The sequence below is a fragment of the Triplophysa dalaica genome, chromosome 12 (genome assembly GCF_015846415.1).
Source record: "Triplophysa dalaica isolate WHDGS20190420 chromosome 12, ASM1584641v1, whole genome shotgun sequence".
Classification (NCBI taxonomy): domain Eukaryota; kingdom Metazoa; phylum Chordata; class Actinopteri; order Cypriniformes; family Nemacheilidae; genus Triplophysa; species Triplophysa dalaica.
In genome coordinates this window covers 246,543-390,721 of record NC_079553.1, presented here as the reverse complement: position 1 = coordinate 390,721, position 144,179 = coordinate 246,543, and the positions used below count along the sequence as shown (strand labels likewise).

Below are 144,179 nucleotides of genomic sequence, written 5' to 3'. Positions count from 1 at the left end.
CTGGATACTGAACTGGTCACTGGACTGGGCAACGGCTGCACCGGACTGGAGACCAACGGACTCCGAACCGACCTGCGTTGCCTCTTCTTCTTCAGCCGAGCCACCCGCCTGGTGGTCGGCTGAAGGGATGAAGAAGACGAGACGGCTGGCTCCGGATTGGAGGCCTCGGACAAGGACCCCCAGGATTCCCGTCTCCCCCGCTTGCCAGTGAGGCTGGTGGACGATGGAGAGGGTGTGGGGGGTGAGGAGAGGCCCACGACCCCGATTTGAAGTGTATGGCCCTCGGGGATGGCGGCCAGCGGAGAGGGAGAATAGGATTGAACTGAGACCCTGGGCTCCGGCCGGTTCATGGCGTACCTGATCAGGTCCGTGAAGCCCAGCGGTCTCAGCATCTGCATCTCCCGCCCCTTTAAAGGTTGATTGAGGCCGCCATTGAACAGGACCATCTGTTCCTGTTCATCGTGGACCATCTCCCCTGCAACCTCGAAGAATCGGTCCGCGAACTCCAACACATCAGAGTGTCCCTGGCGCAAGTTAAGTAGGCGGTGGGCCTGGCTCGATCGCCTTGCATCCATTTCGCCTGCTGGGTTCGGTTATGGCTGGTTCGTTCTGTTATGATATGGACAGGGGAAAACCCAATTGCAGGCAGAAATGGAGACGGTAGGTAGGGGTGACAGGAATTTATTGACCATAAACACTAACAAAAAGGCAAAACAAAACCCACAAGGGGGAAAACAGGACAGGGTAATATATATATAAGTAAAGACAAAGACACTGACTAATACTAAACTAAGAAAACAAAACACTTGAAACCAACACTAAACTACACTTACTTGACACGAGGGAACAGGAACAAGGTAACAGGTATATATGAACAGCTAAGAGCACCAGCACGAGTAGAAGCGCGAGTAGAAGCACAAGTACATACACGAGACTCACGGGAGTACATGCAACGAACCAGCACAAGACAATGAAACATGAGAGGTATTTCAAGGGGAACAAACATAGGATAATTAGTAAGGGACAGGTGTGGGTAATGAAACACTAATGGGAAGGTAATCAATACAAACTAGGAAACAGGAGGGTAGGGAAAATGCAGACAAGACATGAGAAGGCGCATGTCAGCCAATATGTAAGCAAAGACATGTCCTTCTCACACAAAACCCAAGGACCTATGCCATGACTCCACTGCAAGACAAGAATAACCATGACATGATAGTGGAATCATGACAAGAACAACAATACAAAAAAAACATAGGGCCCTTTAACACTGACTCTAATGATAAACTTCAATAGTTGTACCAGGTATAACCTGCATCTATGGCACCACCAAGTTCACAAATACAAACATTCAGATTCAGAACAGCATAATTCTGCGGTTCTGGTGAGATGAAGCAAAATGTTTTACACACCTCATGAAGAAACCATAATTTGGAACAATTTGCTTGTTATTATTTACCATGAGTACACCGTTACTAATAATACAAATACTAAAGTAATACATGACGACAAAATCTGAGTATATTGAGGTCTAGCCTATTTGACAACACAAGGAAAATTGCTTAAAGACATCTAGACATGTTATGTTAAGTAAGGGATAATGTATAGCGAGGCGGTTGTTATAGCGAATACAACACCGACAGGCTGTTTAGGAGCCCGGCGTGAAGCGGAGGGATCTTAAATCAGCCTGAAGGGGTTGTTTTCGCTATAACAACCGCCTCGCTATACATTATCCCGCTTATTACATGGCTACCTACCAAATAAATAAATAATTTGACACAACATATTGATTTAAAAGGGAGTTTATTGATTTAAAAACTATTTATATTGCTTCCGCTAAAGAAAATAGTCTGTTCGGTCTCTACGGTTAGAATCCTACGTCCATGGCAACGCTCTGTTTTTCATGACAACGGTCTGTTATACTAAGATTAGTGCTGCATTACACGTGCCAATATGAATAAGCCTACCTAATGTCTGTGATTGTTGCTGAACATTTGCTAACGACATGTTTTAAGCATATTCACGCAGGCGTGACAGTATTAGTCAGTCAGTTTCACGACTAGTAATGCTCATGAAGTATTAATGCTAAGCACTAAAGTGCAACGTCTCCCTTACTTCCCGTAACACTACTTCGTTTAATTTAATACCAATAAAAGCCGTACATACCAGCAAAATGCTCTTCCTCGATCCCGTGTGCTGTCGGCGTTGTTTTGGAGCCATTTGGAGCACGTCACGAAGGTGCTGCGTGTCAGCTTAACCAATGAAAAGTGTAGCAGCAACAGCTGCGGCTGCACGCTTGTGCGTGCTGCGTAAGGATGCATTCACGTCCGCTGGGAGATTTGGGAAATTTTCGTAAAAATCTAACAGTGTAATGTTTTCAGCGGGGTGGCAACAGGGCTGGCAAGGACTTCGTCTGGGGTGGCAATTGCCACCCCAACTAGCCCTCTGGCTCCGCCACTGGAAAGACCTACTTGCGGCGCGAATCGCGCCAATGAAGCCCTGGTCATGAGATGATGAGTCGGCGCGAATCACGCGAGTTGAAAAATCTCGTTCTCGCCCGGTACAGTGCAATTCAGCTAGAGACTCAAGCAGTCGAGAGGCTAAATCTTGACTGGCCACAGCAGCAAGAAGTCCCCAAGGGCTCAAGACTAGATGACAGATTTCGGTCAGGTGGCCAGGGGGAGGGGCATCAGTGACACCCTCTCCCCTTTTTTGGTGACCTCCATGACGAGTTAACTCTTATTAACCTTATTCATCCCATGTCTTTTTGCGTTCATCGATTTATTCGACTACCATTGACTCAAAGAAGCAGCTAATCTACATCGTGCATCCGGTGGTTCTTGAGGCCTTCTGCCGTTCATGACATCAGAGCAGGAGAGACTTTACTTACTGTGTCCAGTACGTGCTCTTCAGAACTATGTGCACCGCACCAGCCAGTGATGAAGTCGGAGCAGCTTTTCACATGCTATGCGGGCAGCCACCACTAGACAAACTGTCACATTGGGTGCCTTGGCTTACGAGGCGCGTGGTCAAGCTTTGCCTCTAGGAGTTAGTGCTCATTCAACCAGGGGGGTTGCAAGAGGTGCCCCCTTACAGCTAGTGAGTGACGCGGCGGGCTGGTCCTCTCTGCACACATTTGTAAAAATTCTATAGCCTGGACATCCACGCCACTATGGGCTCAAGTGTCCTTGAGTCGACATCCCAGAGTCAGGTCTGAGGCCTCTTCAATGTCTGTGCTCACACACTACACAACCCTGGGGGGGGGTCAAGACACTTCCAGAAATGACAAAGACTGGATCCCCTCATACTGTCCTTGACCATACATCTAAATAAAAGACATTAAAATAATATGAAGGCTCTTCAAATAAATTCGCTCCAAAATTCAGCAGCTACAGTGCTTTTCAGGAACCAGGATGACACATCAGCCCAGTGTCATCACCTTTAAGATTACAGTGTCATTTTAAATGTATCAGAGGCTAGAGTAAAGTCTATTCTCATGAATCCCCTTCAGCTGCTTCTAACGAAAGTAAGGCGCCCATGCCAAGTGCCAGGTAGAAGCAATGAACTCTTTTTCCCCTTTGCAGAGGTTTTATAATGCTATTATTTAGTCTTCTAGCCCATTCTGTAAGCATTTACGGTCAGGTAATGAGTGTAAGAGTATTTCTAAAGCCCAGTTCTATGGTTATCTGTAATTAAATATGTTGCTCTTAACTATCACATAATGAATTGTGGTAGATCGATTTTTCTTTATCTCAGATAATTGAAATGCCAAAGTGAATGAGCTGACATGCAGACTGACCGATTGACTATCTGACCGAATAGGTAACTGCTGAATATCTGTCTGTGGTCACTCCAGACGAAGTATTACAAGTGATATAGATAACGTCATACAGTAGTTTAACCAATCTACAGAATTCAGTATAAAGTTATATTTATCTACAGATTCTTTGTATATTACTGTATTGTGTTGTTGTCATTGTATTATCGTAACTTTCCACTTTTCCAAAGGGAAAAAGAGAAGAACTATAATAAATATATAATGAGCCATCCATTATGAAGGTGTCTTTGCCAGCAGTGTTAAAAAACACCCTTCATAGACAGCCATTATGTAAATATGAAAGACAAACAATAAAAAAAGTGGTCACAATTTCAAAATGTAGGTTTAAGTCTACCGCATTTTGCTGTGGACTCGTCCCTTCTTATCTATCCCATCTAAAGGTTTCTGAGACAGACTGGAGTTGATAAGAGGTGACGCAGTCTAACCCTGGATAATGACCAGACATGTGTGCACTGGACTGGGTGAGACATGTAAGAAAAGACAGACAGGCAGAGACACTCAGGACAGAGTGTGTCAGATGAAACTTGTTTTTCATCATCCGTCGCTGTCAGAAGCCCGGGACCGCTGCAGATAGACTCTCTCATTTACCTTTTCCGTGTATATGTGTGTGTATGTAATACTGCATGTGTGCGTGCGCGTGTGGAGCAGTAGATTTGCTGGCACTCAGACCTTGGACAGAGGAGTAATTGATTTAGAGAATCTTAAAATCAATTGGCAGACAGCTGGGGTCTGGGAGATTAGAAGTGAAGTATAGGTGGAGTGGAGAGCAGGAGACGGCCCCAGAGCAAACAGTAATCTTGCCATTATAGACCAGGGGAGATGTACCTGTTTTCTCTCATTTCGCTCTCTCTTTCTTCTGTCGGGGACAGCCCATAGTCTCGTATCAGCTTTAGTTCAGTCTCATCACATCTCAGCAGCTCTGCACCTCAGAGGGAGATTCCAAAATAACATTTGTTAGGAGTGTGAAAGGCCGATGGAGCACCTCTGTAATTTAAGACGACCTTTGACATTTCTTTTCTAAAATATATCATCTGCAAGGTCTACCATCTAGATTGGATTTAGATGTCCAGTTCAATATGAACAGTTGTGTTTATATATGGAAAAAATCCTACATATTTCCAGACTTTTTTGTGAAAGCATATTGTAACAAATGCATGTGAATCTTAAAGAGAAACATCTTAACAACTTAAAGACTGGAGATATCCAGCACTAATATCACAGACAGATCTCTCACTTTCAGCGAACACATGATTGCTTCCATCATTATTTTGTCTAAAACAAATAAAACATCTTTAAAAAATGTACTGAAGAAAAATAATAGGAAAGTAAGATGTTAGTCGAGTTGGTAAATAGTTTTTCTTTTCGAGGATTAAGTGGTGGGGAGTATTTACTGATTAAGAAAATGATTTTTTTAAGATATAGCCCACTTAATTTAATGAAAGAAAAGCTGTGTTCAAAGGTTATTTGTTTAATTGTTTTCTAGCCTAATAGAACAACTTGAAGATATGCAAACCTTTGTCCCCCTTCTGGAATATATCAAGTGTGCTGTCCAATAGATTGAATTAAAACAGCAGAGTAAATCTGTCAGTGTAATGGTGGAGAAACGGCTTTGGAAGAGACTGAAGATATATAGCAGGAGCGAGGAGAATAAAGAGAAACATTAAACTCAACAGTACAGGGTTGAGTGATCTCCCTCAAACCGCCGTGAGTCCTTTCACTGCCAGGGTCATGTGCTTTATATTCCTCCCTATAAATGACCCATAAAAACCCCTCATCATACACAACACACTTTAGATGAGCGTGGAAACAAATAAATACCCCCATTAGGTTTGCCATTCAGCAAATCCCTTTTCATTCTCAATTCTCATTCATCATACGGTGACATGTGGCCAGTTTCACTTCAGCTCATTAGGACACATTCATAAACCAGTTTTGCGAATCTGCACCAGTTGAGACGCTCATTGAACAATCAAAAATGAACGTAGACTAATTGGGACAAGTCACAGCACTTACACATTATTGCTGTTTCTTGTTCATGGCTTCTATTGCTCTCCTCAAGACACTTCTAATCATCTCAGCATCTGTTAAGTAATTAAAAGTAAATGTAAAGTATCATTTCAGTTTTGGTTTAGTGAATGTTTGTTCTAACTGTGTAGTTTGCATTTACAGTTTTCTCCTGCTCACACAAACCCTTTCATCCACCTTTCCATCTTTTAGTTATCAGTTTCTGTTAACTGTTTCAAGCTTTGTAACCACATGTGTTTTCTCAACGGAACCATAAGCATGTACAAAGAGTACTGATCTAAAACATTATGTAAGAAAATGCTTATAATACAACGCCCATAATTCAGTATACTGCAGTATTTACTTTAGGTCAACTGTAGTAAAATAGACAGGTTTTGTGGCACATTCGTCTTTAAACACACTTCTGAATGCTCTACTGTAGGCTGTCATACATAGAAATCAAATAAAGAGTTTTACATTTTAAACAGTGTGGAAAGGGTCATACATTTCTTAATTTTGTGTTTTTTTTAAATAATAATATTGTAAACAAACCTCAGGGGTAATACTTTTTCTCATGTAATATGAAAATTCTATTCTTTCTGATGCCATCTTCCACTTACAGCCAATACATGTAAGTGAGTGTACAAGTAGACTAAAGGTAGACACCAGACTTAATGTCTTTGACACCAGCTAGAGTGATGAAGTCAACGATCAGATGCCATTGTAATACAGCTAAACTGAACTTCTTGTTCCATTTTCGTCATTATCATCCACTGAAATCAGTCAAACTTGTCTTTTGAACTTTCATCACAACTGGTCCATTTGACCCGAAACATCTGTTCAGAGGGGACGATGCTGTCAGGATGTCATGCAGCGTGCTATAGATTAATGCTGCTTCTCTTGGGGATGTGAGAATGAATCACAGCCCCGTACGCTTCTGAAGATTTGACCTTGCACATCTGAACCCATGAAGCACCTCGCGATCTGTTAGCGTCAAAGGGAATTTCTGAACCCTAATCTTTTCAGCTGTTTTCCATCTTTTATTGTGAGAAACGTGACCCTCCGTTATGTGGACAACACAACATCAGCATGTGCTTTCAAAGGGTCACGCTGGTGGATTTCTGTTGTCTCATGGGAATCATGGCTTCACAGCCAGCATTTGGAGTGATCAGAGGTTCAGTGTCTGCGAAGATATGTTGGATGTGTGTCAAATATGCACCTATATCTAGCAAACACAAAGTGATTTTAACTTAATGCAAGGCATGTAAGCATTGTGTAACATCATGCAAATGTGTCTGAGTGAGCGTGGTAATATGGCTGTGTGCATAAAGCCTCCAGATTTGTAAGGATTGTGGTTTTCCTCAGCGGGGGGCCGGGAGCACACATGCATGCGTTCCCCTGCAGTCAGGGCCAGTGAAGAGACGTTTGGGTGGAACACGGGGCTGTGTGTGTGCACTGATCCAGAAGATGTCCAGATCACATCACGCGGGGATCCCAGTTACCCAGCTCTGCATATAGCATCCAACCGCAAGCTAAACGTTTGGCTGATCCACGCTCTTTATGTTTGTCAGATTGTGTCCCACGTGCACAGATATGTAAATCAGACTGACAAATAACCCCAGCCCTGCTACGAGAGGAGAGTCGAGGCTAATGTAGAGAATGAGGTGGAGAATTATTCAAGTGAAACAAGGCATTGCTGCTCGACAGGATGTGCCAAAACCATTCCTCTGTTTGTCTCTGTTTGGAACTGCTGTGCCATAGGGTACTTTTGACTTGAAGAAAATGTTCATACTGCACACAAATCCAACTGCATAAAGCAGCATGCTAACAAAGAAATATGCTACAATTGTAAAAAAGTAAATTTCCTAAACCTCTTCACACAATGTATATGTGTGTGTTTTATTAACTAAATAAAACTCCTAAATATATTGTGTAGTATAGAACATGTTAGTACTGTATATAGGGCCCATTTGGTGCTGTGGTATTTTACAACGTTTTGACATCACTGCCCCTTAAATCAACACCAAACATATATCCAGGCTTTACATGTTCTCCGTATATGAAATGCATGTGATTCACACTTACAGTTGAGCACAAGACAACAAGCATTTTTTTACTCATGCGCACTCATAATCTTTAATCAAAAACATGAACCCCCCCTCAAAACGACTTCACTTCCTGTCATGAGAAATGACTGTCTGACTGCAAACTGCTATTCAAATCTGCCTCCATTTTGTTAGCAGCGACCAGTTTAACAATCCAGTCAGTCCTCGATGGACTGAATCAATTCATGCTTGAAACTTTTAGTATCTGCTTCACTCAGATATATTTCACATTATGGAAAAGACGACAATCACTAATTCCATTTCATGCTGACATGAAAACCCCTTTTTCACACATTTGTCCACTAACAACATTAAACAGTCAATATACTCTTCATGAGATCATGTTATCATGAAATGATGTTTGACTGTTGAAATAATCGTCAATCTCGTTGATCAAGCTTATTGCAGACATGCATAGATCTAAAATAGATGTTATGTTTAAAAAAATGTGCATAAACAGGCAGACATTTATGAAAATTAATTCACAATTTAAAAGTGTTTTGGCTGTAGAAGTCTTCATAATCTCTATGTACGTCTCACTGTTTGATTGGTGTCCATTATTCTTCTAAAAATTCAGAATGATCACAAAATGAAGTTAAAAAAAGGATGACCGTGTCAAAATCGCAGAACAAATGGGAATTCCTGCAGTACAGTTTGCTGCATATTAGCACATTTATCAAAGTCACGATCCAAACAAAAACTCAAGGCATTTCTGGCAAGCAATTGAGCAAAATAAAACAAGTAAACAGACCACTAAATCTGCTGACATAAATGAATAAATAACCTGAGGGTTTGGCAACAACAACATCATCTTCACACAACAAAATGGCCATTGACTCACAATAAACAACATGGCCCCTGATGTCCTCAGCGCTTGCCAGAAATTGTCAGAAGGAACTGAAGAGCTGAAGATGAACTGAAGATCAATGAAGTCTGTAGAGCTGCAGTCACACCGCTCGGCCAAGGATGTGTTCGCTACTTCGAGGGGCCTATTTGACTACAGGTTGGACAACTCCACGTTCAAGACATCTACCTGCTTGTTCTGGCGGAATCCACCGCAGATATAGTACAGAGAGCGCCCTCGACCCAGTTCTCTCCTGAAGTACAGGGAAGTCTTGAAGTGGTCTGGAAACTGTTTCCCTCTGTGTTTCATAAACATTCCATAATCCATCCAGTCCAGCCCTACAATACATGTCCAGTCCACCTCCTTTGAAAGTCCTCCAGAAAACTCTGCTTGGACATCCCAGAAGAATATGCCCCCTTCAGAGACGTCTTCTTCCCCCAGAGAGCAGCAAAACATAAACCTCACCGACCGTGGGACTGTGCCATTGACCTCATTCCTGATGAACCAAGTCAAGTCAAATGATTCCTTTCATCTATTGGTCATCCAAACCCTCTCACTGCTTGAAGAACGCTTCTTGTGACCGGAAATGGCGGAAGATATCAGCAGGTAAGTGAGAGATTACACCTGCATCTTCGTCGCCACAGACCGGTTCTCCTAAGCCGCCTGGTGCTGTTAAATGGTCCACCCACCGTAATGGAAACCGCTGAGGTACTGTTCAATCATGTCTTTTGAAATTTTGTCATTCCTAAAGATATATTTTCCGACAGAGGACCTAAATTCATAGAGAGCCTTCTTTCATATGGGTGTGACCATCAGCCTATCTTCTGGATACCTTTCACAGAGCAATGGCCAAACTGACAGGAATATCCAGCAGATAGGCCGCTATTTCTGTTCCTTCTGCCGTAACCACCTGAACTCGTTGAACCATTTTCTTGCGTGGGCTGAGTCAGCATGGAAGTCCCTCCAGCAGCTAGCCAGCAACCTCAAACCATTCCATTGTGTCCTTGGCTACCAGCCTTCAGAAGTCCCTATAGATACTCTCCTGCTGTTGTTTGATTACACTTCTGTCAATAAATACCTGTCTGGCTCTTAACCCTGTTGTCCTGAGTTCTGCATACCGTTACAATATAATTTTATTTTATTATTACAGCTTTATTTATGGTGTCTATTGTTAGTGAATGTTGACAAATGTCTCCACTGGAATTTTAATAAACATTTGAGACAAAGTTTTTACCTAAATTAAACCCAATTATGAAATCCATGAGACCTTTGATAAACTTTGAGAAATAACTTTTAATTTTAATTGAGTCTTGGGAAAACTCATCAGGGGCTTTCCACAAGTAATAACTTTAAATATCATTTCAGATCATATTACGATGATGTGCACTCTGAAGTCTCACAAAATGTCAGCTGCAATTGGAACTGGGTTAAAAGCAATTTTATTGGTGTTTCGCTGGCAGATACGACACTGGTGTTGGGTTTAATACTATTATGTGTAAGGATTGAATCTAGAAAGGCAGAAAATGATTAAGGACATGTTAATGGTAACAGCAAAACTTTCTTTTTTATTGCCTACCAATGGCCAAAATAAACTTGCTTACATAGAGCTGACTCTATTGTTTTACAGGTTAGGTTAGGTTTGGATTTGAAACATCAAATCAACACTACTGTGCAGATTCTACCGAAAGGATTCACTAATAGAACAAACGTAGGATTACAACTGAGATGGTTACAATACATGAGCACATACACACATACAGTATGGGTATAAAATAATACACAATAATCACTAGACTTACATCCTGACGCACGGTTAGAAATATGCTAAGCACTGTTAGAGCAAAGGTGTGGATCCTTAAATGGTCCATCCAGCTATGTCTATTGTAACGTTTGAAAAGAGTTACTCCTTAAATCCCATCCATAAGCTTTATTTCAACGTGTTATTCTAGGTTAGTAAATTTGCTCCGTGCCAATTGCATGTTTCTTTTCCAACTGTACAGAATGATGCCCTACACAATTTGTGTGCAATGACGCAACACTGTGTTGTCACTGTGTTGGGTAGTCAGTTGTAGACTGACTAACCAATGTAGTGACTGTATAAACTAGATCAATGTTTTAAATGCAGTTGTACAAGAAAAGGTATAAAATAGAAGATTTCTGTCCTAGAAGTCCATTCTTTCGAAATGCCCTCATCTGTCAGTAAGCATCAGTATTTTCTGTTGTGGGATTTCATTGTGTGCTTGTCTGCCAGGGGCCAGGTCGTCTCTGATGATAATAACAATGCTCAGGGGGGCTGGCAGGCCTTGTATAGCACACGTTATCTGCAGGCTAGCATGCACCAGCGTTTTCATGCCCCTCGTGAGGCACGTTATGCTAATGGAAACACGCAACAATTTCGAGCTGTGCACATTTAGGGGCCGACGTATTGTGTGACACATTAACAAAATGATTGTGCCATTGCACAGGTTACCCATAATCCACTGCAGGAGCGTGACCAAGCTTTGGAGCAGAACCCTGGACAGCTCAGTGGAGGGCAGCGGCCAGTGGACGTGCTCACAGGGAATCAGAAGGATTTAGTTGGCAAAGAGAAAGGTGGGCGAGCTTCAGAAGCATCAGGTAAAACCTTCTCCCCCTCAGAGATGGGACTGAAGGTGCTATGGGTCATAAGCGTCTTACCTCAATCCTCCAGCACATGGCTGTGCAGTGTTTGGCATCTTTCAGTGGCACGTTTACTTGACTTTCTGAGCATGCACTGCATCCAGACTCTCCGACGGTTCACATTAAAGTTTAACAAGGGAGGACACAGAGGCGAAACTTCATACAGTTCCTCAAGTGTCACTCCACAGGAGGTCTGATCAATAATAAATGCTCTTTTCGTGGCAGTGAGGGAGAGAGGGATTGAAGGGTGGGCGTGTTGCCACTGTGTCTCTTACACACCACAAGCCTTTTGTCTCATTCACACTGCATGAAATGGTCATGCTCGGTGTGGTACATTTGGACAAGACAATAAAATACAATATCAATGAATGAATAGCATGTCAATCATTTAGTTTTCATTCTGAATGTAAAAATCCAGCAGTCAGTGCTCAGATGGAGCGAAACTAAGATGTTTGCTGAGTAAGCTTATTTCAGCACGCTAATTGTCTTTTTTTGTTTAGTTAGCAACATTTAAAGAAAGCTTTCTATGCATTTTTAGGATATGTCACACACCTCATTTCCTACAGTAACTTCTCTAGTAGGTCGACTCTGTAGCAGTGCTGCTGGAGCAAAAAATGATGCAGTGACGTTGACATGCTTAATGCTGATCTTTGCATGCAAAGCCATTTTGTTTATCACACAATACACTTTTACATCATATTGACACAAAATTGTGTGTGAAAAATAAAATGAATCCTCTCTACCTATAACATTTACTCTCCAAACATCTTAGTGAATATAAGAATATGTGTTGAGAGTTTATAGCTGTAGAGCAGACACAGTTGGAGAAAACGTGCTTCATTTAGCAGACACACAAACAGAGCACTGGCACTATACACTCTTGAATACTGCTTTAACTGTGCATAAACATATTCCAGCTTTTACACGCGCCATAAGATGCAAGTGTGATTCAGGAAAAACTATTTTAAGAGCATTACAGTACACTGTGTTCCTGAATTCATTTCAACAAGCTGCTGTGAAAACAAAACATGACCCTTCCTACTTTTTAAGTTTTTTCATTTTGATCGTTCATCACAAATGTTATTTCAAAGAGAAGCAATAATCATCATTTTAATAAACTCCTTGTTCCCTCTCAGTGGCATCATTTGCAGAATCGTATTTTTGTCTGAGCTTGCAGTTTCACTTTGGCTTGGCAATATACAGTACAGGTTATTTCAATATTCCTTTCTTTGTTTTTATTGATTGATAAACAGCTTTAGAACACATGCTAAGTACTGTCACAAACAAGTTAATTCCATTCCTTTACCTTAACAATAGATTAATTATTCAGAAAACAAAAACAAGGCCTTTGTTTTTACATACCTTGTGGTATTCATTCATGTTTAATTATTGTTATAAACACTAGTAACAAAGAAAATGAGATGTCTGTGTGTGCGCACTGTCATGGCTGTGTGAAAACACAAACTCCAGATCAGGAATGAGCAAAAATAACCGCTCATTACCTACTCTACTCAACTTTTCTTTACATTTTTCAATGTTACAAAGCAGCTGTACATGAAAACATGTTAACTATAAGCAATACAATAAATTACATACACGCATTGCACACACACACAGAGAAAGACAGATAGAGACATAAGATAAAGGAAGAGAAACACAGGTAATCTATTAAACAGACTATCAATTCCTATATGGGGTTGAAATAGCATTAACAAGTATGATGTCAGAAGAAAAATGAGTGCAGCCAGTGTGCAAACAGTGGCGAGGGAGCCAAAAAACCTCAGGAGAACCCAGACCCAGCCGGAGGAACCAGTTCTCCTCTGACACCAGTGCTGCAACTCTATAAGCTCCACAGTGCTTGCACAACTAGGCTAAATAAACAAACAAAAAAATGTGGAACTACACGCTCATAAGGCGGAGTCTGTGAGCAGTCATGGGCGGATGTAAACAATGTGACATCACATTGATAGGGGATCGCCAACAACCTGTTTTGTTTCACTGTTGTGGTTTAAAGAAGAATAGATGGATTTACAGGGTGTTGCTGAACACATGCTGGAGACTTAATTTCTTGTAGATAAAAGTTTAAAAGTGTCTTATCTGGGATTGCGGCCCTTTAACTATAACACAGATGTCAATCAAATTCCTCAAGCACCATCAAAAACCATCAATGACAACAAAGTCCATTTAGGGAAGTAATGTCACTCGGCTCCCTTCTTTGCAAAGGACCTCCAGGCATTTATTAGGAATTCCTTAAATATCTACAATTGCAGGCTTAAATGCCAATTAAATAACATATTTAAAAATGACAGAAACCTTGTCATAATGTTTGTTTTCTATGATCAAAATGCACATTCCATTCCATTCCATTTTCTACCGCTTATCCGAACTACCTCGGGTCACGGGGAGCCTGTGCCTATCTCAGGAGTCATCGGGCATCAAGGCAGGATACACCCTGGATGGAGTGCCAACCCATCGCAGGGCACACACACTCACGCACTCACACCCTACGGACAATTTTTCCAGAGATACCAATCAACCTACCATGCATGTCTTTGGACCAGGGGAGGAAACCGGAGTACCCGGAGGAAACCCCCGAGGCACGGGGAGAACATGCAAACTCCACACACACAAGTCGTAAGCGGGAATCGAACCCCCAACCCTGGAAGTGTGAGGCGAACGTGCTAATCACTAAGCCACCATGCCCCCCTCAAAATGCACATAAAATACATTATTTTCATGTTGCTTTAGATATTATGCATTCACAAAGCTTCACTAAGACGGCCATATTGAGTGTTGGACGGCCTCATTCATTTCAATATTAATATCTTTGTTGACCATCAATTCACCAAAAAGCATCTGGGGTCATTTTCATAAGGGTGACCAACTTTCTAGAAACGCATCATATATGTACCTTAATGCTAAAATGATTTCCTTTGAAACTGAAAAGTAGTTGTTTGCCATCACTCTGGTCTAGTGTGGAACAAAATGAATACTGAGTGATTTTGTGAATCGAGGGAGGGCTCCAAACATCTGCATAGGTCTTTGAAACGGGAGGCTCGTGAGTCCAGGTTGAAACAGGGGGATCCAAATGCCACGTCGAGCCACATGCTAATTAGTGCCGGAGAGAGTTACAGAGATTTCCTAATGACACTCGCCCGGGGAATTCAACCACCAAACTGGTGAAGTTTCACAGTGCGCTTCTGTCGCCGCTGACAGCGAGAGCAATGGGAACAGCCTTTACTGAGGGAAACAAAGACTTTACTGAGCTCTTGAGGGAAGCTTCATTTGAATTCTCTGTTTCTCGCACTAGCTGTAGCGTCAGTTCCATCTAAGTAGTTACAAGAAACAGCTGCATAATTGTGCCCCCAGCTTCAGTGTGCTCACACAGACAAGAATGGAAAGTTTTCACTTGATTTGTGCAAGGGAGAAAACTTAAGAAGTGTACTTAATGGATAGGCAGCATCAGAAGTCTATCTTGACTGAAAGCAGTACTATTTGTCTTTTGCTGTGTTTGAAATTAGTATTTTGCTGCATTTTCTGTTGACATGGTAAGAGCCTCTTCTCTCATCGGTGGATCTCACTTTGATATTGATGATAGTTCTTCATTTGAATAAGGAACTTAAACTTAGACAACATTGCACAAACATGAGAAATATTACAAGTTTCATTTTACAAACGCAATGTTCTAATAAATTCTTCCCATTATAACAATCCTTATTATAATATAAACCCTTATTATTCTCTCAATAGCCGAGAGACTCATCCATATCCGAAAAAAAATACACTTTAACACTCTAATAAACAATCAATATAATAATGGCATCAACCACTTTTACATGCATTCTAAATAGTTTAGGTAACATATTCATGAATTTTTTAAAATACATATTTTAATATGTCACATATAGACAGCACTGACATCTGCAGACTCCTAAACATCAAATAACTGCAACACATGTTATATTAACAAGTAATTGGAAGAAATGCCTAAAAAGGGGGAGAAGGTTGAGCCGAGTCGCACTAAACAATCTTTCTACATTGAAAACTTTGTGAGGAGAAGCACAGAGAAAAAAACTGTTCAACAAGACAAAACTAATTAATCGCACAGCTTACTGAAGCGAATACATCCAGCACAGACAGAACAGACGCACACAAACAGCACAGACAGTGTTTTCTAAATTTCATTCTTACATGTATGCCCTTATGCCCTAATCCTTCTGAAGGCTTTACTCTCTTAAGTGAGAGCTTTGAAGGAAAAAAGTATCCAAGGGACCAAAAACTTTCCCTTGGAACTGTTATTTGGCTGATCCAATTAAGCAGGCATCATTGGTACATTTGGAATGTACCTTTAATGTGGCAGAAATGATTGTTCTCACTCCAAAGTGCCCTTCAGAGGTGGATTTATCTCGATTGGAATACAGACTATAACTGCTGACACACACAGATGTCCTCTATCTATCTCTGTCTCTCTCTCTCTCTCCCCCTCTCTCTCTCATTGGCTGCACTTCAGTCGGGTCAGCTGTGACTCAAGTGTTTGTACCTGACATACAACAGGCTGTATGTTAATCAATGGCTTTCTGTAGCATTGGCTCGCGTGCAGTCATCTGAACAATCCTCATGTACTTTTCACTTCTGAGTTTTCTACACTTTATTGTTGTTAGAGATTACATGACATGATGGTTTCCAGCCCGAAACCTGTCCAAAACCTGCTGAGATGCACAAAAATGCCAAAAAATGTTTAATCAATAACCAGATCTTATTCTGTGCACCCCCACACACTGTCCTTATACAATGTAGATTTCAATTGTGAGACAATACTTCATTTGTAAATTGAGGGTTGACTGAACATTTGAGCACCTTTGGACCAACTCTGAGCATCTAATTATTAAATTACATTACAAACGAACCAAAAACAGAATAAACAATGAAACCAACAAAGCATTGACGCAGGAAATTAAAATACATGCGAGAAAGAGTAAAACATCTGCTATACAATAATAGAACAATACTGGTAATTTTTTGTAATATGGACATTTAAAAAAAACATTTAAACATGACTGCATTATAAATGTGTACTTTATGGTTTGTATTCATATGTACATGAATATTATATTACTCAATTTAATTTACATATTTAATAATTATTATATACATTTAAAGGTTAACTCTATTAGAACCGCTTGAGTAATATAAGAATTGTCTTATTATTTAATGCATATTTAATATAGTGCACACAAACAGAAAATTATATAAGTTATTATGTCATGATCGTCCTTTGTGCTGTCGTGTCTTGATCCCGCCCCCTCGTCTAGCTTCCTGCCTGTAACTATCCCTTCCACCTGCCTAGTGTAATTATTCCTTGTTAGCTCCTCTATTTAATGCCCTTGTGTCTGCTGTCCCTTGCTGTTTTGTTTTGCTATGTTGATATACTTACCTTGTGTCCCGGTTCCTGCATTCCTTGTCCAGTCAAACTCCTGTGAAGTTTAAGTTTAGTTATTCCTGGTCTCTATTGTTTTACCCCTCGTGGAAAGTCTTTGTTTTGCATTTGTTAGTGTCCTGTGATCCTTTTTCCCCATCGTGGGTCTTTATTTTGTGATTTAAGCTTGAGTGTTTTTTTCCTGCTGCCTGCCCCTGGGTTCTCCTTCTTGGCTTCCTTCCTGACATATTATCCGTCGCACAAAATTGTAACAAATAACTATCTCCTATGAACCCATCTAAGCCATTGACAGTGGTAAACTTGCAAGATCATTATTAGGCTTAAACATATGTAGATTACAGGTCAGCATGACGATCTTTTAGTAGCGCATGAGATGTTACACTGGAACCAAACTTGAAAGTGCCGGATCTGAAAGATCTTAAAGGGGTGGTTCAACCATGTTTCATGCATTCTGACATCTTTACACTGTTAAACGTGCTGGCATCTCTTGCTTAACATGGTCAACTAGTCAAAAAACAAGTTGGAGATGTGATATAGTATATCTGTGCCTGATACACTCCCCCAGCGTTCGTATAGGATTCTAAAAGTTTTTTTGAACATTCACTTACGAACATTCACCTTTTCTTACTCTCTTATTGGACAATTCTCCTTGAAAAGCACGCCCACAAGTCAACCCGCAAGAGAGAAAGCACTCTTTTCACGAAGTTCTGTGTTTGTTTGTTCACTTTATTTCCGTGATGAAAGTTATATAAATGGTGGATATAACGCTGGATTTGGAGATGGTTTGAGACCGATAGATGCAGCGGTTCATGTGCTGAAAGATGCTGGACATGAACCGCACGCAGGAAGTGAAACTAGAGTCAAATGTCTATGTTTTGTTGGCGCTGTTTACGTGCATTATGTAAACAACACAAACTTATATTGAATCAACAGTTATGCAGGGATTATGCAATGATGAATTGTGTGCTCGTGATTTAAAATAAGATAAGAATAATAATGAGTGAATATCTCTAATTCTTCCTGAATTCTACTTTAAAGGGGTGATATGACACAGCTAAAAGGAATATTCTGGTTTGTTTTAGATGCATTGTAATGTGTAAACTGGATTTGAGGTTCAGAACTGTATTGCCACATACTGTGCATGTTTGTATCTCCTCTTTGCTCCGCCTCTCTGTAACGGACAGATTTTTTTCAAAGCTCATGACTCTATAAAGTGAGGTGTGCTCTGATTGGTCAGTTCACCAGTGTGTAGTGATTGGTGGAATACTGCAAGCATGTGAGGGAAATGTAACGCGTCTGACCATATTTGGAACATCAGGTTCCTCTTCAATTGTTCTGAGAGGTACACCACCTTACTTGAGTTTACATTTGGGCGGTCTTAGTCAAATCAGACCATCAACTGATGTAGATTTGAGGAGGTGTGGTTACACGAGGCTTTTTAGGCATTTTTGCTTTTACATAGAATGCATCTTTTGTTCCCACCTATTAATTTTGAGCAATTTCACGTGTCTAATACATGCATGAACAACTTATAACACACCAAAGACACAGAACAACACGAATTCATGACATATGATCCTTTAACCAAAAGCGGGTTGTTGTAACCCTAACCCTGAAGCTGTTCATGTGGTGGGAATGTATTTAAAGACCTAAATCCAATACAAAATTTGGCAGGGATCAGTCAATATTTCCACCTGTTTTTAAAAGTTGCCAGTATTCTTCCCCCACTCAAAGGCAAAAGTTTGTAGAAGGGGCTTAAATCCTCCGCATTAATCCACATTTCCTTTAAAGTCTGTCTGGTTTGTGTCTATTCAGGAACCTTGCCTTTCATTGAAAACAGATCATTGTTGTTTTATTTAATCATTGTAGTTGCTTTAAACACAAGTCTTTCCACCTTCTTTACAACATTACAACAGCTTTGTTTCGTCACCAATACACAAAATATCAGATAAAGTTCACTGCCATTAAACAACCAAACACTAGCCAAAGATTAGTGAAGTGAGGTTGCTCTAAGGTAATATTTTTGTATGATATGTTTAAGAACTAAGAACTTAAGAACTTTCTCTGTGCTACAAATGTCTCAGTGTTACGCTTTACAACAGCCTAAACCACACTCATAGGTGGAAACCGGATGTCCCACTCATCCACACAGTCTCATCAGCTTTACTCAGAAATATCTAATCTCTCAACGGCAATCTTTCTGATTGAAGCCCAAATGTTGCTTCTCCACCTCACCACTCCCCGAGTACCAGTACTGTCAGCCTGTGCATCTTCTCCCTGTCCAGACTCACCAGCAGCATCTGAAATTCAATTGAAACCCTTAATAAACATCTCTTGAGTAATTGACTGCAGTCATCCTGCTACAGTACTCCTGCTCTGTCCACATTCACACATCTCACAGAAACACTTTTTGAAGTATTCTCATGGTGACTTACCTCAGAGTGAAAATAATAGACGCCTAATGTATGTTGGTATTTTTTACTTCCTTGCCCTCACCACACACCTAATCCAAACATTTCTGATTTTCATTTATTTCAAATACGCGTTATTTAATTGATTTAATAAACAGTTTTCATGACAGACTTTAGACAGACAAACAGGAAGAGCAAGAGTAAAAAACGGCATAGACATTTAAATTTATGCATTTTTGCATTATTGCGTTATCCTACACATTTATACTTAGGTATTTGGAATCCCCTGGGATCGAACCCACAAATAGAGTGGGGCATCACACTGGTCAAGAAACTCAAATGTGTTGGATCAATACAACAATTCGTAACTATTTAACCCTGTGGCCAATATGGTTATATTTGGTCAATACTGTTTGTATGTGTATGTTTTAGTAATGGCTATATTTAGAGTTGTTTATGTATTTATTAGCTAATCACTTGCTTGATTTAATTACTAAAACCTCAAAACATATTCGTCTGCTTCCTAACACACTACAGGCTTAGAACAACTGATATTGCAACTAATCCACATCAACAGTCTGTCAGCTTGGATATAAATGTTTTATGCTCTTGTATCAGTAATGATTTGCCTGGCCTGACAAATATTCAGGTATAAATCAAAGCAGAAAGATCACATCCTAGTCCATTTAAGGGCTGTTCTGATATGGATGTTGTATAATGAATTTGTCTTGTTTGTATTGGGTAGAGTCATTGGGGTTAATTGAGTCTTACTTCACTACACTGGTAGGGAGCCATGATTTACGTCTTTACAGTATATCGTCTTTAATTCATATTAGAACAGACAGCAGCAGGTCATCGAAGCCAGCGACAGACAAACAGAGTACAAATGAAAACAAAGTAAATCTTACTGAACCTCCTGATATTAAAGCAGTGCAGTTGATCAGGTACCTTTTGCTGCTATGTGATGCATTAGTGTTTTTCTCTTTAAGGAAAGCCACTCATATGTAAAAAAAGTAACAAACATGCTATTTAGTTTCAACATTTTGAAATGAAATATATATGCAATTAATCAGGCATATTTGTAATATTTAATATTAAACTTCCCCAGTCAAGATGACTCGCAGCACCCAGGTCACCATTTGTTCTTTGTTTTAAATGATTGTTGGTGTGAAATAACAGACCTTGGAATGGAATTCACCATATTAAACTGTCCATGAAATATTATGTGTGACATGCACCTTATTCACAATTATTCACAATATTTTTTTTTCACCAATGTCTCTCATTTACTCTAATTTCATGTGTTATGGCCACTCCCTTATGAAAATGAACCATGCTTTAAAATGGGCCTCACCATTGCAGCGCTTCATGGGAGGAGCAATGAGCTTCAGTTTCCCATCAGCAGCCTGGAGGATAGTTCAGGGTCTCTCCATAAGAGAGGCACTGGTTTACCGAGGCTCCAGAGACTCTAGTGTGGCATCAGCGGGTATTGACGTGAAGGAAGTGGAGAGTGCAAAAGGGGCTGGAAAGGATGGAGTGCAGGCTGAGACACATAGTGCTTGTGGACACGTTGGCAGGGGGCGAGCAGGGATGGGAGTCATACCGCAGCCTCGGTATGCCGAGGCCTGTGGCAAGGCCAGATGCCATCTGGTCCTGGAGGAAGTCCGTTCAGGCTTAGAAGAGGTGAGGATCAGTAGCATGGTAAGCCTGCGCCAGCAGAGTCACAATGTGTTAAGTTCATGATCCAGCCTGTCTATGATGTGCTCTCCAGCCCAGCAAACCTGCATGCCTGGGGCAAGAGTGACATTCCAACTTGTCCACGCTGCCCCTTAAGAGGGACTCTGGACCACATTATGAGCATCTGCCTGTCAGCCCTTGGAGAGGTCTGCTGTCACTGACGACATGACCAGGTCCTGAAGTCTATGACAGAGGCCATTTCCACCGCAGTGGCCAAGAATAAACATGTCCGCAGCAAGAGAAGAATTGCGTTTGTAAAGGCCGGAGAGCAGTTACGATAGCAGCCAAAACCAACAGCCAGCTTACCCTCATCAGCACTAGACTGGAAGCTGCGGATTGACTAGTGTAGGCAGCTCAATTTCCTAGATTTTGTAACACCAACCTCTTTAAGACCAGATGTGGTGCTGATGTCAGCATTATCTAAGAAGATCTTCTTACTGGAACTAAAAGTTCCTTGGGAGGACCGCATGGAAGAGGCGCAAGCGGCTTAAGTACTTCTCATAGAGGATTGGGGAGGAGGGGCTGGAGGGGCTGGAGGGCTTGCTATGAACTCATTGAGGTGGGGTGCAGTGGCTTCAACCGCTCTTTCTCTGTGTAAGTGCTTCACACTGCTCGGCATCACAGGATCTGGAAAGAGGAGAGCCTTCAAGTTCACCACAGAAGCTGCACAAAGAGCCTTGAGGTGGATTTAGATTGAAAGGTTGAGAAGTAGGCTAGTGCTGCTGGGACGCAGAGTGCTGAGTTTGGGTGAGTGGAACTGATCAATTCCAGCTGGGTCGCATAAGGAAGGGTGTCTGATGTTGAAAGACCTGAAACACCCAATGATCTCAAGAAACATCACTAATGATTGTGTCCCAGCACATCCACGGATGTATCTATGCACAAGATGCGATTGAAATGCAGTCAATATACATTTTAAATAGCAGGAGACCACCAGGATGAAGTTCTCCCCAATCTTCCTGTAGGAACTGCTCATGACCGGACACACAATCTCCAGGAGTAGGATGAAGGGTGCACTGTAGTCTTAAACTTAAACTGAGGCAAGTTCACAGTCGCTGACCAGTAACATGGTTTTAATCCAACCTAATAGACAATAACAATCATCTTAATCAATACAGTTTGCATTCTCACAAAATCAGCATGTTAAATGAGGCAAGAGAAGCTGTGTCCAAATGTGGAGCCAATCATCAAAACAGAAATAACGCAACAAGACTCACCACAAAACAAAGGAAAAGTAGGGCAACAGTATCTACACCAGAGCCATTCAGAGAGAGAGTTCTGCCAATGGAAGACCAAAACGCTGGAGCGTCAAGTGATTCATGGAGCCTTCAGATAGCTCCCGGAAGTTGTTTTCTCTTTAAATGCTTTCATTTTTTTATTCTTTTCATGGCTTTCATCTTTAAATGGGTTAGAAGTTTACCTCAGTTGCTCTGTTTAGTCGCAGCTCCATGTGTTACAAGTAACTTCCGGGAAGTATTAAGAACCTCAATGAACAGCCATTGCTATGAAAAACACTGTTCCATTGGAGTCAACGGAGTTTATGCGACTCTCTCTCTCAATGGCTCTGGTCTACAACAAGTGATAAGAAGACACAGGTGGAGACAATCAGGATGGGCCACAGACAACACCGCAACAGGAAGTCATGTACAAAGATAGAAAATAATGGTTTAACTAACAACCACATGACACTGACGAATATTTGTAAGCATTCAGTAGCTCATCATAACCAGTGTGGATTTAGATGACCTCCATGATGGGCAGCATTTTCATTTTGATAGCAGTCAAGCTCATTTTTATTACTATGGAAAGAGTTTTCTTTCTTTTCATAGACTGTTTTATTTTTTTGGGATGTCCATATATATTATGTTTTACTTGTAGATTTGGTAGGCTTTGTGGACTGCACTTATTGCTAGTTCAATGACATCATGTTAAATGCTCTCTCATTTGCAAGTCCCTGTGGATAAAGCGTCTACTTCTTCTAAATGAATAAATGAGATGTAAATGATTGATTGATTATTGCGACTAAATATATTCAGTACAATAGAAATGCATATTGTCTGGAAGTTCAGCTAAATGAAGAATCTCTCTTACATCATTCCTGACGTGTGTTTTCTAAACGGTCCTTTTCATTTCTGCTCTGTGAGCTGCTGCTCTTGCAGTTCTGCTCTCAATACTGTTGGGTTTCAAAGTCTTTCACTGATGGGAAAACGTTTGCTGAGAGTGCACTGCAATGTATCACACGCTAAAGCTGGAATGGTGCTGTTCTGGTGTGATATGATTTAATGCCATTGGCTTGCTATTGATTTAATCTCAAGTACAGCCTCACCTGTTCAAAGAATAACATTTTAACATTTTGAACCCTGGGACACAGTAAGGTGTGTCCAAAATAGCTCCCTATACCCTATTATCGTGTACTATTTGAGGTGACATCCTATTTTGGTGATGTCCGAATTCATAGTGGACATTATTGAGTGCACTCATTCAATTCCATGATGCAGCATAAAAACCAGTGTACAAATGATGTACACTCAGGGCTAGCTGCTAGCCATCGTCTTGTATTGATCTAGCAACACGTGTTTCATGAAGACACAAAATATGAACAGTAAATGCTACAAAGTCCATGTGCCCAAACATTATTATATGTTTTTATTTAGTTGTGGTTCCATTAAATTAATTACAATTTTCTATTTTTACTATTACGTTTGTTTTGTATTTGTTGTTCAGTTTTTTTCTTTTATTGTCCTTCAGTAGTTGAAGATTGTTCACATGCTTTGCACAGATTTTAAATGCAAGTATTTCTATGTATTTTAAATAATCCTTAAAAAGACACAAATTTGAATTACCATGGAGACGTTCTTCTATTTGGCCGGGTTATGTTTCTCCAGGTGGTAAACTCCAGGGAAAAGGCTGAGTTTATATCTGTGTGATATTCAGTGACAATTGTTTTAATCTTACACACTTTTGCACAATGGAACTGGCAGCATGCAAATTTTTCATGTCACATGTGAACCCTGTCAGAACATGTTTTTTGTGTGTTATTTTTAGGTTAGATTGATAAATGAGGCCCAGTTTATCAGGACACCACAAGCGTAAATCGCGTCGCTTATCGGCCGAGGCTAGAATGCGTTTGAAATCTCCTGAAGTGCTTACTGAGGCTAATACAATGATCAATGTGAGAATTAGAAGCGTTCTTCATGCGCCGGCCTGCAGACATCAGTTTGCTTTGAGTGGTGAGGTACGAGGCCACGGCTCACGTCTAATCTGTCAGCATTGGCGACATTGCTCTAGTAAAGCACAGGTGAGTAAATAGACACTTCATCATGATGTCTGTCTGCTTACACTGCAAGGACAATAAAGCAACAGGACACAAGTGCCACATTGAGACAAAACGCCTGTGTCTAATGCCCTAAAATACACCGTCAACTATGACAGAGACATTTGGACATTGATAAAAAAATACAGTACATCATCTGAAGACTTTATAAGTAAGTCTCACTGCTTTGATTGGATAACAGTTTGTATAGTTGGAGTCTTCTGTGAATTTGGTTAGGAATGTAACGTTAGGTTACACATTAGCACCATTCACAGTGTAGTGGAGTAGGCGGGGCGAGACTGTGGTTTGAGGTATCACGTAGGAGATCGGGAGCATAAGAGAACGAGCGACCGGACCGTCGATGAGAGAAGACCGGCCCGAACATGTTTTATGGTTGTATGTATGTTTTACTTCTGTGTTTTGATTTGTTTTGTTCGCCGTTGGTCGGCCGTGAGGGGCCGCCAGCTGTTATTATTTATATTAAAACTTTGTTTAAATGTCTTCCGGTTCCCGTCTCCTTCCTTCCCTACTTTGAATCTTTCTACACACAGTTTACACACGGCATCAGTATTATCTGGAGACCTCCTGTGATTTCTAAATGTCCTCCTCACATTAGTATTTCATGTGAGGCAATCGCAAGATTTACTCACATTTACTGCCTTATTTCCTGGATGTGATGGCAAGGCTTTGCGTTTAGTTTGTATAGCCTATAGTTGGAATGTGTTTAATGATATATGACCGGGGCTGTCTGCATTTGAGACCAGTGATCCCGAACCAGACAAAAGATCACTGCGATCACGGGTCTCAGATGTTTACATGATAAATAAACAAACAGGAGACTCCCGGTAATTTATGGATATCACCCAGCACCCCAGATTATACCACAACGCAACAGCCTCCATTATTCACAAACGGTGGATAAAACCTTGAAAAATGATATATAATCCGACCTAATCACAGAGATGGCAATTCACACAGGATTAAGATAACAGACAACATCTGCAATTAATAAAAATGTTAATTAAAAAAATAATTAAAAATGTAATTAAAATGTAATTAAAATTAATTTAAAAATTCTGAGAAATGAAACGAACAAACGCTCCATGTTTTTCCCACATGGGCTGGAACGTCTTTAAAAATAAACTTTTACCACATTGTACTAATATCGAAATCTTAAAGAATGTTATGCTGCGACTTTATTCTTTCACAACCAGGGATGTCACAATATTTAGCTATCTTTAACAGCATGTTTGTTTATTGCTTGGTCGCTCTATCTGGTTCTGCGCCACTTGTGTTTCTTCAGTTCTGTCATGTGTGAACCAGTGGGCGGGGCTAGAGAAGTAGTGGTTGATATTTTTCTGTGGAGGCGGTGTTCAATTTATCAATGATAGCTGCATTCCAGAACCAGGCGTTCGCTAGCAGTTGAGCTTGGTATCACAGTCAAACATTGGAGAGACAAGTTTAGCCAAGTGACCCTTGTTCTCGGTTTCTTTTGCTTGTTATCAGAAATAATCTACAGAATGTAGATATTGTAGTATCAGAATGTATCAGAATGTAGTATCGGAAATGAAGGGCAGTAGACGAATGCAACATTTATTTCTCTCTCTCTCTCTCCCCCTCCCCTCTCTCTCTTTCTCTCTCTCTCCTCTCTCTTTTTCTATCTCTTCCCCTCCCTCCCTCCCTCTCTATCTATCTATCTATCTATCTATCTATCTATCTATCTATCTCTCTCTTTCTCACTCTCTCACTCTCTCTCGCTCAGCCATCTCACTCACCAGAATACTAACCATCACACCTGACAGTCATCAGTCACTCAGTCAAGACCACCTTAAAGAAGAGTCACTGTCTTATCTTGTCTGATGTACAGACGGCTCACCTGTTCTCCAGCGGCAGTCACTGCGTCCAGTTATCCAAGTTACTGTTACTGTTTCAACTAACTTTTATGACACTGAAGTGTACAGTAAATTGTCCCACAAATCTGGAAACATGGGTCGTGTAGAACTCCAAGGTTTAAATGATTTTCAACCCGTAGCCCTCAACACTCTAGTGATGTTATCATTTGTGAAAATTGTGAGAGTGAAAATATCAAAACATGTAAAGAATAGGTTTGTGTAAGAACAGTTTGTGTTAGAGCAGGGAGGGATGTGACTACTCTTATAAAACTGCGCTAAACATTTGGAGCACAGCTGGCTTTTGTTGATTTTCCATCTGCATTTAATACAATTAGGCCAGATGTGTTAGCCAAAAAGCATTTCAAACTGTTTAACCTGGATATTATTATTATGGTGAAATGGATCATAGTTAATTTTTTATTTAACAGGACTTGTTGTCTAATGACTAATTATTGTTGGAGTACATCTGAAAATAGGAATACTGTATACTGTCTGTTTGCACATGATTCTGTTATTTTGAGCTGTAAGAGGTCCATGAGCAAACTGTAGTCTTAACTTAAACATTGACATGAATATAGACAAGTCTCCCATCTTTATCTCTACTACTGTCATCCATGAGAGGAAAGCTGAGCTTGTGGATGAATATAGATCTGTTATAAACATGGTTAATATGGTGACATTTCAAGTAATGGTTATTGGAACCTCCGTCCTCCCATATTTTCAAAATTGTATTTTTTATTTGTTTTAAAGGGGTCATATGGCGTGAACACATGTTCCCTTTCTCTCTGTCTCTCGACGTTGTGTCGAGAACGACAGATGTGGTTCGCCCTTGAGAACCAATCAACTCTGACTACTATAGAAAAGGCCAATGAAATTTGGCGAGTGAAATTTGCATGCAACATTCATTTACCTTTTGTTCTTCAGAGCCATCGACTACGAACAGAACGAATTCAATGAATTCTTCTTCTACATTGCCGGATCTACGACATAGAGCAGCGGATCGTCCCTACCTGCAGCGACCTTCCCCGAGGCGATTCCGGAGGTGTTAGAGATTTTTTCTAAAAAGGTCCTTTTTAGGACTGAGCAATCTCCTGCACGGCATGTCCCTCTGTTCTCGTGGGTGCGGCACCCTCATCGAGGAGGGGGATGGACACGATCGCTGCGTTAGGTGTCTGGGCTTCCAGCATGCTGAAGCAGCGTTTGTTGAAACATCTTGCCCGCACTGCGGGCAGATTGTCATTCAGAAGTTGCGGTCGCGGGTGGCTGTCTTTCTACGGGAACCAGCCACCATTTCGTCTGTTACCCGGGCTGTGACATCGGTGGCTACGGCCCCGAAGTCCGCCTGTTTTAGCAGCGTTAGTGATGTGGAGACCTCTGCAAACGTTAACCCGCCAGCCCCGTGCTCACGGGCCAATCGCACCCCGATTCGCTCTTTTGTACGTCCCCCAACCGGCGGTGGCATACCGTCCGGATCCTCAGGCACGCACTCGGAAACGATGCGTGACTTAGATGAGATGTTGCTCGCAGCATCGGGCGGAGACTGGCATTCCCAGGGGGGTCGAGCTCAGGAGGAAGCAGAAGTGATGTCAACCATGCTAACCCGGGGAGACGTGGTTCCTGAGGTCGGAGCGAGGTGAAAACCGCGCCCACCCCGGGTGCCATGTTTTTTCCCATAGGTGCATGAGGAGCTGTGTTAAACTTGGAGCGCTCCACTCACGGCCCGCTCCAGTCAAACCAGCTCCGGCTCCCTCACTTCCCTCGATGGTGGGGCAGCCAAAGGCTACGTCGAGATCCCCCAGGTGGAACGTGCGGCTGCAGTTTATCTGTGCCGCAGACGGCTGCCACCTGGGGGCAATCGGCCATGCCTACCGTCCAAGGCGTGTAGGACTTCGGCATCACTGGTGCCGAAGCCTTGCGCTGCCGCGGGCCAGGCTGCCTCCTCTCGGCCTTACCCTCGTGGAGCTCTCTCAACGTCTTGGCCCGGCAGGCCTGCAGGATGACAATGGCGTTGAGAGAGCTCCACAAGGGTAAGGCCGACCTGGGTATAATGCAGGATCTCCGTGCTACCACTGAAGGCGCTCTACGGGCGACCAAGGTCGCACTAACCCCCGACTGAACCTTGACTGTGAAGAAACAGACAGTGGTGATTAGCCACATTTTACCGCCCTGCGACTCGGCCGCCCAGAGGCCTCGGAGATGTCGCGTGATGTCTGCTTCCCTGCAGCCCAGGACCCCTTCGACATCGGCCCCGGTTCCTGTGCCCCCACAGGCGGCACCGAGAAGCGGAGGTTGAGGGGGAAACCTCCACCCCGTCAGCAACCTTCTCGAGAGAAGTGACACTGACGGGAAGACCCCAGGGAGAACAACATCGGGCCTGACCTTCACAGCTACGTCTCTGATCGGTCGGTACGGGACATCCTGCCTCTTTTCAGGGCCTTGCGCCCACTTACTCACAAAGAGTTTTTCTGTTCCCCCTGGGTGTTCCTTCTAGCCGATCGCACACTCCACTGGACTGTGCCCGGCAAACCCGACCTCATGCCCTGGCGAGGCGTAGGGTCGTACACACACGACAGCTGCTACCACTCTCAAACCGACAGTGCGTGCAGCTGTCCCGCCAGGCAGGTAAGTAAGCAGAACCAACCTTCCCTCCGGGACCCCTCCAGGGTTCCCCCCGCGACATGGTAGGCTCTGCCAGCCATCGAACCAACCTCTGTGGGAATGGTGAAGCAGACCGTCCCCTTTGGCCCCCACGTCACAGTCCCTGGGAGCTCGAGAGCTGCCCACACTGTCTTGGTGGCTAATGAGGACGGTCCGTCTTGTTTACTCGATCCAGTTCGACAGAGACTCTCCCAAGTTTCGGGGCATCATCTCTCCCTCTGTCAGAGGCAGGGACGCCTACACCTACCACCCTTCTGGCAAAATAGGCATTGAGTTCGTCCCTCAAAACCAAGATGTTCAGTGGGTTACAACCAGCACTTCATCGTTCCCAAGATGGTGGGTTGCGCCATAGGTCTGCGTACCTTGAACAAAGCACCTTCACAAGCTGCCGTTCAAGATGCTCACGCAGAGGCGCGTCCTGACATCCATCAGGTGTCAGGATTGGTTCATGGCAATCGACCTGAAGGATCCTCCCTTTCGGTCAGTCCCTGTCTCCACGGGTCTTCACGAAGATCTTGGAAGCCGCCCTTTCTCCCTGAGGGGTGGAAGGTGTGAGGGTACTAAACTATCTCAACGACTGGCCTATCTTGGCACACTCCCAAGATCAGTTATGTACACAAAGGGACCTGGTGCTCCGCCACCTAGACTGATTGGGACTCCAGGTCAACCGAGAGAAGGGCAAGCTCTCCCCAGTGCAGAGCATCCTCTTTCTCGGTATGGAACTCAACTCTGTCACCATGTCGTCGCAACTGTCCGCAGTACGCGCCCTGCCGGTGTTGAACAGAGCTCCGTCAAACTTTTTCTAAATATATCGTTTATTCCTGTTATTTCTTAATATTTATGTTCTAAATTGATAACTCACAGAGGGTTAAACCTATCCTTAAGTGTATGCCATACCAAATATCGTCATATAACGCACAGATAAATTTGTTTTGTACGACCATTCGCTATTAGCACTCAGGCTGTTAGCATTCCCAGCCTTTAGTTTCTGAATATTGCTTTTACTGCTTAACCCACTGTTCTCATTAGGACACCACTAATGGCTAATGATTCAGATATGTGTTTAACGTTACCTTTGAGTGCAGATGATGAATCTTTCTTCGCACTTCAGTCAGAACTGGAAGTATTGGAGAAGCAGATCCACGATCTACTCGAGAGGCAAACATGTCTGCGAGAACGTAAAATGGCGCTGGAAACATCCTGGGCTGACGCTCGCAAAGCTGCGGGAAGTGTTCGACGTGATTGTAATACTCCTATCACTTCTACTCCGTGTGTTTCTATGCACAGATCCCAGGCTTCAAGATCACGACGAGCCGAAATTAATTTCACTCCTGCACCTGCACACGCACGGTGAGAGGCGAAATCCAGGACCGGAGCGATGAACTCCCCCCCACCGCCGCCACCGGTCTTCGAGATTTCTACGAGAAATCGCTATGCTGCCCTCTGCGAGACGAAATCCAACGCTGTGGTTATCGGAGACTCAATCGTCCGGAACGTACGTGCTTCCTTCAATGAAGGTAAGGTGCGCACTCACTGTTTTCCGGTTGGTCGAGGTGGTGGTGTCGCAACAATCTTTAGAGACTTTCTTACCGTTACTCGGAGAACAATGCATACATTTAAAACATTTGAAGTGCTTGCGTTGAACATAACCGTTCCAAACAAAAGTAAAAAATCATTGGTCTCTCTTACATTGGTTACTGTGTATAGACCCCCTGGGCCTTACACTAATTTTCTTATAGAATTCGCAGACTTCTTATCGGATCTATTGGTTAACGTCGATAAAGTACTGATTGTTGGAGATTTTAATATCTACGTAGATATTGCTAACGATCCATTAGCTGTGGCGTTTAAAGAACTACTAGACTCTTGTGGTGTAACACAATACATCAATAGACCTACTCATCGCCTTAATCATACCCTAGACTTGATTATATCTCACAGAGCCGATCTAACCAATATCGATATTATAGCTCAAAGCGACAATGTTTCCAATCACCATCTTATAACATGTACACTGCGCACTGCGCACTGCAGAAATCAGTTGTATATCTGGTTATAGACAGGGTAGAACAATCACCTCAACTACTAAAGATAGTTTCGTAAAGAACTTGCCAGATCTGACTCCTCTAATAACCTTTCCAACTAATATAGAATCGCTCAAAGACATGACCAGCAACATGGGCAACATTTTCTCTAATGGATTAGAAGCGGTCGCACCTATGAAGTCAAAAAGGATTAATGGAAAGATCATAGCACCATGGTATAATAACACCACTCGCGCCCTAAAAAGAGAAACGCGTAAACTGGAGCGAAAATGTAAACAAACACAATTTTAAATTTTTCAAAGTCTTTAAAATTGCATGGAAAGAGAGTCTGTTACAAGCTGTTACAAAAAGGCACTAAAAGCAGCAAAAGCCGAGCACTTCCGTAACCTCATAGAAAATAACAAAAACAATCCAAGGTTTTTATTTAGTACAATTGCTAAATTAACAAACAGACAGACTCCACCTGACCTGGGTATTCCGCCGCACCTTGGTAGCAATGAATTCATGAAGTTTTTAACTGAGAAAATCGAAATAATAAGAGTAAACATAGCTTAAACAAAACCTCCAAGTGTGTCGGAAGAATTAGTTTCAACCGTCACCCAAAAAGAAAAGCTAGAGTGTTTTTCTCCTATAAATCAGGAAGATTTAATTAAAATTATTGCAACATCCAAACCGACGACATGCTTATTAGACCCCATTCCGACTACTTTATTAAAAGAGTTACTACCTGCTGTAATTGAGCCCATTTGTAACATAATCAACTCGTCAATTAATCTAGGACATGTCCCAGGACCCTTTAAGCTGGCTGTAATTAAGCCTCTTATCAAAAAACAAACTTAGACCCCAATGAACTTGGAAGCTATAGACCGATTTCAAATCTCCCGTACTTGTCTAAAATACTAGAAAAAGTAGTGTCATCTCAACTGTGTACCTTCCTACAAAATAATGACATGAACGAAAAGTTTCAGTCTGGCTTTAGACCGCATCACAGCACTGAAACTGCGCTCGTTAGAATTACAAATGACCTCCTTATTACATCAGATAAAGGTAACGTCTCCCTCTTAGTCCTGCTTGACCTTAGTGCTGCTTTCGATACTGTAGACCATAAAATACTATTAGATCATTTACACCATTATATCGGTAGTCAGGGACAGGCACTGCAATGGTTCAGATCTTACTTAACAGACAGATATCAATACGTCCATTTAAATGGGAAATCGTCAAATCTTACGCAAGTAAATTATGGATTACCTCATTGATCGGTTTTAGGACCCTTGCTTTTCTCCATATACATGCTGCCCCTTGGCAACATTATTAGAAAACATGGAATTAGCTTCCACTGTTATGCAGATGATACTCAGCTATATATCTCATTAAGACAGGATGATTCCTTTAAGCTATCCAAACTGGCAGAGTGCATCGAGGACATAAAACATTGGATGACTAGTAATTTCCTCCTTTTAAACTCTAGCAAAACAGAAATATTACTTATAGCACCAAAATCAAGTAAACAGAATATCTCCGACTACAGCCTGCAAATTGAAAGCTGCACTGTTTCTCCAACAAATACAGTTAAAGATCTAGGCGTTATATAAGACGGAAACCTGTCATTTAAAAATCACATCTCAAATATCACAAAAACAGCCTTCTTCCACCATAGAAATGTTGCCAAATCACGAAATATTTTATGTGTTGCTGACGCAGAAAAGCTTATTCATGCATTTGTGACCTCACGGCTTGACTATTGTAATGCTCTACTTAGTGGTTGTCCTGTATCATCGATAAACAAACTACAGTTAGTTCAGAATGCAGCTGCCAGAGTTCTTACTAGGTCAAGAAAATACGATCACATAACCCCATTTTTATCATCGCTTCACAGGCTACCCATTAAGTATCGTATTGATTTTAAAATTCTTTTAATTACTTACAAAGCCCTGAACGGTTTAGCACCTACTTACTTAACCAAGCTTTTATCACGTTACAACACATCACGCTCTCTAAGATCTCAAAACTTAGGACTTTTGACAACACCTAGAATAACAAAATCCACCAAAGGGGGACGAGCTTTCTCATACGTAGCACCTAAACTCTGGAATTGCCTTCCTGATACTATTCGAGGGTCAGACACACTCTCCCAATTTAAATCTAGATTAAAGACACATCTTTTCAGCCAAGCTTTCACTTAATGCATAGTTAATGAACAGCAGCTACGCTAATTATTCTCTTTCCGACTCTGCCTCGGATGCCAATCCCGAGGTAGGAAGAAGTTCCACCATGTCCAGACGACCGACAGATGCCCATCCCCAATTTGAGATTACGCCAGCTACAGCTGCAGACTGACTGACATTCCCAGCTCTATCTAAGGCAATTCCACCAGCTGCCAAGAGAAATATGACCATCGGACCATCCCAGCTCAGACCACTACATCCCCAACCAAGAGCAAAGACGGACTATTTGTCTTATTAATGCTGAAGATACAATATTTGGTATTAAATGCTAAACTTAAATCACATGTCACCAGTTTGAGTGCAGCTATGACACGTCAGGGGGTATCTGGCCCCCCCGGTTGAGCCTGGTTTATCCCAAGGTTTTTTTCTCCATTAATCAATCATTGGAGTTTGGGTTCCTCGCCACAGCAGGGCAGTGTTGGCCTGCTCACCGGGAGACTGCATTCATCCATTTATTTATTTAATTAGAAATTAGATATTATTTATTAGAATGATCTTACTCGTTGTATAAATACCATGCACTGTACTGTGTTTTAACTTTTCTGTTTTTCCTGTTTGCCCCTGTAAAGCTGCTTTGAAATAATACACATTGTGAAAAGCGCTATATAAATAAACTTGAATTGAACTGCCTGGAACATTTCAGGCAGACAGTGGTCCCCCTGAAACAATTCAGAGGCTCCTCGGCACATGGCGTCCTCACCGGGTAATACCCCTCGGGTTGATGCACATGAGACAGTTCCGAATAGAGCGTGGCACACCGGCAGCAGGCGCATGGTGATGACGCCCTGCTTCCGACGCACCATAACCCCTGGTCTTCCATGACTTTTCGACGGACTAAGGTCCCTCTGGGCAGGTTATGAGGCAAATCGTGCTGACGACAGACGCCTCCCTGCAGGGGTGCGGTGCATTGTGTAACGGGCACGCAGGTGGGGCGTTGGACGAACCCCCCCTGTGCTGGCATATCAATTGCCAAGAGTTGTGGGCTGTGCTACTTGCACTGAGCAGGCTGCGGCCTCTCGTGCGGGACAAGCACGTGCTGGTCCGAGGACAGCACTATAGCTGTAACGTACATCAGATCGTCAGGTTGGCGTTCGCTCACAGCAGCTAACACAACTTGCTTGACGCCTCCTCTGGTGTAGTCAACAGGGGACTCGTTCCCTACGGGCCACACACCCCGGGCAAACTGAACTGGACAGCCGACGCGCTCTCTCGTCAGTTTACACCTCGAGGAGATGCTGTTCGGGTGGGCCCAGGTAAACCTGTTCGCCTCCCGCAACACCACCATTTGCCCGGGCAGAGCCCTCAGCACGGATATCCTTGCACACAGCTGACCACGGGACGGGCGGAAGCACACCTCCCCCCCCAAGAGCCTCCATGCACAGGCACTGTGTGAGGTCAGGGAAGAGGAGCACCAAGTGTTATGGGTTACACCGCACTTGGCTTCAGAGTTGATGCTCTGGACAGCGACTCCTCCTGCACCATTCCCCTGAGAGAGGACCTACTCTCTCAGGGGAAGGACACGTTCTGGCATCCCAGATCAGACCTCTGGAACACCCATGTCTGGTCTCTAGACGAGAAGATCCTGAGTTGGCTACTCCCCCTGTATGGTGGAGAACATCACCCAGGCTAAGGCCCCATTTACTAGGCGGTTACACGCCTCTAGACGGCGCCTTTTCTCGTCCTGGTGTCTCTCTCAACGAGAAAGACCCAATGAGGTGCTCGATCAGGATTGTGTTGTCCTTCTTACGAGACTGGAGACTAACATCTCCCCTCCACACTAAATGTGTATGTAGTCGCTATCGCCACTCATCATGACTCAGTTGATGGAAAGTTTCTAGGATGAAACGACCTGGTCACCAGGTTCCTAAGGGGCGTGAGAGGGCGGAATCCGCCTCATCTCCGCTCCATGCCCTCTTGGGACCCTATAGTGGTCCTGGGGGGCCTCTGGGTCCCCCAACAGCCCCTCGGATGTTCCGATCTTCCTCACCCGTGTAAGACGGCCATCCTGATGGCGCTCACTTCCTTCAAGAGGGTAGGGGACCTCCGAGCATCCTCCGTGTCCCCGGATTGTCTTGAATTCAGCCCTGGAAACTCTCACGTTATCTTGAGACCCAGGCCCGGATGTGTGCCAAAAAAGTTCCCACTACTCCCTTCCGGGGCAAAGTGATTAACTGGCAGGCACTCCTCATCGGGGAGGAAGACCCAACCCGATTCGTGTTGTGTCCAGCACATGCCTTGCGCCTCTACCCGGACTGCACGCAGAGCTCAGAAGCTCTGACCAGCTCCGTGTCTGTATTGGAGGACAGCAAAAGGGGAAGGCTGTCTCCAAGCAGAGGCTGGCGCACTGGGTCGTGGATGCCGTTACGACGGCATTCCGATCTAGGAATCTCCCATGCCCATTGGCAGGGGCTCACTCCGCATGGGATATAGCCACCTCCTGGGCACTGGCCAGAAGCGCCTCCCTAGCAGACATCTGTGATCTGCGGGTTGGGCTACTTGAGTTACTGGTCAGGGCGGTACCCATCGTTCTCCAAGAAAGCTCTGGGACCCCCCAATCACCACACTAGAAGGTTACAGTTTCGCGAAAGCATCGAGCTGACACGCCCAGGCCTGTTACCGTTGCTTCGCTAGAGATTGTGACGCGATACAGCGTTGTGGTGTTTTCCATAGGCAACCCCATCTGTCGTTCTCGACACAACGTCGAGAGACCGACAGAAAGGTAATGTCTTGGTTACATGTGTACCCTCAGTTCCCTGATGGAGGGAATGAGACGTTGTGTCCCTTATGCCACAAACACGTATCGTATTCTGCTGCAGTCGTGAGAGGCTCTGAGGCTCTTCAGAATAAGAGGTAAATAAATGCTGCACGCCGGCTTCCTTTTATACCGGACATCCGGGAGCGGAGACCGGCATGCAAATTTCATTCGCCAAATTTCATTGGCCTTTTCTATAGTAGTCAGAGTTGATTGGTTCTCAAGGGCGAACCCCATCTGTCGTTCTCGACACAACATCTCGTTCCCTCCATCAGGGAACTGAGGTTACATACGTAACAAAGACGTTTTACTGTGTCTTTGGTGTGTTATAAGTTGCTCATGCATGTATAACACACGTAAACTGCCCAAAATGAAAGTGTGGGAAGAAAAGATGCATTCTATGTAAAAGTGGACGCTCCCCCAACCTGCCTGAAACAGCTCATGTAACCACACTCCAACAAATCTACATCAGTTGGTGATCTGATTTGACTAAGCCCACATGTATACGCAAGTAAGGTGGAGTACCTGTCAGTACAAATGAAGAGGAACCTGATGTAGGGCTGCTTGATTAATCTTGATTTGATAAAATCGTGATCACTTAGCGTTTGATTCGCTTAAAACATGTTCTGTATTTTAACACCTGTCAAACATCATCTTTACAAATAGACTTTATTATCATGAAAATACCCGCGGTGGCTTGAAAAACATTGATAGAAAGATGCCAGATGCAGACAGGAAGACGGCATTTCCTGGTTATACGCGTGGTACTTCTTCTATGGAGCATTTGAGTTTCTGTGCAAGAAAACTCTTATTACTCTTTACATGTTGAATCTCTGAATGTCTGGGGTCGTAATATTGTCCCTCTGGTTTTCGAGTGCAGGTGCAATTAACAGTATTTCACTAACAAACTGCACATAAACATTGCAGCCAACCGCCAAATCATGTGCGGTTTCTTTTTGATATATCGAGCAGCCCTAACCTGATGTTTCAAATGTGGCAGTGCGGTATGATGGAACGTTTTTAAGACAAAATTGTAACAGACAACGGCACAAGTGGATTGGATGCCAGTCTTATTAATATAGAAATCAGTATTCATGAGATGCTTCGCATCTACTATTTCCAGTAGTAGTGTTAACCACTATGCAAACCATGCAAATGCATGGTCACGATTTTTTATAAGAATGTGAGTTCACCATAGTCTAGAAAGCAAGCACTAAAATCTTGAGGGTTCTTTAAGAAAATGAATTGCTATAGGACTTGGTTTGTGTTTGTGTATTTAGTTTAAATAATTATTGGTAACAAATCATGTTTCATTTTAAAACTATAAAAAATGGCCCCACATTTTTTGGGATAGCGGTGGCGCCCCTGACACAGATACACAGTCGTGAACAGTCAGAAGTTAGACTTGACAGTCACAAAAGCATCCTAAAAACTTTTCTGTGCTCTATAGTTTGTTTGTGAGGTATTATTTCAAGTAAACTTCTATTAGAGTTGACTAAAAGTGCAGCATGTTTTCAGAAAGGGTGGAAATCACATAACCAAAATTGCAGTACAATACAAGCAATTACTCCTTTCAGAAGCAGGCTGGCAAATGGCGCCCCTATTCACAATCACGTGAAAATAAGAGAGCGCTTCATTGTCGTCCGTTCTTGTAGCGAGGTATTTTATTCCAACATTATCTTCAATTGGGTGGAGAAGTCTTTTATATTTTTGTAAAGGAGCAAATGAAAATCAATGGTGAAAATGTTTCGCTGGACTCTTTGTGTGTTCCATCTGCAAACAATTACCAAGAAGCTCAACTTTGGAGTCATATCTCCCGCTAGCCCATTATACTCCAGTCGGGTTCATGCACAAACTTCAGGACAGCCATCATGAATTGATCGTTTCTCTCTGCTGGAGAAGAAATGAAGAGTGCTGATCAATAAAGTCAAGTCAGTGCAAGCCGCCAGTGTTTCAGCCTTTACAAAGAGAGCCGTGAGGTTAGCAGTTATTCAGATGGACATCATCTAACACACCAGTTATCATTACAGACGACTCAAACGGCTTCAGTCACCTGCTCCGATGAGTTGATGATGGTTTGGAGATGATGATTACATTGTAATTTCACTGGATAAAAGGAACGATTGTTAATCTACATGTAATGACTTGAGAGTGTGTGATGTTCTCTGTAAACACACTGTACGTTCCACCTTATTTTCTGGAATGGAGGGACCGGTTTGTTTTCTGATATTTCTGCAATTTTTTCAACCAAAGAAGGTTTGGATCAATACAAAAGTTGAATTGAATCGTTTATGGTGGTCGGACATTTAGTTGAGAGATTTTAGTGCAAATATCTGTGGGGTGACATTCGGTTAAAGCAAAACAAGTCATTTTAATATTGAGTTAAATCTGCATGTGTTTTTGGTCTTGATACTAAATGTTCTCTGTCTCTCTGGCAATAATGATTTGTCAGCTGTTATTAAAGGGACACTCCACCCAAAAATGAAAATTCTGTCATCATTTCCTCACCTTCCAGTAGTTACAGATCTGCATAAATGTCTTTGTTCTGATGAAAACAGAAACAGATATTTGTAAAAATGCTTCTAGCCCAGACAGTTTTTGCCCCCCATTGACTCCCATGAATGATCCATGTCTCTACACAAGAGTTTGGCTGTTAACACGTTCACGGAGGAAAGAAATGAAGTCTTAGAGCAGGTTTAAATGATGATAATGACATATTTCTCCTTGCGTCCCTCCCCTGAACATCAGCGTGCCAAAGTCACTGATCAGATTCATTGATCACATGCATTCATCTCTCAGACCCAGCTCTTCCGCACAGGGTTTTGTTTGCCAAAGCAATGTACATTCTGTATTTCTGAAAGTGGCAGTCAATGAATCTTGATAATGTGCGAGCTTTGGGCACATAACTCACATTGATAGCCCTTATATTGTGCCAGGCCGTTATAAATCTACTCTGGAGACATGAATATGCATTGACAGTGATACAGTCTGAGATTCAAGCAGACAAGAATAACATTACACACATACATCTGTCATACGATAGAGGAGATCTGTAATATTAAACATTTCTGTAAGCATTCAAATGATGGCTTAATATTCCTATATAACCTGTAAAAGTTAACAGACAGAAGTGAATAGAAACAAGTACAAGCATGATGTCGCTGTTATCTGAGCTGTTTCTCCTAGACCTCCAATAAAAAAGAAATCAGACATTTCTACCTCAGCAACATTCTCAAGGAACCATTGTTACACATCCTATGACCAAATGAAAAAAACATAGTTGAAATTGTGTTTTTATTAAGCGCTTAGTGAACATATGACATCACATTTGGTCGCTTTTCTCATTTAACACATCACTAGACAACATTAAAAATAGTAAGTTAAGATTGAACTTTATTAAATCTAAAAAAAGAAACACAGTTGCACTGTGTACATCAGTGGCTGTGCAGGTCAAATAGTATTAAAGGTATTTTCTGGATCTACTTACAACAGTTGAAACAGGTCCATTCAAGCATGTGTCAAGTCAACTCAAAAATACATGTAGGTTCTAAATGAATCATATCCAATCAACTAAAATAATGTATTTGAGTAAGGACAACTAAATGATTTGTGTTGAGGAACATTGCAGAGGATTTCCTGTTCCTAGAATGCTTTGTAAGAAAGTGCACAATGATAACACATGTCAGAATCATGTTTTCTTCTTTTGTTATTTGTGTTATAATATTTTTTTATTAGTTTAGATGGTTAAAACAAATGCTAGTTTTGTTGTCCTCCTTCCTGAAGCATCGTTTTGTACCATCGTCTCTGAGTCTTGTAAATACTTAAATATATTTTTGCTTCATATTATTAATAATATTACCATTTTCACAATATTACTTTTTCCCATCCCTGTTTTTCTTCTTTTGTGGATGATAAATACATTTCCAAAGCTTGTAGTCCCCTACTGTTGTGTCTTTACATCCATCAATCCATCAACACACACACACACACACACACAGGGATTATTACTCTTTACATGCTGAATCTCTGACCACGGAGAGTGCCTGGGGTCGTAATATTGAGAAAAATGGTGTAAACATCTAGACCCTTGAGATACATTAAAAACGTCAAACATAAGCACTCTATTGGATCTAGTGGAAAGTATTCGTTTTTTGTAATAATAGTATTAGGCATTTTTGTGTCAATGGACTATAAAAGGTGAATGATATTGTGAAAGAGTATTAAAGAGGTGGATCACGTCATTAATGTCACGGGTGAGATTAAACACACATGTGTGGTGTTTCTTCATGATTCACCTTCAGCACGCGACTGACGGCAGCACATAAAACATGAGGGATGGAGAGACAGATAAGCACAATGAGCAGTTATGTGGGCCTAATGTACTCACTGACACAGATCAAGTGGCACAAATAAAGACACTAAGTGCTGTTCTCTGACAACAGCTTCTTTCCGTGTAGCCATGTATCCTTCTCCATCATTTTAATGGTTTGCAGTATTTCTTCATTCCACGAGGCAGTCAGCTGGAATTAATCTTTGTCTCTGAGAAAGGCTGATTGGTTTTCAGCTGGGTGTTAAGGACGCTGTTGCCCGTCCGATGCCTTGTTATCGACATTCATAGCACAAAGACAAACAAGGGCTTTCTCCTGACCAGAACAATGGCTTGTGCATCCCACGCCTTTTATTTCTAAACCACCCAAATGAAAATATTCTGCCCTTCACTGCAAGTAAATCAACCTCATTTTATGACTTGAAAATAAAGTGGATTTCAAGAAAAGAAACCTTTGTTAATGGTTAAATAAATGATTTTTGCTCCAGCTTGTGTGTTTAACTGTGAATTTGTATAAAACTAATGTGATGTTTGCAGATGTGCCCTTGACCTTTAACCGGTTTCTGTTTATCATTATTAGTTATTTATCAACAGAGCCACTTTGCTCATTTGATTCATTTTCCTTTATTTTTTATTTTAGTCCGATTCATTTGTCACCCTAATGGTGTTTTATGTTTATAGGCTTTAATCGTGCTCTGTTATAATTGCATTTTTTGTTCATTAGGCAATTCAAATGACATTTAGATAGACTGGGTGAAGTCAGGCCAAATACTACGTCTCAATTTTAGTTAGGATGGTAATAGATATTGAATAGGTAATCTTCCAGACGGATCATTTGTGTGATAATTCACGAGCCTCAGGTGCACAGGCAGGATGATATCACTCCTGAACGCTTCATGCGGGTTGGAACACCAGAGGCCATGATGAACGCTGCCATTTAATCCAGGCTTTAGAAAACTCCATCAAATGAAGTTCAAGAGGTATTTCTCAAACAGCCGCCTTTTTATCACAACCCTGTAGCTGCGAATATTCGTTTAACATGCCATACAGATCTTTAGACTCTTGTCAAAGGTGCAGAGTAAATTCATGTTATGTGACGTGGTCTTCATGCTGTAATTACAGAGTAATTATGTAAACAACTACTCTGTATTACATATGAAGAACATACTTAGCTTTTCATTCATTTGATGCAGTTCACCCTTTTAGTGAAACCAACTGCTTTATGCCACAGAATTCATCAGATACACTGTCCAACAACCAAAAGCATGTTTTGTTCGAATTTTTGTTTAATCATGTGGTGTTAAAGGACAAACCAGCCAATACTATTTCCATGTTTGAAAACATGTGCAAGAATTAATTAATTGTATAGAAAGAATATATGTGTACCTATAAATGTATTTTAAAATAACAGAGAAAATGCTTTTGTTTTCATTCTGTGTAAATGATTAGAATTCTACATTCCAGTAAAAGGTTGAGCTGGGAGATGTACTGCAGAATATGTGTTAGTATGTGGCACTGTTATAGAAATAACATCAACACTTGAGAAGGTATAACTCATGTCATCGTCTGAGAACACAGCACACCGCATCTTGTGTGCTTAGAGGGAACTCGGACCGTTTGCGCGAAGCAGTTTACATGTCCGACGTGACAAATGTGTTTAACTTTGACCTGGAATGTGCAGGATCGTAATGTATCCTCAAACTCACAAAACCGTCCGTTTATGTACGCTCTGGTTCGAAATAAAGCACGGATCCCAGATTGTTTTAATGTGGTATCACACATTTAATAGCCGTTAGGGACGCGCAGATGAAGCGAACGATGTGGTGTGCGTTCGGTGCGCATGTGATGGACGCGTGAAGTGTCGGTGACGCGGGGCTCCCGGCCGGTCGTTGCGGCATCAGCATCAGCTGCGGTAGGAGGAGATAGAGAGGAGGTACGGGGGGATACGGGGACTCCTGCAGGTTGATTTCAGCAGCTCCGCACTCGCAGGTGGAGACGCGCACCGATCCGGAGCTTCATCTGACCCGAGCGCGCGCGCACACGCGCACTCACTCCCCGAAACGAATAAATGAAATAATGAATACAGGAGCGCGTGTTGAAAGCAACTACACTGAGAGCAAATGTGTCGCAGTCAGTCCAGTCCTCATATGACTCCCAGCCCGTTAAGATTTGATGAGCAGTTTTTGGAGAGCTCTCTGGATTGATCCCCGTGCGTTTCAGTCATGAAGAACAGGAGGGAATATGTGGAATACTGGAGCGCGATCTTAGTGTCTCTCTTCTGGATTCACAGCTCTGTCGGGATGCCTCATGTCATACGGATAGGTAAGAGAGTCGTGAACACTGAGAAATGGACCCTGAGTTTCACTGCTTTTATGACTCGTTAAGATTTCCTTTATCTGCGCCGAAATGCCGAAAGGGATGCCCAAATGTTTCTCTGCGCGTTGTTTGAGTTGCGCGTCCGTCAGCGTGTCGTGCGTCTTAGGGACACATTTTCCCACCCGTTTATAAACTCGTGTTTTCGTCCGGTCGCACGCAGTAAAATGCTGAGTCTATCAGAGCAGTGGTAGAGTGCGTGTTTAGAGTAAAAGTTCGCAGTTTGAACAGGTGATCTAGTGAACATCGTGCCGAAGCTCGCCTGGAAACATCAGCTTTACGCACAGTTAAGTCAGCTTGCGTGGCAATACAGTACAAACATGTGCTCGAGGAGAGATTTGTCTCTGTCTTAAGAGGATAAAACGTGTGGTGCTGCTTGGAGACAGGAGCCCAATAAAGATCAATAGAGTTTTGTGTGAACGCAGATGACTTTTAACAAGTGGTTCGATGCCATGTGGAAAAAATGACCTTTTAAGACATTAACATGTCCAAGCACAGCCTCCCACTTTCCCACCCAAAAAAGTGTCGTTTTACTAACACAAGTTTAACTTCATATATGCCTGTGACTGTTTGTGCTTTTCTTTATTATAGAATTCACCCTGCACGGACACACATGCTTATATTATATTTGTCACAATGTTACAACATGTTATAAGGCTTCAGTTCATTCCATATGTTCTGCTACTCCTCCCTGAGCGGCTGTGATTGATGGCTGTGGCTTTGACTTCAATGACATTGTGCTGAAGATTTGAGATTTTTGACAGCCCAGATCTACGCTTTTGTTGGGGCAGTGCAAACGGCAATGTTTTCTTAACAGTTGCTTTAATATTTCCGCGGCACGTTTGAACCAAACAGAATGTGACAGGTCTTGTTTTTGAATTGACACAACTGAGCCAAATCGGCTTTCAGAGGTATTCTTGCTGTATTATCTCTCTCTCTCTCTCTCTCTCTCTCTCTCTCTCAAACAGACATGCATACACATTTTTCACGTAAAAAAACATATATTGTGTCTTTTAGACCAGTGCGTTCTTAATGCTTTTGTGGTACCGCGTAGATGTGAAATGTGCAATATGTGTGGTGTCTATAGGAATCACTCGCTTGTTTTTACCTTGTTTTCATTCAGTGTAAAATTTATGCAACAAAATAAACAAAAGACAGCATGTACGTTGTGTGTGGAAAGGCATCGGAGTCCACCGTGTGCCCACCAGAGGGCGTACGGTCTTGTTAGCGATCTGTTCCCCACATCGTAAGCGCCATAGCAATGAAATTCATGATAGAGGCTTGTGTCCAAAATCTGAGAGAGGGGATGCTCGGGACGAGACCGAGAATGAGGTGCTGCTATCTGTGTCCGTTCGCTTAAGTGTTACACCATCGACATGCTTTGTGTAATGGTGGGCATCCACTGTAGACATGATGCCATCGATTTCACTGCTTATACAACGCACTTCTCGGAGGCCAGATGGTCGATCAAACTCACTCCGCAAGACTGAAAAAATGCGCAGGGAGAGAGAGCGTCTCTGCCGCCTTGCCTGTGTGTTATTAGCTGTTTCGCCCTCCTGCTATGAAACCAGAATGGGAACGGCTTTCAAAAGCACATTGCGGTGGCTCATTACAGGATTTGGTTCTATGTTTGTGGTGGAGTTTTAGTCAAACTGTGTTGCTCGGTACTGATTAGTGAATGGTTTGACCTCCTCCTGTTGTGGTAGGCTGAGAAGGCTGCATGTCTTACAGGCAACATATAACACCGGTCAATGAGAAGAATTACAAATAGCTCATTTTTAATGTTTGGACTCAGGTTCAAAAACGCCCTTTGAGGTCAAACACGGTGGGTTTTTAATCGCTTTCGGCGTGTGGATGCTGTCATTTAAATATTTCAGTATTGTCATTCAGACGTCACCGCACAATAGCGTGTATGTGTTGAGAAATCATAATATCAGACAAGAATATTTTTGTAATCCTGACATTTGCGTACGCTTTGACCTTCAGAGCGAATCATTTGAATAAGATGCCATGGTCATAGTACCTTTTTTTACCCCGTCTGACCCACACAAATGCCTTTGACTGTAGTTAGGTTGATTACAAAATGATCATTTTTACTTAAATTGTTTGTTGGCATTAAATGTGAAGTAGACCGGCACACATAAATTCAGTGATTTTTTAGATAAACAGTGCATTTAGGTACGTCTTCTCTTTAAGTATACAATGAATTAAATACATTGAAGGCCTTTAAATGAGAGAATCAGCGCCAGAGAAAGATTTATTGAAAAATCAATCGCTTTATCTACCTAAGAGTTACAAGCGCTTCATTACAGCCAGTTGATCCATCTCAGGCATGATTTTATGGCACATGGATCTTTCATCAAAATCTCATATTCATGAATGCATATAATGTGATCGATATGAGCTTTTTTTACATCATTTCTGTTCAATTGATATGCTGATGATGTCCCCACAAAAAATCTGAGGAATCAGACATCCATTTCTAAAGGAGCTGACAACAACCACAACAACAAATGGTGTCCCTTCTGCGTTAAGATGGGCTTCAGTTGCTGAGTGAAAATGAATTTTTTATTTGCTGCCTGTTTAATCTATGAGCTGAGGTGGGCGAGCTTGAACCGGATTCATCAGACTCAAATACTCGTCAGAACGGGACGGGTCACCGAAGGGTTCTGACCCAGCAAACACACACGCACACACACACATAGGAAAGGACTTGTGTATCCCGTGCAGTTGGTACACACGCAGCTGTGTGATTTCACTGAAGCTGTTGTACACGCTCTTTCATTTCCCGAGTCAGCACGCTTACGGCCTGCCGATTAGCTTCAGTGGCGTTAATGAGAGCGAGCAGATGTCGGTTTTGTTGAAATCAAATGCTCTGCAATCTCTTTTCTCAAATCACTGTCACTCTGTTATTCTGGAGCTACTTAAAGAAGCTTTGCGCATTAACTCAATATGTACACAAAAGATCGTAATGAAAAGGATGTAAATGGCGCACAGTGGTAACATGTTAATGCCGCAGAAAAAGACCCCAAAGCTTCAACTGAAAATCTCTACATGGAGTTAAATTTGTGGGTTTGACATTGTGAGGTGTGAGCAGCTTGCACTGATTTCTCACAGCTCGCAACTAAAAAATCAGCTGAAAACACACACACGGCGAATATTTACACTGATTTCAACATTACTTCACTTTACTTTCTAATGGCACTCAGTTGGTTTTGTTGGACACTGTTGTCATGTAGGCTTTAATTATTTTACGGTTCATCTCATCGACTGCAAAAAATGACACGGATATATACTTAAAAAATGATGGTAACAATATTACACAAAATATTTTTAGGCTTTATTCATTTTGATGCAATATTATGAATAAAGTAAAATGATCTAAATTATTTAAGCACATGTCACATGATAAAAGGACATTTTAAATACATTTATGATTATTGTTTTCAACATATATGATGTATAAGTAAGCTGAGAGTACTGACATTAGCAGCATTACTGTCACTGAGTGAAACACACACACATCATGAGCTCTCTCCCTTAACTTGAGCACAAGCAATGCTCTTCTGAAACATGATAACACAAAAATACAAACAGAATCTCTTCTAAATCTCGAAAACAACGGAAAAATAAACACTATCAAGTCTTTCATTTGATCGTAAGCACATAAAATGGTACTTTTTCACAAAAATGACTCTCCTAATGCTGTCGAACTTGTGAAAATGCTGTCGAACTAGTGAAATTAACTAAAATAATTCATTTGTCCCACCACAATATAATGAAGTAAAGATCCTTTATACAAGTTTAAGTGGGTTCAACGTGATACAAATTTGTTGAATTTACTCAATAATTTGTGCATTTAGAATTCCGAGATTTCAAAAACTTAAATTTTGTTTAAAAAAACAAGAACACAATTGTATAAAGTAAAATGTACTCAATTAATTTCATGAGATATACTACGACACAATCATTTTTTACAGTGATATAATGTGTTTAGAATGCATTTGTAGGCTTGCGTTGTGATCAATGGATTATAAAATGTGGTGATTTACTAACATCCATTTTCCCCACAGCTACAGTCAACCCACAGATCACTTATTTGTTTCCGTAGAGGCTGAGAATTATAATTTTATGTGTTATGATTTTTCCATCTTTTCATTATATACATTATTCTTTGAAAATAACCAAAATCTTAAGGGGAAAGTTAGAGAACCTCAGTAGTCAATTCCATTTAATTCCTGAAGTCTTCAGTGAAGCGTCCTGGATTAATTTAACATGTCACATGTGGACTTGAAGCTGCACTTTTGAGTAAACGCACACATACTGTATGCAGTGAATAGATGCAAAGAAAGATGTGGTGAAAGAGATTTAATTCACTGACTCGCAGGGTCTTCCCTTTCACTGCAAGACCTCTACTGTTCTCAGAGCAGATGGTGTTTTCATACCACACTATAACGTGTGTGCTCCACAGTGTCAGGTCTTACGGGAACATATGTTCTTTATAATAAATAATGAAATGACTAATTTAACACCGATGTAAACATATAACTCTCCTCGGAGAATAAACAGTAGGCTAGAATCAAATAATGCTTCTGTACTCTAGCTGCCCCTCCACAGAACCGGTGTGCCGGTGTCCCTGGATGTGTGACCTTCCAGATATGACAGCTCGTAGAAAAATACATCGCTTGTCACTGCGGCAGTTTGCTGTGCGTGTCTCATCTTGCTTTCTGTTATTCAGTTGTTGTGTCGGGAGGTGCCACACCAGCAGGCAGAATCAAATTTCATGTTCCCCCATTTGTCTTTATTATGAGGCCCTGTCTCAGGCATCCGATTCCCACTTGCTCCCGTCAACCGGCCTGTGCTGGGAAAGTCAAATAGAATTAAAGCGTCCAATCGGGAAAACTCTTCCGTCACATGGACATTCGGACGTACGGTGACTAGGACAATAGTAGAAAATGTTTCTCAGTCTCGTGTCCTGCTCGCACAGCGAGTGAATATCTGCTGCATGTCAGCGTTTGAGAAGCAGTGAAAAGAGAAAGCTGGAGCATGAGAGACTCTTATTTAGTTTGTTAATTAGCTCAAACCTTTTGATCCCAATTTAAAACCTGCCACGTTGCTGCTCTCGCCTCTTTTGTTCATTGCCCCAAGCAAAATAACGGAGCCTATTATTCCCCTTGCTTTTCAAATAGTGCCCTGTGTTTGACGAGAGCTATTTATCCATCAGCAGACATGACCAGAGCCTGTAGAAAACATGTCAGGTTAACAATCACCTATTTTAGTATTACTACTTTGGCAGTCCAGCTCTGTTGGCATCATGACATGAAGGTATAAACAGGGAAAAAGGCCAGACATAAGGTCAGGATATGAAATTCTTGAATATTTCAATATGAACAAAAGTATATTTTCTATTTCTTGCGCCTCACTCCATGTTAGAAATGCTTTCAAAATGACTCCAAAGGATGTTAAAAGAAACTCCTGAGATGAAGCCAATATTTAAGCACATACGTTTCTTGAGCCATAAAAGCAGCTTTGAGACACAAAGTCAATTCCTCTGGGATGTGCTGTAACCTTCACGGTCTTTAGATGGCTGTGTGTGCAGTCCCACAAAGGATTGCACTCTGTTGAAAAATAGCCAGCCAGCAGCTCGGGGAAATTGGCCACTCACAAGCTTCACGGGAGGAATGCTAACAGATACCTGGTGGTCAGGCTAAAGGACCTGGAACTTATCTGGCGGTGTGCGTTGGTGTAATTGGCTTGTGTAGCAGCAGCGAGCTTGTGACGTGAGTTATTGTGATCGTCAGTTCATTGGCACTTGAAGAGGTCTGCGGAGGTCAGCCACAACTTATCTGAACGAGAGCCGCCTTTGAAATGGCCTGCAGTAACAGCTCTTTTCTCCAGCATCTCCTTTGTCCCTTTGAGATTTCACAAGTGCTGTGGAAAATTTCTGGTTGTTGAGGCCTCCACTCAGCCAAGAATGTAACTATTCAACTTCAACTTGCCGCCGGATTTTGCACCAAACCTGTTCCTTTTATCATAAAGTGTCCTTTTGAAGGGCAAAAAGAGGATCATATACTAGACATGCTTTTTGAACATGATGACCTCATATCGGTTGTTAAGCACACTTGTCCCAGATCATCAGAAGGGACGGCTGCTAGAGACCGAGACATCACAGTACTCGCAAACAAAACAGGGCTATCTGCTGTCACGCTCTTGTCTGTTCCCTGTGTTCTCCGACCTCTTCTAACCCATGGACTACACCTCCCATCATGCACCACGCTCTCTCACCCATCCCTCGTCTGCAATCCCCACCCCTGTCACCAAGCAGACTTTAAGAACTCTGTTTTCTCCATGTTTGTCTTGTCGGCGCTTCCCTGATGTCCTGTTATCTTCATTGAGTGTATTAACATGTCGTTTTGCGAAGATCCTTGACTCCGGTCTATAGCTGTACCACAACATCTGATGTCATTGAAGAGCAAGTGCAACAGAGATGGACACACAGTGAACAGTTGGAGTATTGTGTGGGGTGTGATGTTTGGTTAAGATCATTATTGGTTTTATATATTGATCTAGCCTGAAGGACAAAATAATTGAAGATTAAAAGATCCAATAAAAGCAATTCTCTGCATGTTAACAGTCCTTGTTAAATAATAAGCTTGAATACCGGATAATGTTAAAGCAGATTAATTAGCTGATTTAATTAGCGCACCGTTCATTGATCGGCATCAAATGCAAACCTGAGATGGTGAAATTTGCATGGATAAACACAGTTGTTAATTAACGGGAATTATCTCGCCATAGAAATCCAAAATAAATATTCATAGCGTTAATATGAGATCTCAGCACTATTCTAGTTCCCACAGAAAAGGATTTCTCAATGAGCCGCAAACACAAAAGCCTTACTGGAGCGTATGGCAAGCGCTAGTATGGGAAATGTCAGGGGTGGTGTAGAGTTATTCAGGCAGACGATGAGAGCAGAGGTGAACTCTCGTCTGTAGAGCTCAAAGATTACCAATAAACATGAGCAAACAAGAGCTTTCTCATCCGCCCTTGACAATAATGCGACGTCTGGACTTTGAAAGGCACTGCATTAAGATTGGGCCGCGCAACAACAACGTTTTGTGATGTCTAAATTGATCCGTTTAAATGTCATGGACGGTGAAGGAAGAATTTCAGCTAAAACAACAACAGCAACCTGTTTGTTATGCGAGCAAACAAGCTTATAATGTTGAGAAATGATCATATTCAGGAAGGTTTCTCTGTTGTGATAGGACATACAGTATCGCTAGTGATACAATGGTTACCCGCCAGCGTTTTTGTTTTTCAAAGCAGACCTGTGTTTGTGTATGTTGACGTGTCCGCATTCGTGCTATAGCGCCCACAGTGCCGAAAGTCACATGCACACATGAACACGATAAAGTTTCAGTGATAAATCAACTGTCACGTTTGACATTGGTTCACTCCAGGTTGTTGGTCTTAAAAAGGATGAATGAAACCCTGTGATTGAACAACATAAAACGAAGCAGTGATTGAAAGGAAAGAGGCACGTCTAGGCCAGGGGACAATCAGTGGGTCTTTGTGCCGTTTTCCCAGCCGGTAATGACATCTGGAACGCCTCGTGCATAGAAATCGGCATTAGCTCTCAGACAGAATCCAGTGTGGCTGCAGCTCCGTGAAGATGACAGAATCCACACAGCGAGCATCGGCAGGATGGGGCCTATTAGAGGCCGGGGCCTGTTTGAGCTGCTGACAGACTTTAAAAGACAGACTTGAGAAGATATTACCTCCAATTATGGGGCTTTTAGACCAGTGTGATCCAGTGGAAGTGGGAAAGCTGAGCCCTTTCGTTTTCCAAGAGACCATTGCAGGCTTTCATACCCCATTCCTACATCCCTAGATCTCCTCCTCAGCCCTGTCATCTCCTTTTCGCCCACCCCAATCTGTGAAACTTGAAGTGTTTTTGTGAAGGACTCAACAGCAAAGTAGACTTCCTCCTGTCAAATTGCAAATGTAATCCTATCCAGTATGTGCAAATGGTTCTAATCCCTACTGGGACACAATGGTCTGTTCGCCCTGGCTGGATTATACTGTTTCTAATGATCGGCAATTACGCTTCTTTATATAATAGACCTGATGTTGTATGCTTGTGCCCTATCTTATCTGAGCTTCTGCAACACAGATCCGGTCGTTTTCTATAGATCTTATCAGCGGATTATGAACATGATAGTGACCTCTTTAACCAGCCAATCCTGGAATCTGTGGCCTGCGTCGTCAATTTCTGGCCCTGTCACTCCAAAGTACCTTCTCTGTGATTTCCAAGTAATCTGAGTGGCTTGATTGGTCTCAGCTAGTGGGAATAAAGGATGATTGCCTTCCGCAGGTCTTGATGGTGAGGCGGAGCACTCTCTCCTCAGAAGGAATGCTCTCCTCTGGGGACTGATTGGCTTCTTGGCCCTCGCGGTGCCGGCTGACACGTTAGCTGTGTAGCACTGGTGCACCTGACAAACCTCTGGTGATTGGAATACTTTCTCTTCCCTGCTGGGTCTCAAGTATATCAATTCTCTCCTGCGAATCTGCCCCAGTTCCCAAATACGGCGTCTGTGCTATATTATCAAAGAGTGATAGATGTTTCACCCAGTGGACTCCTGACAATATTTGGCAAGATGAAGAGATGAGTTGGTAATAGAATTACAGGATAGGAATGACCGCTCTGGCTTCACGCTGCTTGACGTACACGGCATTTGGACCGTCAGCTTTTTTTTTTCAGACTCCAGTTTTGGTTACGGTGCAGGTTTTGCTAATAATATACTTTAAGCAACCTCATCCATTCATGAATTAAACCAGTCCTTGATTATCAAGTTACTTTTCTTTAACACAACAAGAGGGCTGAATTAGAGCATACTGCTGAATTAGACTTGTCAACAAAATAAGCTGATGAAATCTCAACGTTCAGCCCTGACAACAGTGATGCCAGAGCAGTGCATTGTGGGAATGTATGGCTGGAATAGATAAGTGCTAGCTCCTATCTGGCTGTCAGGTTTGGAGCGATGAATGACACAGAAACCAGTCTTTCTCAAAATGGCCCGTCCACAGAAAATGGAGGTGCAGTAATGACTTTTTTAGCAAGGCAATTTTAATAGAATATCTCTAATAGCATCCACAATCATTTCATTTAGAGGCGTGATTGAAAGTAAGAGAATGTGGAAATGAAAAGAAGAAAAAGCCATTTTCTCTTTTGTTAATCTATATGAATGGGCTGAGTGTTCTTTTTTACCACATTATTTTCAAGAGAGACTGTATTCACTGAAGTTTCATTTCTTCTGTGTTTGGAATCTCAGACTATCCATCAAAACACTTTTATGGCTTTAAACATAGTTTATGGTTTAAGAATCTGGTTTAAATATTTTTGGAAAGCAATTTCCTTTCCAAGAAGCTAAGCGTTATCTTAATCTAAGGGACATGTCACTAAACCATAGTGTGTTTGCGCTTTTCAACATATGTAGACGTGTGCTTTGGCAAATTCACCATTTAAATCAAACTATATGGATTCATTGAGATCTCAAGTCTATATGAACATCTTGAGGACACAGTATTGGCTTTAACTTTAGCCAGTGGTGTTGGTTTAGTGCTAGCTACCGTTTGCTTTCCAGGGTCAACTCAATGTGACCCTTTTATTACAATGCACCTTAAACTGGACATGGGGCGGTTTGCCGGACAGGTCTTAAGCCTAGTCTCAGACTAACTTTATTGAAAAATAACAATCTCAAAATATATCAGTGTGATTGCAGAATTTCAAGAAGCAGACCAGTAAAGTATGATTTAATGAGATATCCTCATTTAACAACGGCCTTGTCCTGACTTAATCTAATCTCTGTCTGTGTGGTATCCAGGTCTGTGGACCCATTTTCAGTGTTAATAAAAAAAAGAAGCAGTAGGGCTCCTTACAATTATTAAATAAGCATCTCATCACAGATTCAGACAATCAGATAACTGCAATTATTGTAAATCTTTGTAACAAGGCTGATTTGCAGTATCTGGAGCATTCCACATCCTTCATCTGGTACAGTCAAATGACACTTCTCCATCATCTGAGGTGTATTAGCTTTGACTTTTTTTTATTTCTTTTATTGAAGTGATTCTAGACTTACTGCTTCAAGACCACATCCTCCTCATATGTCTGTGTTTTCTGATTTAGTTAGTCTATAGTGACCACATCTGTTATTATATGTTACTAGTTATTTTCATATTTTTAAAGGATATATTGTCATAGTTAAATGAATAAATTGTAAAGAATCGTTATGTTTTTTCAAGTTTTAAAACAGACAATTAATCACCATAAACGCAATTATTTCAAAGACACTTATTCCTCAGCATGACAGCCCTAAAAGCAATGTAGTTTTTTCAACCTCATTCATTTCCTTTTTTTCTGTGGATCTAACACAAACATGTTCACCATACAAAGAATGTCAGTGTCAGTGTCACTGCTGCGAAATCCCTTTACTGAAATGCAATAAAAACAGTTTTGGAGAATAAAGATGTGAAAAACCTGAAAGTGGAATGTGATTAAATTTTTTTATTTCTCAGTTCAAAGTTCATCTTGTGTCATGTATGGTTTGTCTTGTAGTGGTGGTCACCCCTCTTCGCATGAAATGCTAACATAAGCTTTCCATTGGGTTTTCAAATATCTGATGGTGTAAAAGTACATAGATTTAATAAGTTACTCTCCGTCCCTTGATGTGTGCAATTGCATTTAACCGGCTGCCAGCTATGATCTAATCTCTTTCCTAAATGAAGTGGTGACTGTAGCCACGGGCAAGTTTGTGTTCTGTTGAAAATAGAGTCCTGATGTTTTTCTGCTCTACAGGCCATCAGATAGAAGCTGGAATTATTTCTCGAAGGATCTGGGTCCTAATGTTTTTGTCAGCTGTAGCTCTCTCTTTAGTTCACAGGATGAGATGAGCAGCCTGTCTCTCCTTCTTCCTCTACAATTATCTTGTTGTACATTGTTCGCGCATTTGCATGCGAGGCTTTTTCCACTTTTTCTGTCTTACCCTGTGAAAATTTCCTTCCTTTTGTCCCCTCAGAGAAGATTACAATGTGACAATGGTGAATTGGTATAATTAAACATGCCGGCTGCGTGTCTGTGTTGATGATAGACCCGCGCTGCCGCTGCCGAGAGAGGAAAAGATCGACTGTCGCTTTCTTTGCTGCATTTACATGAGAGGTGGAAGTCAGAGGAGGAGTTGGCTTGTTTGTTCAGTAAAGACCTTTAGATCGGATAGAGACTCGTGAAGAGAGTATTAAACAGAGGGACATCAAACGCTAGATAATAGACAGACGTGATTTGTTTGCGTCTCAGTAAATGTGAGATTTGTTCAACAGTTAATCCCCCGGTGAAGACAAATGAAGGCAAGGCCTTTGGATAAGCTAGTGTGTTTTAGTTGCTAATGTGAGATGTGTTGGTGGACATCCATTGATAATCATGTGTTATATGGCTGAAAAATGAACATAAGAAAAGAGCAGAAAAGTATTTTAGCCACAACCTATAAACACCCTTTTAAAGCCAGACAGCCTTGAGGATGATTTCATCTTTTTATTTTGTTTATTTACTTCATACCCATGAAATTCATTTACAATATGCACACAATTATTCTTAACAGTATCCCAAATAAAACTTTGAATTGACAGATAATTATAAATGACATGAATCACTTAAATTTCATATTTTTAATTTAAATCTAAATTTTGATGTTTGCATCAGTGAAAACTGTCAGATGTTCAACATTTATGATGTAATGCTTTATCCTTTGACAGATTCTACGGTATATAAATGATTTGACCAGGACTCTATACACGTGTGCTGTAGACCTCATGTACTTGTGCAGGTGACTTTCAGTCTAATAGTGTCAGTTTCATTTGATGTCGCTTCTTTACATATGCATGACTGTCACAAATATACTCTTTACAGAAGATATACTGCATATATTATAGAATGTAAAATATGAAGACGTGAGTTGAGATATGTTGTTGTTATAAATCTCTTTGGCTAGTGTGTCTGAACATGTAATTGCGTATGTTTTTAGTCTTTTTGTGTATTGTGCTTAAAGGAGTGATTCCAATAATATGACGGAGGCTCCTCTCAGCATCCTTCTCTTATGAAGAAGAAGCATTTCACATGAGTAATGGTGGTGGGCAGGCGGCAGTGTTGTTTTATGCAGTCATAATTGAAGAATAAGTTTTATGTGACATGTTTACCCATTAATGGATTCTTCTCGATCAAAAGAGAGAATATGTTGTTCTCTGCGCTGCAGTGCACGTTTGTATTTTGCATTTGTCTGGAGGGCTGCTGAATTCAGCCACGCACACTTAGTTGAGAAATGTTACAATCCTATTGTCATCTGTTTCGATTATAAATTTGTATATTCATTTTCTTGATTGTCATTTGACATGAAGCATTTGTCCGATTTAAGTGCCCCTGAAATGTCAGTCTGATAGTGTTCGGTCTGATATAATGTGACATATCTGTTATCTGACAGCCGTAGGTCAGCCATGTAGTGTGCGTGTGTGTCCATGAAACACATCTGGGGCAGATTTTAGCCCTTTTTGTCATATAGTGAGTAATACCGTATGCAGAAACCTCTTCTTATCATTTTCTCATGCAACTTCCTGCATATTAAACAGTATTGACCTCTTATTGACTGACTTGTCTTCATTATTTAGTCATCCATTTTAACCCTTTTATCCAATAAAATTTGTATTACCTAAAAAAGTGAATTTATATGTCGGCACAATTGCAGGTATTTTTGTCTACATAATAATTTGAAACACTGAGCAAACCCCTTCAGTTGAAAAAATATTTTAAGATCATGAGAAACATTTCAGTTTATTGACTGTAAACATTTAAACAGTAGTATGTAATATATTATTATTATTATTATATTCTGAAAGTGCTGATAAGGGCTTGGCATAGTAAAAAAACAATGCAAATAAAACAGTTTATTGAAAGAAAGTGAAAGGAAGACTTAGCTGAGCCAACACAATTTAAGACTAAAAAAGGCATTATTATTCAAAAATATAAATTCATGATTTTTACAAACATTGCAGTTCATGTTACATCTTTCTATAAAACACAAGAAAGCACAAAATTCAATATTATAAATAGTGGTGGGCCGTTAACGGCGTTAACGGCGTTAACGCAGTGAGACTATTATCGCGCGTTAAAAAAATTGTCGTCGTTAATCTATTCTCAAAGTTGGGTTGAGAGCTGGGTCTATACTACGCAAGCTATGATGACTTTCACCTTGATATTTTAGCGCGGATGTATACCAGCTTAACTGCACTGTACGGAGCGAGAACGAGATTTTTCAACTCGCGTGATTCGCGTCATTCGCGGAAGCGGAAGCCGCCTCATCATCTCATAACCAGGGCTTCATTCGCGCCGCCTCATCATCTCATAACCAGGGCTTCATTCGCGCGATTCGCGCAGCAAGTAGGTCTATTGGCTCTTTGCATTAACACATAAATCACTCGCGCTTGACACGCCATTCGCGTTTGGTCTGAACACAACATAACGTTACTGTGAAATTACCGCATCAAACGTGACGTGCTAACATGGATGCAGCTATGAAGCCGCCGGGTTTGCTTCAGGGAATATTAATTTTAAAAAAGCTTCCCAATAGAAACATCGACAAGACTAAGGTTGTTTGCACCTTGTGCAATGCGGAATTGGTTTAAAAAAAACACTTTCTCTCAACAGGTAGTGGTCTAGCTTTAGTTGAAACCAGTAACTTTGTATTGAGATCTAATGTATTATGGCTCCTGTATGACATATCGCTTGTTGCTCCCTCACTCTTTGTAAGTCGCTTTGGATAAAAGCGTCTGCTAAATGACTAAATGTAAATGTACTGTAGGAGCTCTTCCAGTCTCAAGTACCACCTAAACGCAAAGAATCCCTTAGCTAATGCGGAAGTAAACACAAGTTCATTTTCCATCCATCCATTTTCTACCGCTTATCCGAACTACCTCGGGTCACGGGGAGCCTGCGCCTATCTCAGGAGTCACAAGTTCATTTTATTGAACATAATTTAATTTTCATCACCAATTATCATAGTAGAACAGCTTTTTCAAGCAGTTTGTGATGCATTTTGGAAACAGGAGATGAGCCCCTGGTCTAATGCGCCACCTGGCTTGAGAAACCCGTTCTCAAAGACTTACTTTTAGTCATTATTTGGGTAGCACACATTCTGAATGACTTCGGCAGAATTCAAATGAGCCATTTTAATCTAGATTAATCTAGATTAATCTTGGAATTAATCTAGATTAATCTAGATTAAAAAAATTAATCTATGCCCACCACTAATTATAAATGAAGTTACCACAGACCAGCCAATATCCAATAGCACTAATAATAATAACACTTACAGGGACTTTAATATAATGATTGTATTAAAATACTTCTTACAGCAGAAGAGTTGATATTATCAGAATTGTCATTCTCTGGAGTACATGTGCTATTATACTATATTTAAATATGGAGACACTCCTTCTTTATTTTTCCTCCTTGATTTGGGGGACAAAAAAGCGCTTTGTTAATCTGACGTTTTCTGAGATAACAGTATGAGTCTTTCATTATAGTGTAATTTTAGCAGCAAAACTGCCGTGTGTCACCTTTAATATTACACTCTTTTACTTCATCTTCATGTTGAGAATACACACACACACACTTGATGTTACACGGTTTATAGCAGGTGATACTGTCAAATTAACAATAACGAATTATCAATAAAGACTGTCTAAATAAAGGGTGAAAACGTACAACCTAGAAATTAAACATAACTGAATAATTGTTTTACACGTAGACCGTGCGCGAAACCCCCAGCTAACTTCCGGCCTGTGTTTGGGTAATAATATAGCTATTTATATTTTATTTATGTTATTATAATTTTACTGCGTAATAATTGTATTAAATAAACAATTTGTAGAATTTTGTTGTATTTTCATTTGATAAAATAAACATGGGTTGAGTTGTTGAATGGGTCTTGTAGTTGGGTGGCATTTAAGGATAATTTAATGGTACACTGACATCTAGCGGCTGAGTTTGGTATCACGGTCTGCATTCATAATATTAGAGAGACAAGTTTAGCCCAGTTACGCTTGATCTTGGATTCTTTCGCTTCGGTGTCTACCGTCTTTTGCAATCTGAGGTGTTCAGCAAGCCATGCAAAAACAAAAGGACGATTGAACTTGTTCTGAATGATCTGACGGCTGTTTACGTGTTCAAATGAAAAGCTGGTGTTAACTGCAACCCGCACAGGGGGTGCGCTGCATGTCCTGTTACGCATGCCCACGACGCCCGTTTAAGGATTAAGACGGTGAACAAATCTAATATTTGAATCATTATTGATCATGTTCTCATTGGTTTTCCATTCACTCTTCACGGCTGGAGCCCGAGCCTCAGGATGTGGAGCTGGCCGACCGTGCCCTAGCAGTATTGAAAACGAATTATTAGATTTAATGGTATGTAGAGGGAGAAAAGCAATGAATAAATAAGAGGTTATACAGTGGTGGAATTCAAATCAGTTGCAGATTCAATTTGAGGACAGTGTGGTGATGTGGCGGCCGGAGAAGAGAAGCCGAGAGAGAAGGTTGTGAGCGTCACGCCGCCATAATTCCTGTTTCACGCTCGGCGAAAGCAGGCCAAACTCACGCTTTTCTGCCCAACCCTCGGCTGCCGGAGATTCCGTCTGTATCTTTTTTTCCAAGGTATATGATGACAAAGCCGCACCTTCTTTAAATATGAGCCGGGTGTCTGGAGAGCCGGATGGTGGTTTGAGTGGCTCGAGGCCTCTTTTCACGGGCAGAACATCTCTGTGGAGTCTTCAAAGCACCACGGTAACAAGACTGCAAATGTGTGCGGATAAAAGGCCTGGCGTAAATGCTCTCCTAATGACTCTCAGCAGGGTTACCCTCGTAACTCTCATAAAGCACCAGAATAAAGCCCGGGACCATTATGCCCAGCCCGTACCGAATCTCAGATTCAACAAAGAGAATATCCATTCTGCCAAATGGGGTGTAATGGGATACATTAGCGTGTTATATGCCTTCCGGTGTACCTGGCAGTCAGATGTTGTTTTTTTCTAGAGATCGTCTCTCCAGATGGTAATTAATGTCATTTTGAACACCCAGGCGGTATCATGGAGACAAGCGTATGCTACCCATCACGGACGGAGAGACCGAGGAAAACATTTAACACTGCAAACATGATTCTTTTTTTGGTCCTTTTCAATAACAAACATTTCATTTTCCATGCTGCCACTTTAGACCTGCGATGTTATTCACAATAATGTTCCAGAAGGAAGCGTGGATAATCACGTTTGTCACAGGTGCTCCAATAAATCTATTACAACCATTACAATGAGCATGTTTGGTGTTTGCTATCGACCGAATGCACAGAATCAAACAGGCGTGGAGCTATAGTAGCTCTGGATCTGCCGCAGGTGTGTTATGAGCACGAAGTGACCTGAGCGGCAGACAATGACACCGCTGAGACTCGTTCAGAAGAAATAGATCATCAGAAAGTCATCTGTCTGTGGAATGAGTCTCAATTAAAGCACTTACGCAGCTAATGATCAGAAAAAAGCCTAATGGGTCCGTTTAAAGGTGGGATCTCACCTCTATCTGTCCAGTCCAATGTGTGTGTGTGTGTGTGTAGAGAGAGAATGCTCATTTCATCCTCTCAGCAGTTCAAGGTCACACCACCTCATGCTGCAACGCTTGCTGTCAAACAATTAAAGCCTTGATAAATGAGCCCAAAATACAGCAGGAATGCTTTTTGCAGGTTGTGTGTGAGGAAGACGGTGCATTAGATGCATTTTCTGAACTATCAATGGCACATCAATGGCACAAATGCAGAACGTCTTCTGATCATCTTTTTTTCATCTTGATTTCATTTTAAAAAAATGAAGCCTAAAGCGTGCTGTTTAGCTGAGGTAACGTTTTGAGAAGTTAAGCTTGAATGACATTATCGCATCCGTTCAAAGTGACCCCGCTGACAGGTGACCTTATTGAACACCTGCTCTCCACTGATCTTCACAACACATCGGATGCAGAAACAACCGCTTCCTCTCGTGCATTCCGAGGGTACTCCATTTGACCATCCCTTAAAGATCGGACACGCACCGCCTCTGGAAACAGGCACTTTGTTTCCGCCAACCTCAGAAACGTGTCTCTGGATGTGACATGACACGCAGATGTGAGGCAGGGACTCGCTGGAGGCGAGATCGAGGGCGTATTAGAGCGTTTCTCCTCAGGAAGCCACCGCTGTGTCTCTGGACAGACACGCCAAAGGGGCCGACTTACCCGCAGCGAGGGGTTAATTGCACCACCGGGGTAAAACGCCTCCTCTGATTGGCCGCACAGTTGACGGGGTGGTGGGTGACAGGCGGCGCGGAAGGATGTCTGGAGGAGAGCGCGGGCTGAAAATAAGTCAAGCTGACACGGAGCGCTCCTCCTATCGGAGGCAATTTCACATTTGTGTTCAGTCTGACTGTTATCAGAGACTCCACAACAGTGTTAAACAATGTTTGTTTAATTGATAGACACCAAGGCTTGGAAAGAACTGAGGGAATAGAGAAGTGATTCGTAGGAAAACAGCCTTTGGGTGTTTTTATGCGCATCCATCCAACGTTTGGCTGACTTGCATTTGAAATATTACAAAGAAGGAAACCACAAGGGTTAATGAAGGATCCAGACAAATCTAATTCATGTGCTTTGTGGAGAAAAATCCAGCAGCATACTGCGGCATACAGCGGGAGGTGAAGCGAGGAAGATGTTATCTTTCTGTTATGTTATTAGGTTTAACAGCACTATTTTCACAGCTGAAGGCTAAAACCTGCAGCCCGGGGACCTGCCTGAACCGCTGGCACGTGCACTGAAAATGCGTTTAGTTGGGAAACTTCGCATCGCAACAAGATATTTACCTGCTCTGTAGAAAAAACGATCGATGCCTGTGTGCGTGCGTGACGGCGGGGTGATTGGGGTGATCGGGGTGGATGGTGTCGACCTGATAATGTATTTTCATCAGTGTAAAGTTGAAGGTCTTTTTGTTGAGGTCTGCTGTACGGCGGCACGTTCCGAGGTTTATTAGCTCTGACACCGAACCCGTCCGCGACCGTGCTGTGATGCGGGGGGTGGGCAGGGGGGTCGGCTGTCATGTCGGTACTCCCCGCGGCAGAGGGGCGGGCAGTAATTAATTTTCACATTTAACTGGGAGGCAAAACGCTGGTGTCCTGGGACGTGGCGCACGCCACCAACTCACATCCTGGATTCCGGGGATTAGGATAATGAGCCCCCGGAAGATTGTGTAGACAGATGGACCCATCGCTCCCTCCCTCTCTCGCGCTTTGTTTCTCCTTCTTTCTGCTAAACGCGGGAGATTGCGCAGCATGCGGGAAGCGCAGCACGCGTCTCCTGCACTGCCACTTCAGAGCGGGTTTCTTCATACTGGATGAAAAGATTCACTTGTGTATTGATTGCTGTGATATACTGAAGCGGTTTGCTCGGAAGCTTCATATCTGGATCTCTGCTGTCCTTTCATCTACAGTGTGTGTGTGTGTGTGTGTGTGTGTGCTGCTCCGTGTGTGATGACATGATTAAGCCCAACAGACAATAAAATAAAGAATTAGAATAGAATTGAAAAAATGTAACATTGCATGCTGTAACTGTTAATCTAATACTTTATGTAAATTAAATACAAAAGAAGATGATTGTCTTATTCTTCCTTTTTTTTTTTTAATTTTGAATCCATCATAACATATATACAATTGTGTTATTTATGCATTATACATCAAGTTTATTTTAACAGCCTTTTAATTGTAATCCACTGCAAAGTAACATTTACTTAAACTATAATAATATTACATGACAATGTTTAATTTAAGTATATTTTCCTTTTATACTTCCAGCATTATTTGTCCTTAAATGTAGTTTTTTCAAATTAATTTATATAACCCTTCTCATAATTGTTGCAAAGCAATATATTGAATAAATAAAGAGTAAAAATCATTATTAAACAAATAGTATAAAAATTATATAAATGATACTGAATTAAGTTACACATATATATGTGTATATATGTTGTTTTTTACAAATATGCAACCACGTTAAATTTCAGATGTAGAACTATAGTGCTTTTCAAAATTTAACATTGTTGCAAAGCAGTTGTACACACACACACACACACACACACACATTATTTTGCGAAACAAAAGGAAATACAAAAGTAAACGAGGAATTAAACAATTCATGCAATTTTTGCAAATCTGAATAAAATGAACATTTTTTTTTTTGTAGGATTTAAATTGTGCCGTTATGGACTTCGTTTTATTACTTGTGTGTGGTAGGATGTACATTAGTGACAGAAACTGTGAAAATATTTGTCTGTGGGATTGAAGAGGTCATGTATTAAAACTGTTCATGTTTAATGAGGATTAAAACTGATTGTAAGGGGAAAATATAATGAAAAACAAACACATAACCAAAGGGTTACATAAACCCATTGCCATGACGACAGTGATGTCTGAGATTTTAGATGCTTCGCTGCACAAACCATCCTCCACCGATCACAAACACTGGCTTTATACAGTCTGTATGTGTGTGTGTGTGTGGTCACTGGACGTGTGTTTGTAAACTGCAGTGTAAACGTGTGTGTGTGTGTTTTCAGACAGACTCTGTGATGGACGGCTGTAGTTTTGCTCCGCCCTCAGACTTTGTCAGGCTCTTAATGAAAAAGAGAGTGAACTGCTTTCAGAGCGCTGATGAAGTCACTGTGAGAGTCTGAAATACTTCTGTGTGTTTGTGTAAACCCTCATGTCTGAGATGCAGAATGTAGGGACCAAACACACTTTTGCCACCTTGAAAAAAGTGATACAAATGTTGTCAATAGATATGGTTTACAAGAACACATTCACTGCCCTTCCAAAACCTCACGTGTCAAGATTTTCTGTTTTTCTGGAAAAAAAAACAATGAACTTTTTCAACAATTGCATGCTGTTGACAAACACCTTTTAATCATTTTGACTGTTTAGATATTTGCAAAACCCAGTGACTAGCTTAACGGGTGACTGATAATAATGATTTAATAATGATTTAATAATGATTTGTTATTTCAAAATATGGAGATATGAGCTTTCAGAAGGACAGCGATATTCATAATCACTTCCAATTACCTTCAGGAGTCCTTTTATTTATCTCATATTGATCGTAAGAGTAGTTCAGTCTATTTCAGGCATATAGTATGCTACGGTCATGTCCTTGTTATTACCTGTATTCTTTTCTTCTTCAGAATAATGTTCAATGATGTTAAAACAATTGGAGGAATCAGTGTATTCACACCGTCTTCATGACAGAGCATCATAATCCCTCTTCACTCACTGTGAGAGAAAGCTAGAAAACATTGAGCGTTTCTCAAAATGGAGGCTCGTGTGACAGCAGGTAACAGAGTTAACACCGCCGGTCTTTAATGTTTCTGTGTCAGAGACAGATTTTCATGATACACCAAGACAAATGTAATTTCCTAACACGGTGCATCTCTACATCCTCCTTTATGGTGTTTGTAGTGATAATTCACTGTGCTGAACTTTCTTCAGAGTGAAGACAGACACGTTCTGCTTTAAGAATCATATATCACAGGCTTGTGCACTGCAGTAATGAACCTGACATCTGTTCATCATGAGGTCATCAAGGCGGAATGTCACAACCGTTCTTGTACACCCAGAACAACAGTCATTTGGTGGCTCATCTATGGATTTTGTAGCTGTGGAGGTCTTCCAGGATGAAGCTCTCGCTGCATAACACGGCTCACTGGAGTGTTGAGAATTATTACACCACACACAAACAATGAGCGTCCAGGTGTGGACTGTATTTCATCAAGCGCTGTCAGTTGACTCTCTCTCTCTCTCTCTCTCTCTGGAGAAAGCAATAATGGATGTCCATCCCGATAGCATCCTTTACACACCCATGAAGATGATACAGAAACTTAAGAAGACAGATGGTGGGCTTCAATTTGTTTAGTGTGTTTTTCAGCAGAAAAGCCTGCGAATGAACACATTATGTCAGACTCTTCTGTGAAATGCATCCATGGGCTATCAGTTTATTTTTAAAGATCAATATTATTTATTTAGTTTGCTTTTGTGGGGATCAGATTTTTTTTAGAAAGGCAAGAAAATGCAATTGCATCACTTAAAGGTAGAGACAAAAGGAAAAACACGGATACTATAATTTGTTTTTATTAATACGTATCAATTCAAATAATTCATAATGATGAAACTAACATAACTGATAATAACTTTGTAACGTTTCATTCAGAGTTGAAATAAGCAGGTGTGTGTATCTTGTACAGAATTCTTTACTACTAGCTTGTAAAATAGAGGGATGACTGAATTGGTGAAAGCTACATTAAATTGAAAGCATTTTAAGAAATGGACGAGCATCAAAACTACCTGATATATCATCTGAAGACTCTTATACCACCAGACTAAAAGAAGCGACAGAAAACAACTGACCTGTTCAGAGCTTCACGTGAAGCTTTCAGCTGTAGTTTGGTCTTTGTGTGACTTTGAGCTGCTTGTAACACCCGTCGTCCTGTCATCACTCAAAACATTGCAATAGTAAAGGACATCAAGGCCGGCGAACAAAACATAATATAAATACAAATACAAACATAACACATGTTCGGGCCCGGTCCTCTCTCTTCGACGGTCCAGTCGCTCGTTCCTTTTATGCTCCCATCTCCTACGTGATTCGAGCCCGGTGTGTGCACAGCTGGCGCTAATTCACAATTACTCACCGGACTCGAACCACGATCTCGCCTCGCCTACTCTACTACATATCCCCATCACCCCTCACAGGCCGGGGGGTACCCCCGCGACTGTGCAAGCTCCCTCCCCCTCCCTCGGGGGGGGTGGGGTGGGGGGGGTGCAGCGACGAGACGAGACAACGGAGACGGGAGCCCTCGGAGCGACCGGAAAGAGAGAGGGGAGAGAGGAAAAAAAAATCTGGTTCCCCGACATGCTGCCGCTCGTTCCTCAACCAGCCAGAGTACTCTCCTTCGCGGTGCCTTGCGGTGGCCCTGGGGCTTCGGTGGGCGGCTCGACCGTCCGCCCCCTGGCGGCCGGCGGTGGCTCCTCCTTTATCCGTGAGTCGGGGCGGGTTCCCCGTCCCCTGTTCCTCCCCCTTGGGCGGACGGACGCAGGCTCCGGCCTCTGGCAGGCGGTGGCTCACCCGGCACTTCCGCCCCCTGCTCCTCCCCCTCGGGGGACGGACACAGGCTCCGGCCTCTGGCGGACGGCGGCAACCCCCCCGCTCCCACTTGGACGAAAGCCACCCCACCTCGACCCAGGGGCGCGGCAGCAAAGGTCGCCGTTCCACCGAAGTTTTGATGGTGGCCTCACTGTGCACTTCCGTTTCCCCAGAGCCACCGCTTCGGGCAGCCACTGGCGGACGCCCTTCGTCCGCGCTGCCCGAACTCTCCGGCACAGCGATGCCACTCGGAGGCGAGGACTCTCCGACAGCATGTCTCTCCTTCCTCCCGGGTTTCGGCACCAATGTAACAAATCTCAATAAAATGGAAGGAAGGAGTCGGGAACCGGCAAACATTTAAACATTTAATAAATTAATATAACAGCCGGCGACCCCTCACGGACGACCGCCGGCGAACAAAACATAATATAAATACAAATACAAACATAACACATGTTCGGGCCCGGTCCTCTCTCTTCGACGGTCCGGTCGCTCGTTGCTTTTATGCTCCCAATCTCCTACGTGATTGGAGCCCGGTGTGCGCACAGCTGGCGCTAATTCACAATTACTCACCGGACTCGAACCACGGTCTCGCCCCGCCTACTCTACTACATTACTGTACTATTGTAACATGTTTCACCATTTGTGGGGATTTACATCTTTTTCAAATGAAGGTATCGGCATGAATCTAGCGTTACTTCTGGTTCAGTGAGAGCCTTTGAGAAGACAGGTAAAATATGAGAAAAAGAGTTTAGCAAATGTGACATTTCATCCCAGTGTACCACAAGGCTTTATGTGCAGACATTATAAAGAACTTTTGTTTCTTCAACCATAATGCCACAGATTTCAGTGTTTGTTCTGTGCTGGATGACATTGTTGCCAGTAACTTACTGTGGATTTTCACAATTTTCTTTTAAACATAACCTTACATAGTTATCATTTTCTTTCATGGAACAAAACTGAATGTCTTAGGTCAGTTTTCTTGTTGTGTAAATGTGTAATAATTGAAGAGTTATTTTAATATGTTTAACATGACAAAAGCAAACTATTCTTGCTCATTTTGAGTCTCAAAAGTCAAAGTGTTTTAGTTTTGGGTAAAGTAAAGTTTAACTGAAATTAAAAACAATACTTATAGAAAAGTAATTAAATTTACAGTAAGTTACTAGCAAACTTGCTGCAAAACTACAGCACATTTTACAATGAACTTCCATAAAAACAATCCATAAACATGATAGATATCAGGTATCAAATTAAACCAGAAAGACACCAAAATGAAAAAATGACCATACACACAAGAATTTGCAATAATATGACACAACATATTATTTTGTTAATTACCATTACTAAGCTATAAAAAATGGATAGAAACATCGAAACACAGTCTACATCAGTCATCCTCGACTGGCGGACCGTGGGCCGGGTCACGACCTTTGCTTCATTCCATCTAGACCGTGAGACATAGCCTGATAAACAATTTTTAACATTTGACTATTTCAGTTGTTTAAATTGAGCCGCACATCTACACAATGTAGAATCACACACGCTCTCAGGAACATTTATGTATTTGATCTTTTGTCAATATATCCTCTTATATCTTTCTGTAGCTCTAAACATGCTTCATTTTAACCCTCCGCACACGCTGCTTCTCCCACCAAAGACGCTCCGCAGACACATGATTATTTAACAACACTAGTGCACACATGCAAAGCAGGTAAATGGACACACAACAGTAAACAAAATGCTGAAATTTAAAGTATTTGTATCCGTCAGTCTTGTAACTGTTTGCAGTGTCTCCAACCTTTCGACCAGATTTGTGAGATTTTATGAACCATAACGTTTTTATCTACATTTAGCATTAGCATTATTGATCAGCATGAAAACATTGGTGACCCTGTGAAAACCCAGGCTAAAGTCTCATAATCAAATGAATTATTAGATAACAAGCATCGAAGATTAATTTCAATCGTTAAAATGACATTATTCAGTCAATATTGAAGCTATTGTTGTTATATTTTCAAATAATATTCTGTAGGATGATTTTATGTAGAAAACTGTAAAAAGACTTTTGCTGGGTTTTCACAAGCAGGGTCACATTTTGTGATGAACAACATTGTAATTGGGAAATTATTTAAAGATAGAAGTAGTTCTGGTATGAATGGCATGGAAAGTCTAATTTAGTAAGTAACTTTGTTTTCTGTTTATGATGACAGCATTTGAACTTTTACATTTACATTTGCTCTTTGTATGCTGTCAGTAGTTTTTTTTTATTAGAAAATATGAATTCTCAGTCTTCTATTAAGAGGGCATTCCCCTTAAGCCACAGAGCCTACAATACATACAAACTGTGGATAAGAAAAAATATATAAATGGCCTGATAAAAAAATCATATCTTTTATACAGTATATCCAACTGGACTAAATTAATTACATTTTTATTTTCAAAAAACGTAAAGTATTGTCCGGACCTCCGTTTGGAAGAAATATAAAGAGCTCTAGGAAGTTAAATTTAATTAAATTTAAAATCCCTGGCATAGGAGACAATGTAATCTTTCAAAAAGTAACGCATCACAAGCCATTATTATTTAGCAATTTGTCCACTTGATTGCGCTGTGTCCGGTGTAGACACAGCGTAATACAGACCTCAGGTTTGCCAGATATCAACAACCTAACAACCAACCACCAATGCCATCGAGACCACAGACAACACCCAGCAAGTGTTTCTTCACAAATCAAGATATTACATGAACAGCGAGCATTTCTGCACTTACATTAAATGTGGAGGTCAGTCATATGCCTGGAATGATTTCGAGATGAATTATTGATCAGACTGAGTATCATGCAAATATGTTGTGAAGACGTAGCTATGAAAACACTAAATATGTACACATGGCATGTTTCAGTCCTCTCTCAAGAGGGGTTCCATTTGGCTAAAACTGCCACTAAACTCAATTCAGTTCAAGACTTTCTTTTTCTCTTTTCTATTATAATTCTTTTAGTAGTATTATTATTTTGTCATTATTTTATTATTTCTATATACTTTTGCATTTCAATTTACATTTCAGAAATGACAGAATGAGTTATTATTAGAGGTTTCGCAAACACTAACATTGTCAAACTATCACAAACACACTCAGAGCATGTCAAACGATTGGCTTATTCTCTGTAATATCACACAAGAATATGAATATCCTCCAACATCCATTCCAAAGGGGTAATGCGCAATATATGGGCTGTGACACGTGTGTCGTGAGGCAGGTAAGGCATGGAATCTAGAGCAGGGAGCGTGCGGGAACAAAGAGCGGCGAGAAAAGCGAGAGATGTGCCACTTCGCCTTCCATTCAGCTGGAAAATTGTAGGCATCCAAATGGCTCATAATTTCAATTGCAAGGCGCACCCTAATCTTCCCTGATTCAAACACAGATTTCTGATGCTTTTGTGCGATTCATTTCATCCCACTGTATATTTCAACCTGTGCTGCCACAAACCAACAAAGAGCCCTGATTGTTCAGCATAATAGCAGGCTCTGTAAAGGTGTTTTTCTTGCCTTTTTCCTCTGTTGAATACGTCAATTTATACTGCAGCCTTTCATGCTATACATCAGTGTTACATGAAGGTCTGAGAACAGATTCTCTGGATCTGAGGATCATGTACACCTGTGGTTTACCAGTGTGATGGTTGTTCACACCAGATGATAATCGCGCCTCGTGTCTAAACAAAGGAAACCTATGTAAGTGTGCACACAGAAGCACAAAACGGCAGGCGTAAAAGTGATTTTTTTTTTAAGGGCATATGGACCTTTTTTGGATGCATCGTGTGAAAAACTGGCTGACCAATGAGATTAATGCTTTTGTTGATGTGCCTGCAGCTGCTGAAGTTACAGTCAGAAACCACTTTGTGGCGCTCAAGCACAAAACGTTCTTGTTGAGTACACATTGACGAAGAGGAAGCACGATGAATTCTGTCCGAAATCGTATACTTCCATAATATATAGTAGGCGAAATTGAGTCATAAGCAGACGCGATTTCTTTAAAACTGCAAGGTAAGCTCAGCTTCCCCTATAATTGTCAAAAAATGAATGGTCAAATATATGTACTATTATGTTAACATTTTATTGACTAAAAATGCGTTAAACACGTTCATCTCAGCTTCCCCTCTTTAACAGATCAGAAGCCGCCACTGGTCATAAGTGGTATGTCCGAAACCTCAGTATACAAAAACAGTAGGCGAGAAACACCTGGATGGGCTACTACCTCTACCATTCATACTACACCACTCATACTATATAGAACCTACTGTTTTAATGGTCGATAGGTTGGTACTTGAATTCAGTATGTACTGTCACAGTATGCTATTTCAGACACCGCGTTCTTCTGTGTGACAAGAGAGTGTCAGAAGCATAAAGTTGCGCAGCGCCACCTTGTGTACCGGAGTATTTCTGTTTTCATTAAGCGCAGTCTATGGCAGGTGAATTTGCACATTTACTCGGCTCATCGCCAGTGCATACAAGTCTTAAGATTGAAAACGCCTCCTGGTGATATGAAATAAAGATCTTAGCCAACTAAAACGAAATGGATGCTGATTAAGAAAGGAACTATTACACTTTACCCTTCTGTCTATTTCCTGTCACTGTCTTCTATATCGGTTCAGTAAAGCCAAAGCTCAGAGGATCAGTGACAAGCTGGCCCAACTCAAAGAGGTCTAAAATACCTTGAGAAAGCTAAAGCTGAACCAATACCATTAGCATCTCCAGTCAGCTGCTAAGCTAACAGCTGACTCCCCAATGCTACATTGTACATTTTTAATTCAGAGCTGTTCATATTTATGACGTTTTCCATAGAAATAAATGTATATTAAGTCAAAAATACGATCAGATCTACAACTACACAGGGATAGTAGGTGGCACTATTTCCTCTTGACACAAGCCAGCCTGCCATAAAAGAAGAACACGTTCAGTATGCCTTTATTCATGGTAAACTGACCCTGCGTTCCTTCTTGAAGAGCACATCCCTATGCTCTAAGCCCTTCGAATGGTTTACCCTCTAGAGTGAGAGCTTTGAAGGGTTAAAGGATGTAGGGGACCAAACAACTGTTTTTTGAAGTGCCCTTCCGCATCATCATCCCGCGACCATAAGAAGGCAGAGTCAACTCGCAAAGAATCTGCTCAAAGAATCATGGGAGCCCGAAGTGACCATCAGTTGTACCCTTCGAAATCCTTCATTCTGAAGAGCCCTTTGAAGTGGCCAGTTATGAGCACTTCAGTTTGGAATGACCCTTCAGTATGGCGGCCATGATTGTCGTCACTCCGAAGGGCCCTTCGGAATGAATATATAGATATATCCCAGTGAGAACGCAGGGAGAACCAAAGCTTTAAACCTCCATCTTAAAGACATTTATTTAAGAAATTATCATCCACTGTCATTGTATACTTTATATACAGTATACATAATGAGAACGTACTGATAAATACAGTGGCAAGATGCTTGGGCGTTTTGGCCACATTCCGGCATCGGTCCGGATGGAAGACGGGGGCTCTTTCGAGAAGGTTAAAGACTGCAGTCATCTCTGTAGGTTTACCTTGCACAGCACTCCCTCGCTGGCCTCCGTTACACATGCAGAACACAATTATGTTTTGTTGGTACATTGGGGTTATTGGGCTAGTTTTGATCGGCCATTGGGCTGGTTTCACATTAGCACTTTGTGCCTTCTGTGTCATTGGAAACGTGACCAAATCTTTCCACATTTCTCACGGATGTCTGAGGCCTGTGTGTGGTTGAACACAGAGCAATTTCAAGGGATAAAAAAGCAGTAATGGTGTTCCATCAAAAATCCTCCAGCAGGCGACTTCCAGCGGTAATGAACTTGTCAGCCTGGTGCCTGTAGAGTTCTGAGTCTGATGTGGCTGTTATTATTCAATTCTGCGTTGTGTTCAGCCTCCATTCCCACCAGCCATTTCTCAAATGCCACAGCAGGCCTCTTGTTTTCCAGCAATCCCTGTTTTCTGCTTACTCCCTACAGACCCCAGGTATTTTATTGGCCCTTGTTTAAAACAAATAATGTTTGCTGTTTGCAGCACCTCTGTGAATTACCTCAAATGCTAAAGCTCCAGAATAAATGTTAGAGCAAAATTATAGTCGCAGGCGCTTTGGAAAATGATTTACAGTGTCAAAGCTCATAGGTTTTCTCTTTGGTGTGCGATTTCAGAGCATCATTTATGAGATATACATTGATATATGACTTTGTTTGAACCTAAAAATATGGGAGGACGGTTTGTAAATTGTTCTAGCATTGACATGTTGTTTGTGATGATAAGCGTGATGTAGAATCTCAGGCTCTGTCTTTACCTCCAGTACGTTCTCCTCATTATCAGCTCAGATCTCAGAGGGAATTAAACACACGGGGTATAGACTACAAACAGCTTTCTGATGGCAAGTATGTGTGATTGATGATCTATATGTTAGTGGCCTTAAACAATGTGTGTTGGGCAGAGATCCTGAAGCCTTCTAACAGAGCGCTGCGGTACGTCAAGCGTGGGAGCTGTCAGTCCTGTAGCCGCTGTACCTCTGAGATCACAGAGAACAAACCCAACTATTTGTGCTGTGCAATGAGCGTGACCGCTGCTTCTGAGAACTTCTAGAAGCTGGCGGGTTGATGTGATGCGGACCGACAATAACATTTCATTACGACACCATTCAGTCACGTCTCTGATCAGGTTCTGATGTTCAGAATATTCACTGTTCGCTTGATTATGATTTCATGTGATGTTAGAAAAGCAAGGCTGTATATTGGCTGTGTGGTTTTAAACACTAACAATAATAACAGAAGTCCAGTGTACACTAGGAATGACATTAAGCACAGCTTCATGGTAAATATTGTGAAGCAAAGCTAAACGCTTTTTCATTTTTTTATGACTGGAAAGTCCTTGTTTTCAAATATTTCATCAGAATAATCATTAACCGTTCTTCTTATTCTCGCTGCAGTTATTGTTATTATTCATTTTCTATTGTCTTTTTCCTCTCTAAGTGCAGACACAAGGCTTTGGTTTTAATAAAATAAAAGTTAATGGATGCGTCTTCTCTAAGTGGTCTAATGGTGTTCCTGGTTGCCGTCCAAAGTCCGTTCAGCGAGGCATACTAAAATATTTTCAAATTTTAACGTTGGACTATATTTAAAGCAAGGGCAAGGGTCTATTAGTATTACCCTCATAGGATGCTGGAGGAGGGCGCCCCTGTAATCTTGCTATATTTTCCTGACTCGGTTCTCTCTGGTTTCCTCTTGAAGAGTGTTGAGTGTAGATAAGTAATGCACTTCTTCAAATTGACCTCAACAGGTAATGAAACGTGTCCCTGAGGACTCGTGTGAGAAAATCCCTGTAAAGATAAATATTAAATCCTATCAAGTCATATTCAAATTCATTCTGCATGTCTAAACGACAAGAGAAAAAACATCCCTTTAAGACTGAGGGCTGAAGACGGCAAACATGCCAACTACTTACCATTTATGTGTGCACATAACATGTGGAGTCGAGGTCCTGCCACCCTTGGTGTATATGACAGCTGAACCCAAATAAGGATCATTTTGTGTAGTCTACTCTGTGCAGTAGAAGCGAAGACATCGTAATTCAGATGGTGGTCGGAAGCATTGTCAAAACATCTTGGAACAACATGAGGGTGAAAGATGATTGGTCCAATTTTATTGATATTACAAATTTAAGATTGTTGTGATTTTTTGTAAACAACGCATTAATACTATAGAATTACACACAAATAATGAAATGAATTAAAATAGTTTTGAGATCTTATTGGCTGCTTTTTCTTGGTTTTGTATGTCGCACAATTATATGTTTGTCTACAAAAAGCCAGTGTAATGCCAAGAGAAGGCATATCCATACGGCACTAATAGAGGCTCTAAACATCCAAGCTCTTAAGTGATTTCCCAACAGTCCTCTTAATGTGGACTCTATCCATAAAAGCTGTATGCTTTACTGCCCCGGCAACTAGCCGCATTGATTATAATACAGTCTCACAAGTGTCATATGTTGAGCTGACCTGATTCTATAGCCAATATAATGGTTAGTGACTTTGAAAAATAAACCTGACATTTCATTGCAAACAGTTTGTGAAAACGTTAGTGCTTCTTGGTTTGGGAGTCCAGGGCGAGTTTGGGTAGAAGTAGGACTCAAAGTCATCCGCTCATTGTATTTGTTCTAGGGGTGCGCGGGCGATCAAAGTAAGGCATGCTCAATTTACATTTCGGTTGCTCACGTCCTAGAAATTAGCCAGTGGTGTCCCCCATGACGTGCACTGGACCCTCGGACCATTTGTCTGCATTAAGTTTGCATGGGAATGGTCTCTTTAGTAATAAGTAGGCCAACTTTTATATTTAGGCCCGTCCTTTAGCACCTTGAAAACAGAGTAGCCGGTTCTCTCTGGGTTTGTGCCGTCCAGTCCGTACCCTTTTTACTGGTGGGTTTGCTTTGGTTTCAGGATACATGCATGGACAGTACAGTTCTATGCTAGTGCCATGAAACATAGCAATGTGTATTCAGCCGTACGTTCACAGTGACAGCAGATGAAGTTTACAGACTTCACACTGTCCCTTCAGGACACAGTCGCTGCCGCTGACTGGCCATTTGTGTTCGTCCAATAATAAAGTCTTTTGTAGCACAGCAATAGTTCTCACACACAACTGTGTTGACTCTGACCATTGATTTTCAATAGTGAATCTATTCTTTAAGCTCAAAGCCAGGAGTGACGTTTGCACCGTTTCTGCAGTAACAGACTGTACATTTAATATTTCACTTTTCACGCTGCTGCAGCAGAGGACTTGTGAACAATTTCACATTTCACACAAGATGGATTTATTAGTACGCTCCCTTACGCTCTTGGTTACTGAAATGACCAGAAAGAGCAGACATTATGGCATTGGGTGAGATGTCCCAGGATGCATTGCTCTGTGCATTATAGACAGATCAAGTAGAACGGATAAACAATGTCACCCATCTCCTTATAAAACTGGAAATGTTACTCGCCGGCCAAACTCTCTCCAAATATTAATTGCTTCCCTAAGTGTAAAATCGATAGCAATTACACAAGTATTTCTGGTGCTCAGTGCTTATCTAACCCTGTGATCTGGAGATCCATTTTCATCATGGGAGCGTTTGACCCTCGGGTACTGTCTGGGACTTCTACTGTTGGTTCAGGACTTGGGAATTAAAAGACCTCTTCGTGTCGCCTTAATGAGAATGATGGCCTGAAGCGGCGGGTGGGCCTATTACAATAAATTCCCTGACACACATACACACACACACAGAATGTTTAGTTTGTCTTTTTCTCTTTGTCTTTCTAGCTCGCTCTCTTCAGTTTTAAAGCTTTAGGTCTTTTTTATCATGTCAAAACTAAATATTAGCTTGTGTCTCAAGTGATTTTGTTAGTACCCAGCTGGATAAAATGATGAATGTTTAAACTGATAGCCGAGATGAAGTCTGTGTGCTCAGACTATAATCTTTCCATTTACATTTCTGTCCACATGCTGTCATTGAAGCAGGACTGTAAGCACCATAGACGTTGAGGGGTACAAGGCCGCAATATTTTTTCTTCTTATGACTGCTCTGCTGCTTATGCAGCGCTACAGTATGTAAGTTGCCCCCGTGAGCCTGTTCTCCTCCAAAAAATGACTCCATAGCTTCATAATATGCCAGCATCATATCAGGACCTGTAGTTATGTTCAGCGCCCTCTAGTTGTCATACAATCAATGACAGTATCGTTTTAAGCATAACTGTCGCTACCAACTTAAATGCGTGTTTGTTTAAACGTAATTTTTTACTTTATACATGGTCCCTCAGTGATATTAGTGTGTGTTTTGTTGGATCAAACCAAATTGTTTTAGTTCTGCTTACGTGAGGCTTGATGGACTGAGCTAGAAGATCTTCAGTTCAATGCTCTTATTAAACACCACAAAACATCAAAGTGAAAGTTTCTGTGTCATCTTCAGATGTTGAGGTGTTTAATACTGCTATGGGTTTAAAGAAGACGGGACGTACTGGCCAAACAAATCAAAGAAGGTCGGTTTTGGCACTTAAAATTGTAAAAATGTGTGCCTTGTGGACTTGACATGAACAGAGAATTTAATGTTGAGTTTGAGAAATCCTGTGAACACATGAGATGTGAAAGAAATGTATGAATATTCTTCAAAGTGTCCTTTAGTGTTCCATGAAAGAATAAAACAGACATTAATGCTTTAAAACAGTGCAATGTAAAGGACACACGTGTTATTGTCAATATTATTCATTAGGCAAACTCATCAAGCGCTATTTCCTTCAAAAAGAGGAATTTCACCAGCAGGCTGTGTTGACCAATCAGAATGCAGAACTGCAGCGGTCAGTTAAATGTGAAGAGAAACGAGTTCAGACATGAGATGACCGTATGAGTTCATGAAGTCTGGCTGTGAGACTGTGTCTGCTGATGCTGACGGATATGAGGGTCCAGGCCTTTCTCAGGGTGTGTGGGGGGTTCATTATGTTTTTGGCCTGCGTCCTTTATTGTTCTCCAGAGCTTGGCAGACATTACCTGGCACCTGTCTGAACCACCTGCATTTAACAATAACGCGACACTGCTGATACACTCCATCCTTCTTTGTCTGTTGGGCATCGTGGTAAAGGTTTGTTCCTGAAAATCTGTTTCTCTTCTGTTTGTTTGTTGGTCCTAACCTGCTTTCATCATCATATGTAACACACACTGTGAGAGACTATGAAGTTAAGGTTTTAGGTTTTTTGTGCGTGTACGAATGTAACACGGAATTTTCTTATGTATTGAGGTATGACCGGGTCGACCCAATGTATAAATCCACAGCAGCAGTAAAGTGATTGAGGAGATGACGTACGCGTCCTCTGAATATATACCGCATACTTAAGCCGCGGTCACACTTGACTTTTCCCTCCATTGACTTCCATTCATACACATGGCACAGACCGGAAACAACAGCCCGTCCCAAAGATATTTCGCATTTCACTGTGTAGCAAAGTTCAAGTTTATAATAATGTATTACATTTATATAGCGCTGTTCTGGGTACTCAAATGCATTTTGCATTCTCAAAGTGTAATCTGACCACGGCATTACACTGACGAAAGCAGATGGAATTCATTAAAATCAGTAATAATGTCAACCTGGTCTCATAGGAAACATGCACCTCTGTAAACTTTTTGCAGCAAATACATACCATCAGGTACACATTGCAACCCGGTATCACAATTTAGATATATGTTAGCACGTAACCCGCCCTTCAACCTTATAGTTTGTATAGGCTACTGTACAACATGGGTATTCAACTACATTTGCTTGAGGTCCAGTAAATGAACCCTTCTAACCAAGCGAGGTCTGAAGAAATGAGCAGAGAAATAAATATATATATTATGTGTGTTGTAGTCTTTTGTAGTTCTTTTGTTCATTGGTCCTTTGTTAATTATCCTCTCAGGTGTTTCTTGTTATCTTGTTTTTCCCAATGTGTTAAACCCCATGGATTCCTTTGTCTAGTGTCACACTACTCACACAATTCTGATGGGTTTTTGTTTGTCTTGCATCGTTTTTGTCTGGATTACTGCCCTGATGGCTTGTTTGCTGTGTTTGGATTGACCACCTGTGTTTCTGGATTATTTGCCTGCTGTCTGGATTATGATTTTGGATTACGTCTTTAAACAAAACTGCATTTGGGTCCTCCCCTATATGTCTCCATGTAGCATTCGTGACAATATCTTTTATGCTGTTCTGAAATGTCCTTTAAATTGACATGGTATCAAATATTTAAGATCAACCAGTACTAATGTCTGACAACAGTATAATGAATGAAACAAATGCCTTAATCTCTAAACCTCTAAACGTTCATTTAACATTCATATCTCTGAAGTAAAATTAAAGAGTTGTTTTCTGTTGAACTGGGATGAACAAACAGCACCATTAAGTTGTGACCGAACATCCTCTGATAACATCTCGGCTCTTCTCGTGGGTGTTGCAGCTGAAAGCGGGGGATCTGTCTCAAGCATCTCCACCAGTTGGTGGACCCTGTTATACAACATAAAATACAGCACGTTACAGGGAGATACAGCTACATATGCTGTTCATTTCAAGTGTTCCCCGGCCAAAGAACAGACCCAAAAGCTGTATGTGGCATGTGTTTGTGGTTTTGCTTTGAAAGTTAAATGTTCCAATTGTAGATGAGAGGTGATTATGTATGTTTATATCACCTGTCAAATGTATTATTTACAACATTTTTATGTAGTTTGCAACCCCCCCATGAGCAGTGCCCAGCCGGCACTGCCATCGCCCCTCCTCTGGATCACAGTCTTCACGTCTTTACCCAACATCTGTGATAAAATGTTTCTGATGTTAGAATAAGAAGAATGATTTAAATTGATTATTTAATGAATCAGAAATGTTTCATTCTAAAGTGTGTTGTTGAATACTTCCCAACATCATTTGTCCACCTGCCCCAGCACCCCCTTCACTGTAGCTCTAGTGTTTGTGAGAGCGTGTAAATGGTTTGGCAGAAGACTGCAGTTTGCTGGAGATATTAACGGACAGGGAGTGAGATCAAATAAGAGACGAATTGCACAAGCCAGAAAACAACTCATCTGAGCATGAAATGAGATTTTATAAATGTGGCGTTACCTGACAGCTATGTGACGGAGTCCATATGACAACACGGGTCGGGGACATATATCCTGATGATAATAAATAAATGAGGCTTTGATCGAGGACAAATCTTTATTTCTTGTGCTTGATCTTCTGATGTCATTTATGTCATCATTGAAATGCTCTCGTAACAAACTAAAGCCCAGTTTAAAAACCCTCCTCATGATCCATATATCTAACTACAGTATGGCCACGTCACCGAATGATGGAAAGCAAAAATTATTTATGTTTATTTAATTGGCCTTTGATGAACTTCACAACTATTTCAGATCTACTTATTTCTCTGGTTTTACAGTCTAAGATATACATTTATTTTTTAAATGCAAGTATCATTTCTTACATTTATATTGTATATATCCATATTGCTTTACAACAATAAATATACTTTAGATGTAGTGAGGAACATAGAGGAATATGTCATATGTAAATTATAAGAAATTATTATTTAAAAAAATTGATCTTAAATGACTCTTATTAATAATGTTATAAATATTGTTTATGTTGTAATGTCAGAATCAAGTTTAAATCCAGATAAAGCATTGTGTGTGTGTGTGTGTGTGTCAGTGTTTGTGTTGTATATAACCAATCCTTCTGTGAGTTTTCTGATTTTATCGACGGCGGGCAGAAATGCCACATCTTGTGTGTTTTGGTCTGCACACTGGCTCATTGATTTCTCTTGTGAGAATGGACAGATGGACTGGGATAAATACAGCATCTCTTCATTGGCCAGTGTTGTGCACAATGCCGCTTGTTTGCCGTAATTGTTTAGCGCTGGCAATTGTCTGATGCTTTCTGCTCTGCCATTGTGTAGTAAAGTAGAAAACAGTGCATGCTGGGAAAGAGAGCGCACGGGGGGGGTTGAGGCTGTACACGCACACACAGATTCATCAAAGCACGATGAGCTGGTTGTTGTGCTTCATTATATTTGGGTGCATGGTGGGGACAGAAGCAGCAGATCCACACTATGAATGACCAAACACAAGTCTTCTCTTTCTCTGTGATGTGAAGCTTAATAGAAGCCCTTCTTTGAGAAACTTCCACATGCATCTCTGGAAAAAACATTTGATTGTTTTAAGATTTTACAGTGAGAGCACAACCACATTATACTGGCACCATTTTACACAGAAGTCAAGCATTGAAATGCAATGTCTCATATATTTCTTTATTTTCTTTTGACCGTAGAAAAGGTGACCCTGAACAGCTGCACATGATGCTCAGTTTAGAGAGATCCAATGAATTCTGACACCTGATCAAATCAGCTCTGACACTTTCTATGATGATTCAGTAATGTTGTACTGTATACATTTGACCTTTCAGAATATCCATAATATCTGTTACTATGTGATTTTACAGCAATGCAAATCACGTGAATTGTTTTAACTGTTTAGCCTTATAGATCTTTTCATTATTATTAAGATAAAGTTTTTTTCTGAGATTGTCTTTTTGTTTTACATCATATCTTTAGTCTATGAAGGCTACTCAATGTTTATTGCTAAAAATGCCCTAGTGAAAAATAAATATTGGAAATACATTTATTTCATACTCAGTATACTGCAAATCCATTAACATCTTCTGTTCTTAATGTAAACACACTAAGATTGTATTTGTGAGACACTAAATTGCTAGACTTAAAGTCTGCTAAATGGGAACAACAAATTTTGTACTTCTTATACTTCAATTGTTCAGAAATAGTGCTGAAGTCCAACTTAAGATACATTTAAAGTGGAACTATTGCAAGTATGCTTCAGGTACACTTTAAATATCTTGCATTGAAAGATTGATTTATTAAAATGATCATTAAATCCTTATCCTGTCACATTAGAACACATGGCTTAATATGAAGAACTGTGCATTGTGTATAAATAGTACTCCAAATAACATTTAATTATAATTGTATCTCAGTAAGTCATGTTAGTAAATATGTAAATACATTTAAGATATACTTAGCAGGAAATAAATGCATTTGAAATGTTTTTTTTACTAGGATGCATTGTGACTTTTCTAGGTTTGTGAAGACAGAAGAGAACATGTGTTTTCTGTGTCACACACAACCCATGAGATTCATCAGAGCACTTTCTAATTGTGTTTCCAAACGGGTTCATCACGTCTGATGCTGAAGATGGGCTTTAAATATCAGATGAGTAGATACAGTAGTGACTCAGACGCTGCTTTCTCTCTGTCGCTGTGCTTTAGGGCTTATACACGTGGAAATAACTGCAAAAGAAATTCGCGGCGGGACGTTTTTTCTCTTACCGGGAGCCGATCTGCCCTCTTTATTAAATCTATTTTAGTGCTTCTGAGCAATGCACATTTTATCCTCTTAATAGTCAAATTAGTATATACTCCAACAATTACTTAATGTACTCTAATGAGATTTCCCCACAAAACGGCAGGATTCATTTATTTTAATGCGTCGGGGCTCTTTCCAGGGAGTTTATGCATCATGCCCCTTCAGAGTCGTAAATGCATCTCATGCTGGAGCTTTTCTTCTCCCGCCGGAGGACGAGCACCCGGGTGTTCAGGGTGATGTTGACCTCTCTGCTCAGGTCTGGCTGAAGAACTCTTCAATATTCATGCACTCGCATGTTTAGAAACGCCTGCAGGTTGTGCTGTGTTTGGAGCTGCATTTGTCTCGTACGTTTACTGCGCATCAAATTCAATAATATTTGAAATCAACAACAGAAAGTGATACTGTGTGAAATTGAATCATGTGCTGAACAAACTTTGCTTTTCCAATATTTCTCGTTGGCTCATATCGCTGAAATAAGCTGGGAAGGTGAAGCAGGTCTAACGGTATTAATCCTCATGGGCTGGAGATTGCCCAGCGAGCGCCAGATGTTATCATCCTATTGTCATAGGGTTTCACTGCACATCCAAAGTCAATAAACAGAGTTTGCTCCTCTCGTCCCACGGTGGAATTTCTCGGCCGTAAAATGCATTTGGTCAAATCTCATGAGCTCACCGAAATAGCTTCACATGGTCTGCAGCTATAGGTGTGTGAGTGACCCGACCGCCGTAAGGAGGCGAGATACGTTTATGTCTCTCTCTCTCTCTCTCTCTCTCTCTTTCTTTCTCTTTCTCTGCCTCAACATCCATTATAGCCCTGAACTTGACTTTCTCAATACTCGTCCTCTAAATGCAAAACACCTCCAGAGGTTTGGACTTACCTCCGGGGTTAAAGCTGATTGTATTTCTCTTGTTTTTCAGGGGGAATTTTTGAACAGACCGATGGACCTGTGGCTCTCGTGAGCTCTGAGGAGCTGGCCTTTAAATTTGCAGTTAATAATATCAACAGAAACAGGACGTTGTTGCCCAACACGACGCTAACATATGACATTCAGAGGATTAACATCTACGACAGCTTTGAGGCCTCCAGAAAAGGTAAGTGATGTGACACAAATGGAATATAATGTTTTATTACAAGGTCTTGTTATGTGACAGGTTCTTAGTAAATTATTGGCGAAGCTCATTTGAATGAAGCTGTGAAATCAATGACTTCTTTGACGTATATAAAGATAAATCTTGAGCAGAAATAGTATCTTGTTTTCCTGACGATGTAAAAACAGTCCTAGCACTCCACTCTTACTGTGTCTGCAGTATATAGTATAGTAAACAGTTGATAGTATGCAGTGTTTCATTATATAATGCATCCCTTTTTCATTGTTATTAGAATGTTTTTAATAACCAACCCATTCCCATCAATTGTGTATAAATAACACGCTGTTGCAATATCGTGTAATAAGTACGTCAAAGTTCAATTGTGCCTATTAACCTTCACCATGAGCCACCCTCAACCCAAGCGTATTATTTCAGTGTTTCCTCTTCATGCACATTTCAAAATGGCTGCTCTCCACCGAGGTTAATACAGTGAAAGATAATATGCATGCAAACATTGGCGTAGGCCTATCGTATGAATGCATAATTGAACTTTGGCGTAGGTATTATTGCAACAGCGTGTTATCAATACTTGATATATATCTATATTGATGAGAACAGGTAGTTAATAGCAGTGAATTAAGAAAAACAACAGACAAAAGCCAGATGTAAGAATTGTCAAGAACATTTGTAAAGCACTTTGTGATAAATATGACAAACAGGTTTGGTTATGGATTCAAAACTACAACTGTTTCTGATGCTCTTGCTCTTTGTTGGTAGCATGCTGTGTACAGATGTATTGTTCACGTTGCGGTCATACAATAGAATCTTCCATGTGCAGTGACATTTCTGTCTTGACATTTCTTTCCGCATGACCCGCCATCTGCCGTCGCCAGCGTGTGACCAGCTGTCTTTAGGTGTAGTCGCCATATTTGGGCCGTCTCACAGCTCCTCCTCCAACGCCGTGCAGTCTATCTGCAATGCCCTGGAAGTGCCACACATTCAAGTGCGATGGAAACACCATCCGATGGACAACAGGGACTCGTTTTATGCTAACCTGTACCCAGATTACTCTTCTCTTAGCTACGCTATCTTAGACCTGGTGCAGTTCCTCAAGTGGAAGACAGCCACGGTGGTTTATGATGACAGTACAGGTGAGATGTAATGCCTTTTATTGTCAAGTCTGTCACTGTAAACGCTGTCCCGAGATAAATCACCGCTCTGTGGGCCAAAGTAGCAGTGTCACCTTTAAGAGTTTATTTTAGACTCTGTACTTCAGCGATAAGATGCTCAAGTCTCTTAATTTGTCTGCCGCTGTCAAAATGAATCTAGCCATGGACAACAAACAGTTGAAATCAAACGCCGCTGTTTCTGACAGCAAGACAATGGAAAGCATGACTGTATCTATAAATATGATTTTAAACCATGAAATTCATTATGAGCAAAATATCTTCCTTTCAGTTTCTGCACTGCTATCGCCGCTACACTAAAGAATATGTAATTGTATTGAAAACAAAGTGTCTGATTTTGGACCGAACTAAACTCCCACCATTGGTGTAACCTGTGTCACGCCTGTCAAACAAACCAAACCACTGTGTGTGTGGACCGGCCTAGAGCAGCTCATGGCCTATAGTCATAACTTACAAATAAACCACATCATACTGTAAATAACACAACCTGATTTAAGTGTGCTGTAAGTAAACTTCTTTAAGGATAAAAATAAAAAAAGTATTCATTCAACTTCTTATGTATTTCTCAAAAATAAATGTAAATAAAGTATAATTGACTTAAACACAGAACATTTGAAGTATATTTGCCCTACACTTGTATTCTTTTAGTCTTTTGTGCTCTATCAAAGTATAAATAAATATTAGTTTTAAATACTGTCTTGTACATCCATGGTCATGTTTGTATGTAACCTTACTTCTTGAAGCACTATGGGTTTTTGTTAGGTTTGAGCGATACTTTAATGTTCAAAATGACAGATTTTCCTCTTATTCCAAAAATCATTAGGAAATTAAGTGAAGATATTTTTTTTATCATAAATATATCAAAACTTTTTGTTGTGAGTAGTTGCAGTATAATCACTAACAAAAATGTCAGGAAACACGTCTACAAACGTCACTCACTGTTGCTCGCTCTATATCCACTCATGTTTGGTGTCTATGTGAAGTTTAGAACTTCAGCTTCAGATTCATCTACTCTCCACAACGTCATTACAGCGTTAAGCCAATAGAGAGCCTTCATTTATTGCCCTTCATTAGTAATATATGTCTCTAAGGACTTCATTTGGACAACTTTGAAGGAGATTTTCTCAATATTTTGATATTTTGCACCCTCAGATTCCCGAGTTTCTAAGAGTGTCCAATCGTATCAAACCAGACATCAATGGAAAGCTTATTAATTCAGCTTTCAGATGAAGTATACATCTCAATTTAAAAAGATGACCCATAAGACTAGTTTTGTAGTCCAGTGTCTCATTTATTATATATTTCAGTTTATTTCAAGTGTACAATAATTACCAGTTTCCTTCAATTAATGTCATTTTGTCTTCTGGTGCAGGATTGATCCGGCTTCAGGAGTTAATAATGGCTCCGTCCAGATACAACATCAGACTGAAGATCAGACAGCTCCCTATGGACACTGCAGACACCAGACCTCTGCTCAAGGAAATGAAGAGAAGCCGCGAGTTTCGCATTATCTTCGACTGTAGCCACACAATGGCAGCACAGATCCTCAAACAAGTGAGTTCACGCTCTGTCACTTCTGCTGTCTGCTAAAAGGATTTGATGTTTAAAGGAATAGTTTAGTCCACATATGAAAATTGTGACACTGCCTGTAAAAACCCAGCTGAAGTTACTTTTACTGGTTTCTACATAAAAACGTTCAACATTTATGACCTTAATATCTTGATATCTTTAATATGGTCTAGGTGAAATCAATGATGGACATCATAGTGACTGAAGTCAAACTCAGAATTAGTTGAGGGTGAGGAGACTATGAGAGAAGTTTCATGTTTGGGTGAACTAATCCCTGAGGATTCCACATGTAAAAATAAAGGTTTTTCCTGTAGCTCAGTGTTTAGACCATGACGCTAACAACGTCAAGGTCATGGGTTCAATCTCAGGGATTGCACATACTCAAATACAAATGTATATTATAAAGCAAAGTATGTGGCTTTGGATTAAAGCGTCTGCCAGATGAATGAATGTTGAGTAAATGTACACGCGTCACATGTCAGTGCAGAACGGTTCAGTCATTAGTTTGCAGGTTTGACTTTGTTCTCTAATGACGAGCAAGTTTCACCATGTGTTCACCTCAGCAGGTTTAACTGAAGGCTATATTGCTTGACATCTGATCTCATGTTGTGTCGCTCTGTGTGCTCTCAGGGCTCTTAATAAGCTTAGACCTGCGGTCAGCTGTCTACAACCTGTCTGAGACTGTTTCCTCGCTGTCAGCCACAGCCGAACCTCTGGCCGTCCCTCAGGCCAATGAGAAATACACTGGACACTGAGTCCCAGAAGTCTTTAAGAGGCTGTCTGCGCCTGTGTGTGTGTGTGTGTGTGCTGCCCTTTGTGTAAAATGAAATAGCTTCAGACTTCTATACAAACCTGAATGATTGCGGTCTGAAGGAAGGAAAGAGTTTGGCTTAACCTTGAGTTTTCTGCATGACAGATGGCATGATTAACGCAGCTGGGCATTTCTGAATGAGAATTGAGAGGAATTGATTGGCAGAGGGTGTGGCCGATATAGTGAAAAGTCACTGTATTTGATGAAGGGAACACCCTCCCGCCCATCAAACCCCTCATGGGCCACACCTTTCACATGTCTTCTTTAGAACCGCTTGAATGTGCCGTAAAAAGATGCAAATGATGCCAAACACCATTCGTGCGTCTCCTTTTCCAAAAGAAATGCAGATGTGCACAGTGTGAGAGATACTGCTCAGATTTTCAGCAACAACAACAACAAAAAAGCTGTTCAACATTCACTTATTTTGTATGTGGAAGAACTCATTTTGTACTCCACAGTAACAGAGGTTTAAAATGAGTAAATGAGTGTGGACCTTTCCTTTAAGTGGCTTTATTACCAAGGGAATGCCGGCAGGAGTCCTGCGCTGTGCCGTACGACATGACAAAACACAATAGATCAAACTGACTGGAGCGGCTGCTGGCGGTTCTGATGCAATCATATTTGTTAAACATTGTTTGTGTTTGCTGGCACAAACGTGGCAAATGACTGTGACATGACATACTGACCCTTCTCATGGTCTTGTCTTCCCACAGGCCCAGATGATGGGAATGATGACAGAGTACTATCACTACATCTTCACCACTCTGGTAATGTACCGCAACTTCAATCTCATTTCTTGTTCTGCTGCTTCCACTTTATTCTTTGATGAATGGCTTTTAATTGAAGATGAGCTTAGGATTCAGTCCGCAATAGCAATTTCAGCTCAGCCTTAATGGAGTTCCCAACGGGCCGGTGTAAATGTTAGTTTCTCCCTCCACCTCAAATCAACAGAACGTCTTTGAAAAGCCTCTACAAAACCACCAGAGTCGTTGACAATTGAATGTCCCCTTGAGAGACTGAGGAGAATCTGAATGAAGTATGGAGGATTTGATTTTGAATCCTCACATATTCTTTTCTGTGATGCCCTGACTGTCATCCGGCATTTAAAAGCTCCTCTTATGTCAAGAACTTGAGTTTTGACGGATCCTCGCTTATTACCCAACACACTATTACAACCAACAGCTGTGTTTCGTGTTCATTTAGGATGTTTATTTATATATTTAATACCATACATGTGTCTGTTGCCATGATACATTGACCCTAACTACCACTCTAAAGCAATGATTGATTTTGATTTAGAGAATTTTTGATTTCGAGAAAGTAGTCCTCAAAGTTCATTGTTCTGTATTTTGGTAATGAACACGTTTACATGAACAACAATAATCTGATATGAACAGGATTCAGTCAATCCTCTGATTAAGAATGGAGCATGTAAACAGAGCTTTTTGATGATCTTAATCCCTCTAAACTCATAATGGCAGTAAACACAAATGTGATTAAGACGGGTGGAGTACTTCTATTTAAGTAGCATTATGGAAGTGTGGTGCATGAACACACCTGAATCGCACTATTACTGGTGTATAGGAACATTGGCGGCACTCAGATCACACACATGCAGGGCAGTGGACCGATGTTTGCTTTTACACAAACAACATGGCATCAAACAAGAAAGCAAATTTTTGCTCCGAATGGGAAACAAGAAAGATGCCAACAATTCTAGAAAATAAATGAAACACCAAAAACTGTGTGTGTTACCATGGTGAAGACGAAGTGTTTGTTGATACATGAAATTATTGAGGGAACATGGAACGGCGTCGCTTAGAGACGTATGTAGTGTCACATGTAACACTGGAACATGAAAGGTTTATTCTTAAAGCAACTCATGTAAACACATTAATCCTTATATCAGTTTACTCAGGATAAGGCAAATCACTTGATTACTGACCCGGATATCCGATATCCGGTATAAAAGGGAAGCCGGCGTGCATCATTTATCACCTCTTGTTCTGAAGAGCCTGAGAGCCTCTCACAACTGCAACAGAAACGATACAGGTTTGTGGCTTAAGGGACACAACGTCTCATTCCCTCCATCAGGGAACTGAGGTTACAGACGTAACCAAGACGTTCCCTTTCTGTCGGTCTCTCGACGTTGTGTCGAGAACGACAGATGGGGTTATCTATGGAAAATGCCACAAACGCTGTATCGTGTCACAATCTCAGCGAAGCGACGGTAACAAGCCTGGGCGTGTCAGCTCGAAGCTTATGTGAAACTTGTAACCTTCCAGTGTGGTGGTCGGGGGGTTCCAGAGCTTTCCGTAGAAAGATGGGAACAGCCCTGACCGGTAACCTATCACGGACGGGGCCGTAGCTCTCTACAGGCGAGAGGCCGTCCGGACGGTTTACACCGGGAAAGCGCAACTCTTAATCAGAGAAGCGCTGCAGAGGCCACCTTCTACCCGTGGGGAGGAATACGGTGGGAGAAGTATGGTCTCGTCCTAGGAGGAGAACGCATGGAACGTGCAGACTGGGTAGTTAACCGCGAGGTGGAGGTCCACCTGGGGAAGCTCATGGGTTACCAAGTGTGGGAACCATAGTCATGAGGGTATGGCAGACGGAACAACCCTCGGTGGGGGTGTTACTGCGTCTGAAAGCACAGGTCCAGTTAGAACTATGTGAGATAGGTCATGATATGTCCCGGCCTAAGGGGGAAGGCTGCTCTGCTCAGCCAACCCCCAGGGGGTGCTAGCTTAGTGATGGAAGGAATGCCTGTTGTTAACCAGGTCTGGGTAAAAAGGAAGGCTGGTGAGGTACCAATTCTCTTAGCCATGGGATTGGGTAAGAAGAAAAGGAGGTAGATAGCACACTGACCCAACCTCAGTGAGGGTGGGAAGGTGCTTTCGCAGACATACGCCCTCCCGGATGCCAATCCTACATGTCGCCACGTAGGACGTGGGCTGATACCGGGTTTACGCGAAGGTTGTAAAACCTTGCGAAGGTGGTGGGCGTAGCCCAACCCGCAGCTCTACAAATGTCTGCCAGAGACGCGCCTCTGGCCAATGCCCATGAGGTGGCTATACCCCGAGTGGAGTGAGCCGTGACCGCCAATGGACATGGCAGACTCTGTGATCGGTATGCCGTAGTAACGGCATCCACGACCCAGTGCGCTAATCTCTGTTTGGAGACAGCCTTCCCCTTCTGCTGTCCTCCGAAACAGACAAAGAGCTGATCAGAACTGCGGAAGCTCTGTGTGCGGTCTAAGTAGAGGCGCAGTGCGCGTACTGGACACAACACGGACCGGGTTGGGTCTTCCTCCCCGGTGGGGAGTGCCTGCAAGTTCACCACTTGGTCACGAAAGGGAGTAGTGGGAACCTTGGGCACGTATCCGGGCCTGGGTCTCAGGCGAACGTGAGAGTAGCCAGGGCCGAAATGAAGGCAGTCCGGGGACACAGAGAATGCATGGAGATCCCCTATCCTCTTGAAGGATGCGAGCGCCATAAGAAGAACCGTCTTACTCGAGAGGTGAGGAAGATCGGAAGCTTCCAGGGGCTCAAAGGGGGGCTCGGATAGGCCCCTCAGGACCACGTTAAGGTCCCATGAGGGTATGGAGCAGAGACGAGGCGGGTTGCATCTTCTCGCGCCCCTTAGAAACCTAGTGACCAGGTCGTGCTGCCCTAGAGACCTTCCGTCCACTGAGTCGTGATGAGAGGCAATTGCGGCTACATACACTTTCAGTGTGGAAGGGGAGATGTTGGTCTCCAGTCTCTGTTGTAGAAAGGACAGCACGATCCCGACCGAGCATCTCTGTGGGTCTTCTCCTTGGGAGAGACACCAGGATGAGAAGAGGCGCCATTTATAGGCGTATAACCGCCTAGTGGATGGCGCCCTGGCCTGTATGATGGTTTCAGCCACAGAGGGGTGTAACCTACTCAGGATCTCCTCGTCCCGTCCAGAGACCAGACATGGAGGTTCCAGAGGTCTGGCCTGGGATGCCAGAACGTGCCCATCCCCTGAGAAAGCAGGTCCTCTGTCAGGGGAGTGGGCCAGGGGGGAGCTGTTGTCAAGAGCATCAGCTCCGAGAACCAAGTGCGGTTGGGCCAGTAGGGTGCAACCAGTAACACCTGTTGCTCCTCTTCCCTGACCTTGCACAGAGTCTCACTGGGGGGAAGGCGTACATCCGCTTGTCTCGTGGCCAGCTGTGTGCCAGGGCATCCATGCCGAGGGGGGCCTCGGTCAGGGCGTACCAAAGCGGACAATGGGTGGTTCGCGGGAGGCAAAGAGGTCTATCTGTGCCTGACCGAACCGCACCCAAATAAGCTGGACAGCACAAGGGTGGAGTCGCCACTCTCCGCAGGGTGTGTACTGGCGAGAGAGCGAGTCGGCTGTCTCGTTCAATAGCCTGGGATGTAGGTGGCCCGCAGGGAACGGATCACCTGCTGACTCCACAGGAGGAGGCGTCGGGCAAGTTGTGATAGATGTCGTGAGCGCACGCCACCCTGGCGATTGATGTACGCTACGGCCGTGGTACTGTCCAGGCGAACCAGTACGTGCTGACCTTGCACTAGAGGCCGGAGCCTTCTCAGTGCAAGCAGTACCGTCCACAACTCTAGGCAATTGATGTGCCAGCGCAGCCGGGGGCCCGTCCAGCGCCCCGCTACTGCGTGCCCGTTGCACACTGCACCCCACCCTTGCAGCGAAGCGTCCGTTGTCACCACGACGTGCCTCGTAGCTAGTCTGAGGGTAACTCCCGCTCATAGAAAGGTCAAGGAAGACCAAGGGGTTAGGGTGCGTCGACAAACAGGAGTTACCACCATACGCCTGCTGCCGGTGTGCCACGCCGTCCTCGGAACTCGACTCTGTAGCCAGTGTTGAAGCGGTCTCATGTGCATCAATCCGAGGGGTGTTATAGCCGCGGAAGATGCCATGTGTCCCAGGAGCCTCTGAAATAGTTTCAGGGGGACCGCTGACTGCTTGAAATGATCCCAGCAATCCAATACTGACTGGGCGCGTGCCGCGGACAGCTGCGCCCTTATGGTGACAGAGTTGAGTTCCATACCGAGAAAGAGGATACTCTGCGCTGGGGAGAGCTTGCTCTTTTCTCGGTTGACCTGAAGACCCAATCGATCTAGGTGCCGGAGCACCATGTCCCTCTGTGTACACAACAGATCTCGCGAGTGTGCCAAGATAAGCCAGTCGTCGAGATAGTTGAGTATTCGCACACCTCTCTCCCGGAGAGGAGAGAGGGCGGCCTCCACGATCTTCGTGAAGACTCGTGGAGACAGGGACAGACCGAAGGGGAGGACTCTGTACTGATATGCCCGACCTTCGAAAGCGAACCGTAGGAACGGTCGGTGTCGAGGAAGAATCGAGACATGAAAGTAAGCGTCCTTCAGGTCGATTGCCACGAACCAATCCTGACACCTGATAGATGTCAGGATGCGCCTCTGGGTTAGCATCTTGAAAGGCAGCTTGTGGAGGTGCCTGTTCAGGGTACGTAAGTCCAGAATGGGGCGCAACCCTCCGTCTTTCTTGGGAACGATGAAAACCGGGCTGTAGAACCCGCTGAACATCTCGGCTTGTGGGACGGGCTCGATTGCCTGTTTCGCCAGGAGGGTGGAGACCTCTGCCCGAAGCACGGAGGCGTCTCTGCCTCTGAGAGAGGGGGAGATGATGCCCCGAAACTTGGGAGGGGCCCTGGCGGGCTCCGCCTTTTTGCCTGCCTGGCGGGACAATGGCACGCACTGTCGGTACGAGAGTGGTCACAGCTGTCGTATGTATGCGGCCTCACACCTCGCCAGGGTGTGAGGTCGGTTCGCCGAGCACAGTCCGGGGGAGTGTGCGAACGGCTGGAATGCAGGCGCGGGGGAAACAACTCTCTTTGTGAGCATGTGGGCGCCAGGCCCTGATAAGGGCCCGGCTTTGGAAACGAGGCAGGATTCGTCCCATACCGACCTGTCAGAGATGGAACTGTGACGGTCGGGCCAGATGTTGTTTTCCCCGGCGTCTTCTCGTCAGGGCCCCTTCCTAGAAGGTTGCTGGCGAGGAGGGGGCCTTGCCTTCGGAGTCCTCTTCCGGGGTGCAGCCTGGGGGTGCACCTTAACCGGTGTCGGGTTCGAAGAGGCCCTGGGCTGTCGGGGAGCAGGCGGTGCGCGGGAAGTCGAGGGCCGGGGGGCCGTCGATTCACAGCGCGGAAGAATGTGGCTTATCGCCTCCGTCTTCTCCTTCACCGCCGAGAACTGCTGTGCGAAGCTCTCGACGGTGTCACCGAACAGCCCACCCTGCGAGATGGGTGCGTCGAGAAAGCGTACTTTGTCGGCGTCACTCATACTCGCAAGGTTCAGCCAGAGGTGTCTCTCCTGGACCACCAGAGTGGACATCGTCCGACCCAGGGCCCGCGCCGTCACTTTAGTCGCCCTTAGAGCGAGGTCAGTGGTGGCGCGGAGATCCTGCAAGACACCCGGGTCGGCCCTACCCTCATGGAGCTCTCTCAACGCCTTCGCCTGGTGGACCTGTAGGATGGCCATGGCGTGGAGAGAGGAGGCAGCCTGGCCCGCAGCACTGTAAGCCTTCGCTATGAGGGAAGCAGAAGTCTTACAGGCCTTGGACGGGAGACGAGGTCAGGTCCTTCATGTGGCAGCCGTCTGCGGGCATAGGTGCACCGCGATGGCACGCTCCACCTGGGGGACTTCGACACAGCCTCTGGCTGCCCCACCATCGAGGGAGGTGAGGGAGGCGGAGCTAGTCTGCGAGGAGCGAGCCGTGAGAGGGGCGCTCCAGGTCTGAAACAGCTCCTCATGCACCTCCGGGAAAAATGGAACCGGAGGTGGGCTTGGTTTGGCATCGCGTTCCGACCCCAGGAACCACGTGTCCAACCGCGAGCGTTGGGGGAGGGGCAATGGCGTACACTGCAGCCCAATGCTCGCGGCAGCCCGGGTTAGCATGGCCGACATCTCGATTCCGCTTCCTCCTGAGCTCTGCCCCCCGGGGGGGGAGCCCGGAGTCTTCACAGTCGGATGTCGGCATCTCTCCCTCCGATGCTGCGATAGACATCTCATCAGCTTTGCGCTCCGTTTCCGAATGCGCAGAGGAGGACCCGGACGGTGTGCCACCGCCGGACGGGGAATGGTCAAAAGAGCGTGCTGGGGTGCGGGCGGCCCGTGAGCGCTTGACTGGCGGGTTTACGTCCGCAGGAATCCCCAGATCACTAACGTTGCTAACCGGGTCGGAATCCCGGGCCTTAGCCACAGATGTCACAGCCCGGGTAGCAGACGAAATGTTGGCTGGTTCCCGAAAGAAGACAGCCAACCGTGACCGCAACTTTTGCATGACAATCTGCCCGCAGTGCGGGCAAGATGTGTCCACTAACGCTGCTAACACACCTAACACCTAACACACCGCTCGTGTCCATCCCCCTCCTCGATGAGGGTACCGCACCCAAGAGAACAGCGGGACATGCCGCGCTGTAGAGGAGTAAGTCCTGAAAAGGACTGTTTTAGAAATTGCTCTGACACCACTGGAACCGCCGAGACACCCAGGGGAAGATCGCTGCAGGAGGGACGATCCGCTGGAAAGGTCATAGATCCGGCAGTGTAAGCAGTTGTAGTAGGTAGATATGGAATATCTGAAGTTGTACTCATGAGTCGATGGCTCTGAAGAACAAAAGGTGATGAATGATGCACGCCGGCTTCCTTTTATACCGGATATCCGGGGGCGGAGCCCGGCATGCAAATTTCATTCGCCAAATTTCATTGGCCTTTTCTTAGTAGTTAGAGTTGATAGGTTCTCATGGGCGAACCCCATCTGTCGTTCTCGACACAACGTCGAGAGACCGACAGAAAGGGAACTACATCTGATTTTCTCTAAACTCTACACACAAAGTCACAAACCATATAAGCAACATGCAAAACGTTAGGCATCTTTTGTATAAGCAAACACTTGATTAAAAACTATTTTAACTCTTCTTTAAAGGGGTGTTTCAGTGTAGTGACCATCAAGTGACTAGGCTCATTGTACTCTAAACTACAGACAAATAAGACCAATGTAAAACACTTTCTCAGGAGCCCTCCCACTGTCCCCTGTGGTGTTCCATGTCCTAGGCTTCCTTCTTCATGAATGCCATGGCATACTGCTGGCCACAGCATTTGTGCAGATATGTGTTCTCACAGTAAGCCCCATTGTGAGGAGAATTGGTTCTCAGAGCTCACACTCCTAAAACAACCCCTGCCAAGTGGATTCCCCTTAGGGAGAACCTTCCTTCTCAAGGGTAGGGCATGGCTTGGAACCTATGTCCAGATGTCTGGAATCTCCATGTCTGGCCTGTGGTTGGTCCGTAGAAGACCTAATTAGATGACCACTTTCAGTAAGCCAGAGTCAGCTGAGCTCAGTGACCTCTTATTGATGCTGGCCCTTCTGACTGTGCGCTCTTCCATCAAGAGGATTGGGGGCTTGAGAGGGGTCTCTGGAAAACTCTCAATCATTGGCCAGAAGGATCCACTATCCCTATCAGGAATCAGGTATTGAACTAGCAAGTGATCAGATCCTTGCAACACTTTGCAGATTTATCCAGAACACAAAGAGAGCCTTGGGCATGTGGCAGCTCTATCTGTTTTGAGGACAACTCTCTACAACCAGGGAAAGTAAGCTGGATAGTGGATGCCATTTATTTGGCATACCAATCCCAGAAAGTGGCATGCCTGCTGCACATGTTTCACATCCTTCCTGGCATTGGTGAATAGGACCTCTCTGTTGTAATGAGCGTGTGCTCTGAGAACCAAGTGTCTGCACGATCAGCTCATGTTATTACCTTAAGAGTGTAAATCAGATTATCATTGGCACACAACGTTTGGCTTCTGATGGTTTTTAAATCACATCAGTTCCCTGTTGTACTGTGTCAGTGTCAACTAATTGCTACATTGCTAAATTTGCAACCGGATTTGGTCTGTGGACATTTTTTGCTGTATAGTCATTGCAAAGGCACCTTTTTCAATCTATCATCTTTTGTAAATGCTTTAACTGTGGCTATTTCATCATTCTTGACAATCTTATTATTCCTGTGACAGACCTAGTAAAGCATGTAGTGTTTGAAGCAATACCTCATGCTTGTCCCCTGAATAAAGTGCATCATAATTCTTGATTTTTCATATCTACAACTAAACCTGGAATTGAACTTAAATCTCACTTTATGCATTGTACGAATGACTGTGATACTTGTCTATTAAAGCGATAGTTCACCCCAAAATGAACATTTAGTCATCAGTTACACTGACTTGTCATGTCAAACCTGTATGAGTTTCTTTCTTATGCAGATCACAAAAGAAGAGGTTTTGAAAGATGTTGTTGACAGAACAGCAGTGGCAGCCATTCACTTGCATTGGTTTTGTGTTCATTCAATATAAGTTAATGAAAGCCACCGCTGTTCGGTTAACAACATTCTTCAAAAAACATTCTTTTGTGTTCCGCGGAAGAAAGATACTCACACAGATTTGACATGAAAAGAGGATGAGTAACTGCTAACATCATTTTTTTTATTTGGTGAACTATCCCTTTATCCTTCCACATTATTATTGTGAAATGTCAACGCAAACATTTTTTATAAACAAACCAGTGAAGTCACTATATGGTTTATTGAACTATATGGTTAATATTGGTCAATGAACCAAATCCTGCAAATGTGGCTGAATGAATAGGTTTGGGGGATTACTCTTATAATTTGGTCTCGTTCCCAATGAATTTCACTGGTTTTACAAATTCAGACTGACATCTTCTCAAGCGTGCCCTGTGAGATTGTGGACACTTGCTTTCAGTAAATGTGGTGAGACCAGGCACGCGCGTATGTAAAACAACATAAATTATTCTGCTGTTCAGAAATGAACAAATATTACCAGTTATTTATTTTTGTCGCTGTTCAATCATTGTGACATAATGATTTAGGTCATTGGAATTCACATGTTGTTACTCTCACCATATTGTTATAAGCAAACTGAGTAATCAGCCCTTCCTTCAATCATATTTGGTACAGAATTCCAACAAAAATAGGTATTGAAAAACATACGATGGAAAGCAGCCCTAGACTTCAAACCTGAAATTGACATTTCAGCAGAAACCATTGATGTTCTGGTTGGATAAAGTGCGGTTTCCGAGGGCACATGCATTTCTTCTAAGACTCTCAGCCCCACGGGGTGTTAATGAAACAGTCTATTATGTCGTAGCAGAGTTCTCCGCTGCTGCTGCTCCCACCTACCCAACATGTTATCGTGTTTGGCAATATGTGGGCTGGTGCTCAGAATAACAGCGGTGCGTGTAGTGCGTGTGTGTCGCTATTGTTCTCCGGCATTAATTACACTGAGCAGAAGCTCTTTCATTGAAACGCCGGCTTGCTCATTTGGCCATTCATTGTCTGCGAGATAGCCTTGCCATCTCGCTCTGACCCCAACTGAAAAGATTTTACGCTTAATCTTAATGCCATTTTACACACCAGCAATTTCATTTTCTGCGGATTTGGTCGCACATCGTTACACTGAAGATGTGCATTGTTAACAAGCCGCACTGTTCAGAATGGGCGAATGCTCAGGTATCACGATACATTTCAGTGACAGGTTGGCATTCAGAGCCGTGTGAAGTGTTTACGGTTGAATTCAGCGGATAGGAGCAATGAACGCTGGATTACAGAGTGTTTCAATCTGATATCACACATGCTGGCACAGAGGTCTGCGTCCTACGATGCTTCATCTGGCTGTACCTCGGCAGCCCGGGAAAGTATGGTATTACCCTTAATCTCTTTTATTTTCCCCCTCTCTGTCTTCTTTGTACCCTTCTGTCAGTCTGTTGCTTTTATTAGGGAACAAAGAGACGACAAGCCTCTCAGCCAGCGGGATTCGGGCTGGTTAAATGAAATCCTCTCTCTTTCTCTGCCTCCAGGATCTCATGGCCATAAACCTGGAGCCATATCGCTTCTGCGGTGTCAATATGACCGGCTTCCGTATCCTGAATGTAGAAAATCCTCAGGTGGCCGCCATCCTGGAGAAGTGGTCTCTCGAGAGGCAAATTCCCCCAAAACCTGACTCTGGCCTCCTGGAAGGGATCATGACGGTATGCTTCTATGTTCTACATCATGCCATCAGCCAGTAGCCAACAAGAAACCACTGACCATTGAGGTGTACTGCAGAGGTAGTTCTTCTGTAAGGATATACATTACCGCAGCAATGTGTGACATGGTTAGATTTAAATACAGTCATTGAATCCTATTGACTGCAGAAGTCTTACATTGATTTTCTTTCTTACGGTTGAATATTCTGTTACTACAAACAATGGTTTCATTTCTACGGCTTCAGTCTATCTCACTGCAGTAAATCCCTCCCACGCAGAGCTGCACAATTTCGGATGGTTTGGTTATGGAGTGGAGTGTTACTATGGCACAAAGGTGCTGTGAGTGGCCTCGTTTCATTGAACAGGCGGGCAGTCTGACATGTCTTTGTCCTCTGAACACAGCTAAGAACAGCACATTACTTCTAGAGTACTCCTGAGGCTAACATTACTGCATACAGCTATAATCAGAGCGGATGTGGGACGTCTAGACACTGTCCAGGGGTCCCCAGCTGAGAGAGAATGACAGTTTGTACGGTTGGAGTTTTATAAACTCTGTGAGCTCATATCCATTGCTTTCATATCATAACAACCCTGTGGCATAGTTACAAGACGCCAGTAGCAAGGTCCTCTGAACAGTCTGGAGATATTTGGAAGGACAAAGCTTGAGAGAATTTTACTCTTCAGGGCTTATCTCTCCAGGAGGTTGTCAGGATGAGTTAGTGGTACAGGAAATGGATGTAATTGGGATTTTCAACTTGCTTCACACACTGTACACCAATGCCCTGGGTTAAAAAATGAGTTTCCTCACTTCACGGAAGTCAATGCTGTATTGACAGCGCAGTGCATGTGCAGAAGCAGAACTGGGAAGATTTTAATATTTTCTTTATGTTTGCCAGTTTGTATTTTTGTATTATTTCCCCCAGGCTGAACCAGAGGCATCAACTACAGATAGAAGTGGTCCAAATATACTCTAGCTGTTCTTCATGTCGAGGTGTATGGTGCATATATCTGATATATTTGAGTATTTTGACTGAGTAATTCTTTGTGTTGGCTGTGACAGTTGTCAGCAGTGCGGTTCAAGCGTTCATGTTTAATAAAATCAGGATAAATGCAGAAGTCACTCAGTAGTCAGTGGCTCCTTCTCTTCTGTTGCTTGTGCACTTGAGACGTGCTGTTTGGCTCTTGACAGAACAATGACCTTTTGAACTTTTTTCTTTTGTCTGTAGTGGCTTGTTGCTGCTGAGGTCTGGATGTTTTAGTCTCATCTAGTACCCGGGTCAATTTGGTGTCCTCCCCAGAATCACTGAGCTATCGTGAACATAATTCACAATAATGACCTTTTGAGGTTTCATTAAAAATGGCCAAATACTGTATATACACGCACACAAGTACAATAAGTTTTGTTTTTCTCATTTTATACCATTTTCTTTGATTCAATATATGTGATTTTGGCATGTCCCACACTGCTAACCTTAACTTCATTGTGTGTTATAAGTGAATTAATTGCATAAAATGAAAATATTTTTTGAATATTCTTATGGTCCTCAACAAGTTATTTGATAAAATAATGTATATTCTATTTTCATGATGATATTAAGCATTTTGATGTTTCCCTGGAAATGCTGTCCACCCTGTCATGATGAGGGTGAATGGCCCTTTAAGAAATCAACTGATGTACTCAGTGACATCCCTTCCTCCATTTTGCCTTTCCTTATTGGAGGTTAAAGCATTTGATGCACAGTAAATATCTACACTCATAATTCACAATTTTCATCATATTGTGTTTGCAGTTGGATGTTGTCAAGCTTAACATGTCCACCCTGTCATTATAAAATATGAATTAATATAAAAACTTTTCAGAAATGCAAAATTTATATTTTACACAGTGCACATTCTGGTTCAACAGTGAATCACTTTGCTAACTACATATTCAACTTATGTATATTAAATGCTAACTTTAGACACAACTGTGTGTCCACCCTGCCATTGTTCACCCTGTCACCAACAAATATCATATAATATTAAACGTCATATAATACAACAGTTATAATTCACAATATAACATAATAGATGCTATACATGAGAAGATTATATCAACTTATTTGGCAATATTGGTATCAGCAGGTGTTTTGATGATGATATGTTTTGATTTATTCTACTTTGTATTTGTCCATGACAGGGTGGACATCTCTTGTGGTTTGCGCGTACAGTGTCTGCTTGCAGTTAAATAAGACAAAATGTGAGAGCTTGACCAACACATATTTCTTAAAGCCTAGAGTCTTCTTAATACAACAAATATGAAATTAAATGGATTTTTATTTTGTGGGTCTCAAAGACAGTTTATAATGATAGTGACCCACCCGTTTTACCTCCTTGATGACAACACTATTCTCCATTTTACCCAAATACTGTTCATTAATGTCTGTTTAAAAGTTTCCTACAATGTGCCCCTTTGTGCAAAACAAGGAAACAAGAAGATATAGCTGTGGTAACTTTGTGTTATGGATTACGAAGCATTGTACAGAAGCACGTCAACACATTGTATTCTGCTTGAGCCGGTGATTCCTTGCCATCTTAAATCAATTGTAATAACATTTAAAGAGCCTAAAGCATCAACTTCCAGCATTTCTCATGCAAAGATGATGGATTCCATTGTGTTTATAAAGGAATGAAGACACTGTAGAGGCCTGATGTGCAAACGATGCTTTGAGGTGTTGCCTGTGGTGGATAGAGCCAATAGATCCAGATCCTCCTCCACCTTCAGTATGAGCTGATGATGGTCCTGTCAGCCGATGGGGTCGTGCTGTTCTTCTACTCCTTACTGCTGACATATCGCCCCCCTGTTTATTCCAGACAGATGCTGCTCTGACGTATGACGCCGTCCACATCGTGTCGGTCTCTTACCAGCACGCGCCGCAGATGACTGTCAACTCGCTGCAGTGTCATCGGCACAAGCCCTGGAGGTTCGGCGGACGCTTCATGAGCTTTATTAAAGAGGTAATGACATTCGCCCAGAGCCCCGCTGTCACAAACACTGCACAACACAGAGAAGATATCATTTAAAGAACACATTATCATCTGCTGAACATCGCTGACGCTGCGTGCGCTGAATCGTCTTTAAACTGCACATTATATACAGGACAGTATTTAGAGAGTTTCTAATGTCATTGCATTTAATCATGTATTCATATATAAGTAAACAAACGAAAGACATGTGTTGTATATATACAGTTCTTTTCAAAATGAAGACAGGAGGAATGTAAACCAGGGCTGTCAACATCAGGACATGCCATTATTTTCAAATCCTTTAAATCATTTGATAAAACGAACACACACTTTTCTTATAATGACAAAGATATTTTTTAACCATTGTTTTGGTACAGCGTTCAGTAAGTAAGACTCCCCAACACCCCTCGCTTCACACACACACATATGTTGGGTTTCCATGTTTCATGGGCACATTCCATAGACGCTATGGTTTTTATACGGTACAAACTGTATATCATATTCCCTACCCCTAAACCTCACAATCACACAACACTTTCTGCTCTTTTAGATCTTTTTTTCTGCACTGTTATTCAGATATGATCTTTGTTTTTAACATTACAATTTTCACGCTAAACATCTCTAGTCAGCTCCATTTGACCTGATGAAGTAGATTCCTTTAAGTTTGTGTTTGGTCCTTCATTTCATTCCTAAACTCCCAGTGTCCCACTTTCTGGTGTGAGTGGAATAATCAGCTCTTACTTCAACTCACAAGAGAGACTTTCATGGAGACCCATAACAGCCGATTAGAGTTGTTGAACAGCTCTGCGGAGAGAAGAGTAAAACGAGGACGTGGAGTTGGCGTGGAGAGCGCTGTGTGTCTCTCTGTTTGGCATAATGGGGAACACACACGCTTATAGGGGATAAAATATACAGTTTGTACCATAGACAACTCATTACGCCTATGGACTGTCCCCGCGGAGATAATAAAACATACATGTGTGTGGCTGTGGTTCTGTGGTTAAAGAACAAGGGAGGAACCCAGAGGAGGAGATGCCGTGTAATGTTTTCAGTGTCTACAGAGATAGTTGTGATGGTCTTTAATTATGACAGAGGTCTGGAGGGAAGACGTGTCGGAGGCGTTGAGATGTAAAATGTAATTAAAAAGGAAATTGAAGCCGTGTGTGTGTATGTGTGAAAACTTGTGCACTGGCAAAATGTACAGCTTATGATCCTTTCAATACCTGAGCGTGAATCTGAATTGAGTCGGCCAAACCCACCAGACGCCACATTTAATTCAATGCAGTCACTCAATAGACTTTAGTAGTTCAGCACGCCAATATTAATAACATCATGTATTATGTCTATTTATTTGTAGATATCAAGAATCCTTTCAATGATTTCATTCAACATATTTCAGTACTGCAGGAAACAATAACAAACATTTTCATGATGATCAGTGACATTTCCAACAGTGATTCTTAATATCATTATTATGCTAATAATCCAGGTGCCGTGTGTACAGGTAATGCTGCACTGAAATCTAGATTTCTATATTTAATCAAATTGTTTAAAGGGATCCTATTGTTCAAATACTGTACATGTTTTCTGTGTCTTTGGCATGTTATTAGTTGCCCATGCATGTAGTAGGCATGTAAAATTGCAGAAATGAAAGTCTGGGAACAAAATATGCGTTCTATCTAAAAGCGAATGCTCACCCACAACCTTAAATCCTTTAGAGACATTGCCTTACATCTAAAACAAAGCACATATTCATTTGAGCTGTGTCATACGACTCCTTTAATATCACTTGTTGTGTTTTGTTTGAACACAGTCTCATTGGGACGGGCTGACGGGACGGCTGTGCTTCAACAGAACCACAGGTCTGCGCACAGACTTTGATCTGGACATTGTGAGTCTTAAAGAGGACGGCCTTCAAAAGGTAAACTATCGCACAAACACACGGCTCGCTAAACAAAACACACAAACAATGACACCGCTTTTACCCTCTTCATTTCTCTCTTACACTGCGGTAGTATAAAGCCTCACAAAGCTGTTTTCTCAGGCTAAACGATGTCACTTTTAAATAAAGATGCATTTGGCTTGAGCTGTCTATCGCGCCAGACACGAGCAAGCTGCCAAAAGCCTCAAATGTAGCGATGCAAGTGATTGTTTCTCCATTTAAATAAGCCTCTGCTGCATTAAACTCTTTTCTACCTTGTCTCGTTTGGTCACCATTGCTGTGCAAATAAAGAGCAATCTACGTCTTACGTTTAATTGACCTCCTAACAAGGAAGCAAATGAGGTGTTTAAACATGAGCATAAATTAGTGGATCATAAAGCAAATTGGATTAGAGCAGAAAGTAGAGTCAAAAACAATCCTCTGTTAATGAGTGACTGAAGTCAGATGCAGTCACGAGGATCTCTCTTCAGATGCCTGTCTGCATGTTTCACTGAGAACATTTGTGGACGCAAAAATTGGAGTTGTTTTTGTCAAGATGCTCTTTGAGGTGCCAAACACCTCCACACAATCTGTGCTTTATCATTCCCAAAAAAGCTAATCTCATGTATTCTCTGAGAAGACTGTTCTGGGAGGACACCATGATGAAAATTGAATATTAACCTGCATTTTAGATTAGAATAAAGACATTCATGGGAAGAAAAATGGTTTTACAAATGCATTCACATTAAGGAGGCCAAGAAAGTCTCCTGTCGACATCCTAAATGAATAACTGCGGCTTCCCCCGATAATGGCTTTAATGAATTGAGTTAATTGCAGTCAATTTGCAAGAATGCTACATCACCCTGTAATGTGTCTCAGCTCATCGTTCTGAATTCTCACGCCTCCACACCATCCAGCTAATACACGTGTCAAATCAAAGCGTATGTCTGGCTTTGCGTCAGGTGCTCACAGCACCTGGACAACTTTGATATTCACAAAGCCACAGCACTCTGAGCGGCTCAACGCGCCCCCGGACAAAGATGAATCCTGACAGCCATGAGGTGATTTACAGTCATAATTTGTTGAGGAGGGACTTTACAATATGCAGGACTTCTTTTTCTCTCGCTGCAGGGATTTGTTTGGCTAACCCTACTCTCATTGCTCAGGTTTGATCAGTGGCATTATGAGGAGAACACAGCTACATTGCACTGTTTGCTCGTGGCGTGTGTGCTTGTTTGTGCGTGTGTGAATGTTTACTAATGACACATCACTGGTAGGTTTGGGCAAAAATAGAAATCGATGAATTGTTTTTTTATGCTGTTGATTCGATAGGAATTGTGAATTGATTTTGTTTATTTCATATTTCCGCAAGCACTGAACATTCATTATTGTGAGTGTTACAGCTACTACTATCCACTAGATGTCACTTTCCTTTTTCAGCGCTTGGATGTTACAACAGGGAGTGTTTGGTTGATTCATTGCTTCATGAACATGTGTGTTGTAGAATGTAACATCACCTTCACAAAAAACACAACTGATCATATGATTGTTATGATTGCAGCTTCACTTTACAGATCAATTTCTGACATGTTGTTTGATATACTGAATCTTTAATGTAAAATAACCTGTTCTGTTTCAATATACCCAAGTGTGCTTAATGTTTAATATATTTAGTCATTTGGCAGACTTACAGTGCACTTATTACAGGGACAATCCCCCTGGAGCAACATGGAGTAAAGTGTCTTGCTCAAGGACACACTGGTGGTGGCTGCTGGGATCGAACCAGCAACCTCTGATTTACCAGTTCAGTGGTTTAACCCACTAGACCACCATCTCCAAAGTATATAATATACATGTTTGCTACAAAAAGTATTTAATGACTTATTACTAATGACTTTCTATATCCTACATCAACCTTGAATAGTTCAGTGATTCAAGGATAGACTTGAAACTGCTCTTTAAATTCATTCATAGAAATAATATTAAACCACATAAAGTATTCTTATTTACCAACCAAAGTATTACAATTGTGAGAATTACACATTAAAGCACAGATTTTAAAGTTAGACTTTATATGTTGATAACAATTCCACTTCCGCACACACATATATTACACAAAGTATTTAGTTTAATTACATCAAAAGTAACTCTAAAGAAATTACAGAAAAATAGAGTAATCCCTTACATTACTTTTCCAAGGGAAAAGTAATAAAGTAAAGTAACGAATTACTTTGTGACTAGTTACACCCAACACTGCCCTGGAAACACATTCATGTTCTGAGCTGAAACTGGTTCTCTGATTGACGACTGGTCCCAGTACAGAGTTAAATAAATGAGCATGCAATATAATATTAAGCTTGATTTCATGCTTATAAATATATCAATTATATAATATAAAATAATATATTATTAACAATTTGCCTTCTAAATGTTTGCTATGTCACATCATATACCGCATGCACAGTATATTTGTGATCTACCCAATAAAACCTTTTTAAAAACATGGAGTGATAAAAGTGTCATTGATTTGCATTAGTGCTTTACTAAAGATAAGAATAGTAGAAATGTGACCTACTAATGGCACTCTTATGGTTTACCTTTGTTAGGTATTTGTCAAGGATTAGAGAAAGGATTGAAACATCAGAAAAAATACGTCAAAGTACGTCACCTTGAATAAAATCTCAAAAACAGCGCTACAGGTTTCAAATTCATGCCAATGTTAAGATTGTTTTTCCCCTTTGTTCTTTTTTCTTGCTAAATTGAATTGAGAAGCAATCTCCTTGGGTGGAATTGCCCTTTCTCTGATGTTAATGTATTGGGAGTGTATATATATGCAAGGGTCTAGCTGCTCACGAACACAAGCACACACCCATTGGCATAAAGACAGAAGAGCCAATCAGCTAATGCTTCAGGACCAGCTCGGCACAGGGCCGCTAAAACGCTCCGATGGGTCACGCAGGTATGCCAAGCCAAACGTGCTCTGACTACATCAATTTCTTCTATCTCAGGTGGGCAAATGGAGTGGATCCGGGGGTCTGAACATCACTGAGGTCCCCAGGCAGAACGGCATGAACATCACAGATTCCCTCTCCAACCGCTCGCTGCTCATCACCACTATCCTGGTGAGGTCGCTGACACACTCCATGTAAAGGACCGTGCGCCTTTATTGCTCTGTGTTTCACGCTCTTTCTGCTGCTGGTTTTCTTGTTTCAGGTCAGCGTCCAGGTCTCTTTTCAAGTAATGAAACTCTCATTTCATTTCCCCTCACAGAAATGCCAAATAGCTCGGTGTCCCGTTCAGTGTTTCAGTCCTTGAAATAAATTGACCTGGCTGAATCAACAACACCAGATGTCGTTCCCTGTTTGAAAGCAAGTCTCACCTTCACCTTTGGTTTGTGAAGCAGAATCAGAGACATTTATACCATGGTCTGTTTGAATACTGGAATCTGATTGGTTGGAAGGTGTGCATTAAAAGCCTTTAATGCACGGGTCGCTCCAGTCAGTTTGATTACATTTAAAATTAACTGACAAAACAACCGCCATGTTCACCTGATTGATCTAAAATGACACTGTTAACATCAATAAAAGCTTTAACTTGGCAAATAACCATGGTATAAGTGGGACAATCCACGGCTAACTGTGCATTAAATAATTTTAATGTACTCCGCAGAGGCGAAGTGCATGTCGTGCATTAAAATCCACATTGTGCATTAAAATCCTTTAATGCACTGCTAGATGTGAATTATCCCTTAGATATACTGTAACTTGTTAAAATCATTTGACTGAAAGCCATGTAAGCAAACAAAGATCTCTTAAAAACCCTTCAGTCCTTCGTTAACAGCCGAATTGCATGCTTTAAAATAAAGTGCGCCTTAGTCATCTCTGCAGTTTTTCGAACACCCCAAGGGCTGCATTTATCCATGTCGCAGGAATGTTTAGGGAACCTCGAAAGACTTATTTTGGACAGGCATATGAGTTATCAACATGGATAAACACTGTCATTAAACGTGGATTGAGCAGCAAGGCTGTGATTAGGAGTTCAGTTGTTGATAGGATATAATCAAAGCTGTTCTGGAAGCGAGCGGTGGTCCGGCTTTAATGCAACATGAAACACGTGTGGTAAACCAGGTTCAGTCTGAAGAGAGGAACTGACCCAGCACACGTATTAATTAGCACAGTTAGAAACGCTGGAATATTAACAAGCCTTATTCCATCACAAACAAACAATGCCTGCACACACGGCTGCAGAAGTGGAATACTGCTAAGAGTCTTCTGATATCACATTGTTGCATCAGCTTTCAGAGATGAAGTCTGATGTTTCTGAAGACATTAATTAGCACTTCCCTGCCACTCATCATTCTGTTTTTCTCTCCGTTGGCTACATTTCCCTTCTGTTTGGGATGGTAATGCAGGCGAATGGGTGGACAGGACGTTAAAAGTGGATTTGCCACCAAAACCTCAGGGAATTTCACTGGCTTTGGAACAGATGGTTACAGCTGAATGGGTTTTCTGCCATTAAACTATGATCAAGATAATTGGACAACTTGGAAAAAGTTTTGCTTTCAGTTTGGTTCTACGCACAACACTCAACAATGAATAGAAATTTAGTTTGAAGTGGATTAAGGGAACAAATCTATGACAACCAACATACAAAAAGCACTGCTGGAAAAAACAAACTCTTGAGAAAACCAGGCACAGTGGTAGAGGTGAGAAACAATAATGAAAGTGTTGAGTGTTTCTGCTCTACCCAGGGTCACTAGCACATTAGGCTTGATAATGGAATAATTGGATTATGGGATCTCTACATGAAGAGGGGTTACCTTTTTACCCCTCAATATTGAAAAGGAAGTCGCTGAGGAGACATCCCAAAATTGGTCTACATAGTCATGTTTATTGTGAGTGGGCATATGCTTTTGAGAACATCTAAGGATGTTTTTCTGAGACATATAAACAGAACAAGCTCTTGGTTGCCCGGGGGAAGTCTTAGACTCAGTTGTGCCCACTACACACCTCAGCATGAGTTTCAGGGTCTAAGGAAAGTAAACCATCTGTTTGCAGACGAGATGTTAAAGAACACACTGGGTTTAGTAATAACATCTGAAGCTTTTCTTCATGGCACGCATACAATGAACCGGATTGTGTCATTTGAAATTAAAATATATACTCTAGATTAGTTTGATGTGTTCCACTTGGATCAATGCAGGACACCTGGTGGTCTCTGTAATGTGCTAACACATCAGAAACTGCAGACATCTGCATTCTCCCCGGACCAGTAAACTTGGTCTTATCTTCTCTGCTTTGGCCTACATTGCTTTCAGTGGGTTCTTCCCCAAAGCCACACAATATGGATGTGCATTATCATGAATTAGTCACCAGCTGTGACACAGTTTCCGGACAATCATCCTCCCTCTGTTCAGATTTTTGGAGTCAGTGGAGGAGGGGTGGTCTTATTTTCAATGCCAACCTCCTCTAAGCCAGGATCACATGTTTCAACACCAAAGCTTTGACCCTTGTAAAAACACTGGCTCATACTCAGAAGGCGTGGCCATCCAGGGCTTTTTCGTCTGCTGAAATATCAACATGATTCAGTGTGTAAGAAAGGGTAATTGCATGATTTTCCTACTCTGTTCCACAGTTTAGGGTAAACCCACTTGTTACACATACTGGGAAGATCCTTTCCAGTTCCTACATTGACAGGCTGGCTCTCAACCCTTGTAAATACCCCTGTGGCACATACGTTGACGTGTGTACATAATGTTCAGAGTATGACCACAGGTGTAACAGCACTGTCATTTCCAAACCCATGCAGGATCCACAGATGTTTAGGATGTTGAAGGTTTTGTTCTTCAGAATGAAGGCAGAGAGCCAAGCATCTCTAGTTCTGTGACCGTTCTCTCCCCAACTCCCTGGCCAACACCTGAGACCTCCTGCTTACCACCTGGACTGCACAAACCAATTCCAGAAACATGTTGTGGTCTTTCATGTGTTCAGAACAGCATTCCTTATAGTGACACACACAGTGTTGTGTGTTCTGTTTGGACGGGGAGAAATATTCAATCCGGTGTATCGAGAAATGAAATGAACATATGCGCGAGCTGTATTCTTTAATGTCGGCAAACTGTTCTGTGGTGTCATGTCAAGTGAGTCTGTGTTGTCTTTGAACCTTCTCTCAGTGTTCTGTTTGTGTCTGTGTTTGTTTGTGTGTGCGCTCAGTCAGCTGTCAGAGGACATTACTCTCATTCAGTTAGAAAAAACACTTCTCATTTGAACCGTTGTATTGGTACAGGAGGATCCATACGTCATGCTGAAGAAGTCTGACAAGGCACTGGTTGGGAATGACCGCTTTGAGGGCTTCTGTATCGACCTGCTGAAGGAGCTGGCCAGCATTCTGGGCTTCTCCTATGAGATCCACCTGGTGCAGGACGGCAAGTACGGCTTTCAGGATGATAAAGGCCAGTGGAATGGGATGATAAGAGAGCTCATGGAACATGTGAGTTGGTTCAGCACTACAACACTGCACGAAATATCAGGTGAACGAAATCCAACATTTAAGTACATTCTACTAGTAAGTGTCTGTGTTCTCTAATGCAAACACAGTTGCTCCCTGATCGTATACTTCTGCATTATTCATACATCGTACCGTTCATTTCAACATTTACCAATCCATTTAACAAACAAACAAACAGTGTATCTGGTAACATGAGTTCATACAAAATGAACAGAAACAGAAGGTTCAGTAAGCGATTTGTGAGAATTGTGCTAATTTTGATAAATTCCCCTTATTGGTCAGCTAAAAAGTTGTAGGGATAAGCATGTGTCTTTTATCATTTGCACAGTTTTTTCGCAAAGCCTTCACAAAACGGCAAGATGACACAACAATGTCATGAAGTGAATGCATGAAAAAAACACCCTGGTACCCCCACAGACACACACACACCTGGATCACCACAGCAAGTGCTGCTACAGCAAAGCCGCGTTAAACAGACGCACTCACGGCTTCATGGAGTCAGCAGAAGGAGACAATGCAGCCCAGCCCTTTCTCTCAGGTGTCTTTTCCCATCGCCCTCTCACTGTCCTCAGCCTCTCAGGTCAGCCACAGCCTCGGGCTGGAGAGCAGTAATAGCTTAAGTGGCATTTAGTGGAGGAAGTCATATGGTTGGAGTCAACGGTGAGGTGCTGCATGGGTTGGGAGAGGTGACTTACTGCGGCAGCACTTAATCTTCCTCGTGCTCCGGCCAGATTGCACTCACCTTCAGGGGAACAAAGGGATTATGGCTGAAAGACTCCAAAGTGGAGATGGTGTAGGTTTGATTTGACAAACTGTGGAAAAGCAATAGAAATAGGACTCATGTGATCACTTAAAGTTTAACAGGAAACCACGTCTGGTGGGGCGTTAAAATTATAATGTGAGTCTTTTAATCGATATTATTCATCACGGTTAATAATACTTCTGATTACTGACATCAGTTTGTTTACAATATTATAATATCATGAGCAGCACATAAACACGGTTTTGTCATCGCTGGAAATATATCAGATATTTAAGATAAACCAGAAAAGTTGCAATTATACCATATTGTCAATTTTTTGTGTGACACAATGGAAAGTGCCGCAGTGCAATGGGATTGACACATTCTCAGTGAGTCTCATTCACACGCACACCCTGCCTCTTTATTCCTCCCTAATCATTCACATTTAAAAGAATTGACGGTTTGGAATTAGTAGGGGAGGTTTGTTTATCTGTTGTGCTGGGCTGGAATTTGTGGCGGAAGAAAGTCGTTCCCCACTTCCCTTGAAAACTGGAGGCTGGAATGTTGTTTCTGATTTATCGAAACACGTTTGTTGTCAAACTGTTGTTTGAAGGTAATATTGCACTCGTAGGCATGTGATGCTGCTCTATATCAGCGGCTGTGATTGTCTCCTGTACGTGACCTCGTGCCTCTGACCCAATCACAGCCCTGCTGATATAACAGCACTACCAGACTGCAGCCGTATTACATGAATTACATTAATATATATTTCACATTCTTGTTTTTCCCAGAGAACAATTACATAAATACTTTTTAAGATATGAAACATGCAGGATGTATTGATGACACCGAGACCTCTTACATGTCAAAAGATCAAGAGAAATTGGATTCCTCATGTCATCCCCCCTTTAACCTTAACAAAGCCTTCAGACGTGTATTTATTCCTGAAAGTTCAAAGTACCAATTGGCAGTTCCTAATGAAGTTGTCAAATATGATAAACAAGCACACGTTGACGGCTCCGACCATTTTTAATCCTTGCTTTTCCTTAACTAAGCCCCTGAAGAAGTTTTCCAGCTTCCTTTCTTGTCAGACGTCTTAAGCCTGGAGCTCAATGCCATGGATTTGGCTGTTCAGTATACTTGAGCCTTATCAGATGGCCTGCGCAGTATCCAAGGTGCGCGGTGTATTTTTAGTGCACTCATTTTGCGGCTGAGTGCCCTTCTTGCTGCTGTCTATAAAGATAAGCTGATCTGGAATCAGCAGACCTGAAAAGCAAACTAAGAAACAAGCTCTGGGACCTGACCTCGGTCCGCCTCATGAGGCTGGGCTAGATAGACTGTTTTCATGTGAGTAAACTCAAAGCTTTATCTCTGAAGAAGGATTTATGGACTTGATGATTTCTCAAGCGATTCTCTTCAAATGTTGCAGCTTGAGCCTTTCATGAAAACAATTTAAGACGCAGAAGCACGATTTGGAAAGCGGTGAGATTTCACAAGCTATTTCCGTGAATTTAGAACGCCTGTTTCCCACTGATGCCGCCCGCGCGTCAAAAGAAGCCGCAGGAAACACGTGCTTGTTAAACGAGTCCTTGTTGTGAGCTTATACGGGCAGCGGAGCGGCTGTTATTAATGGCCCTTGTCAAAGTTATTTATCAGCTCAATTTATTTTCATCAGTATTTTTTATTAGCTCTTACAGAATTTTCATTACTCGGGCATTGTTCTTAACACTCCGAGTGTGTGTTATTGCTGGCGTGACACGCGTGTGTAGGGTCATCCATTGAGAGCTCGTAGATTTCAGAAAGTCGACAAGCCAATGCTTTTGTGGTTATGTGCTTGTTTTCAGCTGATAAAGTGCCATTAAATCACAAGGTGATACATTTTAACTGTCACCCTGCGTGTTCACATTAATCATTGTTTCATAACTGAATTACGCCACGCTTTGGCCCCGCTACATCTATTTAACACCATGGCGCTCTTGTAGGTTTATCAAAATAAGTCAGACCTCTTCCTTCGTCATTGTGCTGCACAACCTCCTAACTTTAAAGAATCAGAAAAATCTTTTACAATTGCTATTCACAGCCGAGTTGGAATCGAGGCTGCAAACAGGATTGTAAAAATGCAGATTTCTAATTCTGTAGAATTAAATGGACATTCTGCTTAGAAGGTTTTAATACTGTGGTGCCTTTGAATTGCACCTGTTAATACACACACAACAAGTCTTGTGTTATCAGACATATTAGCTGAAAAGATTTATTCATAGTATCATTTTAAGGGGACACAGGACTCACTGCACATGAAATGGAAATAAATATGTTAGAGCTTTTTGTTCCTGCGTGGTTTTAAAGGTAGGACAACTAGCCCCGGTCTCTTTCTCATGTTGTTGTTTTTTGACCATGGTGATAAAACACTTACTACAATGTTTCCACAATTCCATTTTCTACCGCTTATCCGAACTACCTCGGGTCACGGGGAGCCTGCGCCTATCTCAGGAGTCATCGGGCATCAAGGCAGGATACACCCTGGATGGAGTGCCAACCCATCGCAGGGCACACACACTCGCTCATTCACTCACACCCTACGGACAATTTTTCCAGATATGCCAATCAACCTACCATGCATGTCTTTGGACCAGGGGAGGAAACCGGAGTACCCGGAGGAAACCCCTGAGGCACGGGGAGAACATGCAAACTCCACACACACAAGTCGGAAGCGGGAATCGAACCCCCAATCCTGGAGGTGTGAGGCGAACGTGCTAACCACTAAGCCACCGTGCCCCCCAGCTGTTTCCACAATTTATTCAATATATTTTAGAATCATCAGAATCAGGTAAGGAAATGTATAATCCAAATTCACAGAACATATTTGGGACGCACATCCAAACGAAGAAATCTGGAACAACGAAAGTGAAACAACGATGTGAGACATGTAGCTTTTCTAAATGTCTTTATTTACATTTCATTTACATTTCTGCATTTGGCCGATGACATGCATTGCATGATACTAAACATTTGTTTCCAAGTATGTGCAATCCCTGGGATCCAACCCGTGACCTTTGACATTGCTAACCATAAACATGTGCAAAGAAAGTGAAGAATGTCCACGCTCTCTTTCGGTGTCACATTTATAAAACATTTATCAATTTATAAAACAGAGTTAACCACAGACATGCAAGTAACTATACAAGAACAAAACTCATATCCACCTGGTCATAAAATCACATCTTAGATTTGACAAAAATGAATGTACTATTTTCAATATATGCCAACCTGTAATTTAAAATCCATTCCATGTCAACATTACATGTTGTTTTAAGTTATAAGAACTGTTGTGTTGTGTAGATCATCACAGTTTATTTGGCTCCTTTTGTTCTCAAACTGTCCACCATTGGCTCTGCAGAACTAAAGGTCAATGTGGAGAAAAGACTAACTGAGGCAGCATGACTTATTAGAGTTGATTCAGTTATAATTGATGATCTCATTCCTCATCCAGCCCATGCCAGTGTTAAGAGCTGCCTTAGCACGTCATTTCTTTCTGTTAAAGTCATTAATCTTTGCTCAGGCTGATAAACCAGAAGGTTAAACCAGCCCCGCCTCATTGTCTCGCTGTACTTACTTGGACTCTTTGATATATTTCACAGCACTTTGCCAAGCTAAATTATTTCCATTTCAACCTAACAAGAAAAGACAAAGTGCATCAAGGATTATCAGATGATATTGACAGCTCCATTTCCCATGAGGGAATATTGACATTGAGTCTGAGGCTGTGCAGTAACGATGTCTCGGTTCTCATGTAACATCTCAAATCTGACTTGAGCCACATCTGAACAAGATGTAGAATGATCTGTGCGTGTGTTTAGTAGTTTAGTGTTAAAATTACTGAAGTGAGCAGTAAAACTAATCTGATGCTTACTAGATTACTAGGACTAGATGCAGACGTGTGTTGAATTAGCGCTTTATAAGTGCTTTACAGGAATAACAACAGATCTAAACATGTGTCACACACCACCGGAGTCTCTTCTAGTGGCACGCGTACAATAGTTTGAAATCCGCTGATCTACAGGTCAACCGTTGAAGTTTAAGCTAGTTCTGATGCTTGAGTTGGAGGACTTGTTGCAAAGAACACAAGCTGGTCATGTTTTCAGCTAGGACTGCAGGAGATCTGTGTGGTTCTGTAGAGCTGCAGTTGGAGAAATGTTGATCATGTAAATATTGAATGAGATTGCAGGTACCTGCAGACACACTGGACTTTCTGCTTCTGCGGTTCTTTGTAGTTTTGCTCTGGTTAGTCTGACGCTGCTAAGCCGCAACTTTATTTTCAGCCAATAAAGGCTGTCTGGGCTTCTTTTCATAACCACCGTCCTGAAGAACGAGACCAAAGACCAGACTCCAGGACAGGCAGAACAATACACAAAATGCCAATACAATTCACTGTCTGACCACCAGGACGGGTCACAGCAATGAAATGTCAGAGGAAGGCCAGAAAATGGAACAGAATGAAAAAGGAGATCCCATTGTGATGAAAATGCTTTTTTCATGATGGCTGGAATGCCATATTTTGTAAGAGCAGAATCTAAATCCCAGTTTCATCATGTAAGGGGGAAGGAGGCATTGAGGCGTGCACCGAGCAGCTGGTTTCATTAACCTCCTGTCCAACCCTGGAGAGAAGAAAGCAGGGTAAGGCGATGTAAATGGTGACCTTCTAAATATGCAGCCAGACATGAGCGAGTGAACACCTCCCTGCTCTTGCAATTCATAGAGAGGGAGAGAATGAATAGCAGACAGCGAGGAAACTAGGCCACTTGTTTCAACAGTTGAGTCACCTTGGCGATACTGACTTTCAGCCCCGAGGGTGTGAATTTGCCCATGTTACTGTGTGTGATAGGCTGCTTTGTATGCTGTCACATCTACATTACCCACAGGACAGATTTTCTCACCATTGTGTCTGTACGTTCACGTTTACTTGTTGGGATTGCATTGGGTGATTGCCATCAATCAACCTGTTTTTGCTGGTTTTAGGACATCTGTTACGACATGCCATTCATTTTCTTGGTTATGACAAATATTCTTCGGCACTACTAGAAGGAGTCGTTGGGTGGCTTTAGCCCTGTGAGGAAGGGATGCCATAAAGGATGCTACTGCCCCCTATCACAGGGCACTGTATAATGTTCCTTGGCGTCCCCCAAGTGGGCCTTGACGCATGCACCATTTCTACTACAGACCTTTGTCTGTACTTTGATAATACATTATCACTTACTGTGCACGAAACCAACAAAACTCATAACTGTATATACAGTTACATAAGGCAGAAATTACAGTATATGTTGAAAATATCTGCTGCTTCGCCTGTCCATCGGTGCTCATCATAACAGGGCGATCATGTCAGCCAGTCATTATAACAAAGAAAACAAAAAATTACATAAATACTGTATATATGTAGCCTACAGCAGACAGAAAAATAGCAAAAAAACTCAAAGCCACCGAATGGAAATAACACACAAGATTTGTATGATTGACTTCAATGTTTCTCTATGTCGAGATCATTTACATGTGCAATTTTTAAAACCAAGTACTGGCGGGAATGGAAATGAAATACAAATATTATTATAGATTTTAAATATTTTCTACTCCAAACTGTTTTTTGTGTGTAGTTAATCAGTAGGGAAGTTCATGTGTAAAGTAATACTCCTTTGGATGCAAATGCCCATTTTTCACAACCCCATTAATTAACCAAAAAAAGATCATGAGTCTTTGTTTAAAAGGGATGTAACACACGCAGTTTCTGTCAATCTCATATTATACTTACCTATAGAGTAGTATTGCATACTTCATATCTCCGAAGAGTCTTTAATTTGATCACATTTATAAAAGACTGATACCACTCCATCTATCAGTTTCAAACGATTTCCAAATCCAGCGTTCATATAACATTTATCACAAACAAACACAGCTGAGCTCTGGAAGGCAATGCTCTCTCTCTCTTGCTCCAGCTGGTTGAAGAGTGTGCATGCTCCTTCTCTCGCTCTCCCTGGTTGAACGTGGGCGTGCTCTTCTCGGTCTGGCGGGTTGAAGAGGGGGGGTGCTTTTCCGGTAAAATTGTTCAATAAGGGACCAAGAAAAGATGTCACAAAAAGGATTTTCATGTTAGAAAACAACAATGTGCCAAAACCTCTACGAACGCTATGGGGAGTGTATCGAGCACAGAAAAACTACGTCATGTGTCCAGCTCATTTTTTGTCAAGCATGACAAGACATTGTAAAGAAGTCAGAATGCATGAAACACTGTGGCTTCCCCCATTTGATAAATAGCCTGAAAAAACATGACATTAAAAATGTCCTTTTATGTTGAATTTAAAGAAAATGTGTGGACTTTAGACCAGAGTTTAGGTCATGATGTTTGTTTCAGACATTTTTAATACAAATGTGTGCTTTCTGTCCTCCAGAGAGCCGATCTGGCCGTGGCTCCTCTCACCATCACTTTTGTCCGTGAGAAAGTTATCGACTTCTCCAAACCCTTTCTGAACACTGGCATCAGCATCCTGTACCGCAGACCAAACAGCACCAACAGTGGCTTCTTCTCTTTCCTTAATCCTATGACCCCCGACATCTGGGTCTACATCCTGCTGGCCTATTTGGGGGTCAGCTGTGTGCTCTTTGTCATTGCCAGGTAAGCAAAATTTATTTACAGGTTTTTTTAAAAAGGTTTATTTACATTTGACCATTGGTGCTAAAGCGAGACATGGAGATCATATCAACACCATTATGCTATATGCTCTGTGTTATTTTATATACACATCATTTTTAAAGGTACTTTGGCCTGGATGTGTGGTGAATAAAATTATTGCAAATAAAATCTAATCCATGTCAAAAGAAATAGCAGAAAAGCTTAAAACCAGTAGACAGAAAATCTTGTAATCATGGCGTTTATTGTTGGAGATCAGTGGGCTGCTCATACACCTTTACATAAACAGAATAGAGGCTCACTGACTTGCATTCTTTATTTTGTCCACTGTTTTCATTACATTGGGCTGTTAAGTTCAATACTTGACAATTGCTTAGCATTTATAATCATATGGATCTTTGGGTAGATTACATTTGGTTTTGACAAAAAACTGAGTGAAGAATGACAGATGGCAATCGCTATTTGCACTTTAAGTGCACCTCACCTGTTAGCCACTTTTCAAATCTGTTCTTTATTTTATCATAAAAAGATCTGGGGCCATATTGCTAGTTTTATTTACATTACATTACAGTTATGTATTTGGCAGACACTTTTATCCAAAACGACTTACATTACTTTATCCTATACATTTCACATAGGTATTTGCAATCCCCTGGGATTGAACCCACAACCTTGCGTCGTCAACGCAATGCTCTTACCACTGAGCTACAGGAAAGCAATGAGAAAGTTTCAGCTCAAGCTCTCATTTTCCCGCCCTGTGGCGCGTTGTTTAAATAGCAAATGCATTTGCACTCATTTGTGCGCCCTTGGGGGTGTTGGTCTAAAAAAGAGATGTTTTCAGGAGCATTGTTGAAGCGTTGCTATTTCGAGGAACTGAAAATAGACTGCGCCATAGACCAACTCAAACCTGCTCTCTAATATTTTTTGTTATTTAAAGAGCGCGATAGTAGTAAATGCGCCTCTGGGCGCTGGGTCCACAACGCGCATCACATTATTTACTACACAGAGGGAAGAGCAGCATCACACAAACATGCCGAATATAAAAATAAATGTAGTACAATGTAAAAGATGATTATTATGGACATAAAGATAAAAATCAGTCTTGTCCTGTAGATGCTTTTTTTCTCTGCTGAAGCGTCCAGTCTTTGCTCTTCAAATAGGCAAGGCAAGGCAAGGCAATTTATTTATATAGCACATTTCATACACAGTGGCAATTCAAAGTGCTTTACATAGAAGAAATTAAAATAATAAAAAGAAATAAGAGTAATTAAAACAGTTTATAAAAGTAAAATACAGTACAGTACAGACAGTCGGACGAACATGGGCAACAGTGCTCATTCATTAAATGCATAGCTAAACAGATGCGTTTTGAGTCTGGATTTGAAAGTGACTATTGTAGGAGCACATCTGATCTCCTCTGGAAGCTGGTTCCAGCTGCGGCTGGCATAATAGCTAAAAGCAGATTCGCCATGCTTTGAGTGAACCCTTGGTATTTCTAGCTGATATGATCCTAGTGATCTGAGTGATCTGTTGGGTTTATATTCATTGAGCATATCTGCAATGTATTGAGGTCCTAGGCCATTGAATGATTTATATACCAGTAATAATACTTTAAAATCAATCCTAAATTTAACTGGGAGCCAGTGTAAAGACCTGAGGACTGGTGTGATATGTTCATATTTTCTAGTTCTGCTCAGAATCCTGGCGGCAGCGTTCTGTATGAGCTGCAACTGTCTAATGGTCTTTTTGGAAAGGCCATTGAGGAGTCCGTTACAGTAATCCACCCTGCTGGTGATGAAAGCATGAACAAGTTTCTCTAAGTCTTGTCTGGAAACAAAGCATCTAATTCTTGCAATATTTTTCAGATGGTAGTATGCTGATTTGGTTATTGCTTTGACATGACTACTGAAACTAAGGTCTGACTCTAGTGTCACACCAAGATTCCTGACTTGATTTTTAATTGTTTGACCCCTAGAGTGAAGGTATGCGTTCACCTTGAGAACTTCATCTTTGTTTCCAAATGCAATTGCTTCAGTTTTGTCTTTGTTTAATTGAAGAAAGTTTTGACACATCCAATTGTTGACTTCATCGATGCATTGGCACAGGGAGTCAATGGGGCTGTAATCGTTAGGCGATAGAGCTAAGTAGATCTGTGTGTCGTCTGCATAGCTGTGGTAAGCAATTTTGTTCTTTCTCATTATTTGGCTCATTGGGAGCATATACAGGTTGAACAGGATTGGCGCAAGAATTGAGCCTTGAGGGACTCCGCATGTCATGGATGTCCACTCAGACTTATGATCTCCTATACTCACATAATAACCTCTCCCATCTAAGTATGACCTGAACCATTTTAGGACTATCCCAGAAAGCCCCACCCAGTTTTCCAGCCTGTCAAGAAGTATGTTATGATCGACAGTGTCAAATGCAGCACTGAGGTCGAGTAGTATCAGCACTGATAATTTGCCTGAATCAGTATTTAAGCGAATATCGTTTATTATCTTTATGAGCGCTGTCTCTGTGCTGTGATGTGGTCGGAAACCAGATTGAAAATTGTCAAAGTATCCATTCGCGCATAAGAATTTATTCAGCTGATTGAACACTACTTTTTCAATGATCTTGCCTATGAAAGGAAGATTTGAGATCGGTCTATAGCTGCTTAATATGGTCTTATCCAGATTGTTCTTTTTCAGGAGGGGCTTTACAACTGCAGTTTTCAGGGAGTTTGGAAAACTCCCAGAGAGAAGTGAGGCATTTACCACTTCTAGAAGATCTGCTTCTAAGCTGTTTAACACACTTTTGAAAAATGATGTGGGAAGTGTGTCAAGAGAACAGGTTGATGTTTTAAGGTGTTGTACGGTTTCTTCCAAAATTGTGCCATCAATTTCTTTGAAGTCAGACATAGTAACAACTTTCTCAGGTGGTTTGATTATCTGTCTAACCCCAGGGCAACTCAAGGATGTGCTGATCACCTTTCTGATATTATTGATTTTCTCACAGAAGAAAGAAGCAAACTCACTGCACTTGTTGTCTGAGAGCATTTCACTGGGAATCTGGTTTGGCGGGTTTGTCAGTCTCTCTACAGTAGCAAACAGAGTGTGTGTGTTGTTTAAATTACTGTTTATAATATTTGAGAAGAAAGTCTGTTTAGCTTTGCCTAGTTCCATATTAAAACCATGTAGGCTGTCTTTGTAGATGTTATAATGGACTACAAGTTTTGTCTTCCGCCATATGCGTTCTGCTTTTCTGCATTGTCTTTTCATATTTTGCACTGCTGTTGAGTTTCTCCAAGGTGATTTTTGTCTGCCACTCTTCTTCCTGACTTTCACAGGAGCAATATCATCAATTACAGTTTTAACCTTTGAGTTAAAGGAATCAAGGAGAAAATCAACAGAGTCTGCAGATATGCTTGGTGTTAAGGATATAGCCTTCATAAATAGTACACTAGTGTTCTCATTTAAGCATCTCTTCTTGACAGACACAGACCTAGCTTCAGTGGCAGGAGAGATCAATATATCAAAGAAAATACAGAAATGATCAGACAGTGCTAAATCCTTGATAACAATCGATGAAATGTTTAGACCCTTACTGATAAGTAAATCTAGGGTGTGCCCACGATTGTGTGTGGGTGCATGTACATGCTGAGTAAGATCAAAAGTTTTTAAAACAGTATTGATTTCTTTTGCCATATTGGTTTCTGCATTATCTATGTGGATGTTAAAATCTCCAGCAATGGCAAAACAGTTAAACTCTGAGGTAATTGTCGATAACAGTTCTGTAAAGTCCTCAGCAAAGGCTGGAGAGTATTTTGGAGGCCTGTAAATAATGATAAGTAAAATGCGAGGAGCACCTTTTAACACAATACCCAGATATTCGAAAGACCAATAATTCCCAAATGATTTTTGCTTACATTGATAGATATCTTTAAAAAGAGCAGCTAGACCCCCACCTCTCTTAGCAGCTCTGCAAACACTCATAAAAGTAAAGTTAGGGGGGGCTGCTTCATTTAGGATTGTTGCACTGCAGCTGTCTTCTAGCCAGGTTTCATTCAGAAGCATAAAATCCAGATTGTTTGTGGTTATTAAGTCGTTGACTAGAAGTGATTTATTTTTAAGTGAGCGGATGTTAAGGAGTGCTAACTTAACAGTCTTACTTATCCCCACAGCAATATTAGTTCGACGTGTAATAGGCACCAGATTAGTTAGGTTTGCAGTACGGCTATTGAAGGCCTTAGACTTTCTATCTTGTAATAGAACAGCAATAGAGGAAGATGCAGGCACACTGGGTTCCCGCTTGTTCTGTAAACATTTGAGAAAGTTACTGTTATCAAAACGGGGACCCGACATACATCACTGAGAGCTGGTATCAGTTGTTTTCGGTTCACCTCGAGCAGATGAAGGAAGGTGTGGGGCCTGGCGTTGTGGCAGAGGCCGAAGAATTCTCACAGGAGCGGTAGGGCGAGCTGGGCCCGCAAGCGTGCAAATAGCGTGTAAACAGTGAATCCGCCGTGGTGCGAGCGCAACTGCCTCTTAAAGGGAATGAGAGATGATACTCTGATTGGTTTACTGCTGTTACGTCCAAAAAACACCCAGAACTGGGACAACCCGTTTAGACCATTCCCCAGGTGCACCGCCCGTTTTCTCGTCGTTAAACTAGCAAAAGTGGATTCGGACACGCCCTAAGTGCTTTGATCGCTAAAATAGGGCCCCTGATGTGTGGTGGGAAATGGTGGAGTTTGGCAAGAGGCAGATTCGAACTTGGGAAGATTGTGTCAACACTGGAATCACAGTCGAAGCAAAGTGCTTCCTATTTGTTCTCTATTCCAGTCAGATGTTGGTGGGCGGAGTTACTGTTAAAAGTCTCTTGCAAGGCAGCCTATGTCCACTCAGTGTAAATAGACACTCCGATAATATATTTTCTATTAAAAACGATTTTAAAATGAAAATGTTGGTCCTGCCCAAGAAAAACATCCCATGGTGGGGATCCCAATAAGACATGATTTAATTCAAGCAGTGAATTAAAAAAATTGGAAACAAACTCTTCATATGAACAGTGTCCTCATCAGTCTTGTAATGTGAGCAGAGAGTGTGTGAGAGATGTTATACGCTCTCTCTCTCTCTCTCTCTCTCTCTATATATATATATATATATCATGATTGTGCCATTTAAAAGACACAAGTGGAATCTAGCAAATCCTATCCCAACAGCTGCATTGAGGATCCATTTCTTAATGGATTATGATTTAAGCAGTTTATCTGGAATTGTAATATGCAGTGGCAGCTAAATAACTTTTGGACACTTTATGACCACATGCTTTTTGTATTATTATGATATCTATTGAAGCGAAATAAATAAAAAAACATGCTCATCGGTGAAAATGAGTCAGTTCCATGTTTAATGTGGTTTCTTTATTTGGCATCTGAATGACACCTGAAACAGGAGGTTAGAGAGGCAGGTGGGCAGCACACGTTCTAAAGTCCATTGGCTACAGTACAGCTCATCAAGCCCTCCCTCCCTATGTGAACAAATGAGACGAACTAAAACTATCTAATTACAATTTGCCAATATTGTTTTCTGCCATTTGAGGTTCTAATCACAATGATGTATGTTTAAATGTTATTAAAAGGAAGTGTGACAGGATGATTTGTGCGTCTGTGATTGAGACATTGGGGGAGTATGACCTTGATAACACTGTGGCACTGGTACAAGACTTCAGACAATGTTTCTGGGATCATTTGGCTTTACTTTTGAACTGAAATGAAGTGGAGCCACTCAGTCTTTCTTTTTTACAGTCCATGGTCAGTGCGGCTATATTGAGAAACTCCTACTTTGATATGACACATTTTAGTGTCAGTAGTGATTTTTAGATCAGGAAATCAAGTTCACACAGGTGTTCTTGCAGGTGTTTTAACTTTAATATACAGTATACACAGTGCTCTGAAAAACTCGATTCTGATTGGCCAGTTGCGACATTCCGAGGGTTGTTATTCTCAGATGACAACCGCTCAAAATTAAAAACACCCTGTAACCCGGATGCTGCAAATCGTTTTGACAGGTGCAGTTTAATATTATTCTTTGAATAATATACATGACATTATATTTACAAATAATTGAACCAGTTTGAATGTTTGTAACATTTGAACAACGTTTCATTTTATCAGTTTTGTTTTGAATCCTTGGCTGTTTGTAAAGTAGTCTGTTGCTTTATTCATTATTAGGCCATCGATTGAGCCGATGTTAATGTGACAGTCCCTTTGCTTGAACCAACACAATAATGTTTTAATAAGCACCTCAGACTAAACCTCACATCATCAACCTCTACATGTTTAACTGATTTTTCCCCGGCTGTGACATTGAATTGTCTCCAGGCATCTCTGTTTGACAGGGTTTGGGAGAGAATTAGCAGTGAAGGAGTGTGAAAGAGTGACATATAGATGTGTTTGGAGGCACTTTACAAACTTTTTCCAGGCAAAACAACGAGTAACAGAGAAATAAATGTAGTCATGCAATGTGTGGTCTTCTGGAGTTTCCACTGCCATGCTAACAAGTCCCCTGATGATACGAGCGTCTCTCATCTGGAGACATCTGCTTTGAGACGTTCTTTGTACTGTAGATGTTAAAGGACAGGTGTTTATAAGGGAAATTACAGACATCTGTCGGCGCTCCGAGTATCCAGAGTTAATTATGTTGTAGTTTAACAAGCTGTTGGAATGAGCTTGGATTGTGTGGTGAATGTTACGGAGTTTGGAAAATACGTACACACAAAAGTAATAAAAGCACAACTGGGTAATGTCCTGTATCATCTCACCGGTTTCAGCTGGTTTTAGGAGCGTGGCTCTATTAACACTCCTTTGGCTTGTTGCTTGTGGATGAGTCCACCTCCAGGTCTCTATAACATAGTGTGCTCTTGCTTTGGGATTTAGGATGGGGTGAAACTTTGAGCTTTTCAATATACAATAGCATCCGTAATGTCTGTATCTGTAATGTCAACGGGGGTTTAACTGTGTTAAAGGGATGTAGTTTTTTGTTTTTCATATTCATTTGCCGTCACTTTTGATCCAGAAATGTTTGAGTTAGCTGAAGGGTCCAAATAAACACCCTTTCACCCTTTCTGCCATAGGTTCAGTCCATACGAGTGGTACGACGCCCATCCGTGTAACCCAGGATCCGATGTGGTGGAAAACAACTTCACCCTCCTCAACAGCTTCTGGTTTGGCGTGGGCTCCCTCATGCAGCAAGGTACCGTGCACATGTGCCTCCTGTGCAAACTCAACACACTTCACCAGAAACATAACAAACAAAGCAGGAAACCTGACAACCAGGTGACACGACTGTTTTCCACCCTTTACCTGTCAACACCTGCCGATTTCAGACTGCTCTGACAGGAGGAGGAAGTCATCCTGCATGTCAGTGAGGCGGGAATGAGGCCTGTCAAACATCTGTCACACACACTGGCAGGTTAGAGGGATAACAGCGCTGTTTGTTTCCAGTCACTCGTTTGCCATCAGAGACCTTCGGCACCGTGAGCTTGAGCTTGGGATGAAAGTCGACAGAAGATTGTGTCTGTCGACTGCAGCGGATGCACAGCGTGGCGTCTCTGTGGCTCTGCGTCGCCAGATGTCCCATTTATATACATTGCTGGGTTTTCCCCAACCGTTCAGGTCAATAGACTGCTCACTTTAGTTATGTTTACTCCGAGCTTCAGAGCGGCACTGTAGGGAAGGCACGGAAATGACCAGTCGTGTTTGAGAAGGTGAACTACAGTCAGACACACGAGCACCCTCTCCAGTGATGCATCTCATTCTGAAGTTAAGACAGACCATAAACAATCAGCTCCTTTAAAAGACAGACCTGACTGATACACGTCAGGATGTTCTGTCATCCCATTTAAGGGACATTTCACCCAAAAATGAAAATTCCATCATCATTCACTAACCTTCGACTTGTCGGAAATAAATTATGATACTAAATAATAATATAATAATAAATGTCTTTGTTCTGTTGAACACACAAGAAGATATTTTGAAGAATGTAGGGCAGCAAATAGTTCTGGGGAATGTTTGACTACCATTGTATTGTGTATCAATGGGGAGCAAGATCTGTCTGGTTGGAAGCATTCTTTCAAATATCTTTCACTGTGTTCATGACAACAATGACATTTATACAGATTTGGAACAACTCGAATGTGAGGAAATGATGACAAAATTGTAATTTATGGGTGAAGTATCCCTTTAAACCCACTTCTCAAGTAAAACTCAAGTAAAAATTAAAATTAAAATTATTTGTAAAAAGGGATTTTATTTTATTCGACATACAGTAGCAATACATCATCATCATAACACTCTTGTCAAGCATAACACAAAAAAGTTCCAACAACTGATTTCCATTGTGGTCCTTGCTTTTCCTCTTGTGACAACAGGTGTATTAGGCATACACGACTTATACATGCCATTAGACCGTAAACAATTAGCAAATAAAAAAACATGCCACAAATACTGAAAATGAATACAAAGGCAACCCCTTAAGGCGACTCTTTTAAAGAGTTTCTTTTCACTTCTACTAAAACCATTATGATCCACAATACACTTAACATCCAAGTGGAGTTTATTTCATTCATGAGCTCCTGAATACTCAAACACTCTTTTACCATATGAAGTTTTGAATCAAGATCCATGGGCTGCATTTCCGAAAAGCATCGTAAGTCTAAGTTGATCGTAAAAATGATCGTACGAGTGATCTTAATATTTTATTAATATTATTAAGATTTATGAGGATTTACAACCGTAGAATTGCGTGTAAACTTACACACGCCTTTGTGTGATTTATCATGTTTTTAATTATTTCATCTTTATAAATGACTAAACTAAATTCATAAAAAATCGAGTACAATATAAATTAAATGACTGAACATACATGAATAAAGTAAAGATTAAAAAATATATAGTATGAGCAAGTTGTTGGTTCTAACAAGGGATGCATGTTTGTTGCTGGATTGCTGGATTAACATTACTCCACGTTTTATGCATAGTAAGAATGTTGTGTTTAAAAGAGAAATGGTGAAAACTTACTTGGTGGTTGTCAGTGTCTTTGTCTTCCTCCTGCTGCTGTTTTTTTTCCTGTAGCCACAATTTCTTCTACATTTACAACATTGACATTAAGTCATTCAGCAGACGCTTTTATCCAAAGTGACTTTCAGATGAGATAAACAATAGAGGCAATTGGACAACATAAGGACAACAAAAAGTACAATAAAAAAATAGTCTCATATAGCCTACCACAGTGACAGTATACAAAGCTATTGTGAACTATCCTCTTATTGTTTAGAGGAACCATGCGATTAAAGGGTTTCAGTCTATTACAAACCTTATATATTACACATGACCATATCATCATATGATCAACAACTGCAGAAGGCCAAACTTCAAGAAACTGAAAGCCCGATTTGATGAGCTCTTCCCTTTATCGTTCTCTAATTGAAAAGTTCATATTCATAATGAGCACAAGTTGTGCTTATAATTAACAAAGTGCTGGTCATGTTTGTGTACAATAAACATTTTGTTTGAAGCTAGAAAGCTAGATAATACATAGGCCCCTAATTAAAACTCCACACCACCCAAACGTGTCATCAAATGCGGTTCAACAAACACACACCATTTTTTAACTTTTGATTTTAACTTTAGATTTACCCTAGAAAATACTAAATACTTTGCACAATTACAGTAGAGTAGTCCTATCTACACATAGAAAAAGTATTACACAAAAAATATGTTCAACAACATTAAACAATATTCAGATACCACATGCACATCGGGGGAAAATAATTAGCCTAAACATTTCGAAAACAAGACCATGCTCCAAAATGATGCATTGTATAAGATGAAATTTCAGCACCTGACCGATGGACAGCGACTCATAAGACGCACTTAAAGCACTGACACGTGCATTTGTGTTAAATGCAGGGTGTCTGATTTTTCAAAGCTGTTGTTAATGTTCAAATCCCCAAAACAGACACACCCCTACCCCCATCTTTCGCTTTTGTCAGTGCTCGTCTTGACTAATGTCCATCCTGTGCACTGTGTGTCACGTCCGGACGGACAGAACCCAAATGCAGACAGTAGGGATGGGGTTAAACAATATTTATTAAGACACAAAACAATAAACCCACGATGGGGCAAAGCCGACACTAAATAATAAGTCCAAACACGAAGGGAAACAGGAACAAGGTAATCCAGGTGGTGGAGACACGAAGAAGCCAGTAACATCGACAATAGACAATATACAGTAGACAATGAACCGACAAACAGTAAGGAAATGAGGGACATTAAATAAGGGGAAACTAATGAGGAGAGATGACAAAGAGATCGGGACGGGCAGGTGACAAGACTTAACAATGAGTGCAACTAGCGGGAAGAGGCAAGGACAGGTGAGGGAGATAAAACACTAATGTGATGCTAGACAGAGAGACAAGGGGGCGGAGCTACACGGGCGAAATGTCATAACAAACCGCCACGTGTCCACACAAGACGAAACACACACACAAGACATGATATTGTCACGGCTCTGTCCCCAATGCCCGAATACTCATGACAGGAAGGACAGGATCGTGACACTGTGAACCTTACTGCTGATTGGCTACAAGGTTGTTTTGGTACTTGGCCCGACTTTGTCTAAACAAGCGTAATTCGGAAATCGGACACCACGCCTTAAAGGGTATTTTTGGGAAACGCATGTGAAATGATGACGAACATTCTCAAAGTGGCTCATAGAAATCACTTTAAGTTCTAAGATCCATTGTTATCATGAAACCCGGGCCACTCTAGTATAAGAACAATGTCTTGAATAAACCCGAGAGAAATCAAATAAAAAAAACTTGGAGCTTTGTTGTTTATTATTTTATGAACCAGCTTCACTTTCAGAAAATGTCAATATGTTTTTTCAGTATGTAACCCATGCACGGTACGGTATTAACAAAGTACAACAACATTGATTTCCTGTAAAAGTTACATCATCACCCGTTAGTTAATGGCACTTTCTTTAACATCTTATTTCCCTTTCCCCCTGTTTAAACCTGTTCTCTGTCTCCGCACGGACGCATCAACATGCAGAATTAAATAAAGAAGGAAAGTATTAAACATATACAGTTTAAAGAGCCCTCACGGGCACACCTATCCCAGCCTCAAACGAATGATGAGTGAAATGTAAGAAGACGGACAAAAAAGTGTTCTTCATCCCGACTGTAATAGTGAAGTATTGTCACACATTAACACATAGAAGGTAAATAACAACAGACAAATTCTGTTTAATTGTCATGGTCTGAACAGAATAAGAGGAATGAGAGCGTGGTGTTTCTTTAAGACTTTTCAGACAGTGGTGGAGAAGAAAAGATCGGAGTATCTCATCCGTGTCAACAGAGTCTCACACTCGGCTCACTTGTGCCAACACAAACCAAAGTGCAAAGTCTCTACTGAAACTTGTGTTGATTCGGTTCAGTCTAGTCAGATATGAAAACAGTGATTCAATTCTTCCTGTGAATTCTGAAAGCCTTCACGTTTGGTAAGAATCAAACTCAGAGAACCAAGCGATATCCCTAACATCTTCATTTCTTCTGATAGCCGATGAAAGATATAAACCTACCTGAGAGATTAGATCTCTGTGTCATCTCATGTTTGAAACTAAAGCTGATATCCACATCAGGTCTCTCCACCGTAAAGACTCTATTGATTCAAGAGGAAATGAGATGTTATCATAGCGAGACTACAATACGGCTGATAAACCAAAGAAATGTTTTCACACATCCCATAGACAGTTCTTGTCACTTTTCTGACGTCAGTTTGCATCATCTTCTTCACAGCAGCACACAGTGGTTCAGTCAAATGGATAAAAGCAGAAAAACTCATTTGTCATGTCTGCCCCAAACTGATTCAGGTTGGACATGGTCTGCTTCACAAAAGCGATTGTTTTATTATACAGAATCTACATATTTTCATGACAAATGATCTGTATATGCCTGTTCTTTCTTTAAAAACATGGTTTTGGTTGCTCAGGGCTGATGGTTTTCCAGGGGTTTGGGTCAGAACAGCTCAATCTGTTGTTTGGAGATGTTCTGTCTATTTATCACTGACTGAGGGTAAAAACCACTTCTAATTCCGAGGCCGTTGCGCATTATCATGTTTGTTTAACACCAATATAAGGCATGTGTATTTGCTGCTATTGTTTAAAACACAAAGCGATAGTGGAAAGGCTAAGCAGCTTGGTGAATACTGAACAGCAGCCTCCGGCGCCGAGCTTCTTTCTTTATGAGATGTAGGTGGGAATGTTAAGCGCAGGTAATTATTCTCTTTGGGAAATGCTTTAAATTCAGCCGTGCTGATGTGAAAGAAATAGCAGGACAGGGAAAAGTAGGTCATTATCATTAATATTACTCCGATGCCTACATTTGGAGAATAAGCCACAGCCGGACACACTTTAACAGCTCCGCATCCTTCACGGAGATAAGCAGATGTTGAGCTTTGCCGTCTGTCAGCCGTGAATCTGTTTGTCGTGACATCAGCATTTCCTTCACAAATCCTACACTGAACAGTGATACATGAACGTCCAGTAGCAGCGCTGCACACCAGAGACCCGCAGACCAAAGAGTGCCTGAGATGGCGTAAGACAAAACCATCCGGTTTTGAAAAATGACTTTGCCAGCTGGAGTTTTGTCAATTCAGATCTGAATAGAGCCTTGTGCGTTTGTGTGTGTTCCTTCCCATTGAAGTCGGTGTTTGTCCATCATGTCCCACTAGGTTTGGTTTTACTCTTCTGTGTCTCTAAGACGACTTGCAAACAATACTTTACATACCGAGTGACTCCAGAAAGTGTGTGGACATCATTGCAGTCAATGCCAGAATGCCACATTTCACACGCATGCTAAACCAGCCGTTCTCAAATCAATTTGGTCTGTAAATGTCACCCTTGTGGGATTAAAAAATAGAGTTCCACTAACATTGGCAACCAGCAAGCGAACTGAATGATGTGTTTGTTTTCCTGCTCAGGATCCGAGCTGATGCCCAAAGCTCTCTCCACCCGAATCATTGGAGGCATCTGGTGGTTCTTCACCCTCATCATCATCTCGTCCTACACAGCAAACCTAGCCGCCTTCCTCACCGTGGAGAGAATGGATTCACCCGTGGACTCAGCTGATGATCTGGCCAAACAGACCAAAATCGAGTATGGCGTCGTCAAGGATGGAGCCACCATCTCCTTCTTCAAGGTACATCTTTATCATTTATTTCCTCAGCAGTGATAACTTGCTTCCCATCTTGCCATGAATTAAGCATTACACTCTTCAGGTGTTCAGTGTTCTCACTCAGGAGTCTTGGGAGTAGGGATGAACCTTAAAGAAAAAAAATCAGGCCAATATTCAGAGGAGAATGAGGAATGAGTGTGCCATTGTGGTCTTACAGATTTAAAATCAATGTGAAATGAAACAGCATGAAGGTTAATCTTCTTTCACTGACTTTTTGCTGAAAAAGACAAAAAAATCATCTTTCATATTTTGAACCCTGTTTGTGTAAAGTGTTTTTATAATTATATATTTTTTAATTGGCGTAATGTGAAGCCCATCGAACGTCAGATTACTGAGAATGTGATCAGTTTATTTAATCTTTCAGACGTGAGCTTTTTGTCACTAGTATTGAGAACTACTACTGAATGCCTACAGACGAATTTTTAAGACAGCTCTAGCAAACTTTTTCAAAAAGATTAAACTTTCCTATTCTCGGGGAAAAAAAATCAATACAATTCCACAAAAGATTTTTTCCAGCTAGATCTTAATTCCCACTGTAAAAGCAAATTCTCCTGCTTCTCCTGCCTGTTTGAAGTTTTCCTTCATAATGATTTTTTTATACCAAAGTTTCAGCTTTTGCCCGGAGGGTTTTACTTTTGAATGCTTTCAGTTTTGCTCTCAGATGCCGTAGAGCCGAGCAGAGGAAAATATAGCGCATCTCCTCGAGAAATGTTCAACTGACAGCGACACAAAATCTTTGTGTCCTTAGACGGCTGATTATATATTTATAAATTCTGTTAAAATATAGCCTGCTTTAGCCATTTCAGCTGATGTTGACATCTTTTCATATAGCCTATGCTTTCCTATAATCTTCCAAAACATACCTCAGCATTATGAAATCTAAAATTACTATCTCCGATTTCTATCAAAGCCATCAACAGTTCAATGATTTCTATGTTAAAAGATGGAAAGAATAAATGCAATGCGTTTGATGTATCTGTTGAGGTAAATGATGGCATTGTTAAAAAACGTTACACTTAAAGCATCAGGCTGTCAGGAGAGAGAGAGAGAGAGAGAGAGAGAGAAAGGTGCATTCCTGAAACATCCAATGTTAACATTTTCCCCAGACAAATCAAAGAGCAGCGCACACTTGTTCATTTTCTTGGGTCACTTTAAATGTTTGATAGAATGGAGGCACCAATTATCTGTGATTAGCTTTGCTTTCTAATGTGACCTCTCTAAGAAAGCATGAAATGCCATTTAATCAGGAGGTTAAAGCTTCATTATACTGAGAACCACACACACACTTGTACATCAGAAGATAGCACGGGGTTAAGCAGGGTTGGAGATGGAGAGTGTCATGTGTTGAATATGGAATTGTCTGGTGGATCACATGTGACTTGAGTTTGAATGCTCTTTGATGAATCATTAAGACCGGATGTTTCCGGCTGGTTCTATGCTTACAGTACTAGAGTAGCAGTGAGGCAGTACACAGTGTGTTCTATGGAGTGTGTTCTGCAGTACGCAGTAGACTTGTACACAGTATTTCAGCAGCCCACTCTCATGAATTGTGAATAAATAACACACGCTGTGCAATATTGTGTAATATGTACACCAAAGTATGATTTTGCATGCATACAATACGCCTATTTTTCCATGCATTTGATACGCCAATTTAGCGTGTGTGCATGTTCAACAGCAATTTGTCTAATTAACCCAAACCCATTGTCTCCTGACCCAAAACCTAAACCTGACAGTATTATTTTAATTTTCAGTGTTTCATTTTCATGTACCTTTCAAAATGGCTGCTCTCCACCCAGGTGCACGCAAACATTGCCGCATCATATGTACGCAAAATCGAACTTTGGCGTAGGTATTACAGGATAATGCAACAGCGTGTTATTTATACACAATTGATCAGTCCAGGTTGATTTCAGACACATCCTACAGCTGCATTACAGTACGGACAGGTAAAGAAGACCGGGTGTGAAAATAATCCAGTTCACTCTGAGGCATCAGCTGTATCACTCCAGGAGTTTATTCATTCCTGTGCACTCCAACGTTAAAGCCAATTCCCAGCCACTTTCAATTACACTGAGAGACAGCAGGGAAAATAGCGTCTGAAGGAGGAGGAACAAGAACCAGAACCAGAAGAGAGCCAGCAGGAAAATCTCTGCTCATCCAAGCCGACTGTTTTCATTTTTTACCGTCAGCTTCACATTTTAATATTTTTTTTAAGCGATTCATTAGTAAAGGTGTCAAAACTTTGAGTTGCTGCTGTACATCAATTTATGGTGTTGTATAGAGTTGTCCAACAGTCTCTAGCCGTTGATAAATGGAAATGTTGTAAGACATGAGGAGAATAAGGACTGCTTTCCTCTTTCAGAAATCAAGAGTGTCCACGTTTGAGAAGATGTGGGCTTTCATGAGCAGTAGACAGAGCACATCATTTGTCAAGTCCATTGAAGATGGTATTCAGCGAGTGTTGAAGTCTGACTACGCCCTGCTCATGGAGTCCACTACTATTGAATACGTGACGCGCAGAAACTGCAACCTCACGCAGGTGGGAGGCATTATTGACAGCAAAGGTTACGGCATCGGCACCCCGAAAGGTACGTGCGCGCTTTGGACTGGATGAGCTGTTTGAAAGTAAAGTGATGTGTTAGGAGGAGGAATTATTTGTCACATACAGTATGATGTGTCATTAAAGTGAAGGCTGTATTATTGAATGTGTTTTGTAGGCTCTCCGTACAGAGATAAGATCACAATAGCTATCCTCAGCATCTTGGAGGACGGCCGTCTGCACATGATCAAAGAGAAATGGTGGAGCGGCAGCAGTTGCCTGGATGATGAGCGCTATGAGACGGGACCCATGGGCATCCAAAATCTGGGTGGCATCTTCATCATCCTGGCGTCCGGTCTGCTGCTCTCCGTGTTTGTAGCTATAGGAGAGTTCATCTACAAGCTGCGCAAAACTGCGGAACGTGAACAGGTGAGACTCTCAGAAGCTCCAGATCTGATGCTGAAACAGAAGAACAGCCGTTATCGGCAACTGTCACATCAAGCACTATTACTATAACACAAACAGGAATGATGATGTCATTATCATTATCGAGGAGCAAATGGGTTTTGCATCTGACAAATGAAAATGTATATATACAGTTATATTTATCAAGAGTGTGAGGTAGGGTAAGAGCACATCAAGAGTAAAGTTAGACACTAATATTTCTGCAGATTTACAAATGCAGCACCACAGATTCTCAGACTGAATGTCTTCCAGATGAAATACATGTGATACAACTGATAACATCCTTTGAATGGAGAGATGAATAAGCCCTTTAAACGCCAACCAGATCTGAAAGCAAATAGCGAAACCACTTTCGTTTTATGTAGACACATTTCAGAGATAAGATGCCACTGCTGGAGGTTGACATTTAAACCACTTTGATCATGTATTTGAGTGTAAAAGCAGGAAAAAAAATCGGAATATTTTATCTTGTTCAACGTATTTCTTGACGACTTTAGCCAAAACTTTGCAATAATGATTCTTTCTGAAGGCCAAATTTATTGGTACAAATAAATGAGTATGTTCATAATTTATTTCTCAATTCGAACGCGGAAATGCGAGTCATCCACCTAGAAAAACACAATGGGTCTCATTCATGAAACACCAGCAGAACGATGACTTTTGTGTATGTCATTTGTAAAGTCATTCTAACATAGATTTTCAAAATACGAAAATCTTCTTATTTTCAAATTTTTAGTTGGTACGAAATAAATGTAAATCCTGCTCAAAACCACGTGAAAATAGTGCGTAAAATTGCACGTAACGTTCTGAATTCTTTTATACGAACTGATGACACTGAGTTTGGATGCACTGTGTATCATAAGGATATTTCACAAGTTTTTTTGCCCTGTCTTTGATCTTTTTTTACTTTTTAACTTTGTGTAAAACGCAGAGCTCGTTACTGTCCTGTTTTAAACAGCCATCCAATCACAGTGGAGAAGAGGCGGGGCAAACACATCATTGGCATATAGCCTATAAGTCTCTTATGCATTCATGCAATAAAATTTGGCCAAACCAGAGAATGAAGTCCAGAGGATTCAAGAATTCATAGAAATGTCATTTGTGTATCTATAAATCATAGACTGTATTATGATTATTGTATTTGAGCGCCCTGTTTACGAATGATTGGAATTCACGAACACACACATTTCACTATGAAATCAAATGACTCAGAATTGTCTTGTTTTCTGATGAACGTGAATGTACTTACTTCCTCTTCATCCCCCCCCACCCCCACCATGTGTCTTTTTTTCCATCAAGAGGTCTTTCTGCAGTGCAGTGATGGACGAGATCAGACTGTCGTTCACGTCCGAGAGGCGAGTGAAACACAAGCCCCCCCACCAGCCGCAGCCAGCCATGAAGACGGACGCAGTGATCAACATGCACTCTTTCAACGACCGTCGCCTGCCCGGAAAGGACAACATGAGCTGCAACACCGCGATGACGCCCGTGTATCCATGACGTGCCTGGGTGACGGGCACCTGAGGCACGTCCCGGGCGTGGCGCCGGAGACCAGGGACTACGGCCCCGAGATGATCACGGCATTCACCATCAACCGCAGAGACATCCGACACCAACTGAGCAGTCAGAACGGAGGCAGTAACAGCAAACCAGGTAGTGAGCACATCCTCAAGCCAATGTATCCCACCATGCCACTGCGAGAGGGGGGCCGATCCGTTTCCTTCCTGTGAGAGCCACATCTCCCAAACCCTCCGAGTCTGATGTTTACAACAGCACTCCGACGCAAACGCTGACCATCTAGAACAACCTGTTTCTCATTGGAACATGATTTGGAAAAAGAGGCTTTTTGGAAGCATGGCAATAATTGAAACTACACAAAGGGAAGTCGTTTTCTTAGAGTATCATTTCTTAGAGCACATCAATTCATTTTCAACAGTTCGGACAAGTTTTTTTTTCCTTTTGATTTGGTCGAAATGCAGTGTTTGGTCTTTGTGAATGCGATGTAGACTAGATGTACACACGGCAGTGCAGGACTACAGCGGCCAATGTGAGCTGCCGAAGATTGGAAACCCCATCCACTGTAGGCCATAGCATCCACCTGCGTTGGTGAAACTGCACAAACAAACAGGGTTGATTTTTATTTTCGGTTGATTTATAAAGGCGGAACAATTCCGTACTGCCCGCAAAATCACTCCACAGTGCTTACACACCAGACTTTTGATTGATTTGTGCTTCATACGTTGCCAGCAGATGTTTCTTACCCAGCGAGATCTAATGGTAATGACGGATAAACACAACGGTTGCCAAAGATCCGTCGCCAAATGGATTTAGACACTTGAAACAAAACAAAATAGCGAATGACATCTTGACTCCGCTGTTTGTTAAATGACTTATCCTGTACGTCAGACCCTTTTCCAGATCAAGAATCCCAAACCCAGAACTGACACAAATGTACATGAGCCCATGTTTGATGTACACAATCTGTAGGTGCCGTGGTGTTTGTCATTCATGAAGAAGAGAAGGTCTGTGTAAACAGAAACAAAATTGAGATCATCAGTTCACCAAAATCTCACAGGTAAATTCAAGTTTCTGGATTTGGGGATTAAATGATGCAAAATCACAAAAAACAAGCGAACCAACCCTTTAAATTAACCCTGAAGTGAGCTCATCTCAAACACAGTCATGATTACAGAAGCTGTGGTCTGTGGCACTTCTGTTGTTATCCAGCTGGATTCAGCTCCACTCATTTCAAGTGTGTGTGCACATGTCAGAAGCACTTTCTTTAGGTTGTTGGTATGTCAGGTTGTGAGGTGTAATAAAGTCGTGTGCATTGATCGCATGCTGGGAATACATTTAGGCTGAGGGCCTTTTAGAGTCTAACTGGTCTAACTAGTAAACTGGGCAACAGTACGCTTTTCACGTTTGCATTAAGACATCTTCATACACAGAGACAGAGCAAAACTGCAATGTGTTTATAAATGTATATGCGTTTTAGACATCCACACTGCAATAGAATAAAACTGTATGCTACTGGAGCCGCTCACCAGACATCCAGATTCAGACAAGCATACATTCACCATCCAGAAGGTTTCACGTGATGATATTCCACACGTGAAGCACTGCCATGATGAGGTGTAGGTGCTACGAGTCTCCACCCACTGCCCTCTCGTGGCAGCTCGACCAATCACAGGCCTCCGTGAGGTCAACCTAATGGACAGTGAGGAAAAAAGCATTTTTGTGTTGAAGATGTTTTTACGATGAATTATTTACGATCAGAAATACCTTCATTTGACTCGATGTTTCTTTGGTGAAAGCTCATTGTACATGTGTTATTCAGATTCTGTGTAGTTTAATACTCTCTTGCAAAGTAGGGTATACATTAGATGACAATGACAGACAAATTACTGTATTTTGCTAAATCCTGATGATTTTTACCTTCTCTTCTTGAACATTTCAGGTGTGATATATGATACAGGCATGGTAATATAGAATCTAGTCTCAAGTGGAGTTAATGAACAGCGATGTAATGCCCCAGGCCCTCAACTTCATCACATTCAGTTTCATGTCAAGAAGAGCTTGATATTAACTCTGTGTGTAAGACCTTATGTATTCATGTCAGATGTATATACAGTAAAGACGTCATAGAATATTCAGAGAAGAACCAGATGACTGATTCATTTACACTTATCATGGAGGATTTCTGTCTTTCTTTCCTTCGTTTGATAGCCTTGATAGATTCTGTACATTACCCCTTTGTCTGTCCACTTGTTCAGTCTTCTACGTAAAAAATGTGTATATATCATAAAGAGGTTCTGTTTCTCTAAATCTTTTCTGAAAACATTTTAATTTGACGATACAGACCCCTGAAACGACATGAAACAATGTCATTATGAATGAAACAGTGAGGCTTATGATTTGTTCAACCAAAAATAACATGACCTTCAACATTAGTGTTCTCTAGAGCCAACATTTGGGTTATTAGTACTCTTAACTGTGTTTGGCTGAAGACATGTAGACCTTGAATTTTATTTTTGGGTTGACAACTGTTTCATAGAATAATTTACCCAAACCCTCATCTTTTGTGTTTTATTTCATGGGATGCCAAAGTCTTTTTGAAGAATCTTCTTGCAGATATTAATCCTACAAACACATTAAATCTAATAAGAAGTTCCATACAACTAGTAAAAACAATGTAGAACAAACTGACACATGGCCCTCAGTTACACGGGAAACATGAGTGACACATAATGATTTGAAGAGAGCTTTCTAATAAAGATACTTCTCTGTTGCCTTCATTCGACCTTTTAATGTAGTCTAAATCTACGAATATAGATGTTTTAATGTTATTTTTCACCTGGTAAAGCTGGACAGCCATTGTCACCTAAACCTTCTGATTCTTCAAAAGTTCTTTGTGTTCCACAGAAATATTAACTGATGTTATAGAAGGACACATGGTTTCTGTTGGGTGAAGCCATTCTTTTCATCCAAGTTGACACCTTGTGTGTAGCTCCTAGAGGATGATCACAATTTATTATAGAAGACAAATAGAATTTGATCAAATTATCTTATATTTACACTGTGATACATTCTTTGTAACAATGACTTAGCAGCATATTAATCATTCACACCTTCATATCAACCTGAGTATAGGACCATGAAGAACTCATCCCTACAGTCTCTGTGTGAAATACATTACATCCAGCCTTTACTTTCAGTACTGGATCAATCAATCAATCCTATTTACGGAGCATCTATTTTATAAAAGAAGGAATAAACAATGTGAACATTGCTGTTTTACAAAAATGTATGAAACAAAAAGAAAATAAATGAAATTAAATTTTACAAACGGTTGTTTTGTTAATATTGTTATGCATGCAAATCCACACTTTTGTATTAATACCATAACTGTTGGCTCAGATCATGTGTCACAAACCTTATGTGCTACTCGAGATGACAATATGACCGTACGGGTGCCAACGGCGGCCCACCACAATGACTGCAAACATTTTGCTCAGAACATGTAAATGTCGGCATAGCAAGTCAGTCTTTTTCAGTTTTTGTCTGCAATGAAACATGGGTGAGTTTTGCGGTTCACATTGGCAGTATTTTGCAGGCTCGGGCTGTGTGTTTTCATGTGCCTGTAGCAGAAAGAGCCTTTGAAGTTAGTGTCCATCCGAGCTCAGCAGCTCTCAGATAAAAACTCATTTCATTCTCAGTTCAAAGAGACGACACAATGGCCGTGCCAATTGCCCACACCCACGTTAACATAGTGACGAAGACAATACACCAGACCAAGAGACCTGTCCTGGACATACACCCCTGAAGTTGTGCAGAAAGCACATTTATGAACGCAAGAACGTTTCAACGATCAGTGCCCCTGAGAATGAAAAATCTGTCACTTTATTATCAGTAAAGGGGGGGTATCATGTCCTTATAAAGTGATGCTTTGGTTTTAGTGTGCTCTAGACTAGGTGTGTACTAGTCCACAAGGCTTCATTCTAAAAAAAATCTCATGTCTCACGTATTTCAGTTACAGTGTCTTTAAATGCACCCCATCTCAGAAATCCAGAATCTGCAGAGCAAACGTACAGCACTCCAGCAGGAGCAAAGTGAACAGAATCTGTCACATGAATCAACAACAGTGTATGACAAACATGTTTTCATTTTATAGAACGTGATTCAAGGTTACGGATGAGACTGGACATTCACTGGGACTGAACCCAAGACCTTTGTGCTGCTAACAGAATGTTTAATTGAGCCCAATTGATCTTCAGCCTAACACTACCTGTCTGTCCCATGAGCTAAGAAATGGAAAGGAATCAATCAAACAAACAACAGCTTTTGTGTGTATGAGCAGTTTGTTCTCATACCTAATGCATACCATAAAGTGTCAAAGTCCAAATCACTGGGGTGCTACTGGGACTGTAAATGGACGAATGATTACACCCACCAAGTCTGCGAGGAACCTGGGGGTGATGTTCCGCGACCAGCTGAAATTCACCTCCGACATCGCAGCAATCTCTGGGACCTGCAGGTATGTGCTCTACAACATCAGGCCGTTCCTGTGGGAGCATGTCTCTCAGCTGCTATTCCAAGCTCTGGTCATATCAAGACTGGACTACTGCAATTCTCTACTAGCCGGCCTTCCAACCATTGCGGTCAAGCCTCTTCAAATGATCCAGAATGCCGCTGCACGTCTAGTTTTCAATCAGCTTAAAGAACCCATGTAACACCCTCCTGATTTCACTTCATTGGCTGCCAGTTGCTGCATGCATCAAGTTTAAATTTCTGACACCGGCCTTCAGAACAAAAATGACAGATTCGCCCATTTACCTTACCTCACTGCTCCAGGTCTACATCCCCTCCCTTCATCTTCTGTCTGAAATTGAGCGACGCCTGGTTGTTCCATCACAGTGAGGCACCAAATCACTTGTAAAACCTTTACTCATTGTGTTGCCCTGTGGTGGAATGAACTGCAGCATCCTTCACAACTTAAAAAAAACGGCTCAAAACATCCCTGTTCTGCATTTATTTGACTAACCAATAACTGTCTTGTGTCTAAAAAATGATACATATATATATATATATATATATACAGTTGAAAGAAAAAGTATGTGAACCCTTTGGGCAGCAAAGCAGCCCCAAACCATGATGCCCCTCCACCATATTTCACAGTTGGGATGAGGTTTTGATGTTGGTGTGCTGTGCCTTTTGTTCTCCACACATAGCGTTGTGTGTTCTTTCCAAACAACTCAATTTTGGTTTCATCTGTCCACAGAATGTTTTGCCAGTAGTGCTGTGGAACATCCAGGTGCTCTTTTGCAAACTTCAAACGTACTGCAATGGTTTTTTTTGGACAGCAGTGGCTTCCTCCGTGGTGTCCTCCCATGAAGTCCATTCTTGTTTAATGTTTTCCTTATTGTAGATTTGTCAACAAAAATGTTAGCATGTGCCAGAGATTTCTGTAAGTGTTTAGCTGACACTCTAGGACTCTTCTTCACCTCATTGAGCATTCTGCGCTGTGGTCTTGCAGTCATCTTTACAGGACAACCACGCCTAGGGAGTGTAGCAACAGTGCTGAACTTTCTCCATTTGTAGACAATCTGTCTTACCATGGACACATGGACATCAAGGCTTTTAGATATACTTTTGTAGCCCTTTCCAGCTTTATGTAAGTCAACAATTGTTGATCGTAGGTCTTCTGAGAGCTCTTTTGTGCGAGGCATGGTTCACATCAGACAACGCTTCTTCACAACAGCAAACTCAAAACTGGTGTGTGTTTTTTATTGGACAGGCCAGCTTTAATCAACACATCCAATCTCATCACATTGATTGGACCCCAGGTTGGCTGACTCCTGGCTCCAATTAGCTCTTGGAGAAGTCCTTACCCCCAGGGTTTCACATACTTTTTCCACCCTGCACTATGAATGTTTACATGTTGTGTTCAATAAAAACATGAAAACGTATAATGTTTGTGCGGTATTAGTTTAAGCAGACTGTGTTTCTCTATTCTTGTGACTTAGATGAAGATCAGAACACATTTTATGACCAATTTATGAAGAAATCCAAGTAAGCCCAAAGGGTTCACATACTTTTTCTTTCAACTGTATATATTACTTCATTCTCTCCCTTGCTTTCTCCACCTTTAATCCTCCTAGAAGCATGTCCGTTAAATGAAAGGTTCTGTTTAGTGTCTCGAAAAAAGGTTTATATGCTCTCCTACTTGTACATCACTTTGGATAAAAGCGTATACCAAATGAATAAATGTCTGTATGTATGTAAATAATACAGATTTATTGTTATTGTTAGAAAGAAAAATAGGTAGAGTAAATTTGTTCAATACACAAATTCAGGTCAATTATACTACAATTTATAAATATGAAATATTGACACATAAAAACATACTAATAAGTCAGGTCACTTTATTGTCCACAAGTGGAAATGTTTCTTTGGCTTCCCCACATAGAAAAAAGGGAAATGTGTGAAAATCACATTCAATGCACATAGATAAAAACAACAGGTGACACATTCCAAGTTGTAGTATTTAAAATTCTGACATCAGTTGGCACAAATGACATTTGCTATACATGTTTCCTTGCTTGAGGTTGTCTGAAACGTCTTTTCCATGGTACAAGCTCAAATTTAATGTTCAGCGGATGAGAACAGACTTCAATGATAACCTCATAAGCTTTTTGTTTGACTCTGCTTCTATAAATTTCCTTCAGTTGTCTTTGTGGTTGCCCTACATTAGCACTAGCAATTTTAACACTCGGCACAGTTTTTGCTTTCCTTTAACTGACAGTAATCCGTACCTCATATTAATAAGAAATGGAATGTTTCCTATTAGGTTGAAATTGGTATACATCCATGGTAAGTCTAAATTGACCTCAGAATAAATAAAGAAATATCTTGGACAACCCATCCATGATCACATGACCATTCATTTACTAAATGACCTCTTTGTTTGATTAGATGGAAATGAATTCAATTTCACCCTTACATTAAAGAGACATTCTCTTCAGCTCTTCTTACCTCATTCTCTGTTGCTTCTTATGTACATGTATCTTGTTTTGTAGGATTGGCATACTTTTTACATTTAGAATTTTTACAACTACTGATTTTGTAAAAAATGTCCTGACCCTCATGTTGTTCGAAGCCTAAGATGGATTTCTTTGTTCTCCAACCTGATCATTTCTAAAGTGCTTGCAATGGGAGATGTTGGTGACATCCTTCATCCATTCTTTTCAGTATTTTCAAAAGAGCGAATCTTGCAATAAGCAGATATTGAGTGATTGATTAGTTTTTTTTAGGGGGGGGGCTGTTGTTTCGTTCACGCAGATTACTCTTCACTTCATTGTGATGTGACACACAAAGGCCAAATGTTTAATATGTGTACAACAAGAGTCAATTCCATTCACTGCTATGGCACTTGGCGGTAATAAAACGGGGCAGCAGATAGACTACACCAGAGTGAATATAACCTTGACAATGATGTCAGATGACTTTCCCAACATTTCGAGGAGCTCTGGGAAATGCAGAGCAGGATCTGGACGTGAATATTGAGTGAAAGAGCGAGACTCCGTCATAATGGCAAGATTTATGAAGACTCAACATCAATTAATCCCAATGGGCACGGAAAGGCCAAGAGAAGAGCAACAGAAAGAAAAACAGATACATGATGTAAAACAGACTGCTATCCTCAACATTTATGAGAAATCCTTCAGTAATTGGGTGTGTAACCCATCTGTCCTCTGAGGTTTCTTTTCCTATATATAGATTTGTGTTGTACATGTGATACGGTAACACCGGATATCTGTGTTAATTTGACTAATTACCGTAACATGGGTGAATATCTCTAATGAGGAGAGCGGAATATAAGAGTGGGAATGTGTAGAGAAGATCAGCATCGATGACCTTCACCTGCCGCATGTCCCTGCAGAGGTGTTCCGCCGCAGTGGAGCAGTCATTCATCAGCCTCTGTTATGAGTTAAAGCTCCGAGGAATCACGGCTGCACAGGAGCGAAGCTAGACCTTTTCTCTGATAGACGTGTTCACCTTCACCTGGAGGTGACCCAACCCCAGAAATTGTTCCCAGCAGGACTGAAACAGAACTGAACCCCCAGACGCTTCTACATCACCTCAGACTTCAGCTTAACCAATTCTCTGGATATCCAGAAAAGATCAATTAAATGGTATACATACATATAAAGATAGCTTTGACTTGTACTTGTATGATTTCAGGAGCAAACAGCTTTTCAGGGAATCCTGTTTATGTTTCTATACACGGACTGTCTGCAGGCAGATGTGTCTGCAGAGTTTACAAAGAATGATCAGAAAAACACCAAAAGTCCAGTGAACAGCAGTTTTTGCAGCAGTCTTACAGACGGAGTACAATCCGTGTGAGAAATGATGTGCGTACGACTTGTGTGTTTTCTGTGAAGAACTCAACACAAATGTTACTCTAGTGAACTGTTGGGATAAAATTACATCACTCGTGTCTGTGTAGTGTTTCCTGCCTGAAAGCATTGCTTAGGGTGACCATACGTTCCATTTTCACCGCACACGTCCTGGTCAGGATTTGAGGTTCGTCCTCCGGAGGTCCCTTTGTCCACCGCATACGTCATCGTGCTCGATTGTCTTTTTTTCCTACTATGGAAGTCACTTTCTCTGTGTTCATCAGAACAAATACATTTATTCATGGTCTTTTTTGGGGGGTTAGGGTGAACTGTCTCTTTAATATTACATTTTACAACAACCATGTATTAAATGAGCACATCTGATTTTAAGTTAGAATCACTTGTGGTATTCTACTCATTTAAATAAAGATTGGTATAATGTAATTTAGCAAGGGCTTGTATTTAGCTTTACTTTATTATAAATGACTGGATTTATGGATGTTAGTTATAATCTATGAGGTCAGGTTTTATGACTGTAAATTAATTTGACTCATTCCAAAATCTATAACTCATGTTGAGGCAAGGGTAGACTAATAAAACCAATATAGCATATATGCTTTACTGAGCATAGAAGAAAATACCACTACAACTATTATTATTGTTATTGTCACCACCACCACAACAACATACCCACAAGTTCCTGAATACTTTGAGTTATAAGAGCTATTAGTGTGAGGTACTGAAATACTTGGACATCTGCAGTATATCTGTCGATGAATTTGGTTGCATTAAAGTTCACCCGAGAATGAAATTTCTGTCATCATGTCATTTCATACCAACAGATGACTTTGTTCTGATGAACACAGATAAAGATATTTGAAAGAATGTTAGCAATTTTCAGATCGGGGACATCATTGACTACCAAATTAAATGGTACTAAACTATTTGTTTCCCCTAAATTCTTCAAAATATCAAATTTTGTGTTAAATATAAATAAATAAAACAATACAATATATAATATTTTTTCTACTATGGTAGTGGATAATGTCACAAAACTGAAAATGGCTAACATTCTTCCAAATATCTTTCTTTGTGTTTAACAAAAACAAATAAATGTATACAGGATGGAAACAACCTGAAGTAGTGCGGGCCCCTGGTGGTATGACCCAGAAATGGCACCATAGGAAACCAATAGAAAAATACAATGATAAAATCATGTAACATTTTGCAGGTTACAACATTAGGCGAGTGACGCGATCACAAGCAGACTCTCCTGTGAGACGCGGTGAATAGGACGATGATGGATGAGAACTTTTATTAGTTTAATTTCTGACATTTTGCTAGCACGAATAAGACCACCATTTCAAAACTACATAAGTAAGGGCGGAGAATAGGGCATCAGAGAACAGCACCTGTGTATATTAATGTGGTTTCAAGGCAAGGCAAGGCAAGGCAATTTTATTTATATAGCACATTTCATACACAGTGGCAATTCAAAGTGCTTTACATAGAAGAAATTAAAATAATAAAAAGAAATAAGAGTAATTAAAACAGTTTATAAAAGTAAAATACAGTACAGTACAGACAGTCGGACGAACATGGGCAACAGTGCTCATTCATTAAATGCATAGCTAAACAGATGCGTTTTGAGTCTGGATTTGAAAGTGACTATTGTAGGAGCACATCTGATCTCCTCTGGAAGCTGGTTCCAGCTGCGGCTGGCATAATAGCTAAAAGCAGATTCGCCATGCTTTGAGTGAACCCTTGGTATTTCTAGCTGATATGATCCTAGTGATCTGAGTGATCTGTTGGGTTTATATTCATTGAGCATATCTGCAATGTATTGAGGTCCTAGGCCATTGAATGATTTATATACCAGTAATAATACTTTAAAATCAATCCTAAATTTAACTGGGAGCCAGTGTAAAGACCTGAGGACTGGTGTGATATGTTCATATTTTCTAGTTCTGCTCAGAATCCTGGCGGCAGCGTTCTGTATGAGCTGCAACTGTCTAATGGTCTTTTTGGAAAGGCCAGTGAGGAGTCCGTTACAGTAATCCACCCTGCTGGTGATGAAAGCATGAACAAGTTTCTCTAAGTCTTGTCTGGAAACAAAGCATCTAATTCTTGCAATATTTTTCAGATGGTAGTATGCTGATTTGGTTATTGCTTTGACATGACTACTGAAACTAAGGTCTGACTCTAGTGTCACACCAAGATTCCTGACTTGATTTTTAATTGTTTGACCCCTAGAGTGAAGGTATGCGTTCACCTTGAGAACTTCATCTTTGTTTCCAAATGCAATTGCTTCAGTTTTGTCTTTGTTTAATTGAAGAAAGTTTTGACACATCCAATTGTTGACTTCATCGATGCATTGGCACAGGGAGTCAATGGGGCTGTAATCGTTAGGCGATAGAGCTAAGTAGATCTGTGTGTCGTCTGCATAGCTGTGGTAAGCAATTTTGTTCTTTCTCATTATTTGGCTCATTGGGAGCATATACAGGTTGAACAGGATTGGCGCAAGAATTGAGCCTTGAGGGACTCCGCATGTCATGGATGTCCACTCAGACTTATGATCTCCTATACTCACATAATAACCTCTCCCATCTAAGTATGACCTGAACCATTTTAGGACTATCCCAGAAAGCCCCACCCAGTTTTCCAGCCTGTCAAGAAGTATGTTATGATATGTTATGGTTTCACTGAATTTCCCTTTTTTGCTAAGCAGTTTCAAATGGGAATGAAACAGATTCTGGCAAATGTTTTATTTCTTATCCAGAAAGTAGCGACGAACAGCTAACAAAATTGGAATTGTACATGAATGACTTTAGAAATATTCAGATGGTGTTGAAATATGTAATCTGCAATTGTTTTGCGTGTGCTGGTGGAGCTTTCAGATAACGCGTGCACATGAACTATTTCTGTTTCATGTGAGAAAAGCAACTGTCAAACACCCTTTTGCTGCGTGTTTCTGCAGCATCTGTATATAATATTCTTTATTAAGTAAATGTGCTAGTAGCATTATAAAAATGTGACTTTTTATTACATTTAAGTTGACTTAAAAACAAAATATTTTTTTATTACCATTTTTCCTTGTATGTTTCAACGTATGTACTGCAGGGTTTTTAATATAGTTTATAATTAAAAACTGTGGTATAATGAAGTATTTTTCAAATGGGCAAATAAATAACTATTGTATAATAATGGATGGAAATCACAGATTCCAGATTTTTTTTAACAGAAAAAAAACAGTTTGTGAAAAAATACAACGGATTTCTTATTGTTGTTGTGTCATCCCTCATATTGCAATCCATATCCCTCTGGCTGCTCATTTGGGAGGCTTCTCATGAACTGCCCCCATGACAAATTCACTGCAAAGCCCTGGTCTTCTGTTTCCGGTGAAATTTTGAAGTGTGAATCCATGGACACTTAATGACTCATATTACCCACAAATCAATGCGAGAGGGCGGAGTTTATTGACGCTACCCTGCATTAATAAAATATGCTTTGC

General features: G+C 41.5%; 1 protein-coding gene across 1 annotated transcript; it reads left to right on the top strand.

The window, feature by feature from the left end:
• Positions 1 to 42,155: 42,155 nt before the first annotated feature.
• On the top strand, positions 42,156 to 135,593 carry grik3 (glutamate ionotropic receptor kainate type subunit 3). Its single transcript, XM_056761893.1, has 16 exons — positions 42,156 to 42,571; positions 80,807 to 80,980; positions 81,871 to 82,128; positions 83,537 to 83,718; positions 85,258 to 85,311; positions 95,459 to 95,629; positions 98,480 to 98,623; positions 100,446 to 100,553; positions 103,562 to 103,675; positions 106,839 to 107,042; positions 114,243 to 114,466; positions 121,598 to 121,716; positions 127,512 to 127,729; positions 130,131 to 130,356; positions 130,486 to 130,736; positions 132,074 to 135,593. The coding sequence occupies exons 1-16, from the start codon at positions 42,472 to 42,474 to the stop codon at positions 132,500 to 132,502; spliced, it is 2,976 nt and encodes a 991-aa protein (XP_056617871.1). The 5' UTR covers positions 42,156 to 42,471; the 3' UTR covers positions 132,503 to 135,593.
• The last annotated feature ends 8,586 nt before the right edge of the window (positions 135,594 to 144,179 follow it).

What these genes read in the sequence shown, in the direction of transcription:
- grik3 (XM_056761893.1), top strand. Translation starts at nt 42,472, where the DNA reads ATGAAGAACAGGAGGGAATATGTGGAATACTGGAGCGCGATCTTAGTG. An exon ending in CGGCATCGGCACCCCGAAAG is followed by an intron (nt 130,357 to 130,485) that starts GTACGTGCGCGC and finishes TGTGTTTTGTAG; the next exon opens with GCTCTCCGTACAGAGATAAG. An exon ending in AAACTGCGGAACGTGAACAG is followed by an intron (nt 130,737 to 132,073) that starts GTGAGACTCTCA and finishes TTCCATCAAGAG; the next exon opens with GTCTTTCTGCAGTGCAGTGA.